This window comes from Typopeltis vanoorti, chromosome 22, assembly GCF_054136105.1.
Source record: "Typopeltis vanoorti isolate ZY-2024b chromosome 22, IOZ_Tvanoo_1.0, whole genome shotgun sequence".
Taxonomy (NCBI): Eukaryota; Metazoa; Arthropoda; class Arachnida; order Uropygi; family Thelyphonidae; genus Typopeltis; species Typopeltis vanoorti.
The window spans coordinates 47915231-48059409 of NC_143570.1; the positions used below are offsets into that span (position 1 = coordinate 47915231).

Below are 144179 nucleotides of genomic sequence, written 5' to 3' on the forward strand. Positions count from 1 at the left end.
TGACAGGCAGGGACAGCAATGTGTTAAAACAATTGGCACGCAAAAATCGGCTACTAGCGGTTTTTGTTGGTAACATCATGGTGAACGCTAATGCTATACGAAAAGAACTCCATTTACTGGGTTTCCACGGAAGAGCACAACAAAGGACAAGGCTGACCTGGTGCAAAGAGTGTGTGTGAACTGAACACTTGACCAGTAGAAAATGGTACTCTAGAGCAGTGAATGAAGGTTCCGGTTTCAGGGTGTGGAGGCAGCCTGGTGAACGCTTGTTTCAACGGTAAAGTTTGGTGTGGGAGCACTGGTCGTTGTCCGTGGTTCCATGAAGGCAGCTCAGTACTGGATAATCAATGCTGCCTACACTGTGGAGTATTTATGGAACGGACCAGTGTTATTATGGAGACAACGACACAAAGCTGTTATGGAATGGTATGAAGAGATGGGTGTTAAACGAATGCATTGAGTCTTGGCTTCAACCCTGTGGGACAAATTCGCACTTCGATCTGTCGCTGAATTCAACGCTGCTTTGAAGGAATGATGAAAAATTCCAGCTGATGGCAGCAACACATTGGTGGAAAGCCGCCCTCAAAGGGTGCAGGAGGTAAACATACCTGCTATTGGGATTAAGGCTGGTATCAATTGTAAATTGCTGAAGTGTCCAGACGATTATTGCCAGATAGTATATAGTCACTATTGTTTCACTGTTTTTCCCGAAAATTAGCATTAACCAATTAACCAATCAAACTGTTAAGTGTGATCTCATCCTTAAGATGAGTGCAGCACCTACCATAATATTATCTAGTTTAATGGATCATTCAGGAAGCAAAATAGATTGGTAAGTGTCAAATTCATATAAGGGCAGTATTAAATGAAGTAAAAATATTGCAAACCAAAATTACCTCTAGTTTCCTTTTGCCGCAGCAGAAGCTAATCATCCATCACATTTGTTCGATAAAACAGTACTAAGTTTGCAAAACAATGTTGAAAATTTATTTTTCACTTGGTTAGACTATAATAAATTTAGTTTAATCCTTTATCCAAGTGTGAGCAAACAAAGTTTGCGCCTGAAAGTATCTTCAGGACTGGGGTAAGGTAGTACAACACCGGGAAGCTCGTTGCAAAGTTGGAGCAAGCTAACATCACTCCTATCTCTATATCTCCCAAAATGCAAAACATCTCCTTGCGGATATGTATAACGTTATGCATTAAGGGGAGGGCCACTACCCAGACTAGCTTAAAGGTCGAAACTAGTCTGGGAATGGCCCTTCAAGCTAACATCACTCCTATCTCAGTATGAGATAGGAGTGATGTTAGCTTGCTCTACCTTTGCAACGAGTTGCCGGGTGTTGTACTACCTTACCCCAGTCCTGAAGATACTTTCCGGAGCAAACAAAGTTTGCTCAACTTGGATAAAGGATTAAACTAAATTTATTATATTTGCAAAACAATATTGAAGATATCCATATCATCAAGAGATGGAACCAGCCATTTATATATGTTATTCCAAATCAGGAAAGGTGATTAAACTATAGTGGATTAGTACTTTTTCTGTTTTCATTTATTTTGCAACGATAGGAAATACTACTCCAGAGAAAATTTGAATTCTTTTAAGCACCTTTTATTTATTTTTATCGTAAAAGTTAGATATTCAGCTATTAGAATAGTATATGATGAAGTTAGTTAATATATTAGTTCTATATTTATTAATACAACATTTTTTTAATGATACACCGGGATTAATAATTGAATACTTGGTGTATAGAGATGACGTCATATAACAGAGCGTTATCAGGTAGAAGTCATCTCAATAAGTGGGGCATTGTCGCAGACGATGAAATTTATATTTCACTTAAAGACAAACATTCGTACTCACTATGGAAGTTGGAACGATACATGTGTATATTAAAAGTTGATTTCTTTTAAACTTCCTATGCATTTTGCATAATTTGGCCAAAGTTACATAATTTTCTTAATAGAATAATTCATTTCTCTCCCCCCCCCCCCCAAAAAAAAAAGATAGCTCAATTATATACTGACCATCTGTATAGAATATTGAGTCAAATATCTGCATATTTACCAAAGGTCAGTTACTCCTAGGAAACATTACATTACGTTGGTGACTGAGTAGCCATGATTATATTATAAGCATTAAATAATCCTAGTTGGTTATTTGGTCTATAGATATTCAGTACAAGGACGGAAATCGTTTACCTAAATATTTTCAGAGTTGATGCCGCAGTGTTGGAAGAAACGTGAGGATTCTCCACTATGTCAAATAGGCTGCACAGAATCTGTGGAAGCTCTGAATCATACATCTAAACTACCATACTCACTATTGCTTATCCATAATCGCATTTATAATTTGACTAAACCTGGGGTTTAACCTCAGACTGATGAATAGAAATTATAATAACACAGAGGACAACTCAGGCCGAGTTTTAAAAATTCTCCACACTCACAATATTGAATGGGATAGAGGAAAACTTTAATGTTCGCAGCCTGAAAGAGTCTCCGAAAATTACCCACTTACAAGACACCAAGGAATAATTTCATGTGATATTTGGAAGTCAGATCTTTCCACACATCAGACTAACTTCTCTGCTAACTATCATCATGCATACCTACTGAACAATGATTGACCCATGAGCTTCCACGTGTGTCTGTAACTGCTCCTACAGGGTCGGTTTTATTTATATAATGGATCATATCCGCTTATTGCATTTTGCATTCTTCCTGAACCAGCAGAAGCAACTAGCATAGTCGGTTTAACGATCTATATTATCGCGAAGTATTAAACCCAGTTAATATTTGTCACAATTCGTATACCTCCAGACCATTGATTCTGAATTGATTTCAGCAGCCGAAATTGTAAACTACGTACTACTATTGATGTCTGTGGGGTGGGGGGAATAAAAAAAAGGCGGACGATTATAACAGAAGAAAAAGAAACTAAAATCTTCACAATTGCTCAAGGCAGAGCCGTACGGACTGTGCTTAGTAAAATGAATAAACTCGCACATATTTTGTGTGTGTGTATTAGTAATTAAGTACTGAGGCAGGAAGACGCTGTGGCAAATGTTTTGAGAGTGTTCACAGCTGATGATGTTGCGAAGCTTTTTCATGCGTTACCTTTAGCGTTGACCTACTCAAAACCCGTATCTGCCAATTTAGCAACTCACTGGGTATCGAATTTCGTTATCGATTCCTTATATTCGATACTGTGATTGCACAAGTTATTCGAAGCTCTTGGAAAAGATAGCTGTTCAGATTCTGAATGTCTTTGTCGACCCCAAGAGAATTAGAAATCCTTTCATTAAAATTTCCATTAACAGTTGATGGAATAAAACACGTGCATCTTCTCCCATTAACAGTTATTGAAAATTACAATGATGTAACTAGCAATATCTCAGTCTCTGTAGAAATGAGCCACGATGCAGTTATATGAAATGAATATCGCCGTACTTTGAAAAAAAGTATTTAATTTCAGACTTTGACTCTAAAAATATTTAAGTGAAGTGTTCGATTTTTGTGTAGGGAAGGTTTTTTTTAACTGTATATTACGCGTTAAATGTTTCGTAGAATATGTTAAGTTGCCTCTGTTGAACGATAATGTGAACGTTTTCACAATCCAGAAATCTTACTCTAGAGGCCAAACATTGAACTAATTTAAGGCAATTCTGATCTACAATAATGGTTGGGACGGTGGTGGTTTGACTGTGGGCGAGGAAATTCACAGGATTCGAAACCGTCCTCTTAGTTGGATGGTGGGTACGCTATTTTCTTGGCCAATAAACCTGTCAATGAAAAGACAAAACTACGTGTATCGTAGATGGTGAAATGTATAATATTGCCTACCTCGATGAGTCATAATGTAATATAATATTAATTTAATAACAGTTATTCATATAACTAAAATGTTAAATGTGTTTTTTGTGAAAATTTGATAAACAACATTGGAGTAAGGAATACTGTTTAATAGTTTTTACATGCTTTTGGTGCAGTTTTTGGGTTGCAACTCAAGCATGACAACAAAAGCAGGCAAAAACACAATAAAATGCATTCTTTTCAATGAGAAATTTGAAATTCTACTTACTAATTAAAATATCTTTTTTTTTTTTTTTTATTTATTTCAGAACTAACGAGACGCTTGCCTTGGAATATTACACACTGAGTCATAAATCGGCGATTCCAGTGAGTTATCGTAGTAATACTAGTCGGGAAGCCTGCTGTCCCCTACAAAATTTAATAATGTACGATTATCATTCATAAAAAAGGGTAAAAACAAAGATTATAATTAAGAATAACCCTACCAACACATTTCTTTGTTAAACATCCCATTACATTTGAGTGTTTTATTCTACAACTTGTAAAAGTATCCTCGCATCATATGTTGTTTATTCTTCACCACATTTAATCCTATTGTTAAACGCAGATTGAAATGGAACATAAGAATACTTATGTTCCATTTCAATCTGCGCCAACAAAAGTCGGACATATAGAACAGAAGAGGTCGCTATTGCGTTTATAACCTGTCATTTCTTCAACGATAAAAAAAAACGAAATTACGTAATGTTAAGTCTTTCTTTGTGGTTATCTTTTTGTTGCTCATGAGAAGGATGAATAAATAGCCTTTTACTTTTCATTGCCAGACTCTGTTGGTGTATTATTTACAGTGATGTTCCAGACAGACTTCAAAATAGGACCCGAGAGTAAAACAGGTTAAAAACTCCAGTGTAGGATTCTGTGCTTATCTAGTACAATTAGACCTTATCTGAAGAATGGGATCGAGTTAGTTTTACAACCACACACAGGTGCAACTGATAATTAAAGGTCGATTTTATATGATGTACTTTGCATAATGGATAATTTCCTATTAACGTGTGTATAAAATATATATAGAGAGAGATTTTTGATTTCATAATAACATTAAAGTGGTTTGTTATTTTTTTCATTCCGATTCAAAATATTATGCAGATTATATTCAAAAGAATCTTCAAAAGCAAACTATTCTTGCTGGTCTCATGCACCAAACCAAATTATGAAAACATATATGCTACAGTATGATAAACTAAGAATGATTGGGTACGACTTAATTATTGCACAAGGAATATAACTATGTTTGTTTTGTCCTCGAAACAAAATGGGATCATTTTTTATATATTTTGGTACGCTAAATTCAAATCTGATTTCATCCATTTTCGGAGGAAGTGAGATCAAACCCTTGCACGAATTAACGTCAATAACTAATTATTGTGCAATCAGAATGTTTAATGGCTTATGAGTTTCGTTGTAAGCACTTTGTTCAGTCTTCTTGACAACTCAAAAATATTCAAAAGACGGAATGAAAGTTTGAAATATTAGAACACAATCTTCCATACCACTATTATTCTATAGTCACCAAATGGAACCTTTCATCGAATAAATTACCATTTGAACAAACTAACTGTAATGTCGAAACGTTTACACGTTGATGTCATTCATTACAATTAACAAATTATAAATACGCTAATGCAAAACCTTATTTTAATGAGTATTGCGTTATTTCTATACTCGCTATAATTTTGTTATCTTGGACCACCCCACAGAATATATATTCAACTCAGTTTATCGATAATAATGTAAGGAGCTGTATAAAGTTGTCCTGATGAGAATAGTTGGATGCATTGAGATTCTCATTCAATTAAGAAATATTAGTTCTTACTCTATCTATTCGATTCTTATCGAAAGTAATTTAACTAACATTCTTAAAATCATCATATAAATTAGGAAAGGACTGACTAGTTAGTTGTTTAATATCACTTATTCCTAAAAATGCTACTTTCACCACTTTTCAAGTAGTTGTTGTGCCTTGTTTGCATCGTCTCACTGAAGTTTAGTATGTCATGAATCTTTATTTCATTAGGATTTTTAAGTCCTGTTTCATCTACATTTATTGATTTGTTCAAAGTATTCCTAACGAATTATAATTTGTGCTATGTTTAAGTTCATGCTTTGAATATTTCGTTTGCTTAACAGTACGTGCATTTATTGCAGTTCCATAATATTTGGTCAGTTTCATCCATTATTGAGAGCGGGCTAAAATATATATGTAGGTAGTACGAGCATCGTGCTTTAAGCAAGAGAGTTGCATGCGTGACTTCAATAACAGCACAAGTACGGGAAGCAAATTAAACCTGTGCTGAATTACAGTTTGTTAACAAACCTTCCGCTCTGATATTCGAATAAAGTTGAAGAGCTCCTAACAGAAGCCACCAGAGCTTTACTATGATTAACAGCAAATGCAAACTCATGAAATACATATTTTAATGCAACGTTATTCTAAGTGTCCTCAATCATACACAAATGAACTGAAAGGAAGGAGAGAATATTCGTTATCTATATTCACTGTCAGAACAAACAGTTACTAGTCGTGATACTGCAGTCACTCAGATATGACTACTATCATTAAACATAAATGGAAGTCTGACTAAAACGTCATATGTAAGCAACGAAATGAACTGCTCAGAAAAATTGCTACATACATCCGTTGTTTTTAAAATCAATGGTTGTATTGCATGAGTGTCGTGGGAAAATCGTACTAATTCTCTATAGTGATAATATTTTACCCATCCGCTTTTCATCCATAGAGAAAAAATGAAGAAAACATTCAGTTCGTTCAAGAATAGTTACCATTCGCACTTTCCGAATTCGTGAAGATCGGCATTCTTCATGACATACGTACATTGGTTTAGTAAATGCGAGAGTGATCAAAGCGAAAGCTTGTCTTTTGCCGAAGAAAATCACGTGATCATTTATTAAGAAAGATTTTAAATGCAATTTTCACTTATTGAATCATAAACTAAAGCGACTAATAGAATGCGTTAGCAAACTCAAGGAAAGTATTAGCGATTAAAAGGTAATAGTAGCCCTGATTGATTCCTGTCCCGTCATGAACGCAGAAGCTGTGACGAGCCGTCATATCCGGGTTAGGAGGCTAAACTGAAGAGGAAACACTTACTTTGAGTCGAGTACAACAAATCAATGCTATGACTGGTGGCTTTCTTCAGTTTATTCTTCTTTTTTCTCCTCCACAAAGATGACCAAGCGACCAGCACCACCAACTGAGTAAAGAGGAAGATGGAACAAGCCACTATTAGGCCTATCACGTTCACACAGCTCGATTGGTCCAATCCACTTTATTAAAAGAGGGGAGAAAGGAATATCTTAGATGTTAAATTATATATATATACTATTACTCTAAAAACTATCATTTTGAAACGAAGAACTTGTAAAAAACCTTCGGGATTTCTTTCCATATTCGGGTCGATGTCCGTACTCAATTTCCGTTTGTTTCTGTCGAAGCCGAATGGTTTGCATCACAATCACATCTTCCTCTTCTGTTTCTCTCCTTTTTTCTGAGATAACCTTTCATGGTTCTCTTTTTACGTCCCCCAGAGTTCATTTCACGATGAAGACCGTCACACGACCTCATGGTACATTTAGCTTGCGTCAAAGAAAAGAAAGTTAATTATGTTCACGAATTCGTAATGAATATTTTTACTGTAAATGGAAATGCAAAGAGTTTATTACGATAAGGAAACTTCGGATGAAACAAGTGATTTAACGTAAAATACTTTCTATTTTCTTAAGAAAATAAAACCACTAATTAAAGTGAAATTGCAAAGTCGCTTTGTATTTAAACTGCTTTGATTTTAATTCACTTATTTTTATGTATTGTTAGTATGAAGCTTGTTATTCGCGTAATGATTGTTTTAATAGAAATGGTTTATTCATGCTTCAACAGTATATTAAAACTGAGTTATGTTCTCTCTTCACTTAGTTATTAATTTCTTGAGCCATTTTCAATTAAAGGTGTTCAGTGATTATTCAAATACGCGGTCATCTTTGTTTGAAAAAAGCCCTATTTTTTTACCTTCTGTCGCCTTCTTGGCAGTCGAAAAACTTACTTTATTCTACAGTTATACCACTATTTAAAAATCTTTGTTTTTTAAATTTTTATCAGCAACTCCAGATCCTAAGAATTACATAAAGACCATTTTGAAATTATATTACTGAATGCAAATTATTTAATTAAAGAAGGGAAAAAATCAGAATTAAGCTCGCAATATGGCGATTCTCCGAATCCTAAAGCAAGAACAAAAGCTCCAAATATTTGGATATATAACACTTTTAAATATCTCACATCCCCTCCCCGCCCTAAAAAATGCTTTAAGTTGCTTTTTCTTTTTGCAGAGGGGCTTGATATGCATGTTTTGAAATTGAATAACATCTTATGAAAATAATAAAATGATTTCAATATATATGCGATTTTTTTTTTTTTTTTTTTTTTTTTTACAGCGAACTCGTTTAGTATGAACTTCTTTCTGTATGATGGCACGTATGACTCTACTCAAGTCGGTTAGGTTTGATTAAAGTTGTATTGATTTCCTAGAGCCGGTTAATAAAAAGCAAACAAATATACAAGTTGCTCGAAAAAACAAAAACAGCTTACGGGGGTTCACATTTAGTTTATGGACATTTGCCTAAAATTGATTTTTGCTATCCGCAGCTGAAATTTGGCATCTTTCCAGTCTAAATAGCAGTCATTCCTTCAGAAAAGTAAAAGGAAAGAGACTCGCATTTGGTCTTACTTCAGCAAGCTTCTTCTTAAATAATAAATAGTCTTCTTCAAAAAGAAAAATTTCCACTGCTTTTTAAACATACATACCACAGCTTTAAATTGATTTTTTTTTTGCTAGTCAACTCAAATTACTTCATGAGAATTTTGTTTAGTAAATTGAAAAAAATAGGTTTAACATACATGCATACAAAATATTAAAATAAAATCCTAATAATATGAAGACAGTCTTGAAGATATTGTTACTTATTTCTTTTAATTATGAATATCAGACCTGTAGTTCAAACATTTCGTTCATATAATTCTGATAAATAAATTACATCAAAAGAATATGGGCATGAGGTTTGTGATGTGGATAAGAAATCGGTTGATGGAAGTCTATCAGATAGTAGTTTTTACGGTGGACTGTCCTGTAGATAGCCTGTGACTTACGGCGTACGACATGGCTCTGTTCTTGGGCCACTACTATTTAATTTCTTTATTAATGATACAGGAAATGTTCTGAGGGTAAATATTCAGTTGTTTGCAGACAATGCAAAATTAGGTACAGCAATAGTCAATAAAGTTGTTGATATTTTACAGGATGATTGAAACAGACTGGAAGTAACGTCTATGAAGAATGGATGTCAATTCACTGTGACAAAGTGTTAGGTTATGCATTTTGGAGTGAAAACATTACTAGATTTATACCATATTGAAGGGACCTTGATGAAGCCAAGGAGTTGAAATTCAGAGCGCATATTACAAAAGTGGCTAAAACAGCTCACAGGATTGTCTAGTTCTGGTAGAATGGCCTCACCTAGATTATGTTTACAAACTATAAAAACATCATCTCCCTTCAAATTATTATTTTACCGTATAAATAATTTAATTGCTACAAAAATTTAACCATGAATTTCTTTCGAAATTCCATAAAAATTACTACAGAACACGTATATGGTACTTGACATTTAATTATTCAAATAAATCTAGTTTATTCATTTCTCCACTATAAATCACAATACAAACCAACGGGATTGGTATTCAAACGAACTGATTTATAATTCTAATTTCATAATTTTTATGGATAATAAAGACCAAACCGATTAACAAATATCATTGTGATAAATTGGTTATATTTTTGAATATAATATTATAAGCCCTTATCGGCTTATAAATAAACCATAAAATCCACGACATAACTTAATTTTTGCTATAAGTTCTTTAGTAATAATAAAATGCCGTTCACACTTCAGAAAAATGTAAAATACAGGTGCTCGGGATAATTAAATTATTCAGCCCAATCGACATTATTTTGTAAGGTGAAATAAATCATTCGATATTTACGTCTTTCAGTATACAAATTTTCAAGTAGTAACTAGCATCTGGTGCACAGCAAGCAATCAAGCATGAATATTAAAGTAAATACTCAACTATTTATTCATTTATTTATTTTTCCCAGGTTGAAATCAGCATTTATTAGCACGATACACTTCCGCCGTTTATCACAAAGGGTATATTTTCTAAAGGGGGGGGGGAGTCATTCTCAGTTCTTTCTCCCTCCGATTCAAAATTAATTTCAGAGTGATCCTATGTGTTTCCAAAATCGAAATTATATCTATCCTGTACTCCTTGCAACTCTACCCCACCGGCCACTACGGTTCTTTTATATATGTGAACCAGGCCACACAATGTTCGAAAGGACTGGCGAGCACTTTACCACTGCGCTAAAGCCAGCACACCGTTTTATACTCACACAAAACCCATTGTTTGGAAAACAGACACATAAAGTGACATCTTTCTTGTCAAACAAACACCTTTGCAAACTCATAGATGGTCTTCCGTATGAAAACCATACTGGAAATTTAATACGGTCGAGATCCACTGTGGCTGTGTGTTCAAATTTGTTTATAATAATATTTTCAGTAAAGGTTAGTATGCTGATAACCCGAATACAGCATACGACGTCAGTCTAGAGAAATTTAAAATTATTTAAAATTTAATATTAGTTAATAATTATAGAAAATATATGCTTATCAGATAAGCATATATTTTCTCTCCTGTCCTTTATGTTATAGGACAGGAGAGACGGTGGAGAATATCAGAATACCGCCGAATATTGTGCAGCATCCTTTCAGGAAAAACGTAAAATGCAATTCTGAGCAACAATTTATAGCAACTGCTCCTGTAGTAGTCACATGCAAAGTAAGAGTAAACAATGAGTTCACTATCAACTAACTGGGTCTGCCACAAAGAGAACAAAAAAAACAATACTCACCGGTTCGCACTTCGGTAGACATGGAGTCACGAGGGCTTTGAATAGTACAATTTCGGATGTTGAAAATTTAAAGGCGTCGAAAGGTGCTTGAAGCTCTTAGACATTGTTGTTACTTCTAACCAAAGGTCCCATAATAGCACCATCAGTAGGACATCTGAGGAACACATAACACTCAAAAATTTTAAAAAGAAAACTAAAAATAGTTTGTATAAAATAAATAAAAATCAATTTTATAATTAAAAAAAAATCTTCAGATCTGATTTTAAAAGACAAATTCTAGTCTTTTAATTCAAAGTTCGTGTTGTAACTACAACATGAACTTGTACGGTGTTATTTTCCTCAAAGGAAAAAAAAAACATTAAAGACTGAATTCAAGTTTGGAGATCAATCTTTTTAATAGCGTACTGAAAGGTACAGCAGAGGGCAATAAAATCTGTTGGAGACGGTCATTAAAAGCATTCTACAGAACTCTTAATGCACGCCGCCGCCTACATCGACAGCACACACCTCAAACAAATTGCTAACATGGTTGACCTACCTCGCGTGCAAGTAAAGGGCGTGATTACGATGGGAAAAGTGTCATCCGACTTCACAAGAGAAATCTTTATTTGGAAGAAGTTGATCTTGTTAGTGAACCAAAGTGCATTCGGGTTGCGGCTTATGTAAATCATCGAAGAATTGAGAAGAAAATAAAGAACACATGCGGACACTTCAAGATAATTTTAACTGATGACATTTAGTCTAGAATGTCGGGTTACCAAAGTCCCTCTACTTCCCTCCTATTTTATGCATCTTGTGAATTTTATTTGTCACTTTGAATGCAAATGAAGTTAACGAACCAAATGTTATTAAGGTCTCCACGTATTCCGAATTATCTCGATTATTCTAAACTTAGAATAGAAAAAAAAGTATCCATTCAATACCAAGATTTGGTACATTTAGCTACTGTTTACAAAAATGGCAACTGTAATATCTTTATTATCTCTCTAAAATCCCTTAATTTCGATGTTCGATTATGTTGGATTCCCAGCCACAATGGAATTAAGGGAAATAACAAATACGACTACCAGATCAGCTCATACTTTCTAGATATACTGTTTGACGGTCCTTTATACTGATTACACACAGGTTATAAAATCAAAATTAATTACTCAATGGCAATACTCTTGGCAGGAAGCACTGGCAAACAAACTTAATGAGATTAAGCCTGAAATCAAAAACTGGCAATTTAGTCAACGTAGGACCAGAAGACAGAAAAATTGTTCTTGGCGTGCGCTTCACAGGAGAGAGAAATGACATTTTTACTTATCTGACCGAGCCATATTACACTATATACAAACAAGAGTTATCCAACTCGGGGAGAATGAATGATGTGTTTAGATTTTTAAAAAATATTAGTTTATTCAAAGATATTTGATTATGGATTTGTTTATATATAGATATCGCACTATAAGTGTGTACATTAATTTATTCATTAATTTATCTCCTTGTAACTATTTATTTACTTATCAACACCCTGCAACCTATGTTTTGGCGCAGTATGTCCTTTGCTGTACTTGCGCCATAAAATCCCAAATCAATCAATTAGTCTTTCCCATATTATCATGCAGCATAATTTATGTTCATGTTTGTTATAAAGAGTGCTTTGATTCATTTTCTTTGACCTTAATCATATATTCATGACTATACGATTATATTCTTATAACGAAATCTGGTTCAGGAAACCTGGTTTCTTTTAATAAGTGAATATCTGACATTCGACAGTATGGAATATAGATGATGCCACTTAGATATGTATTTAGATGCATATTTTTACTTTTCCACATTTCATAATAAATCATATTTAGTGATGTGCTACATGAAATTAGACATTCCAGACTACGCTAAGCTCAGAAGAAAACCTTCCTATCTAATCAAGGAGAGTGATTTGTGAATAAGTAACATCAGTTGTCTGAAACTTCGAGCTGAACAGTAAGAGTGCTACCTACACGGATTTAGGATGCGCCTTGACAATTTTTCCCATTACATGAAGTTTAATAGCACCGGCATTTTTGCAGTTATTACATAATTTATGCAAAATAAATAATAAAAATATCTTACCCAAGAGTATCAGTTAGCATCATTTCTCCATTCATCGCAATCAGTTCTCGGACAAAAATGTCAAAAGGACCTGAAATTAATAACAATTTTTAGAAACGATTATACATGAAAATTAATTAATTATAATGTACGGGCATTTATTAGAGACAACAGATTCAGCATCTTTTGGATTTTAGAGTTCCCTGGAGTCATTATGCCATAATTGTGCGCATTCTCAGTCTGCTTTGTCTATTGAGAAGAGTAAAAAGTCAGGTTTTCTGGAGAAAATCTTCTTACTTGAGATCGGCTAACTCACCCACACCAGAATCTCGTTAAATCTCTGTTAGCATCGTCGATGCCCATTTGTTGGAAACATGTGTTCAAATTCTTTTTTGGGCGGTAAGAGTCTTTATCTTTTAAAATGAAGTCAAGTTAGCCTCTCCCATATGGATTGCATATCAGTTTTCTTCACACAAAAATCGGCCTAAATAACACCCGCAATTACACTGGCGTCAGTTGCTCTGGTCGTAAATCCAAAACAAACAGATCACCCTCATTTGAACAATCCTTATAATTCTCCTCATCCTAGACAGGATTAGAACACTTAGGTGTTTCTGTTCGATGGTTACTGGCATCGTTGCTTTTCGAATACGCTATAGAGCTGCACACGATGCGCGATTGGAAAGGACTAAATATGGAACAATTTAACAAAGTAAGTAGGCATCTTGATTTTTTAATTCTTCTAATTAAAAACAGTGTCTTAACATACTCGAAAAGAAAAATCCTATTTACAATAATTCCGGTCATAGCATATATTACATAGTGACATAAAAGAATGAATCTGAAACATTGGATGGTGGGGGGGGTGAAAACATTGGCATGGCTTTTATACTTCTGATCATCTTTTATTTAAATATGATGCTAAATACTTCAAGCTTAGAGTGACATTCATAAAATGTTTTCGTCAACGAAAAACGTTCATGACACCAACGCATCGTACAAGTTATCAGATGCAGGAAACATCAACTGTAATGAATATAAGTCAAAGCCATTGAAAACAACTCGGTCCAACCACACATTTAAATTATGCATAAAAATTTTATTCATATCGAAGATATTAAAATAAATATTCAGTCATTTAGATCCTTTCATGCTGCGAGCGCCCTCATTCGATCAACTACAAAAGTTCAATTTTATTACTAAGACATTTTATGACACTTGAACAAAAGATCCAACTCTGTTGACTTACTGTTAGCGTCCACTGTTTGAAACTTGAGCAACAAAGGATCTCCGACTTGTGCCGTAAACACATCAATGCCTAGACGGTCATTAATTTTTATTGACGTTTGGCGATGCTACAGTCGCAGACTTGGTACCTGCCATGTCGACTTCCCTGTTAAGAGAAAGATATTTGTTATGCAAAGAGTCAGTTATAATTCAACATTATAAATAATTAGAAATATTTGCGTGATACTGGGTGGCAACCCCTGCAGTTTGCATATTTAGCCCATGCGTTTTTTTTTTTTTTTCAAGCTGCCAAATTCAAATATTCCACTCTCATTGATATTAATGATAGTATTCTGCTACTAATAAGTAATATCAGATTTGTAGATGCATCTTATTTGAATAAAACCTAACAGAATGGTATACCCTTTATTTTTCTAATTATGATAAAGTGTAAAATGAAGGAATTCCCTGAAAATTCTAAAACCCGGATTAGAATTTTCAGGGGATTCCTTCATTTTTCTCTAGCAAATGAAAATCGATATAAACAATTCTGACAAAATGAAATTTATGGTTAATGCACTGCCTCAGCAGGACTGATCCACTAAAGTATTATGTACTAGTAGCGAGCAAATGGTGTGTACAAAATAAAGGATATAAGAATACTTAAGAGGTTTCGATTTTTCCCCTGCTTTTGTGATATCGATTAGGTTATTCTGTTGATTTCGATCAAGCCATTCAAAAGAAAGGAAAAAAAAAAAACTATTTTCTTCACTCAGTTCAAAAACGTAACCCACTGTAACTGATAAATGCGAGATTTTATTGATTTTCTATACATAGTTTTCTTTTTCTTTAGCATTCTCCTTCCGGATGAGAAAACACCTGCCAATACACTAAATAATTCTGGAAGCGAAGGTGGTTCGCTTATTTGATTTCAATTTAAATGCAGTAAACATCTGGAATTATGGAAGATAATCCGTAACTTGATGTTTAGTGCTATGAAACGTTTAATATTCCATAAATCTAATCGAATCTTTGCTTCGATGATATAGAGGGTATCATTCAACTTCTTATTGTATGTGGTCATGACCATGCTACTGAAATGCTCTACGTTCAATGGAAAAAACTTTATATGTATTACTATTCTAAAATTTACGCATTATATCAAGAATGCAAACACTTCTTAATAGAATGTGCAGTATCAACTACACATTCTACTAAGAAGGTATTTATCGGTGTTTCTGATATAAATGCAAACAATTCCGTGGCTATCTTTCCCCTTCCCCAATGTATTCTGCTCTAAGAGTAGAAATTAGCAAGTTAAAAATGCATTCTATGTAATGAGGGAAGTATTAACGGAAAGAATCATTGATTGATGGTCTGTCCACTGCAAATGCGGTTGCTACAAAATGACTGGCAATCATACTATTCAAGTCCGAGTGCGAAAGAAAATACTTCTACTTTGTCATTATCCAAGTCATTTTATGTATTCCTCGCAGTTTGGGATGATTTTCCGTGAAAAAATTCTTAAGTAAAAAGCTTACTTGGGAATAAATCAGAAGAAATTTTGGATGTCCAAGTTTTATTTGAAGCCTTTAAATAAAGTTATTGATCGGAACTCTGAAGTTTCTAACTAGGCTATTTTAAGCAACAAGGAACGAAATTTAAACAATTCATGAAAAATGACAGTACTGTATCCAAATTTTTATCCGTTTAAAGCACTTGTCACATTTCGCTAAGAAAATGCAATTTCCTTCTTCTTTAACCTTTGGATTTTTTTTTAAGCATGAGAACGACGTGTATTTCCAGAAAATAGTAAAACTTAAGAGTTCTTTTCCATCGTCTTATAATAACGTCAATCCAAAGGGTATTCACGTCCGGTACATTTTCCCACATAAATAAATAAAGCAGACGGGCTGACGTTGAAGAATAACACGTTTCTTGGCCAACCAACATTCGAGGCTTGTCTGCATTTCTACCTCAAGAAGCCCCATGCTTGTCACAAATAAGGAACTTTTATGTAGCCACCCTTTTACGTAGTTTCTCCGACTCTTCCAACTTTCTCAGCACTTTTCGGGTCTTCTTGAGTTGGAATGTGTGTTAATTTTTAAGTTCGATAAGTTCTTCCTCGTTAGTTTAGAGTATGGCATTATCATTACCATAGAGAAAATAGCCAACTTAGTGATATTTATGGCTTTTCTCATCTACTAGTAATGGATGGCGCTTCTTTCTTTTGTGATACTTGCTATTTAACATAAGAAGCTGGTAAGGCTGACTTGCGCGACAACTATTGTTCATACTGGGGATAAAGAACTGTCTTTTGCAAGGTCACTTATTTCATTAAAAACACACCTACTTCCCTCCCACTCTCCCTACGGACCTGACATTACGAGTTAAAAGGTGGAGCATAAGAGCACTTCGAGTTCCTTACGGGTTTGTCTCCGGAAAACCTAACGCTTCAGGAATTTTAAGGCTCTTTTTGACGTTTAACGTTTAGCGGGGAGATACTATTAAAAATTTTGCAAAAGTTTTGCTATTATTCTTGTGTGTGCGCGCGCGCAGGAGTCAGGAAATATCTTGGTTACATTTCATCGGCCAATTTTTTTTTTTTTTTTTTCAGAAGATGGATGCTTATAAATAATTAAAGTATATTTATGTATTATCTAAACGAAAAAGTATATTTGAAGATATTTACTTTTCTGGTTATGGGTTTTCTCTTCTGTAAACAGAATTTTTTTTTTTTTTTTTTAGTGGAACAATTCAATAGACAAAGCGCAACTATTTTAGAGTGAATCACTCTAAAACAGTTGCGCTTTGTCTATTGAATTGGCTTATACGATGTGAACTGTCGACTATGTTATCCTTTAGGGGTAAAAAAGGTTACCCTTATAAGTTGATCAGCCTTTTTCTTATGTTACAGGCTTTCCTCAATCAGTACTTATTTAAAATTATGTTTCAAGAACCTTATATCTAACTGACTTCTTTGACTTATTTCGGTTTAAAAAAAAAACTATTTCTTCCATAGTTTGAATTATTTTACATCCGTTAGATTCTGGAAACATACATACCCATTGACGTCGAGTTTCATTCCATCAGCAATATTTCTTGGTCAAATCATACTGGCAGTGTAGCGACATCCCTAGGTACTGATTAGTGACGATCATGTCATGGTGCTGTATGACTATATCATTAGAAAACTGACTGATCAAAAAAACAAAATTAACTAAAGTTATTTTCTTACCGTTTTTATAATTTTTTTTATTTAAACGACATGTTCAATAATCTACAACGTCTGATATAAATGGACATCCACAGGAATTTCCTTAACGACAAGGCGAACCGTAGTCTGCATCTACAAACTGCCCAGAATACTTATCAATGTCTTCAGTAGACGGTGTGATGGTCAAATCTCATTTCTGTTTGTTGTCCTCCTCAAGGGATAATGAAGTTTTCATGAACTTGCAGGATAGAATTCTCCTATCCTACTCTCGTCGTAGTTTGTTCATAAGTCAGACGATTTCAGTATTATACAATCATCAAAAAAGAGCTCTCTTAAACATGCTATCGTACAAAGGTGTTCACATGATTCAGAAACTTATGAAGCGTCTCGCAGTATTTGCCACTCTGATTCCTAGAGTACCAGGAAACTGCGCAAAACAGTACACCTGCAACAACCACCGTCGGTATACTCCCTAAAGTATAGGTGACGTTAACTGTTGCTATAGAAGAGGTAAAGGGAATGTATAAATTATTTATGCAGTTGCCTTTGAAACGCAATCTTTCAGGTAGTTCTTTTTTTTTTCACTTCCCGGCATGATTCGCGTGGGACTTCAATAGTTCGTGTTAGTATCTTTTACTCGTTTCTTGCATTTTTCCTACAACAAATCTTTCCAGTCATTTAGTGACAAACATAATTGACAAACCATCTAAAGTCTTGCTTACTATTAAATGACACGCTGTGCACCGATTTAGATTTTGCTATATTTCGTGTATGCAGTTAATAAAAGAACTTTCGCGACTTGTCGATATTAAACACGTAGAAGTGTTTAATATCGACTTCTGTGTAGCTGATCTTTGTGCAGATTCTTTCATAGCCAGATTGACGTAAGATATACAAATTTTCAAATAAAACACGCAAATTGGAATGCATACGAGATTGCAAGGTTTCTAACATTTCATCAAGGCATTCAATTTTGTAACTCAATGAACCCTTTGCCAATCGGAAGTAGGATTGGAAACGATGAATGTAAAAGAGACAGAGAGAGCAGCAACCAAAAACTATATTATTCGTTTACGGTACCGTATTTAGTGCTGCGGCTGAACTTTACTGGTGCATCACATAAACAACACACGTCACTCATCATTGGAAACTTGGCAATCTTACCCATTAAATGGTGGAATTGTTAGTTCTAAACGTCAGACCTTTTTTCTGCCAGCATTTAAAGTGACAAAAGTTAGTCGATGTGTTTCCTCTATTGCTCCAGTTTTTATATTCAGACTTATTATCTGCTATGCTATTACAATGCGCTCCACTAGCTTTAATGCGACAATTAAAACATGATATTTTAAGCCAGTCACCCAAACCCCTTCAACTCTATTCTGTTACTCCTGTATATCACGTTAAGTCTTTGGTTATATGAAATACTTGACTGCATTTCTTACTTTCGTGTGCTTTGTTAATTATGGGTCTTGTTTTTGCTGTAATTAAGTGAAGGAGATCGCTGTTCGACGTTGATTATTGAATTCTTTGTAAAGTACTACGACAATATGGTATTTGGCTTTAGTTTGTTCGGAAGGAAATGTCTAAGAAATTTAGCGGTTTCAAACTGCTTAAGAAATAAGCCATTAGTCTATGAAGACCCAATTTGCCTTTATTGTACCTTTTCTTATTAATCTTATATATTTTGTTAGCTTTTTTTTTTTCGTATTTAACGTCTGCGGGTCGAGTTGGAGTAACTGTATTAACATCCGACCTCTTGAAACTCTTTCCATACTCTCCAATCACTGGCGGTCTGAACCCAAATGCATTTTTCAGGAAAGAGAACGTTCAGATGTCCTTTTAAGAAATAATGTTGCTATTTTATCTTTAGACATTTCAAAACATGTTTAATCCGATCTCATAGTCTGAATCCCTAAGGATAATGCAGTTTATCTTCAAGGTGGTGTATGAAAACTTTTTTTATTTTATTTTGAAGTATCCAACACATCCCCAGTTTCCTGCTTGTATTGAAAATCATACGTATAAATTTGTTTTTAACTTTTCACAAATATTTTTATTTCTTTAACCTTTTCCTCATCCCTTTTTGGTTCGGTGTGCTAGTTTTGGCAAACGTTAATTCCATCATTCTCATATCTGACTAAGAGTGGAAATATATTATTTCTGTAGATATATATATAAGGAGCTAGATTGCGAGGAAAAAAATCCCGTCCCTTCCGTATGAGATTGATCAACTCATTTTTATTCGATAATTGACTTATAAGTTGTTTTTCGTAACCGACCGAAGGCTTTTTCTTACTCGCAGTATATATATATATATATATATATATATATATCGACTATAGTCGCTCAAATCGTTGCATGGGTACCGAGCTCTCATCGCATGCTCTCTCTCTCGAAAATGAAATGGACTTTGGCTGTTCAGTTGATTAATAAGGAATAATAAAATATATTTTATCGTTTAAGCCTATATTTTATTCATTGAGTTGGCTAAACACGTTCATTGCCTATCACGCGATATCCGAGTCTCACCTATTGGTCGATCACGCGTTATCGCGTGGACGTCGCTAACTAAATAAAAAAATTTGGCCACCACACGAAATTCCAATTTTCAGCTTGGCAATGAAAGTGTTAAACCAGGAAATCCTGATAACTGTGAAAGGTGTTTGTTCAGAACAATTTTGTAATTTGAAAGTAAATCAGCATGCATTGAGAAGAAAATGATTCGCTATCTGCTTTAAATTCGATATATTTAGTCTGCTTTTAAAGGTCTAATATGATACTTCCATTACAATACCCATTTACGGTGCTCAGTTATGGGAAAGCGGTGGAAATCGGCGTTTGAGAGATTTACGGGCAAACTTTAAAATGGCCAGAAAGTAGTGGAATGGCCCCCGATATTTGAAAATGTGGTTATGGTGCTATAAACTGTTCAATTGATTTTGTTACTGCACATTTTCTGCTTAAAATACTTGCGCTGAGTGTTTAAAAACATTGTTTTAAAAGTTATCTTTTCCGAAATGTTCCGTAATATATGAGGAAGTAAAACTTACATAAACAGTAACACAAACGGCTTGAGTTTTATCACAAGCTAATCTGTAGAATGAAGTAGCATTGTGAGAGTTCAGTTCTCGTGTCTGAGCTCTCACAATGACTGCATCTAAAAGAAAATTATCTAAAAGTTATCTTGGAAAATTATCTCGGAGTAAACTACAGGTTTCCAAACTTTATTTAACAGCTCCCTTTTTTGTAAAATGAGGAAAGGTCGACGTGCCCTCCAATCCACCTTCATAAAATGATCATCGTAAACATTTGTCGTAAGACGTATTTTATCATAGATGACAGCCCATTAGTAATATTTATAAACGAGAAACTTCAATAAATTTCTTGTATTGCACCGATAGTATTTTTCAAATTGTATTCATCTGACCACAGTTTTAAAGATTAAATTTTGCAAGATGTTTTAAAATTAATATTTCGTGTAATTTTCTAAATATTATATAATCTTGTGAATTATTATTGATCTGATATTGCTGCCCTGAGAAAATCTCGTTCCCCCAGAGGGCACGCCCCACATCTCAGAAACCGAAGTGTTAAACTCTTATTAGAATAGTACTTTGTGGAATAACGAAAAACAGTTTCATAACATGAAAATTGTACTGCTTTATTAAAAACCTAAACTGAGTTAAGAACTAGATAATGCTTCTTATGCACTCACATACACAAAAGTATAGAATTAGTATACATTTCTTCTGTCTTGTTTGAAGTAGTGACGTAACTCTCCAGTCGTTGCTCTCCCGACACACCATTAAACAAACAGTTCTGCCACTTTTTATAGCGGTAAAATTCTCTATAATGTCACTCTTCTCCCATGACTTGTCTTCTCAAAGTAGGTGAAGTTGGAAAAAACCGCCACAGCATAGTCACTAGTGAACTCCTTTCGATTTTGTTGAGCGTTTTTTTGACACTTAAAATACACCACTTTACACTAGCGTTCGACTTCGCTGACGGAGAAGATACGATAACAGCTGCTTGAAGTAATTCCTGGCAGCATGAAATTGACAGGTGTCAAGTACATGCGATAATTCTCGGCGTCACCTTTGCCGGCCAATTTATTCCAGGAAGCATCGCCTTCGACGACAGACTACGTGGGGTTAAAAGAAACGAAATGGAGAATGAAGTGAAACTATTGTGGACAGACTGTAAGAAGGATTTTATTTTACTTCATTATGTATTTTTGCGAAGAGCTCCGTGGTTTAAATAACCTACAATCTTTGTTTTTATTTATACCAGAGCGTAAATTAGTAGACAATAAATGTATGCTGTATCTATATGCGAAAAAAACGCTGGCTCAATAGCTTCTTTTATACGAACGTGTTAACGTAAAAAAATATCTTAAAAGTCAGTATCCAGACTTTATAAACGATGTATTTTCTACCATCCCTCATTTTAATAGAATATCAAGGAATGAAAAAAAAAAAAAAAAAAAGATTAGTTTAAGACGGTACAGTTAAGTTTATCTCTAATGGAACCGATTAGTTGGAAAGCCTTCACTAGAGTTCTATACGGGACAGACAACAAGTTCCTTTTAACCACAAAATCCTATTAAGAAAGGCTCACCTGTTGTTTCACATCGCAATGTAAATCGTGATAAGTCATTTTGATTTCAAATTCTAGGCTGTTAATTACATGTCACACAAGAATTAAGCTTAGATTTTACGTGGACTTTGCCGTTAAAAATGTTGCTTTTCTTCACTCGGGCGACCATCTCTCGGAATTGGCACTGAATCGTCACTGTAAGATAAGAAAGGCATAAAAATTAAATGTGGATTGACTATCAGACATATGAAACTTCTATGGAGTATGCGATTGAAATATTTGATATTCCAACTTAAAAATGATTCAACTCACCTTAGTAGCATGAGGCTATTTCATAGGTGGCAGGCACTAGGAATTTCAAAATAGGGTTCTTGGATGTGAGTCAGAGAAGCTGCAGCGTGATGACTAATGCGACATAAGCTAGTGGACGAATCAAATGAATGACATCGATGGTTCACACTAAGACAAGTTTTCCGACATTCTTCCAAGGAAGAAACGTCTTGGTATACAGCATCCACAGTCTTAAGGATTTTGCCATTTACTTTACGGAATTCATATAGTCCAACAGGTTCTGAAAAATTAAATTCAGAAATAGCTGAAATTTCTATTCTCTTTTTTTCCTTCTACTCTCTTTTTCACTATGAAATAGAAAGAAACAAAATATCTTTGTTCAGAATCGTAAACCTCGCCTACGACCAATCGAAGGCGGGGTTTACGATTCTGAACAAAGTGTGCCTAACGCCATATGATATTTTAAGAAAGAAATATATCTTAATACTGTTAAATGCCTTTCTTTTATTGAGTAATCTTTTGGATCTGTTTTGAAACATTCTTTACTCTTTGTTCTAAGCATGCTAAAGCATTTTACTGTACTTACAAATAATGCGATTTTATCAAACCTTCTTGTGTGTTTGGCTTTCCAACTTTCTCACGAATGGTGGCGTGAGCTCTTTATCCACTTGTAAACATTCATCTTAATTCGCCTTTCACCCCTATTACCCTCCCTTCGTTTCTTGACCTGTATTATTATAGCTGACGAAGCATAAAATGCGTAATCCGGGTGTTTATTCCTTAACTTAAATCATTCAGTTTAATCAGTTAATTTGGTTTGTTTTGTGCACAACAGTTTTTACGTTGAGATTATATATATATATATATTGTACATAATAAATAAACAAAATGGAAGAAAAATAACTAACGACTATTAATTCCCACTTAAACTTCGTCTACAATTTATTATTACATCTGGAACTTCCTTCCCAGCTTAGAAAAATAAAATGATTTGTCATAACCCAAACAATACTTTTTTTTTCACACCATGTGTGAAATAAATAAAAACATAGAACTTTGCACATTTTAAATGTGCTGAAATTGCATAGTTTCTACAATTGCATAATTGTAAAACATTTTTCAAACAAAGAGGGGGGAAAGTGTTTGTGGTGCATCAGCTGTGTTCTTAAGATGTATCAACACACATGCGCTTTGTGTGTAGCCTGTTGACATTAACGACTGATCATTCTTGAAATCAATACCAACAGGTTTTAAAGGAGAATTCGAAGGAGTACTTAACTGTCAGATAACTTCGGAGGAACTCGATAAATCAGCTCAAATATTAAACTAACTAATTACAGATAACATTTACTTCGACTTGAAAACACAAACCGAAACTGTCTACAGGGAGAAATATGTTTGTAGAACGAGAAAAAACTTGAACATTGTCTTTTAAGAAGGGTGGCTTATGGACACTACACGTGGTTGTTTAGCATGTGGGTGTCACGACAGTGGCAAGGAGAAGGGGAGAAAAGAAAATATCTTACACATGCGCGATATCTTTTCTGTACTCAACGCTCTTTCCGTTCGATAAACCATCTGAAAGTTCCGTCTGTGTGAGCTCGTTATATACCGATAAAGTGACCCTCGATGTACTTGAAGCAACTGCATCCCAACATCTTGATATGTCTCTCCAATTTGGTTGATAAATGCTCCCGTATTTGTTCTATTGAGTATTTTTTTCCTGCATAAGAAATTTGCAATGGATCAGGAGTATTGGAGAGAATGAATTGGCAAGTGGCCTCATCTGTTTATTATTACCGACACCTCCAGGGAGTGCAAAGACTCTTCGAGAGAGGGCACTTACTCTACAGATAACATCTACCGACCACTACTACTTGTATTTTTCACAGACAATCACAAAGTTTAAGAATCAATTGAGAATTGCAATATCAGTTAAGGCGAAATAAGGTTTATTTATTAAAAATAGATCGTTGGACTATTTTTAACCTTCTAATAAAGAAAGTAATTCATTTATAATAAAAGAAGTCGATTGTTCAGATTAACTCGTCACCATCTTTTTACTACCGAGAGATATGGGGATATTTTCTTTCGTTGGCAAATAAGGCCGTGCTTTTTATTATGTTGTCTGTGTAGTCTTTATTGAGGTGGCTATTTTGCGGATAGGAGATCACTCGATGTTTTAATAGGAAAAAACTACTACGTCCTTATGACACACTTACTCGCCATTAAGTTCCTTGAGTTCTGAACAGTTCGAACCCATGTGTTTTCAATCAAAGGGAATGTATCATTCTTCTAACTACAATATCCTCCTCACAGTGATTGAATATGACCATGCGCAAACTTAGCAGAAAGCTATTTGTTTCAAGGAGAGATTAAAGTTGTTGGAATGCAAATAATCTGTTTCATATTTGAGTTAAAAAAAAACTTTCGAAAACATACATGAAAGAATGTTCTTCCAGTGGACAGCGAGAGTGGAATCAGAAATACAGTAATCATTAAATGATTCTACCAGAGGTCTTCTGTATAAATTTCTCTTCGTACTGGCACTTCAAATGCCGCCTATGGTAGCATTCATTTGCACGATTATGGATAAAGCGAGCCTCCGTAGCTCAGTTAGTTTAGACGAGCTCTTTGGTTGGAAAGACCAGGTTTGGAATCTTGTAAATGACGTGAGGAACCTTCATGTTTTCAATCAAATAGTGAGTTAGCCAGTCTCATAAGAAGGAGGGGGAATTTTGCTTGTAAACGCTGGTTTTCCATCCTAAACTAGTGCAAACCGGCCAGAAGAATATAGGCAGTATCCAGACATGGGATACTACGGTAATCAAGATTAACCCCCGTAACGTCGGATATGGTTTCAAACCCTGCACGGTGAAGTGGATATATCCGTAGGCGTAAATCAAGTAGTGCTGGAGTAAGCGACAGTCAATGTTTCGTTAAATGATGCTGTTATTGACGAATCTGGATGTGTCGGAAATTTGCGTATTAACACATCTGCATAGGTGAAGGAGTGATATATTTGTTTATTGCGAAAAATATAACCTATTCAATAACATGAGACATCTGAGTTATCTTTCGGAGATCATGAAAATCGGTAGAACAGTCTTAAGAGTAAGTTGAAATTTGCACCTTAACTGAGAGTATACAACTATGCAACAGATGCGGTTGGGTGCGCTTGCGTATTACAGCTGAAAGACAACTGTTGTCCTTTGATAGAACAAATCCAGGTTCAAATTCCGTCTAGAATACAAGGAACAGAAATTTAAAAATCCCAGTAAATGATAAGATAACAGAATTTTCTCTTCAGAACACTCGGGTTATTTGTGTTCTAAGATAACAAATCTGTCATTTATCAGATGCCTATTATTTTATCTACACGTTATCTTATACAGTGACCAGCAGTTTATTCGATTTATGAACATGCAAGTAGTCAACAACAAATGCACTTCCGATATAGAAGGAAACAGTTCCCTGTCCTACTGTGCTTACTCTCTAAACTGACTAAATAATCGCTACAATGACATACATTTATTTCTTCCTTTCATAGTACTGAATTAATAAATTGTATACCTCATTCGTTATTATATCCGCATCATAGCAACAGCGTTGACGCTCTCGATTCATAACATTTTATCGCTAACAGTGGAGTCATTACTCGTCCTAAATCCACTACTGACTTCTTATTATTGGTTTCGGGACGAGATCCCTGCTCAAACTCTGGGCTACTTTTCTTAAGAAGCCGACCAATCCCATAGACTAATTTTATGAATTCTTATAGAGATTACAAATGGGTGCACTGCAGCACTCATGACGCTATTACTTATCTCAGCTGAGATCAACGAGGCTCTTATTCTAAGGATATGTTGAGTATCTGATTTTAATGCAAAACACTTATCTGGTAAATAAGTGTTTTGCATTCAATGTAAAATATACTCGAGTTCTGTAAATGATATCTTATGAATGCATGCAAAGATTTTTTTACAATAATACTTACGGTCAACGCAGTTATTTTCCAAATAATCCACGTCTTCGTTGGAGGGAGCAAAATATCTTCTTCCTGGGATGGAGTGTCTGTCAATGTCGCTAAGAAAACACTCCTTAGTGACATGGTGGAAATTAGCCGACCTGCACTCAGTCGTGCTGGGACACACACAGCACCATACACTCCTCGAGGGTCTTGGTGTTTTGTTTCATTCTAGCACGGTCCACTAATTCGTAACCTTTAACCCTCTCAAATTGCCAGTCTCGATCACAGACCTGTCCTCCTAAAAAAGGAAAGCTCCATGAATACACAGAAGCAACCTGAATTTTAAAATATTTAAGCCTAAACAAATTATTCCGCATTGTTAAATGCAAATTACACCTACAGCCTTTCTTTTATTGCCGGAATACCGCCAATGCAATACATTAAGATTTCTCTTCACATATTCTCAGGAACCCCGAAATAAATATTAGCATTTAAAACTACCGCTTCTTTTCACAATGACTTTTATGGAGCCGTGTTTGTACGATATCAGCATATTTATATGTAACGTGTGAGCCTACAATAATAACGTTAAATTGCATGAATTCTGTGTTATCCATTGTTCACTTCTTAGATTGTTTTATTCACGATCACGTAAATGTATTGCGAACACTTCAAAGTTCAACGAACCAGACAACGTATTCTCATAACATAACATTTGGTTTGTATTACTGTATGGATTACGAAATTTCGCAAACAAAACGAAACTTATTTGCAAACGAAATAGTTTACCATCACGACTAATAAGAAACATTTGGCATCCCTCCCCTAACTTTTTTAACTAGAAGTTCATTCTAGTCTTTCACTCGACTTGTAAACCATATTCACAGCTGAAAGCGAGAGCTGAATGATCGCAGCACTGATTATAATTTGAGTGCTGGACGAAAGTCCAAATTCAGTAAAAAAAAATACAGTTGAGTACAGCCAGCATAGTATATAAAAGATGCTAAAGCATGAAAGCAGCATTCGTGAGATCATTCATATTTCACAAGTGCAAGAATAAGTATGATGGGGAAAGTTTCCAATAATGACGTTAAATACCAAAATAAACAAGAATACGCTAGCTACTGAAGAAATTTTGAATTGGGGAATTTCCTCATTTGAAATTAGGAATTTCCACAGAGACTAACGTTGCAAAGAATATTATTATAGCAGTGGTCCAAACAAATATTTTTCCTTTCTTGCTAATTTCCTTTTTGCTATACTAATATTATCAGAAATAAGAAGGTTCACAAACCTGCATAAGAAATCTCTAATTCTGTAAAAATACTTTGAGTAGTTCCTCATCTACATTCTTCTCTGTTTTCTACCTCTCACCATCAAATCAGAACTTGCAATTGAGCAATGATAGAAGAATACCATAAGACTTTTCTAACATTTTTTTGTTGATTTATAGGCCAGGATGAAATCTGTACGAGAGACGCTTACAAATGAAAACGAAGAAGTGGTTGAATGATTTTTAGACCTTCGTCGAAATTGTTATTGATCTCTCGGTTTTAAAGTTACGGCAAATATAAGTTGTGTAGCCGAAAATGTTGGCATATGGTGTTTGTACTATAATAAGATAATCAACTGATAATTTCCGGATACTAAGTATTTTGTTTTAAAGAAATACCTTCAAGTAACATGGATTTTCTTGCTTCCCATAATTCTTTTCTGTGATTTATTCGGAAAAAGTTCAGTGAAAGCTTCTCCAAGAACAACAACAAAACATTTCTCATATAGACTCACAGTTCATGCTCAAAATTAAGGTTTGTAAAATTGGTTTTTATTGGTGAATTTATTCGTATGTAAATAAATAAAAATATGAAAAAAAATTAATAGCGTTACCTGCGTGACTGTTTATTTACGGAGATATTTTTCTCATACTGCTCACCTTTTAACATTTGTTAGTATGAGTTTTTTTTGAGTCTCTCTCTCTCCAGCGCCTAGATAATGCTAGCTTGAATTATGAGTTTATAATTATTACATTTAAAAATTATGCTTTTCTTGAGCGCTTCCATATGAATCGTATGCGAAAATGTTCCCCAATTACTTTGACTTTTCAAATAAAACTGAGTCAAGTGAATATTTCAAGGTTGCACAATAAACTAACATAATATTCTTTAACTTTTGAAAGGGTCACACAGAAAGAAGGGTGGGTAAAGGACGAAAAGGCATCCTTGGAAGTAGAGCTCGATTTTTTCTATCACAGCGGTGGTGACTGGAACAAATTGCCATTGGATAGGGTGAGTGTAGGCGGAGTGAATTGATTCAAGAACAGGTCTGACAGTACCATGTGACCTCCATCGACGTCTCCCTCACTCCCTGGAGATCCGTCTTAATAATAATCAAATTATTAGTAAATGAGAAAAAAAAATCAAAGTTATTTACAAAATTCATTAACTTCACACTTCAGTAATTCTTCAGCATCTTCATAATGAGAAATCGCAGTTATGAAGATTCTTTTGTATATTTAAAATATCAGATTCTAAAAAAAAAAAAATTCATCGTCTGCAGTTATGAGGAGGACTAACATCTGCGCGTTTTCTGTTATTCTGATTTCGTGTCTTTCTAAACTCAAGAAAAGATTTTATTTCCCCATTTTGTTTACGTGCCATCTAAGCCATAATTTTATACTACTAGTTTTCTGTTTATAAAACAGTTCTTTAAATTATACTTTACAGAAATTTTAATTTATCGGAATTATACTTTAGAGCAGTGGTTCTCAAACTTTTTTTTGTCTGGCGACACACTAAAATAAATTTCACGGCACCCCTAGTATTACAGAGAGTAAAGTGCCGATTAATTGATTCTGAAAGACTCGCATATATATAACCCACAAATAAATTGATATTACAGATACTAAAGATATGAAGGAAAGCGTGTTTAAAAGAAAACAGATTTTATTTAAACTAAATTGTTTTATTTTCAAACAACTCCCAAACATACAAAACAAAAGCAATTATAAAAAGGTACAGATAATAAAATATGAACTTAATGTGAAATATGTGCCTGGTGTTGTTTGCATATTTCTTTGATATTAGGCCTTGTTTTTGAGAGACATTCTCATCTCATTTTCAAGGGCCTTTAGTCTTTCTCTCTTCTTTGTTTTAATATTTAAGAGGGCAGAAACACACAGTTCACACAAATAAGATGTAGAAAATTGCAATAAGATGTTAAGTGCTTTGAATCCTATATTGGGGTACTCCTTCATTTTGTTATCCAAAATGAATTCAGACACATTTCTGAATGCTTCAACCTCAACGTACGATCGTTACTTATATCAGTTAATTTTTCGGCTTCTATAAGACTTAACTCACTCATTGCTGATGTTGACTCTACAAATGAGTTGACTCACTCTTCGAATCCAATCGTATAAATTGACTGAAATGTCTGGAAAATATGGTCAATTTTTTCTTCTATGTTAAATGACTGTAAATAAGTTTTTGCAGATCAGTGTTCTTATATTTTCTGGAGGCAACTTTAAGGAACATTTCTACATTGTTGGTGCTTAATTTTATCTTCCACATTTTTATTTTATCTTTAAAAACTTTAATTTTATCTGTAGATGTCAGAATATTCTCATTTCTTCCTTGCATGTTGGAGTTCAGCTTGTTCAGATGATCGAATATGTCTGTTAAATAGGCTAGTTTGGAACACCAAAAATTATCTTGTAATAATTTATAGAATTCTGGTTTGTTTTCATTTTGGAAAAACATTAATATTTCTTCTTTAAGTTAAAAAAAAACGATCCAATACGCGACCTTTTGAAAGCCATCTTACTTTGGTATGAAGAAGATTCTTATAATGAGATTGCATCTCTTCACATAGTCCTGCAAATATTCTAGATTTTAATGGTCTGGCCTTGATATAATTAACCATCTGAATGATTTCTTCTAATACACTTTTTAATTCCAAGCCTATTGTCTTTGCCACCAATGATTCACGATGAATAAAGCAATGAGTCGTTATAATGTTCTCATTTTCTTTTCTAGCAAAGGAAACAAACCCTTTTGTAATTCCAACCATAGAAGGTCACCATCTGTACATATACCCCACACAAGTTTTCCAAGATAGACCATTTGTATTAAAATATATGTTCATTATATCAAAAACATTTTTCCCGTCGTAGTTTTTTCGAATTCCTTGCAGCATAGAAATTCTTCGATAATTTTATCATCTTCAATGAATCGAGTAAAAACAAGTAAGTGTGATTTATCACCGATATCAGTTGACTCATCTAACTGCAAACTGAAAAATTTTGATTCGATTATTTTGGTTATAATTGACTTTCCAATATCGACTGACAGATCATTAATATGTCTACTCATAGTATCATTTGATAATGGAATCTTCTTTATTTCTTCTTCTGCCTCAGTACCAAAAATTGTTCTCACAATTGCTGAACAGGCCGGACGAATCAAGGTTTCGCCGATAGTATGAGGCTTCATTTCCTTCGCAATTATTTGAGCGACTAAATAACTCGCTTCTTGAACTCGGTCGGAAATTGTAAACTTTCTTACAAAACTTTTACTTTGTTTTTCTTGTAATCTTATTAACTCTTTGAAATATTCAGGGTTTTTATTCGACAAGTTGTCATGTTTTGTGGAGAAATGTCGCAATAATTTGCTAGGAACCATAGCCTCATTTGATAGAACCAAACCACACAAAATACACTTAGGTCTGGGAATTAATTTATCACCACCACGTAATTCCCATTTTTAGATAACTCTCTTGATATAAACGAGTTTTTACATTCTTTTTCATTGTTCCCTTTTTTACATAAACTTATTCTGTTTTTGTTGTTTCATTAGTGCTTTTTTGTTGTTGAACGTTAAAAATAGTCAAATCTTCATTAATGAAAGTATCAGTTTTTGATAATTTATTAGCGCGAATTGGTTCGTTAGCTTTGCTACAAGTAAACATTTCTTGATCGTCAGAATCTTCACTTCTTTTTTTAAGGAAAAAATTATTCATGATTTTGAAGGGCATATGTAACTTTAATATTTTATTTTAAAATTTATTTCAAGTAAATAATTTTTTTTTCCTGATGGAAAAAGGAAAAACATTTGTTTACGATGTCTCGTTATAGTTGGAATATATAACAATAAGAAAAACCTCTACTCACTGAATTTAACGACTTTAATATCGTACTTCATTTATTCTCACCGATGACAAAAGACTCATGATTTTTGTTTAGGGGAAATGATCATGTATAATACTTGTCACACTGAACAGAGAAATACTAAAAACAGACAGCAGGACAACTAACCATTCAGTAGTTCATTTTCTCAAGTATTTATGTGCCGTCACATATCTAGTTACTACGACACGCGGTGATCTAATGAAATCCCAAGATATAATATAAGAGTGATACAAAAAATGATAATTTTTATATACGCTTCATCCATTAAAATCAAAATATATAATTTTTTTGTTTTTGATTTAGTTATTTGTAGCAACTGAATATTTGCTTTTTTCAAATAAACGATTCAAAATTTGGCACCCAGTTTGAGAACCACTGCTTTAGAGGAATCTCTTTTTTTTTTTCTCTCTCTCTCTCTCCTTCTCTCGGATACTCGAGTTAATCTGTCATGCAGGCAAATCGGCCTCGAATTAAAACGTAATGACACGCACTTCCTGAACTTTTAGAAACTGCACAAATACGGACTTCGCGCGGTCATACGACAAATTAGCTCAAAGCAAGTTCACGACATTAGCATACGAAACCAACCGAGTGGATACCACGTACGTGATATTTTGCTCAAGTTCCTGAATTTATTTCATTTCCGTCAGCAACGCCAATAATATGTAAGGCTGCAAAAGAGACCGCTACAGTTGCAACATCATTATTTAACAGATCCATAGTCCAAGAGAGCAAGTTTCGATGCACGTACGCACGGAGAGCGAGAACGGCGACACACTAATTTACGCTTCTCGAGCAAGAGATGCATGGTAACATCCCTCTAGACACATTAATGATGCATCTCTGGTCAAGCAGGTGTAAACAAAGAATCCAACATTCATCAACTCATTAATTATAAGTACACACTCTAATCCCGTCCTATAGATTGCATAAAGTGACTTATCAGTAAAACAAAATCTATTTTCTAGCATGGATTTGCATTTAAAAATTATCCATCAGAAAAAGCGTACATTGGATTTTTCGGGATCCGTTGAAGTAACTGAAGTATTTCAAGTTGAATTAGTTCTGAACTAATCGGATTGGTTTCACTGAACCAGTCAAACAGTTCAGAAGACTTAATCGACTTGCATGATGAATTATTGGAGTTTTAATGAAGCTAAAAGTTCATTCAGTTCACTGACTCATTTGAATTAGAAAAAAAATCTTCGATACTTTCGCTTCTCGACGTTATATTTTCGTAAGGGAATTATTAAGTCAAGACAAGTTAGATATCAATGGTTTATGTTTCTTCTTATTATTATTATCCCCCCCCCATCTAGGTTGTCTGCAGATTACTAGCATTATTGCACGGTCGGTTTCTGAATGATTGATATTCACTCATTATCATCTACTATCTTCTCTATTATTAAACTTCCACCGATTCGCGAGGTGTACATGCTACTAATGGTACAGGCGGGCTATGTTAAGGTTAAGAGGCGTTACCAGCCCTTTCGCATGATCTTGTATCAGTGATATTAATCTCTCATAGCTGTGCGCGCGCTTACTTTTTTTCATCCTATGAAGAATTATTCTCTTTATTACACTCCAACAAAGTGCTTTGTGATAACAATAAGCAACAAATTGCAATACAGGGGAAAAAAGAAGCAAAAAAGCCTCTCTCTCTTTCCAAATTACGTGAGAAAGAAAGACAAAAGGTCATTCTTTCCAAGACAAGGTCTGAGACGATTAGCTTTTAGCAGTTCCCAATAGATTCCATTCTCTTTTAATTGATTATAAAGCCTTATGTACCCTTAAAACTAATTCTCCTTTTGTGTACATTCTATTTCATTGTAAAACAACAAAAATTGAGCTGTTACATAAAAAATGATAGAAATATTAGAGTAAGTAACGTCATTAGACCAAGTCAAACTTATTTAAACAATGACGTAGTTTTTGTAAGTTATTTAAATTAATATGTAATACCCGACTTCCTATTTTATCACACAAATGCAAGATCAAGTAAATAATCCTGTTTTGAGAAATATTAGATTTTATATTTCTCTGAATACAGAGAAAAGAAAATAGAGTTTATATCCTGGACTACTTCAAAGAATGATGAGCCTTTCATAAAGTTCTTGCTAGGATGTCGTAATACTTGTTCTTTGGTTGGGAAGACCTGATATAGATTCCTGTCTCCTATGAGATGGTTTCATACGGAAATGCATTTATTTTTTTTTGACAACTGAAGTTTTTATCCTCCAAATAGACGTATTTAACGGACGTAATATAATACACTGATCTCATAGCCCTAGTAGCCTTGATAATTCCAGAAAACTCAACTTCAAAGAACAGAAATCGAAATTTCTATTTATATTCTTAATAAGAAGAAATGCGCTAACGGAAATAGATACGTTTTGCCATTTTATTGATATGGTCAAATTGCACCCTTCTTGCCAAAAATGTAAATTTGTAATATTGATTCCATGATTTCTCTCTGAACTAAAAGTTCAGAGAGAAATCATGGAGAGATTCAACTTAGCAAAAAGGATAAGTTGAATTATAAAAGCTTAAATTACCTCTGCACTTTCTTAGAAAAATCGAAGATGACTGGCAGCTGCTTTGTCGTTATGATATTGGATTTGGTTCACTATTAAGTCCATCATCCCTTCAAGAAAAATAATGAATGGCGTTTTTCCAATGATTTAAATGTGAAGTTACGAACACAATATACATGGATGGAAAGGGAAGCGTTCAGCTTCTTGATATTGGTAATTTAAGATCGCTATTCACTAAACTATTGTAGGAGGAAGAAATATTAGAGGGGGGGTGTTCAACAATTGTAGATGGATGGATGGTGTTTTCTGTCACCGTAACGACAGAATGGCATACAGTTGCGCCTCTAACCAAACCAAAAACTTTAATCGATTAATTCCAGAAGCAAACTAGGATATCATCTATGTACCACAAAAACTATTGGTTGCTAGGAGCTAAAATAATTGTTACGTGTGCAAGACACCTTATCAATGTGCTGTTGTTTGAACACTATCATCAGTTGGCGCGGCCTATGTACAGCGAGCTCTGAACCGAAAACATTAAGGCATAGCTATAACGTCAGAGAAATGAATTCAGTTGCAAATACATTATTCTAATAGACTAACGAGAAGAGTAGAGAGCATGGAATGACAATTGTGGACCAAGTTTAGTATTTAGAGATAATACAAAATGTCTTCGTGTCGTATGTTAGTTACCATTGCGTTGTCTTTACTATCAATGGTTATTTTAATGCTGTATCTTTTCCTGCGTCTGTTCTGCCTCTTAATCTTGGTTACATTACTTCTGATCGAATGGAAGTGTGTACTGCTACACACAAGTAGCGAAGGTATTCCGAATATGAAATGATGCTTAGTTCAAATTGGTCTTGAAATAAAGTCCTTGTTAAATTTACCACTTCTTTTATGATGCAAAGCATCGGAACCACACCGAAAATATCCACGTGCGGTACATAATCATACTTATAGGTGAAAGTGTGTGTGTGTGTGTGGGGGGGGGAATGGGGGAACACAAGAAATAAACTAACTGCTCATGTTTGCAGTCAGGCCATTAGGAATGACAAATATACATTCTTACATCGAACTCAGTAGACATAATCGAGACAAATAGATAGCTAAGCTTCTAAAAGAAGGGATATAAAACTTGTTTAGGGCCTTTTCGTTAGAATTCCTGTTTCCGTGAGCGGGATATGATGTATTCCTGTTCTTATCTTGTGATACAGAATCGAAAATAAAATAGTGGAATCAAAAGACGTAACAAAAAATAAAGGAATGGACAGAATTCTAATTCATCCTTATAGTTTCTTTAGCGTATTATTTCTTGAAAATTAGTTACAGCAGTCTAGGAGGATAGAATTATAAACAACGTCATTGTGTATTTTTTTTCGTATTGTTCTGTAATTTTTTTATTCTTTTGTTTTCTAGTAATTCGATCGAAACTAAGAATTTAGGGCCAAATTCAGCGAGCTGAAAAACGAAGTTAGTCCACGTTAAATAAAATGAAACAAACTATACAGATAAAGTATTTGAAATCTATATGACTTGCAGAGCCTGAGTAGCTCAAGTAGTGTAGATGAGCTCTTTGGTTGAAAAGACCCGATTCTGGCTACGATGTGAGGAACTTTTATCACGTCTTTTCGGGGAGTAAAACTCCCCGAAACCGTTCTGAGAGACGAAAAACCCAGGTCTTTCGTCCCTCCGAAGAGTTAAAAATCGGCCTCGTGAACATGAAATTCTATTGACATGAAATAGTTACCACTAGAGGGATGTAACAGAGGAATGGAAAACTGTTTTAAATTGCCTAAATCCCCAGATCCGGATACTCAACCTGTCTCAGACAGATGAGAACGGATATGGTTTGCTTTTACGTTCAGTTTCTTCCATCATTTGTCTATTATCCTGTGGAAGTAAACAGCTCAGATAACGTAAACGCTACTTGGTTATTAAATACATCAATGAAAAGATTTCTTAGCAATCCACTTTCTCAAATAATGATGGGAAGTTTAATCGTGCACTGACATTTAAAAAAATTTCTAAATACCCTTAAGTTAGGAAAAATAAATGAGAGCCTCTACTTAATAAAGATTCTGTGAAGAAGCAATGTTTTAAAAAATTAACTTGTGAATGCACAAGTAAATTTTTTTTAAACATCTGCTTCTTTGTTCAGAGCAGATGGAAATGTTCTTTCGTCTACGGTTTTTTTTAGCACCATGATGCATATTCTTTTTTGTCTGCGTTTACTTTTCACTGCACCTGCTCTCAACATTGTTCATATGGTTTTCATCTGCGACATTTTTTTTCACAAATGCTCAGCAGACCGTGTGCTTAGTCGACATGTTTATCGCCTGTATTTCTATAACATCTAAAGTGTTTTTCATAGTCTTCTGAAAGAGGGAGCAGAATTTAAAGAAAGCTCGTTAGTAGTACTTTCTTTTTGCCTTGATTTTGTATTTTTTATTTTTAGTGCAGTATAGTATGTGTCCATCTTCCACCATAGTTCTCTCAGTTTTCGACCAAATGGAAAATCACTCACAATATACAACCGACATATATAACATAACATGCAGCAATAGCAGTGACCGAAGAGATAATTTTACAACTTTTTACATATGCATCTCAAAAACACCAGTACAAGTAACCCATTAGTTCCATTTCAGTTATCTCAAATGTATAATAAATTGAGAAATTCAGATATACTTCCTTGGATTCTTTCCACTTTTTAGCTCGTCAAGACCTTGTCGTTTGCATGCAAGTATGAGGAGTTCCTTTTTTGTTATCAATAGCCCAAAGAGAATTAGAGAAATAAAATGAAACGTCCTGTTGAAGGAATTCTCCTGCCTTACAGGGATTTTCTAATAAATTCCTCCCATTTTTTTCCTTCCTCAGACTTTTCTGTACTTAAAAGCCTACGAATTTCTGCTTATGGACTAAAGCAATGACCGACTGTTACCTACAGAAGCACGGAAGGGAGGGAATGGAGGGGCGGGAAAGCATCAGTAATACACCTGTGTAGGATCCCTTGAATGACTGGTTTTATAAATTGCCCTACGAAAGCTGTTACGGCCAATAAACAGCATATAGTTATGGAAACTGAGTCTTCTCGTGTCATTTTGGATTAATCTTTGTCGATAGAGGTCTCGTACTTAAGTATCAAAAGCCCCCCCCCCATTACTTCTTTTTGGGTATCATATAACAGTGAAAGTAACTCAGCCAGAAAAACAATAAATCCAAAAACAGTAAAGAAATCATAAGCTAGACGTTGACCGTCAATACAGTTGCTTTTAAGTCGACTCAATTTTTTTTTTCATTATTTACTGGCGTTGCTTGTGCTTCTTTAAATCCTATTTTTACAAAGCTCTGAGCATCTTTTAAATAAACAATACTCCTGAAAGTCCACCGCTTTTTTGCATGTCGTTACTTAGATATTCAAGAGCAGATAACTGGCGCCAGCAGAATTGATGGGAAAATATTGCGATGACTAAGTTCAAGACTAAAAAATATTTGGTGTGTCACTCGCCTCTAAGTTATATGCAAGTTTTAGAGAACAACCATTATTATCGAGGTAGTTATTAGTTTTGATTATCTAGTATTAAAAACTTTAATTAGTGAAAATGTATCATAATGGATTTTATTTATGGATTACCATTTATTATACCACTATAATAAATGGTAATCTAAGAATTTGGGAAAACTGTTTCTTACGTACAAGTACAATATGATGTAGTACAGTTAATGCACGCACAGTGTACAAAAGACTAATTTGATGGATAAATAAAATAATATTAATTATTTCAAAACAGATGTAACAATGTAAAAATAGATTCTGTTTACATGACAAAGTAGTGGGAGTATGTTTCGTAGTAAAAAACAATAAGCAAGTGCTATAAAAGGTGAGTAGTCAGAGATTACTTGAAAATTATTTGAAAAAGAGTCCCTATTAGTTACAAATGTTAGGCATTTTGAAGCATCAAAAATTAAGGGTTTAGTCTGTTATCGAATTCATTATTTACCCAATTTATTTTTTAAAATTGTTGTACTGATTTCTAAGTTTCTATGGAGTGGATCCAATCTTATGATCGGCGCTTTTAGTGAAATATACTGCTGATCACTAACGACTCAATATCTTCAGATATTAGGAATATAATAATAAATATAAATATTTAAATTTTCTTGCTGTCTATTTCGCTTTGACTTGTTGATTCTTAGAATTAGAGTTGAAAATTTCAGTCTAATTCTATGTTTAAAATTTTAAAGTCTAAAACCTTACACCAATGAAATAATTCCAGTCAATCACTTAGTATTTGTGAAGAGTGAATGAATGTCGATAGGTCCACTTATGTCTTCTCAAATATCTGATTGACCAGAACGGAAATTCCTTCGACGAAAAATGGAATTTCTTTAAAGAAGCGATCAGTGCATCGTCGGCAAGATGCAGTTGTTATAATACAAAATGTAACATAATTTACTAACAAAAATGTGCATTATAAAATCAGCTTGTGTGCAGAATAAAACATTTAAAGGTGGCTTAAATTACTTCCAACAAATGTCCTTTGAAAGCTTGTTTCTCCTCATTAAAAGTACTACTTTACAGGATTGACTTAATCAGATATAATATAATAGTTCTTGACATTTCCGTGCAGAGGATGTAATAAAATTATTTAAAAATCAAGTGCTTCCCAGGAAAGCCCTACTGATCTGCGCCAAAAAAAAAAAAAAAAAAAACTAACAATGGAATTGGCTTTAAAAAGTACTTAATAGTGATGACTAGAATCGAACCAGGAAATATTCCTTCTGAAGACCAATCACTATGAGGCTACACAGATACCACATGATCTCTATCAAAAAACAAGTCATATGTTAATGACACTGAAATATTATTCATCGAAAGAAAAATTAAAAGATGAAAACAGTACACGTATTGTATGAAAATTCTTCAAACTCATTAGTAGAAAAATCCTGAACAGATTATGCTGTAATTGTTTAAATCGTAACTCGCACCGTAATAAAATAAGTTTATTTCAATGGCTAATTAAATCTCTACAATCAATTAAGACACCGCACTTAACTACCATTAGATATTTACATACGGATACTTGCTTGTGCAAATATTGTACAGCGCGAGCAGTCCAGTGAAAGGTTGCAAACCACTTAATACGTTTCACACTCTAACTTGAACTTTTATTTGCTGATAGTTAGGGTTCAGTAATTGTAATGACGATGCTACCAGAAAAATTGAAATTTTCTCCCACTTCTACAGGTTAAGGAGATGCTGCGAGTTATTAAATCCTTCAAAATTACTTACTCCGGTGTAAATGGGGAGAGCTCAGTGCGCATCGCAGCGTCCTTAATGACAGGCGCCAGCAGTGATTCCTAGATGATCATTTAGCTTACCGAATAAGTGAGCTAAATCATCATTATCATTACTGCTAGGCAGGTGTTATTTAATTGACGAGTTTTTCTATAAAAGCTTTCCAGGGAATACAACGAAGTATGATAACTTTGTTTGGAAAAAGCTGACTGGATGAAGGAAGTAGGAGAAACTCGTCAGCAATTAACGTCTAATGAGTATGGCGGGTCCACTATTACTTGTACAGCATCGCACATCACTCTTAATATTCATTTCCAAGACTGAGAGATCATAAATTGTGGTAACAAATACTGCAATTTTTCTTTTTCTGTTTTTCTTTATTGTTACGGAGCTGTACTCGTTGCTTAGAAATAAGTTCATGTGTATATTGTTAACCATGTTCTGAATTCTTCATTGTTTAGAATAATGATGCAGATCATGTTCTTTGTATAAGTTGCAACATTCATAGTAACATTATGACAGCTTTGAATACTGCTTTTTATAATTAGTACGCTGTTTTTTTTGTCTCCCCCCCATTCTTTATTAGCCGGGATGGAATTTGCATTCAACAGAAAATATAAATGGTGCTCCGAAAAATTTTAAATTGTATCGATAAAAACGAAACGAAGTAATCGGTAATCCAAATGTCTGCACTGATTCCAATTCCAGCGACTCTCTCATATCTGGAGCAAAACGATTATCACATGGGAATTTGAAATCCTCTCTCTCTCTCTTAAAATCATAAATCTCGCTCCTTTGGAGAAAAAAAATCAACAGTGGGGAATTTCTCGCTGAGATGTTTATCTGGAGAATATGGAGTCAAATAGCATATTTGTCTAAGAAGTGCTGGAGAGGCAAAGGGATATGGAATTCACAGACCATCTTCCGTTTGGAGAAGTCACTTTCCATTTCTGAGGATAGGCTTTATGGCATCACGGAAAAATTTCACACCGAAATGTAATGTTGTTGACTGAATGCATATATATTCAAGATGGAACGCATTTGAGTCCCACAGAACTCATTGATGACGAGGAAGTGAAAATACAGTGGAATTGTCAAGATTGTGTGAGTGTGCGCGCGCGCGCTGAAGGATCTCTTGCTTCAACACGGAACTGTTTGGTGATGTAACTAGGCTCCTTCCGCATCAGACACAATCAGTAAAATCACTTAAGATGAACTCCAGTTTTTTTCGGCTCTTTAGATTTCATTGGCTTACTGTGCTCTTGGCCGTCTTCCCATTGCTGGTTTGTACGGCATGGAATTGTCGGAAATCTTTTCGACACACTACATAGAAAACATATATAAATCTCGTAAAGCAAACTTACACAATCTAATATAGTGAACCTTCAAAAAATGATCACCAATCCGATGTGAATTAAGTCGTCACCCTCCCCCTTCTCGAATATCAAGACGAAGTGCTTGAAAATTTTAAATTAGTTATTTCTTTGTTAAATCCACTACTTTTAACTTATCATATACTACATAGTTTAATCTACGTTTCAATATGAGGATGTAGCCTTCTGTATGTTGTGTAAGCAGCACGAATATCAGAATTGCCTTTCCAACATTTCTCTCTCTATATAAGCAAGTCAACTGTCATATTCGCATACATCATTTCCACAAGATCCTAATACCCTCCTTAAAGCTACAGAATGCTTTCTTCCCAATTCGGATTCACCTCTTGTTAAGGTTAGTTAAACTGTCATATATCCCCTAAAAGCATTTGATCTCCGTAGTATAAAGGCACTTCATCATTGCTAGTCGCATCTTGGCATTGCTTAGGATTAATTGGAAGTTTATATTAAGTATATTGACCTAGTCGAGCCATCTTTGTTTTATTTATCATAGCAAAAGCCATTAAACAGTTTTACATCCCTTCAGCCTAATAATAGGCTTGCTTTCGGTTAATTCCAATGCAAAGGAGTGGAGACTATGGGGAGGGCAACATTTTATACTTTGCTGACTTGATCCACGATATGAAATAGACAAAAAAAAATTGCTTCTTTCAAACAATAATTATAAGAGAACTTCAACGACGCTGCCGGTGGAATCGTAGCGATATGAATGTGCGAACTGGGCATACGAATAGGGTCCCGACCCATCGGAGAATTCTCTGTCAAGAATTCAAGAAAACAACGCCTAAAAGTGATACGTGATCTCTTACTCTCTCGCTGTGTAATAACTATCAAGTAAATGCACCTTCACTTTCCAGATGCAGCAGGCGTCAACACGTCAACCACGTAAGATCTATGCTCATGACATATTCCTCTTAGGACTTCTCTCCCCTATTTTTCACAAATCAAACTTCCTGCACATTCAAGGAATTTAAAAATATGACGTACTGAGAGCATTTCATTAATTCTTGACTTTATTCTTAAGAATAACCCCAAATTTCTAGACATTTAATAGAACCATGCGCGTTAGACATAGTATTTTTTTTTTACTTAACTTCTCACATGTAGTAGAAAACTAAATAGAATTTATTACTCAATATTTCGCTAAATATGTCATGAGCTTCTTACAGCGAGAAGGCAGTCCTCTTATTGTACAGCTGCGACCGATACACGTGATATTATTGATACTGATGCTAAATTGTAACAGTCGGTTAGCTTCGCATAAGAACCATTGAACATGGACTTTGTTTGATCGGCTAGTTTTCACTAAGAACAGAGCATCAGTGAGTAATATAAAAATGTATTGAATAATGAGAGATTTCCTGTATAGCTGAATGAAAATACTTCCTGTCCTTTGAAGTAGTCTTGTAAGTCGGGGCTCTTTGAAAGAACAAAATCTAAAGTTCCGAAGGCTGCCTGAATCTTTGCCAATTGAAGTTAAAATACATTTTCATGAGAATCGTTTGATAAGTATTAATTTACAATATCAACAAAGTTAAATGAACTTATTATGTTGGAGTTTGTATTATTCCATGAAAAGCGCTTTTTAATTAAAGTTGAGTTTACTTCTTCTTAGACGGGATTCAAATCCGTGCCTTTTCAACTAAAGGTCACCGTCAATATCAACTTACCTACGAAGACCCCTAAAATAAGGCCCTGAAACTTGACATTTTTGGCCACATCCCCCTCGTCATTTCGGGCATCTGTTTTCCTGTTTATCTCAAAGACAACAATGGACTATTGTTGGAATGATTTTTTTGTTGAGTGGATTGTTTAGACCTAATATTTGTTATGAACAGCATTATTATTGGCTATGTTACAATATTAAATATTTAGAGGTAAACCATAAGCTGGTAAGAGTATTTTACATAACAGAATTATCTTCTGAATGATACTATTTCTACAGGGGATATATTCTTTCGGTAGTAAAAATAAGATACTTTTTCGTGCGAACATATATAAGAAATTGATCTTCAGTCTTCTCTGCTATTCTCTTTCTAAATCAGTCGAGTGTGGATAAAATCAGTGTGGAAATATAACGGCTTTTCCACATCACTATTTCGCTTTTGTATTTCAAAAGTATTTCATATGAAAATTTTGCGTAATTTGTATCCTTAATTTGTAACATTAATCATTAGAGATGCTGCGAAGATAATAGGTCCTTTTGGGTATATTATGTTTTTTCCTCACACGCACAGCTTTTTATTCCCTGAAGGATATAAAGCTTCTCGGCTATAATGGTACCGCCTTTCACCCTGATAATATATATTTTTTTTTCATAAATGCGTCCAGGAATACGAGAATAAATTTTAGTAAATTCTCGTAAATTTGGCCTCATCCTAATTTTGTACATTAAGCAATCTATAATCTACATAGTGTTATAGCTTCGGCTGTGTATGGAGTTGGTCAAGTCGGGTGTAAATAAAATTATTGAAACAATAAACGTAACACAAAGACCTATCATACATATATATCATAATATGAAAAACTTCCTCGTTATTTCAAAACTACCAATTGAAATGCAATAAAAATATCTTCTTCGGTATTGGCAACCTTCTTTTTTTTAAGCATACATTTTTAAACATATTTTCATCACCGTCTCAATTGATGGTCTTGCATGTTTTCAGTGCGTGAAGGATTGTATGCAACTGGATAAAAATGTATCTTAACAGTCTCGTTTCTGCACTTGAATTCCGAACTTCGAGTTTTTTTTTTTTTTTTTTTTTGTGTCATCTACTGCAAATTGCTGCAGTTTGTAAATACTTAAAAAGCATTTTTCCTGTAAACATTACATCTTATTACACGAAACGCGCACTGTAAATTATAAGTAAACATTCTTGTTAACCATACAGGGAAGAAAATAAATAAAAATTAGATACATTCAAATCTTAAATAAGTATTAATATTCGACACGCACCTTGTTTTAAAAATCAACGGAGTTGGAAAATTATTTACTTCTGTAAACGTTCTCTAAGAGATAATGTAACAATAAAGAAATGCGTTTAATAATTTTACGAACAGAACTTAGTGCTGTTTAATTTTACTGGAAACGCTTCTTGGTAATTGCATGTTTTCTAATGGGTGATATTAGCATAAAACTAACACTAAGCTTTGCAAGACATACGCAAGAACTAACAAAGCCGTGAAAACAAATATCGCGCTTGAAGAGGCGATTTGAAGCAGCAGCATCGTCATTTAATTGTTAGGCGATCTTATGAGATAAAGCTCAAACAGACGAATTATCGACGTTTCAAAAATATTTCAATTGTTACCATTTTAATGGCTGTGTATTGTTTTAGCTCACTAACTACAAAATCAAATAAAATATTATTGTTAATACTCATTCTAGAGCAGGTTCTTTCGAAGTGTGTCTGTCATCCAACATACACTGATTATCAAAAATGAATTTTTATATGCTTACTAATTATTCGGAAGGTCCAATAAACCTACATTCGTAATTATAAATTAGTAATATTTTGATCAAATTAGGAACCTTTTTCGTTTGCTTAATTAAATGTCATTGCAATTATTTAGTAAAATTTTCCGAATCGATTTGCACATCCTGTCACAATGACTATCTATCCGACAGAACCTGCAAAAAACGTAACAGCAAAAAAAGAGAAGTTTTAATTATATTTGTTCGCATTCTTGTTCTTCTATATTTAAGTATTAAATTCATGCACACTATTAAATTTGTTATATTTTTAAATATGTGAAACAAAAATATTTGGGGGGGGGGTAGCACAAAATGTATTTCCTGAGGGTGGAACATAAACGGAAAACAATTTTCTAGATGTTTCTGCTAGATATTCAACAATTATTCCACATAATTTTCCTGAGATTCTCCGCAACATGTCGAGATTTATTGTAGTGAAATGTTCTACAACATCGAAACAATTATGATTGGAGCCTTATTCTAGAGCACTAGGTCATAACCTTTTTACTGATCGGCACCCCCTTGAAAAATGTGTTTCTATTTTTTTTTTTTTTTTTTTTTTTTTTTTAGGAAATTACATCTATTGCAAGATAATTTATTTATTGAAAAATAAGCACATACATTTACATATACATACAAAACAATATCTCAATTTTTAATGGCTATGTTGTTGTTTATTCATAATAATACTATTGAAGCGAGGCTCTTTTTTTTGAAAGAGCGACGTGTAAGTCATCACTTGCATTTAAGCGATTTCTGGCTATTGTTTTTATGTGCAAAAGTGATGAGAATCCCATTTCACACAGGAAGGTGATGGCAAATGGTAAAAATGTCTGCAATACTGCTTTTGCCAGCTGTGGATAAGGTTCTAACTGTGTACACCAGAATTGTTCTAAGTCCAGTTTTTCAAATTCAATTTGAATACGTGCATTGGCTCGTATTTCAATAAGATCGTCTTTTATTAAATAGCTGTCGTTCATCGAATCTGGGTCAAAATTTAATAACTTCTCTTGCACCCTTGAAAATGCTTTCTCACAACACCCCACGTTAAGAACCACTGTTCTAGAGGTACGTTAAATATGTAAACTATTATTATTCGGATATATGCTAGAGGAACTTGATGAACATACGCAATTATTTTTTTTGCGACTTATTTTAGAGAAGCTTTCTACTGGATATCAACCCTTAAATGTTGAGTTTTATTCTAGAAGAAGATTCGGAAACATAGTTATTACTGTTGAGAATTTAAAGATGACGTTTTTGAAACTGTTAGTTTTAAGCTTGCATTATTCTAGAGGAAGATTCTCAAATATTATATTCTAGAGAAATGACGAATATTTTAAAACAGGCAACTCATAGCTGAATTATTTGAAACAGATGCAGCTGTTATTGATTAGACTTATTATATAGAATAACGTACTGCATCTCTCAGTATTGAGATGTCTTTTTAGAAGGTGCAGAGCCATATGAACGATATTCATGAGATTTATTTTAGAGAAAGATAACGAAACACATGCAGCTGTCATTATTCGGACTTATTATAGAGCAGGGTTTCTCAAACTGTGTTCCGCGGAAGGTGAATAGGTGTTCCGCGAGAAGTTCTGAAATTTGTCATTTTAGTTTTCTAAGCATTTTTCATGAATAAATATTTTATAATAGAAATATTCTGGGGAGAATATTCGTGAATATGTCGAAAAGCTCAGACCCAGAACACCTAATAACATCTGTGTATCGTTAATTTTCACACATCGAAAGCCTTTCAACATTTGGGAGAGGGAATGCTGCTGTTTATGACGGGTCATAAAAATTGCCTGCAAGCCCATTACAACAATTGGTGTCATATGTTCTGTTCTCAAAACTGAACGAAATAACATCTGCGTTGCAAATATCAGTGACCAATCAGCAAATTTTTCCATTGAAATTGAAGATCAAGGTAGTCTGCATCCGGTTCTTAAATCTATTACTACTGAATAATTTCTTCGCAAGGTCGTATTGCAGTGTGTAAGTGCTTGTTCTGAAACCGGAGTGCCGTGATTTTTTTAAAAGTAATAGGAATACATAGTTAAAATCTGATATAAATAAGAGACAAGGCACTTTGTTTAATTTTGGTATTGAGAAATCTCTTATTGAAGGCGTTTGTGACGGAACAGATAATGAGTCATCCACCTGAAGCCTACAAAGATCTCCAGGATGTACAAAAGGAGGGGAAAACTACCACCACACAGGAGAAAAAGTCTGCATTCACTCGTAAGTACTTATAATAACATTATAAATATATTTCGTGATCAGAATGGGAAATGTAAATGAAAATCTGCACAAATTAATTTAACGATGTTTGCCTGAATAAACTACGACATGCTACAACATTTCATTAGACCAGTGATTGATAACTAATTTAAATGTAATTTATATTTGTCAACATGCCACACCGTATACATAAGTGTACTAATACTCTTTATGATTATGCCATAATTAATTATTAATACTTATGTTAATGTGTGAACTTTAAAAAAATTTGGATAGGTAAATTTGTTGGGAGCGGGCCCTCGGAAAAAAAATAATCAGCTAACGCCTTTTTATTCCCGTATATAGGGAGTAGGCGAGGGGACTTTTTTTAAAAAAAGAATTCTTATTCTTTTAACTAATTTTATAATTAATATCTGATTTATTTCGAACTGTTTAATTTTTGTTACTGAACATTTTATCAAATCATTCTTATTACAATTGCTTTTACATTATTTGATACGGTTTAGTACTTTTCTTGCAAGCATTGTTACAATTCATATTTACTTTTGTGTGTTGCAGTCTTTTTTTTTTTTACTATTTTGCATTATTCATTTACTTTTATATTATTCGACATTTCTTATTGTTTTTCATACTAAAGTTACCTTTACAACAAAATTCTATTTGTTTTTATTATAGCTCTGACAAATATTGGAATTTGAATATTATTGAAAAAATACCCATGGATTCTTGTTTAAAGACAGAAACTTTAACACAAGGAGGGGCAAGTACTTCTGCTGACACACCTATTCATATGATTGGAGAAGATATGGAATTGCAAACTGTGGTTTTTTCAAAAGCTAATATTAAAGAATAAGAGTCGTCTAAGAAGGGACCAAAACGGAAGTACCATGAAAGTTATTTAAATTATGGATTTACGTGTATTGGCAATACACATGCTCCTGATGTTTTGTGTAATAAAATACTAGTAAACAGTTCTTTGGCTCCAGCTAAATTTCGTAGGCACTTCGAAACGAAACACACTGATTACAAAGGAAAATATATACATTTTTTTTAAGAGACGACGTGACTCGCTAGAAAAATTCAAAATTCAAATGGCTACAATTGCTATAACTGAAAATGCAACAAGGGAGTCTTTTCGCGTGAGTTACCGCATTGCACTTCATGGTGAAGCTCATACAATTGGTGAGACGCTCATTAAGCCTTGTGTGAAAGACTGTATCATGCATGTTAAACGAGCAGGTCGCTAAAAAAAATAGATGCAGTACAATTATCAAATGATAGTGTTTCACGCCGCATCAAAGATCTTTCTGCTGACATAGAAAAAGAGCTAATTTATCGACTTAGACTGCAGTGAATATTCATTGCAAATGGGCGAATCTACACATGTCGCAGGACTCGCTGTATTACTAGTGTTTGTTCGTTATATATTTGATAAAATTATTGAAAAAAGATTTACTCATGTTCGAATATCATCAAGAAAAAACTACCTGAGAAGATATATTCAACTGTATTAATAATTATATTGCAAAACAGGAAATCGGTTGGGAGAAGTATTGATATTTGTACAGATGGTGCTCAAGCAATTGTAGGAAAGACGAAGGGAGTTGTAACACGTATCTTGCAAGTAGCTACAAGAGCCACCTAAAGGCATTGTGTTTTGCATAGACAAGCACTAGTAACAAAAATAATTCGTACATATTTAAAAACTATTTTGGATGAAGCCGAAAAAATGATCAACTATGTAAAATCTCGACCACTTCAATCCAGATTATTTAAAATTTTGTGCGATGAAATGGGTAGTGCACATAACGCACTTTTATTACATATCGAAGTGAGATGGCTATCTATATGAAAAGCATTATTGAGGCTTTTTGAACTTCGTGGTGCGTTAATGATCTTCTTGATGTCATAATATAGGACAAAATTTTATTGAATTATTAAGAAATTCTTCATGGTTGATGAGTATTGCGTATCTGGCAGATATTTTTACAAAGTGCAATGAAATTAACTTATCATTACAAGGAAAGAATATTACAATTTTTAATACAAGAGATAAAAAAATTGCATATTTTGATAGGAAAGTTGCAATTCTGGATTTCTACAGTTGAACAGAATAATTTTGATTGTTTTCCCACCTTGCATGAATTTTTGACTGAAATAAATTCTGAAGTAAATGAAGAAGTATCTAACGTAATTGTAGAACACTTGCATGACTTGCAATCAGAATGGGATATATCAATGAAAATCAGCACAAATTAATTTAATGTTGGTTTAACTGATGTTTATTAATTAATAATTAATAATCAATCATTAATAATTAATTATCTATCATTAAGACCTTTTTGCAATATTTTCCAAACTCCAGTGAGGGCAATTCCTGGGTTCTGAATTCATTTACAGTGACAGCTAAGCCAGCAGGCTTCAGCGCAAGTGACTATGAAAATCTAATTGATTTAATTAGTGACTCTGATTTAAAACAAAAATACAAGGAACTCCCAATAAATGATTTCTGGACAAGCTTGTCAAAACTAGCTATTTTTGTTTTACCACAACGAGATATTTATGCGAGGCAGAATTTTCATATTATGCTGCAACCAAATCAAAGTCCAGGAACAGATTCGACGCTACACCAAATATGAGCAACTTTCTAATATTGTGCCTGATATCAAAAGAATTTGTAATTCAAAGACCCAAAAACATCGGAGTCATTAAGAACTTAATTTGCAATATACTTTTATTTTTATGTGTTTTGTTTTTACTAATTAACATTTGACAATAAATGATTGTTTATTCTTAACGCTTAGAATTTATTCATTTATTTTATTTATATTTACTTAACCTACAAAACTAGCACACAGGAGAAAAAGTCTGCATTCACTAAATTTTTGGTGATCAGAATGGGATATATCAATGAAAATCAGCACAAATTAATTTAATGTAGGTTTAATTGATGTTTAATTAATTATTAATGATTTATAATTAATTACTTAATCATTGATTACTTATCAATCATTAATTAACAATAAAATAAGCTAAATTACCAATTAATTATTAATTAATACAATACAAACTAATCAAGGTGTTCCCTGAACATTTCAGGATTTGTGAAGTGTTCCGTCGTAGAAAAAGTTTCAGAAACCCTGTTATAGAGGATGCTTTTACTAAATAACGGATATAAAATATCTTCGGATTATTCTAAATGAAGGGTCTGTGACATTCAGCTATGTTGAAAGTTTATTTTTTACCAGTTTAGATTATAATAAATTTAGTTTAATCCTTTATCCCAGTGAGAGCAAACAAAGTTTGCGCCTGAAAATATCTTTAGGACTGAATATAGTGTTGTACTATCTTACCTGGGTAAGTAGTACAACACCAGACAACTCCTAACAAAGGTGGAGCAAGCTACCAACACTCCTATCCCAGTATGTCCCATAATGCAAAACACATCTCCTTGTGGATATGTATACTGTTATGCACTTGCTACTGCTTCTGCCTGGCATCTCCAACTCTGGGCCTGGCTCCCACTGAAGAGACCTCAATAAAGGTCGAAACTAGTCTGGGTAGTGGCCAATCCCTTAATAACAAAATCGGGTGCGGCTGTGTCGGAGCACGGTCGGAGGGGTTTTACGTGAAGACGTTACGCTATGTATTGGGAAGTGTAAATAAATGAAAACAAGTTTAATAATCGATTATAATTTTATTTATCATAGGTCTATGGTAAGAGAAGTAAGGTACAAATGGTAGATTCCAAGTTTCTGGCGAAAGTCAAATCAATGCAAGCGTTACCTAGCGTGGTCGTCGGGGTCTGAACGTAAGTGAGATTAAACTCGCGTTCCATAAAGTAATGGTGATGATTGGCGTATGCAGGTCTGGCTGGATACTGGGGATTATTTTCTTTATGCTTTTCGAGTGTTGCAGCAGGGATGCATATATACAGCATTCTATCGCTGACGATGAAGCGTTCGGATCAATGTACACAGCTCCGAGGACAAATTTAGGTAGACCGTTGATCGTTACGTCGTCTAGAGATATATCTCCCACTGATGGCTCTTCGACTCTAAGCTTACGACTGACATCAATGGTAACGATATGTTGACAATCGGTGAAGCTGTTGAGGTTCCTGTATATAGCGACTCCCCGGCGGTGCGTTTGGACGATGACGACGAAGTTGATGGTTGATTGCGTCGCCTTTCTATGGCTGTATTCTTACATGCTTTAAGTTCGAAACCGGATACATTCACTGGTTAGGCATCATCCATCCAGGTTTCACTGATGACCAAGTAGTCAGTTCTGTTCATAATGGACTCAGTTTCGATATCTTCGGCGTGCTCCACCAAACTCTGTGCGTTGATCGCCGAGACAAGTAAGACTCCCCGCCCTGAATTTTCGCCGTTGTCATGATCATCATCTACGTTTAATATCTGGACCTCCTCTGTGATCGCAGCAGTCGACGATCGTCGACCTCGGAAACTGTCAACTCGCTTAACCAACGTCGGCAAGTGGTGCTTCTTCATTCTCTCGGCGAAATTTTCGTAACCGTGATAAAATTTATAATCCTCTCTCTCGTTAGTCAAATACAGCCCGTCGATAGAAGTGACTCTGCTCAGTGCAGCGTACACCAGTTGATTTTGTTGAGACTTGTCGTACTGAAAGACGACTCGATCGAAAGTTCCTCCTTGCGATTTGTGAATCGTTATGGCACAAGCTGGCTTGCCGACCTCCAGTGCTCTTCCATTGTCACCAATCTTCCGAAATCCACATCCATTTCGTTCAATCTATCTTCCGCAGCGGTGGCGTAGTCGCTTACGTCATTTAGATCCATGGGTTCGGCATATTTCAGGCTGGTTTTCCGGCGAGTATAGGCGGATTTGTAAAATTTCTAAAACTTTTTCGACTTCGATCCACATTTTCTTCAACACTGTATTGAAATTTAAGAATTATGCATTAAATCGAAAGATCTAGACGAGAGCTGTTGATTGATTGATACTAAAACGAGCGTCGTACGACGACAAAGTGCGACGTTAAACTGAGTGGAAGTTTCCGAGGGCGGCGGATCGTACACAAAATGCCGGAGCCCCCACTGCCACCCGCGGCGCGCTATCTGAAGGTCACTGACGAATCTTTATTCCCTCAGCTATCGAATAATATAAGTTTGGTTTGGCTAGCTTTAATATTTTTGAAATTATTAAGCCAAAACTTGTTGAATGATTTCGTAACATTCATATTTTCGTCCTGTATCCCAGTAATGTAAAGACGTATTTCATGTCAAAATGTCCACAAAAGACTTCTTTATAGACGAAATTCAAATTCAGGTTTCTTTCTCTAACAACAGTCGCATAAGGAACTCATTCAGCAAGAAGTCACATTAATTATGTCATCATCATTACGAACTTACAAAGTGGAAAACAACCTGCTATGATCTCACAGCACGTATTCTACAGTTTTAACATTCGACTTCCATTAAATAAAATTTTAGTGATTTTTTGATATAATTAACTCTACAGTTTTGCCATTCGTATGTATGTTTTAATTCGTTACTGAAATTGAGTGAACACACATGCACAACTGACACAAATGATATCCAATTAACTTACTTCAAACGCTATTTAATGATATATACAGCAAGTAAAGATTCTTAAACGTAGCCTTTAAATGGGTAACCATTTAATGGTGGAAATATAAAACACATCGGTAAAAACAAGGTGTAATCATAAACTTGTAAATATTATTAAAATTTTTAAAATATTTTCGAAAAATTACATTAGAAATATTTTATTTGGTATTCTACGTAAAATACCTAATTTATAATGCCATTTAATTTTTTAGATTTTTTAAGTATTAATTAGAATGGCACCTTATTCTTGGTGAAGTGTTCTAATACAACTTTAACCATAAAAGAAAAATGGGCTTAAAAACAGGTAAGGGGTGAAAACACCTCATAGTATTATTAACATCAATAAACAATATTAACAATGAATGCCCAAAAGTATAAGATTTAAAATAAAATCAATGTCATTGAATGACGTTACCTGGTAAACAGAGCTTTTGGGCGTAGATGGTAAATACTGGAAACAGTTAGGGCTCCCGGTCGTTGGGTGGCGCTGGAAGTAAACCACACACAAAGTCCAGTCTCAAAATTAACAGACAGACAGGAATCATTGTTCCGGCAATATGCAAGGCAGTCCGTTAGATGTAGCGTACCAGGTAATAAATCAATTGTATCATCAGGCGCAGTACATACATATCCAGTGACTAGTTCAAAGGTCGCATACCCGCCGTGGCACGCTGAAAAATAAACAGTAAAATTCATTTACGAAACTTCTTTTTAAGTGATAAAATTATAATTTGAGAGATTTATACCTTGAAGTGTTCTTTACAAGAGATGACACTTTTATGTCATTAATTTAACATGAAACTACGTGTGAACTTGTAATTCTGTGGCAGGCATATAAACAATTGTTTTATGAGAAATAAAAACAATGTAACGAATGACGACAGAGTGCAGAGGATCGGTATGTATCAGTAGTGAAGTGAAGCGTGCATGACAGATGTTTATAAAAACAAACCACCGGGATTTGAGGTTGAAATGACACCAAAATTGACCATTATGTTCTGCTCTGAAAAAAAAGCAAACTTTAAAAGAACTGTTAGCCAGATTGGCCACAGAAAAGGAAGGAGTTTCGAACTGGTATTGGCTGTATGATTGATGGGATGGAATTTTTAAAATCGACTATAGGTCGCTGCATCCAGACGAAAAAAACAAAATTAAAATCACTAAAACGGAATTCACTATTCCGGGTAATTTAATCAGTCAGTAAAATTGCATTAAAAGGAAATAATATTAACTAAAACGTACTAAAGGAACTATATGACAAAAATAAAATAGAAGAGAAAACCAGAGTAACTGATTGCAAGAACGAATAAAACTTAAAAATGCATTGCCAAGCTTATAAGTGAATCTCGTATATAAAACGTAATCTTAATAAGAAAAAATTACAAAAAAATCTCAAAAACATATAGTTGTATGTAGCTGCTATTCCTGGTATATCATGGAATGCTGGATAAATTTCAATTCTACTGTCACTTAAAATCGACATTGCTTTGTATTGTGCAGTGGGCTAAGTTCAAATTAAATCCCGAGGATTCTGGTTTAAAGGGCATTAATTTATGTCATCTTCAATATTCCAACTATGTGCAACTAACAGTTGCAAAGGTTTTTTTTTTTTTTTTTTTTTTTTTTTTGTCAACATCGGATGGAGTGTCAACATCGAAGCATATCAGCTACTATTTGCAAATTCATATTCAGGCATGTTCAACCATGCAAATTACACACACATGAAAATGCCCAAATCTGATTTTATAAATGTATATTCCCAGTTATTTGATGTTTTTATATTTTATGTGCAAAATAATTAAATAGCAAAGCGCTTATTACTACTACTACATCGCTGATTGTAAACAGTGTCATTTCCTGATAATGGCAATCTAGTTTATACCCAAATCAGAAAAGTGTTTATGTAGCCACATAAAACCCGAACATAATAGTTATAATAGGCACTAGATAACATCCAAAAATGTGTAGTATATGCGCATGCGTGCTCACACACCCAGCATAAGAATGACCAGGCCTTCAAAACAGCTGAACGTTGCTCAAAAATAGAAGTATGATATATATTTCACCACCAAGTTCATAAATGTTTAAGATTAATAAATTATATCTGTAAATTACAGGTTCGTCTTATATGTTTAAAAATATTTTGGGATAAAATTCCATTTTTATCTCTTGTCTAAAATTTAGTATGTTTTTATGTTTCTCAAATGAAATTGATCTGTAGATTCTTTTCAGATGTCTCTCTCTCTTATGAGAGTAATTAGCGCTTAACATATAATAAATAATTCACGCATCGTCTTTGGCCCATCCGGGAAATTTATTTTGCTTATTTCTTTTCTGAAATGTTCACTTTAAGTTTGTCCCGAGTATAAAATTTGGGACGAACAAAAAAATTGTAGACGACTTTTTACTGTGAATAGTTCTTAAAAGCTTAAAACTTTGAATTACTTTTATTTCTTTAAGAGTGAGGATGACATTCTTACGGAATCAATGATTACACTTGTTCTCCTGTTTTTCTCCCCTGAGGAATCAATGGTAACTCCTTATGAGAAACAATTCATGTAAAAAAAAAATAATAATAATAAAGATTCCGAATTCCACCATCCGTACATGATAACTTGATATTAGTTTGTCTTTACATATTTTTATACATCTATTTCCACTGCTGAGGCATCAAACTGATAACAATAACAGTGATTTTGTAATAATTACAACAATGTGCTCACAGCTGAATCACAGCTCCTGAAACTGACAAGTTCTATTTCAGATGACTCTCTAAGAAAGTTTAGGAAATTTGGCACAAACAAATTTTTTTTTTTTATTAAAATCAATTACTTTTATAATTATACAACGATGGATATCTAATCAAGGATAAGCCATTCAAACAATTCTCTGTACGCATAACAAGCATCTAAGCCAGATAAATGGATCTGAGAATAGAAAACGACACTTCCTTTTATAGGGTTCCGGTAAGAAAGATTTTTCTTAGTGTTTTACGCTCAGAAAATCATTTGAGCTCAGTGGGAATCCCGACGTTTCTAACCGGCTCTTGTTTCCTTTAGACCACTCCAGCGATTCTCCCGATTGTTAAATTTAAAGATTGCTGCAAATAACTTTTTACTATAATCAGAATTATTCAAAACACTTTTCCTCCAACCTTCTGAAGTGCCATCTATTTCTACTGGATGGTTTTAATTAATGGTGTATGTTTATGTTGATAGATAAACCACATGATTGCCATTGACTCATTTTTAACTGTTAATTATATAGAGTTCAAAAAGAGGTATTATAGAATTATAGCCTTCTAACAACATAATACTCTTGCCAACTGTTATGTGAAATTTTCTGAATACGACAGTAATGCCATCTATCTATTAAGTTCCCAAACAACGCATCACTCGTAGGGCACATGGTATTTTGCTGTAAAATTATTATCATTCTTATCTTGTCAAATTAACATTGTGGAGTTGGAAGTTAGGTTTAATGGATTGTGTCCCGTTTTTATTTCTTTATTATTTTTTCGTTGTTTAACTTAATCCTAGAGGAAATACATTCCAGAAAAAAAATGTAATAGTAAATATAACTTGTCTTTTGACAAGTTATAGTTACTATTACATTTTTAGAAGAGGGAGACCTTTTTCCTCCAGTTCACGAAGGATCGTTATTGAGCAGATACTCTAAGTGAAATGGCCCTGAATGGCAAACTTCTACTAAGTGAATGGACGAATTGTAAAAGTGGCTGTAGAGGAAGAATGGCTGAACCATGATATCCTACGAGCTGTATTTTAACAGCTCTAGCTCAAAATCAGTCAATTACCTGTAAGAAGGAACTGCAGGTAATTTGATCATGGCACCCCAATTACGTCAAAGTTTATGATGTCAAGTGAAGAGTTTATGCTGCGGAAGCATAAAACCAAGCACACTAAATTTTCCCCACATGACAGCGTGTAAGGTGCAAGTAGCCATTACTGAGAGATCAAATGCAAGGGAAGTTTGTATTATTGTAAGGAAAATAATAATAAAAACATCCAAATAAATGCCACTTAACACGAAAGTTTTATTAATTAGCTTTTAAGATTATCTACATATAATTCGTGCAGGCCAGCAGAATTTTTCGTATTTAATGAAATTTTTATATTGGATTCAGAAGTCAGGAAAATACTTTGAGATACAGCTGATGAGCAAGAAAAGCAATCTGCTACTAGCAGATCTAATAGTGTAAATATTTATTCCTCTTGAGTGCAAATAAGTGAAGAAATTCTTCTTGCTAACGTTTATCATAGGAAGTTATGCGGAAGGGTGAAGATCGAATAGATGTACCAAGCAAGTCCCACTCACCCACTTTTACGATAAAAGATCGTCAATTCTAAAGACAAGCGGATATAAGATCGAGCATTTATACAGCTAGGAACAGTATATAATAACCACCAATGTTACAATATTTTAATTATTTTTACTATAAGGGAACTGTACTTGCAGTTTTTTAAACGAATCATAAAACATTTAAATTGCTGTTAAGGTTTGAATACTTTTGGGTCATAGTTCTTAATCTGAAATCAGACAATCCACGGACATTTACTTTTCGTTAATATCAAGCTCGATCGTATCCATTGTAAGAGAGATGTTTTCAAATGTACATGCGCAGTTAGATTAACAGCATGCTGATAATGAAATTATTTTAGTTTGATAACGGAGATGAGTTATTTAATGTGGAGTGATTTCTTTTGATTAATCCCAAAACTAATTGGTTGGTTCTTTATTAATAATGCAAGTATAAATAAGGGAGGGGAAAGTCTAGACTTGAGATCTGCTAATGCGGTTGTCCAGATAACGCTTGAAGTTGTGATACCACTAATGGTCAGTCTTCCCTAATTGAAATGAACTATCTTTCACAGTTGCCTAAAGACAACAATCTGAGCGATAGGTTGACAAGCAAATTGTAACATTAACAGAAAAAGTAACAGGCAAGCGTAATCTCTCGATAACAGTCGAGATCCGGTTATCTTCATCATGATGACATACTCTATTAATATCCATAATTCGAAATTTAATATTAGTCGCAAGCGCACCCCCCACCCCCACAAACACAGCATTCATAAACAAGGTTAACTTAAAAAAAAATAAACAAATGTTCTGATTACACTAACTGGCTGAGCCGAAGAAACTCACACAGGTCAATGAAGATCCTCTGCTCTCAGTCAGCCAGTATAATCATTTTGGGACCTTCTGTCCTCAAATAATAACCATATTTTTTTAAAGTTAATAAAAGAGCAAACTTTATGCCAACCGCATTTATAGACTTCAAAATTATTAGGCTAATTAAAAATTAGTAACTTTACATTCCAAATGTGTAGAGATTTCTGAATTAGCCAACAAATTGAGTACATCAATGTGGCGTTTGTCCTTGTAAGAAACTTATTTCGCACAGCAGGTTAACTTTTACATACGCCTTATATAGGAGTCAACCCAAATTACTGCCACTGGTAATGAGAAGGGAAAAAAGGACGTGGGCTTGTTAGACCAGTATATAAGGTTATGCTATTCAAATTGTAAAATTTGACTGATTTTGGTTTAGAGAGACGAACGAAAGATAGTCGATAGCCCTCTACAAAATAAATAAATAAATAAATAAATAAATAATACAATGCAATATTTATAGCTATCTAGCTTATTCCCCCCCCCCCAGAAACAATAATACCTACAAAATAGAATGCTTGGCAGTCACTATCATAATACTAGCGCTGAAAGTCCGCAAACACGATATCACTAAGATGGTCATGTCTAATATGTACGAAACTGTTACCTGTGTATCCAAGTAGTCGGGATATTCTTAATTCAAAAGGCAACTCCTTTGGGTTGCATTTATTAGAGGCACATTAATCGAATTAAAAAAAAATTGGCGAGGAACTGTACTTAGTCCCTTAATTTCGCTTCGTCATGAGTACCGAGAGAAAGAAAGGGTAAATATATATACATACGATCCTGAAAATTATGTTTGTACTGAAGGATAGAGATAGAGCATCGTTACTGTCATATCAAAAAAACAACTGGTATTATATTAAAGAGTTTACAAAAAGTTTTCTTCTAAAATAAATTGTTCCTCATAAGATAAAAGTTGTAGTTTTGCAGCAATATCCACACTTTTTTTTTCCTTTTGTGATAAATTACTTGGTTTTAAGTAGGTCTCAGAAAATTGAATACCTGAAATGCGAGCTACTAAAATTCATGGGCTTAGCCTGAGTGTTCATATTCCACAGATGAAATTCTCTCCTATGACAGAAGTGGCACTTATAGAAAAATACTTAATTGTTAAAAAGTATCTCTGAGTAATCTTTGTAGTTAGCGCAAAACATCAGCAGGTTCGTGTTACTTTTTTGTTCATGGCTTTGATTGCAGTGAGAAATTGCATATATTTTCTTGTTCACAAAGTATTCGTGTAATTTTATATATTGATATAAAAGCCTATTGTCACGCATTATACAAACAAATTTTATAACATTCCCGAGTGAACTGCGTTATATATACAGAGAATATATTGGAAAAGAGATGCTGTAGCATTCTTTAAACAGCTCTTTGCAATCAAATCCTCTCAGAGAGAGAGGATTTGATTCAGAATTCTCTTATGTTATTACAAATTCATCTGGCAAACAAAAGGTCTCATGGTGTTGTTTGCTGGACAGTACTTGGTTACATAAATATATATAACCTCTCGGAAAACCAGGCCAGCCTGGTTGGCAGAGTGGCTAGCGTATCCACTCTCCAGCCAAGATGCTACGGGTTCGAATCCCGAGTAGGCATGAATGTTTGCGATTGTCTTCCACCTTCATACATTCGTTCGCTCAAGTATAGATGCACTCTGCCAATGTGGATTGGGTCACCATGGGAGTAGTAGACCCAAAACCTCCGGCAAGGTGAGAGGCCTTCACCCTACAGTGGGTAGAAAAACAGGCTATTCATCGATCAGTCACAATTGGCTTTGATAGTTTTGGAAAACAGAAGAGATACAGATACCAACCTTCTCACTATCGCATTATACATTCATGATCTGTGGAAAGTCGGAGAAAATAAATCCGCTAAGTTCACTTCAATCCCCGAGATTACAATCCGAGTACTCTGTAGCATTGTGTACCGACTTTCCAATATCAAAGAATGAGCTGGTGCGTATTATAAATCTTGATCATTTGAGTGAAGCAATTTCAACTTGCTTTACAGCAAAAGTCGCATTCCCGACGCTTACTGCGGTGAATAACGGCCATTATAAATCAACTGCCATTAACAGAAGCAGTGGCACCTCCAAAAATACTCTTTAAAACTTTAACGTTTTACACATTTCTAGTGTCGCTCGTGATTGTTATGTTTTCACGAGAGACTGAAAGTTCCCAATACAATGGTGACGTTATTTGTCAAGAGAGAGCATTTGAAATTGTGGCTAGTGATTTGTGTATTGGATGGTCTACATGCTTCTTTTGAAGAAAGCATGGCGGAGATTTCCTGTTGACTAAGTACACTTTTAAAACAGGATGTTCTTCTAGGAAAGCCATGGCACTAATACCAGGATAAAGCAATATATTTCAGCTACGAGAAAGCCGTTAAAAGATTTCAGATTCTTAGAAGATTAAATGAAGCTTTTAGATGTCTAAAAGAGCAAAGATGCGAACTGGTAAGTGTGAAAAGGAGGCATATTTCAAATATGCCTACAATTATGAAAATAACAGAGAAAACTTGAGATTTCAGTTTGCTACCTATTCCAGTCCTTTTACTCTCCCCAGACCCAGCCGCGTTGAACTTCCTGAAAAGTTTCAAAAAAATATCAACAATGCATTTTGACTAATTTATTTTACATTCAAAATCAAGTTTTGGGAAAGATCCAATATACGGGATAAAGAAAGAATGACAGCAGGGATATAAGGGGTTTTCTTACTATTAATATTTTAAATTAATGTATGAAATAATGTGTATTTAATTCATTTAATTAAAAAATACTTCAAGAATTCGATTCTGATCACAAAATTTGGGCATTCTTCAGTAAGAAAAATATAGTAATAAATATTGCTACGAATTAAAACTTGGAATATAATTTCTGTATTTTTTTCTGGAGAAGAAAGATTATTATCTCTGCCTGTTCACAATAGGATATTTAAAGAATTACCACCTTCCAGAATTCCGCATGCATTGCGGATAATAAGAGAAAAGCTATAGTAATTAAAGAAATGTAGGGAACCAACTTTGTGTCCAGTTCTTCCGAGATGATATTTACTGAATTAAGATCCCACTTCTCAAAGCGAGTGATGCAAGGAAAGACAGATAGATTAACATCATAAGATTAATAATAACAGAAAGGAAAGATGGATAGATTAATATAGATAGTGAAAGTTAAATAGAAAGCTTAATGCATTCAAAGAATTAGGGAAGCCAATTCTTGTCGTCTCACAAACAAATATCGGCATTGAGTGCATACGCAATTGGAGAGCCGTAATCCAGCGTAAAATGAAGATAACTATGTCTTAAACGAGTGCAACTGTTTTTCACAGAATCTTAGATTTTCAGAGACTTCTCAAAACTCTACTGATGCTTTATTTCTCTTAGGCGAAAAGCGAATATTACTGAAATACTAAATAAAATATTCTCTATGTTGGAATGCTTCCATTAAATGTAGGTTTTTTTTTTTTTTTTTTTTTTTTTTTTTGAAGGTGTAAAATAGCGTGCACTGCTCATGTTAACTGCAACAGACATCTAATTTCGTTGGTTTCATCCTGTGCAAATCCTCTTTATACAAGCCCGGGAAACTTTGCAAGAAGGCTATCATGAAGTGTTATCTGAAAACCGAATGTCATTTCTAAGATTTAAAACAAATTGTGTTGCCAAGGGAGATGGGTTATGAAGGGGTTTCCGAACTATTATGTGATGGGTATCTGTAAAGGCTTATGGGCATTTATAAATGAAATGCTATGAAACTGGAAATATTAAAGCGCAGGCGTTGTATATCATATCATAGTAAAATAGTTTTTTATAATATAAAAAACCTAACCAAGCGGGGAACCTCCGATTCATTAGAAGAATGAAATTGACAGATTTGGTGAAGAGATTTTTTCATAAATAAGATGCACATTAAGAAAGTTCTATGGCTAACAAGGATTATCTGCATGCTAAGGAGTATACTAAGTAGTGATATATAATAGTTAATATAATTATAAATTTTCCAGATGTTCTACAAACCATTCAAATCATTAATATACTGGACGGTATTTGAAAATAAACTCCATTTTAATAAAATTAATTTTTTTTAATATCTCAATTACGTTTGCATTATTGTGGTTATGTAAGTCCCGAAAAGGTAAAGAGAACATCTGGAGAAAAAAAGTCCTCAATAATAATAATTCAGAAGAGTAAACTATCATAGACGCTTTGTGTAGAACTTGGTGAATTTGGTCAATGTTATGCGAGTATCTCCGACTACTTGTCCATTAATTAGGACGGAGTAAGCCGACAAAAGGACAATAGGGACACAAACGGAACATCCATAGAAATGTCAACTATACAAAAAGAATGTCTCAAAATGAGGATAACATGCACTGCGAAAATTATATTCAATTTAAATGATTATATTGCTAAAGTTTACTTTAATTTACTTATGCTACGCTTCACACACGAAGCTAAATGCAACTAATTTAATAGCTTACAGTGTTAAGCCATTCTGATTAATGACAATATATTAATGCATTAAATATCAAAATCTGTTACACCGAAATAAATACACTCCCTTCCCATCACAGAAACAAAATAGCTACACTCGTCGCTTACGAATTATTTCATTTAAGTGACCTCACCTCATCATTATTTCTGAAATTTAACTTCAGGGACTGTGTTTTCTTTTGAAATAATGAGAATGATGGGATTTTATTTCCTTTTCTCCATTTCTGAAATAATAATTCCAGGTTGAGGAGTTCGATGTTTAATCTGAATTTTCTCACCCCCCCCCACTTTGTATGCGTGTTCAGGAATTTGCTTGTCATTCGTAAGTATCGCACGAGTGAAAGGAGTATAATTTACGTTATCTATTCCGTTAAGAGATGGAGGAATTTAATTATTTTTTCTATTTTCTTTTAAATAAAAAATGCTATTTATATGCCTGCAAGTACAGATATCAGCTACAAGTCTGAACATCGAGTTTAAATAAATCATGGCGTGTTGACCTGTATTTGTTGTTATATAAGATCCAACATTTTTGTAGTAACATACACGTTTTATTTTACTTGTTTCCTGGGAAGTCAAATCATATTTAACTCAGATATTTACTTACTTAATATAAGAAAACAGAACTGCAGGAGAGACATACTTGATAAAAAAAAAAAAAAGGTACTCAAGAGCATATCATACATAACTCATCACTTGCGCCTTAATCCTCAGCTTTTTTCCCTCCATCCTGAACTTAAAATCAGCACGTAGTTAATTCATAAGCACCTTCACTCGAAATAAAAATCTTAAGGAGATAAACTTCTTAATTTCAGCAAGTAGTAAGGCGAACGACCAAGTTGAGTAGTAGCTAGCTACTTTCACACAAAGATCAATCCGATAACTTCCCTAATTGTGGAGAAATCAGTGTTCCTGAGGAAATGAATGAATGGCGTAACTTACTTATGCAACAGAACTTGACTATGCTAACAAATTTGGGGTACGAAAAATGTTCAGTCATATCAAATTATTCGCCTTTCATCATTTAATTTTTGATATCTTGAATTTTCTCATTTTTTTCTGATTTTTAAACATGAACACAATGTAATATTTGTCCTAATATTATTTTGGAGAAACAGACATATCAAATGCCAGATAGTATATTTTAGTAATATTCTTTCCCTTCAAATTTTTTTTCGCAATGTACGTCGGTGACTTTTTTTTTTAATTGCATATTGATTTTAAACTGTCACAATTTATGAATGAAAAGGTAGTACGAATCCTTCAGTTTATGGGATGACAAATTCAATGTATACATTCGTAATGAGATTATTTTGAAGGAAAGAATAACGATTTGAGACTATGTTGAAACTGCACTTTGATTTTCAGCCAGTCAGGTAACTGAAAAATACATTAGAAGAGAACACGTCAGAAGATGTGTTGTCATCTAATCTGTCAGTTAACCTCAGAATGCAATCTCAAAGGAGATGGCATTCTGAGTTTTTTTTTTTTTTTTTTATATTTGTAGCATAAACGCTGCATTCCATTTATGAATTCGCAGTGAGATTGATTTGAAGGAAGAACAAACGATCTGTGAATATGTTAAGGCTACACTTATTTTCAGCCAGAATGGGAACCCACGGGCAGAACTTCGCATGCCGTAGAAAAATTATGCATGATTGAGATGATCCAGAAGTATTTTGGATGTGCACATCTCAGGCTCACGTAGGTTCCTATGCCTTAACATCATTTTAGATTTGAGTATAGCGCACAGTGATGAATAATTCCATTAGTACTGTAGTGTTAAGGGTGCTATTATTAGTCTGTTTCAGACACCAACAATCTTTGGTACATTTCTGCCCACATTATGGCTATTATACAGTCGAACAGTACGTAAATACCCTCGAAATGAATTTTTTTTTTTTTTTTGGATACTCCAGTCATTACAGCTAGCACAAATCATTACATTAAAAAAATTTGGCAGTAAGAGATCTGCATAGTTCGGTCTTTCTTAGTATTACTTATTAGATTGCATGTGGGAATTTGTTCCGACAACAAAAGCATCATTTGACTTAAGTACAGCACATTAAAATGAATTTGTATCCATCAAATGAAGACATTGATTAAAATAATCAATCACAGTTCCTCAAAATTTCTTTTCTCGCTGGTATCCAATTATGTAATTCGAGTGGCAGTTTAGAAAAGCTTCATGAAAAAGGTCGTTCCATTAACGCTAACTTTTATTTCTGTCCAATAGAGTAGATTAATTCTTTATAATTTTCATATTCAATTGTTATCTACGTCTTCATTTAAAGACATAGCATTAAATGTAGCATTTAATGGTGCCGGTACTCTATATATTATACCAGACGTTAGAAAGAATGTTATATTCATCGGCAATTTATGCGCATGCGCACTATCTTCTCAATGGAATCGTTCCTTGTCTATACGACAACAATCAGTAGTGAAACCATGGCAGTCCTAACCGACGTTTTTTTTTTTTTTTTAAATTCTGTTGCAACTTTAAGATGTACACGTACCACAACGGTCTGAGGGGTTCACCCTCTAGTAGCCTGATTATACTTCTTATTACATAACCTACTTCGGCGCAGCTTAGAGATGGAAACTCTTCTGTCGACTTATAGCTCAGTCATTCCGATAACGAACCTGGTGCCACTATCCGCCGAAGTACCGACTGTCGAAAATGAAATCTATATTCATCCTAAGTAGAGCATTCTAGCTTTTGAATTAAATTAAACTCTTCAAAAATTTATTTTGATAAGTAATTTCTTATTTATTCTTTGCGTTTAAAATTTGGCATTTCGGTTGCTATTGCGACGAACCAACAAGACATGGATCTCCCTAGTGGAAACTTTTCAAGAGTTTTTTTCATTAATGGAAAACAAACCTTCAAAAAATTCAATTGGTTTTATCGTTAGAATTTGCAGGATGGGGGGGGGGGGAGTCAGAGAACTCGCTCTGAAAATTAAAAACATGTTAATTTTATTCTAAAAAATTCTCAGTTTTCTTGAATTTTTTTTTCTTAGATTTTAATATTTGGTAAATATATTATATTCCCATTTTAACTTTTTTTCTAAAAATTGTTTTTTTTTTTTTCACAAAAAAAATCCTGAAAGAAGTCAATTGACTAGCATATAAACCACATCTTAAAGTTTCTTAGTAACTACCAATGCTGAAATTATATGAATTTTGATCAGCAATCATAATCGCTTGCGTACAAAATAAAATTCGCATAATTAAAGTGTAGTGATAGTCCTAAATTGCTCTGTGAATATAACGTTTTAAGCAAATAAGGCTGAGTGTATTTGAATCGGACAATTTCCAATCACTTATCAATGCGGGTTCCACTGTAATAATACTCTCCAACTCAGTATCAGTCTTCTCGATTCTATTTAGACTAAAAATAATAATCTATCTTAAGAAAAGCAGTTTGATTCAAAATATTGCATTCTCTACAGCAGGGGATTTATTTTAGCTTAATATAAATAAAATTCAACACTAGTTAAGCTTTATCAAAATATTAAGAAATAATTACTATTAAGAATGAACGATTAATACAATTATTTAGTTTGTAGCATAATATAATTAGATAATTATAAAATAGAAAATAATCTTTCTATAGTACAGTATATGGCATCAGTCTCTAAATTAATTTTTCAAACAGCGCACTTAAGAAGAGATTATATTAATATTCCAGTGAATGTTTGGATTCAATGGAGGTGCTTGTATAATATTATGGACGAGAATGTGAAAATAAAAATATCTGGTGCACTACCTTATTTTTACCCCTCTTTAACAGATGCAGATATGGAAATACTCTTTAATATTGAGATCTTATATTACACATTTGTTTACGTTAAGGGATATCACATCCCATATTGTTTCTGTGATATCCCTTAACTTAAGTTATATGTCGCCGAATTGAAGCCTCTGGCTCTTCATATATTTAGTAATTATATTACACATTTTTTGGATCACTTCTTCAGTTCGTTTTCGTTGTGAAATGTCTGTGACAAAACAGTTTGAAAGCAAAAAACGATTTGATATAAGCATGCAATGTTTAACTTCTAGGATTTTATGCTGTTAGCAAGTGTACTGAGATCTAGTTCTAGAATTCTGAGCAGTTTCGTTCTGAGGAACAGTATTTCATATTACTATTCACAAGCAAGAAAAAACATACAGAAAGGAGCGAAAAATAAAGCACAACAGACGGATGGAAAAATTATCCCGAAAAAAGGAAAAAAAAGGTATCGATCTCAAACAGTCTGTAATTCCAATAAGAGGCCCAAGCTTCTTTCTTTTTACTCCATGCACGTTCTTATGCTAATTTTAAGCTCTCAATGCAGTGCACACTTCAAATTATGAAATTTTGCGGTTATTGCTCACTGACGTACTTCCTTGAATAAATTTCCTCCGTGTATATAATAGGCTTTTCCCGCGCATAGCATCACTTCATTTAACCAACTAGGAGGAATAACGAGATTTTCCTTAATTAATAACTCCTTTTTACGGAGCTTGTATTTCAGTTTTTCAATTCTATATAAAAAAAGACGCTGTGAAATCACAGGAGAATGGAAGCTATTTAATATCGCCTTGTAAATAAGTACATAAAGTAAAAACTTTGACGAGCACACCAGAGTATCCAAGAAGTGCTTTCAGCTAACCTCTTTCTGTTCATCAGATATAAAATCATGTGATTCTCTATCCGAAAACAGATTGATTTCTAACTTGCAACAAATAGACATTGTACTGCTCTTCTTTCACTAGAAAGTTTTTCATTACAGTTACCATTGGAGCTATTCAACTTCTGGCTTTATTCCAAACAATGGTAAGAGCATTATTCCCCCCCCCCCACCACCACCACGCAACACAATACAAAAATATATTCTTCTTCTTCTGCAGCTTTTCCCACTTAAGTAGGGTCGCTGTTTGTGGTGAATTTCCTCCACAACTTCATGTCTTGGGCTGCAGCCACATCCAAGTTCTTCGTCCTCAAGTCCTCCTCCATCTCTTCTTTGGCCGTCCACGCTTCCTCTTCCCCTGCACATCCATCTGCATAACTTTTATTCCCACATACTCTTCCTTCCTCCTCATCACATGACCAAACCATCTCAACTTTGCCTCCTGTATCTTTGCTCCCAAGTTCGTAACTTTCACCGTTCCCCTTATATAGTCATTTCTCAGATGATCCTTTCTGGTCACACCGCACATCCACCTAAGCATCCTCATCTCCGCTACCTCCATCCTGCTGATGTTATTTTTCCTCAGGGCCACAGTTTCCAAAGCATACGTCATAGCTGGTCTCACTACTGTCCTGTAGATTTTGCCTTTTAGTTTGATCGGCACCCTCTTATCACATAGCACTCCAGCCATCTCTCTCCAGTTCCTCTATCCTGCATCCCACTTCCTTCTCAGCCTCACCATCCTCTTTCATTGTAGAACCTTAGATCTAAAGTCACTGATCTTCCTGATGACAATTCCTTCCAGCTCCAGATCTGTCTCATGGTTGCATTCACTTTGCAACACATATACTCGGTCTTACTTCTGCTCAGTCTCATTCCTCTCTCTTCCAGTACTTTTCTCCAAATGTCCAGTTTGGCTGCCACTTCTCTTGATTCTGCACACAGTACGACGTCATCTGCATACAACATAGTCCAAGGCGCGTATTCTCTCACTTCCTCGGTCACTACCTCCATCACAATATTAAACAGGAACGGACTTAATGCTGACCCTTAATGCAAGCTAACTGTCACTGGAAAACCTTTGTCTCTCCCAGGCAGGTTTGAACTCTTGTCTTCACATTTCTGTATATCTCCTGCACCAACCCGATATATTTCACCGGTACCTTCTTCTCCCTCAGACACCTCCAGACTTCTTGCCTTGGCACTCTATCATACGCTTTCTCCAGATCAATAAATACCAGATGTAGCTTCCTTTGCTTCTCTTGAAACTTTTCCATAATCTGTCGTACCCCAAAGATAGCATCTGTCGTCGATCGACCAGGCTTGAAGCCATATTGCTCTTTTTGCAATCTCCACCTCCTTCCTCATTCTTCCATCAAGAACCCGCTCTAGGATTTTCATTTTGTGGGACATCAACTTTATTCCTCTGTAATTCTTACAGTCTTGTGCATCCCCTTTACTCTTGTAGATGAGGACAAGAGTACTTTCCCTCCATTCCTCGGGTATATTTTCTTGTTGACAAACTTTTATTAACAGGTCCCACAGCAGGTCAATTCCTTCTTCTCCCAGTGCCTTCCATGCCTCCACTGGGATCCTGTCAGGGCCCACTGCTTTTCCATTCTTCTTCCTCTTTATGGCTTCCTTCACTTCCACTCTACTAATGTTCTGCACCATCCCCTCACAAGGCTCCCCATACAAAGATATATTCCGGTCGTTAATTCCATATCTGAATCTCGAGTTAACAGTTATTGCCCGTGTATTTTTGGTTACCATTGTTTAAATTCGCATTCTTCTCTATTACAAATGAAAGCAAATGAGTTGTGACCAAACGTTAATAATCTTCTGAAAACTAAATTTGTAATTAACTAGTTCAAACTCGGAACAACTTTACATTTGTAGTAAACTTTGTTGAATTATTACGTGTGCGAATCGTTGTTACAGTATTCTCTCTTGCCAAATCGTTTACTTTCAATGAACTAGTTAAATCAATATTCGTTGCAGAATCTATTTTCTCAGAGCTCGTTAACAGTATATTGATCAGCACCAACAAACCATGAATTAGAGTGCATCTATTATAATTTAAGTTCATAGGCTAGCTGAATGCTGTGCAACAGCAGATGCGTCCAGTAATTGAATAGTCGAACTGGAATAAAGGAGCAGGATATGGCAATGAGAACATGGAAGGTTTATGATAATTGAATACAGTGTGCATACCGTAAAGGGTTGTGGCAGTTGGATGAAGCGATTTGATAATGACTTGTGTCAGAAGACGAATGCTAAGAAAATATCGTTATTTTCTAAACCATTTTCGTAGCAGAATGTTTCTTTCTTATGACTCGATGAGAACACAAGAATTGATAATTACTAACATCGAATTTTAATTTAGCTTTACCACAGAACATGAGAAGTTCGACGCTTTTTCAATTCCAGAGAAATAAGGATGATTAGCTAATCTTACCTTGGTTATATACCGTGCAATATCCGAGAAAAGTTTGCATTTTCGCTTAAATAAAAGCAATAAATGAAGATGTACAATATGGATTGACAATGATCATCAAAAGAATAATGCCATTTTTTTAAAATCTATCACACTATTTATTCCTTCACTTAAATACTAAGGCGTCTGATTTTTCTTATTTATGAAGACGACATATGAAAAATCTGATATATGAAGATGAGTTATTTGTCTACCCGTTATTTTGTAGCTTATTCAATATGACAGTTTGCACTTAAACCAATCAAGTTTAATAACTTTCCAGGGAATCGGTACAAGTGATGACCTTTTGTGTAATACCAAGATGTAGGAAGAATTCTCTCTATCTCCTTATTTCCTTTCAGTTTTTCAATCTTCCTACTCACTTGATAAATGATTCCTTTTAATGGTACGTAAATATCTTTCACGTTTTCCAGATTTTATTTAAAGGAAACCTACTTAACCCTCTAATGCATAAGGACCTCATATGAGGACACAAAAAAATGATGTCCTCATCTGAGGACATCATTTCATGGTAATACTGAAAGATTAAATGTCACTGTATCGTCATTATAATTTTTTTATAAATGAATATAAAAATCCATGCATGAGAGCGTTAATACTTTTTCCTCCGTATTATGTAAAATTTGGTAGGAAAATACATGCAATTAAGTATTCATTCATATAAACATCCCTAGTAAAGAAATATCTTATTGGGAATGAATATATTAAGAATAAGAGATTACGACGATAACAGAACCCTAATGAGTATAAAAATGTTAATAAAAAACATTCCGCCATTTACAGAATGAGTTGATTTTTCAAGACTACTGGCAATAATATACAAATAAAAGCCATCTCTTGGGTTGTGAATATCGATGTGATTAAACTAATTGAATTATGTACCTCGAAGATTATGTAATTTGATTGTAATTTTGCGTTTTGAATTCATATTCATTAATTGGTCGAAATTTATTTTTTCCCACTGGAACATTTACTATAAAACGTGTCGGGCTATCAGTTTTCTACTAACTTCTTCCTAATATCGGAAGGTAAAAGAAGGAATTGTGCCGATTCTTCTTTATTCATTTGGTGGAACTAAATAAAAGGTGTATGTTTTCATAATTATTTAGTGCTTCGTCTAGTAGTGGGAGTCAACGGGTTTGCATTTCCTAAGAGAACTTGCTCCATACGGAAAACTAATTCTAACATGTTTGTGAAGTGCCATTAAGAGACTGTTTCAATGACATTTTAATCATGAGGTGGGAACGCACTGAGATCTAAAACCCAACTTTAATATGTTAGTATACCACTGATTGACAATTACGCCTTTGCTGATAGTAGTTCCTAGTGGGTACATTGGCGAAGAATATCAAATAGAAACTATCCTATTAAAGAAAAAAAAACACTGCTTTTTATTACTATTGTCAGGCTAATTATTTCTAACGATTGTTGGAAAAGAATAGTGGTAATTACTTTTAAAAGTACTCATATGCTAAACAGGTAACAATTAAATCTTATTTAGAAATTAACAGATTTACATTTTCCAATGAATTTCGTGTTTGATTATTACTAAAACTCAAGGGAGCATGAATTTAAATTATTTAATTTTTACATTTTTTGTTATTTTATTATTTTTTTTAGAAAAATAATAAAATCACAAAAAAATGTAAATAAAATAATACTCCAACGTAAGGAGTATTATAAAAAATACTCCTTACGTTGACGGCTCAAGATATATATATTTCACTTTAAATCAAACTTCCGAAAACGAATGTTTTCAATAACAGCAATTGTTGCGTGTTAAGGAGTGTTAGCGTCAAATACCACCTGCGTTCCACACTATCGAAATAGGTTTTAAAAACAAATAAAAATAAATGTTCTTCACACACAGCTCGTGCACAATGATTCAGAGATCCGGTACGGAGTCCCTTTCGGCGGAAGAAATTGTGCCCTGTCGTAATGGGCGATCAACTGGACAGAAACCTGAACGCCACCTGCAGGTTAGTTCACACACCAATTATTTCCTCCAACAGCACCAAATAAGTAATTCTTTCATCTCCTCGGTAAACTCTCTCTACGCACCAAAAGAAACCGGGTAAGTTGTTTTATCGGTTCGTTATCCCAAGCCCACGTGTGGCTAACCGAACACATAATTAGTTGCGTTTCTGAAGCCTGTTGAATAGATTATGTTCAAGTGTCGTCTATTCGATGTGTGTCGGTATTTTTTCTTATATACGGTCTATTGGACACTAAAGGTTCTTATTAGTATAGGATGTTGTTCCTAATTCGAAATATTTATTTTTGTCGAAATAGCACAGTTACTTTTCTATGGTATAACACTTTCATTAAATTAAACATTTTTTAAAATTAATTTTGTCAATGTTAAAAGATACCAAGCTATTTTAAACCTGGTTTTACTCCATTTCCCAAGTAAGCAAACAGACAAACAAGTCAAGTTTGCGCCTGCAAGTCTAGCTGACCCTGCACGTAGTGCAAGACCAAGGCAGCTCATCGTAAAAGTAGATTAAGCTCTGATCACTAATCTTAATATTTACCCATAATGCAAAGCACATCTCCTGGAGGAGATATATGATGCTTTTTATTAAAGGCAAGGGGCCATTACTCAGACCGGTTTCGACCTTTATTGAGGTCTCATCAGTGGGAGCCAGGCTAGAAATACCAAGATTTTAGTAATACAGAGTTTTTAAGTATTTTACCAGAACAAGTTACCATAAGGTGTTTTAACCATATTAAATAAAAATCTCAGGAGGAGATATAAATGTAGAAAGTATTTTACCTTGGGTAAAATACTTTCTTTTTAATTTTGTCAAGTTGACCAAAGAATTGTTGCAATTCTTTGGTCAACTTGAATTGAAAAACTATGTGCTCTAAAATTAGAGCCCATAGTTTTGTAGACGGACCAATTGTTAAACAACCTACGAATCTTGCTCTAATACACTCAAGTTTTAGATGTCATGTCAGATCTCCAGCACACAAGCTGTGGTCTCATTTGAAATGAAAAACAACACTAAATGACTTAAACATCTAATTCAAAGTGGGAAGCTTTATTCTCTTGGTAGTAAAGTCTGGTTGATTAAACGGAGCCTAAGAAACAAATATCGTTCCGCATACAGTTCACTTTCAGAAAGTAAATGGATAGTAGTATTCGTTACCTATATTAATTACTACTCATATCTAGTTAAGGATAAAAAAAAGGATAATCACCAGACGGGATTATCCTTTTTTTTTTTTTTGATAGAAACAGCACAAATAATAGCTTTAGTACAAGTAAGAAGCAATATAAGAAATGGGATAATGTTTATGAAATTGTAAATAATAAAATACAATCATATATTTTCACGACTATTTCGTATTATTTATCCATCTAGCTGCGAAATTCAGGCCAGAAGGATTTCTCACAATAGAGAAAACAGAAATTCATTCTAGTAGACATCATTAGAGACCATTAACGTGCAGGCCGAGCATCCAGCTCCCACACACACAACCGCTAATACAGATCAAAGGATTAACAGTCAAGGATTCAGTCCATCCACCAAAGAAGGTAACATGTTTCGTGTTATATGCCATACTGTTGCGATAAAAGTTTTACTTTAGCAAAAGTAAAAATTTAGTAAAACTAACATTCTCTGTTTGTTTTTGTGCTTCGGTTGCTTATAATAATAAAAGCACAATTCGAACAGGCACTTAACTCTTCATACTGATAACCATTTCAAAGATTTTATTTTATTTTATTGTTATTTGTTTTTTACACTGGTTAGAATATCTTCAATATATATCTCTTGAGAAATGTTATACTAATTAAGACAAGTCTCTTGAACTAACAAATACCACATAAGAAACCTCTATCAAGCAGAAATTATCTGCGATATTTTGTAAAGAAATGCAAGCTTTTGCGTAGCAAAGGCTAGCTAATATGAAGGGAATGATGGCAAGTGACAGAATAAGAGTTCAGTATGAATAGAATTTTTTTATCTCTATTGTTTGCAATGTATTATCGTAGGCTTTTAATCAGTTAACACTTCCACATGCTCCATTATTCTTCAAGAATCTTCTGATGTTATAAATGAATAGAAAAAATGATTAATATTTGTGGAATTACATGAATAGCTGATTATATGTTTATAAGCTATAAAAATAACGATCCAAAATACAAGTATAGAAAAAAAATTAAGTGCTGCAATTTTCTGTTCCTCCTCTAAGATTACATTCTACTGATTGTAACCTGCAGGAATAGTATAAAATTCATTTCTTCTAAAACTTATTCTATTATTAAGAAAATAATGTTAACAATTTAATTTGTTTAATTTCAACATTTAGAAATTCTATATTGCATTATTCTTAATTTAATATGATTATCTAATGCAATATTTTCTAGCGAGTTGATCAATTATACTTCCTCTATCATCTTGTCAATAATAAGATTGAAATCGTGTCTAGGTTTCTATTCTACACGGATTGTTCAAAACGAGCAAAGTGATTTTAGTTCTTTGGGGAAACTTTTGAAGTAAAAAAAAAAGAGGAAATAAAGAAAGAAATTTGGGAAATTAGAATATTTTAAGTTTTCTTTATTTCTTATAACATATTTTCTTTTGTTTGTTCAGAATCATTGGATGATAGCGACACATGCCATCTTCTCCCGAGTCTTCCAGTATTACCCACACAAATACAAATAGATCCGTCCCTTTCACGAAACTGCAAGTAACATATTACTTCCATACCCACCCCAAGTAACATGACCTCCATTCAAACGTTTTTCCTCACAGATGACGGTAGTTCATGGTGTCTCGTATTAACTTCAGATCTTTTTAAAAGAACGTTCAAAAGATTGCAAAAAAGAAAAAAAATCTTTAATTACAGGTCTGTTTACCGGAAGTACTTCCACACAAGCCAAGAGTGAAACATTCACCTTTACAGAAAAACTTTCACCTTTAATTCAAGTAGACGGGTTTTTCATTGCATTTTTTCTCCTCCTCTGCTTCGTTCACTTTCTACAGCACCAAGCATATATAATTGTCGTAATATGAAGAAACTACTCGCATGTACATCGAAACGCCTAGACTGTATGTAAGCTTGTGAATCGACGGCCTTTACGGATGTGAATTACCTCAAACCGCTTGTCAACTGGAAGGAAGAAATGAAAGTGGATATTCTAGAAGAGGTGTACGATTTATTTTCATCGTTACAAGTTTCACGTAGAAGAGGTCGTTGTTTCACCCTTCTGTGTGTTGGAAAATTGGGTAGAGGAATGAAGGCAGGGATCGCTTGAATTTCACGAATTTTTATTATTTTTTTTTAATTTAGTGAAAGTACAAAATCTTTCAAAATGCTCAAGAGATGACTCCAGAAAATTGTTACGAAGCACATTGTTAACAATGTGGCCCAAATAGCTCAGACAAGTTTTCTTTGACCAAAGTACTGAATCTCCCAGTATCAATGAACACATAGGAAATAAATGACGACAAAAAGACAAATATTATAAAATTTATACCTCATATTTCTATTAGCAGATTTAACAGAGGAATACGTTTCGTAGATATTTTCCATTAATAGTAGCAAACGCTAATATCTAGTCAGAACCAACCAACCATATTTTTCCGAAGGCATAAGAAGTTGATCTGAACTTCTAAATACAAATATCCCAAAATGATTTATTCTTTATAATTTATTAACGTTGCTGTTCAGCTTTCCAAAATCTTGAAGTTGTCACTACAATGAGTAAGTTCTCCCTCGTTTACATGAATTATAATTATAGTAGTATACGATGGATAACAATTAAGATCAAAAGAAAGTTATGAAGCAAATTAAGGTTTCCACCTTACAAAAACAAACACATTCTTAACCACACTCGGTAACTCGCTTAAATCAATATACTGGAAGTCGGATTGAAAAACTTTCACACAAAATATTGTTCATTATCATCTCCGGTCACTGTACTACGAAATTTGAACCATACTGATAACTTGGACTCCAAGGAGTCCAAGACTCATCTGGAGGACACCTACTATACAACTGTCAACCACTACACCGAACCTCTACTACGAATCATCTCCATCAACCGCCCACCTCCACAACAACTGGTATTTTTTGTCTGTAAATTGCGTGTGTTCTGAATGGCCAATTTGTCTGTATGCGGGATGAAAAACCCGAGTTTCCGGGAGAAAAAAACCCTGCTACCTCCGTATGAGATCGGCTACCTCACCTTCGATTGAAATCGTAGATAATTCTAATCGAAGGGCGCAATGTATTTATGGTAATGTAGCAGCCATGCAAGGGGAGAGAGATCTAAAGAGTCTCAGTATTTATATCACAGTTCAATAAACAAAAACACACAAAGTAATGTGGAAAATTCCAGGCAATTTGAATAAAATCACCTTTGCACTCTATGAACAAGATGAAGGCAGAACTTCTATTGTTCAATAGAAACAACCGCGAATTGTAAACGAGCAGATTGAAAATCATGTTTGTTCTTAAAAAAAAAAAAAAAAAAAAAAAAAAAAAAAAAAAAAAAAAAAAAATAGGATCATGAAATCCTTAGGCTTTTGTTTAGAAGCGAACGAGAAATCTTCACATCCACTTCTTCATCCTCCTTTCCCACAAAATCAATCCATAGCATTTTCCGAAAGAGAAAAATCTTTGTACAGCAGAATTAAAATAGCCATTATGAACATTTGTTTTATAGGAGACAACAGATTCAGGTCTAATACCAGTGACACTAATGAAGATAGAACTAACGACTTCAGAGTCAGTAACATTTCGAATATTCTATAATTTTCAGAATGTCCATCCCAAATGTGATGATAGCAAATAATGTCTCCCAACAGTGCCTGAACTCCTAATCTAGGTGTCACGAAGGTATTTTAGTTGCCTTATAAAGTAAACAACCTGGAGCAGTTATATTAATGCGACAATTTCCATTTCATAATACGAAATGCGAGATGTTAATATTGTTTGAATTGTGACCATCGTCGAACCTAGGTTTCTATCTAACATGGGCTCTGAAATGAGTTGAAGCGCCTAATAATAGTGTTTTAAGGAAAAACTGCATAAGAGGTTACCCAGCTTTCAAACTTATATCATGATGTATCATGAAGATAGACTAATTTGACAGATTTTAAAAAAGTGTAGCTAGAATCTCACAGTTCTGGATTTAATGAGTAAATTAAAAATCATCATATTTCAGCGAGTATCCTTTAATTTTTTTATTCATTGTACATTCTTTCTACCGAAGGTATCATGGAAGCAGTTTCTTCAATTTTTTGTATTGGGTCATAATTTTTTTTTATATTCTTTCTGCGAGACTTCCTTGTACTAAACGCAAAGAACTGTGACTTGCCCTTAGGTAATAGATTATTCTTTATTTAAGATATATTTTATTATAATTTACATAAATGCTAAAGAAATTTCTTGAAAATATTAAGTGAATAAAAATGCAAAAAAGTCTTGAAAAAAAAAAGCATATAAAAATATTCTGAAAAAAAAAAAGGTTTTGGTCCAATTATTTGTAACGACATTACCAAAACATTTTTAAGTTATTTCATATGCATCATTATTTACATTACCTGCTTAATTCAAAGCAATAGTCGAATCACTGCAGAAATGTTTCAGTTTGGATGTACATGTTTACATCTGCTTTATACTGTTTCCCATTTTTAATTGGACATAAATGTTAACAGAGTGGTAATCTCGGTACAATGATTTCCGGAAGCATTTATAAACATTTCCATAAATGTTTCAAAGGATGGAGGAAACGCTGGCAGTGGTATTATACAAAGCGAAGGAGGCGATATGGCCGAATAACGCAAAAAGATTTATACTCAACCGCTTAATATCGGTCAAACAACGACCGGAACTAAGAGAATTGCTCAACGAGACTAGTATGTTGGTTCCAGAGTAGTGTTAAGGAACATTTACAACACTAACCTCGTTCCCAACTTCTTGACTTGCAAAGCTTTACTACCGAAAGAAATGCAAATATTGCTGCACTCCGAGAATTTCGTCGCTTGAACAAATATCGACGCGGTCCACTATTTCGGTGCTCTTTGCGATGAATGTTCAGTCGTTTTGAAGAAATGGAATCGTTAGCAATAATACCTGTCACAGGTGAATTAAGTCGCCACTGTGTGTTGTGGAGCAGGCCATGAATAAAAGCTTTGGTTTCTGCAGTGAACGTGCTGCATCAAGACACATGGATGTGACTTACAAAAAATGTCTGGAAAATTCTTCGGAAGATTCTGCATTTCTACTCATTCAAGATAACCGGGATAAAACAGAAGTTGCGCGCTCAGGATTTTAAAGTCGATCGACATTCGCTTTAACATTCCTTGCTCGAGTGCGTACCGTGGATGATTATGAGGGGAGATGACTTACTTTCAACTGAACCCATACCCATGGGTGAATATCCATAATTGCTAGGTATGGACTACGCAAAACCTGCATGCAGTCCAGCAAATTCCTTTTCATTCACCCAAATGTCCGATTGGGTTTACAGCTTCTTTTGTCATTGGACCAGTCTTCTTTGAGGACATTCGCCAATCGGGTTCTGTGACCTGCTCAGTTACTGCCTAGAGGTTTCACTATATAATAAACAATTTTGTTGTGTCACAGCTATATTAGCGCCTTTCATGGATTCAGCCATTTTCATGGAGGATGTTGCCCCTCCACACGTCGGTTGATCCGTACAGAAGGGTCTTTGAGAACATTTAACGATACGAGAACATTTAAGGAATGATAATTTGCTTGCGTATGGCGCACAACGTATTCCTGCAATTTTTTTGCAGCATTTGGATCACTGGGTGGCCCTTGACAAGGCATTAAGCAAGGATACTTTAATTCTGATCACTCTTTATATATGGACATAGTTGCTTTATTAAAAACATCAAATACTCCTAGTAACAAGAATCTGCATGTTTTTATAAAAATGTATTATTCATAAAACTAAATGGTGTGAAATTTTTGCTATTTGTCAATAAACATATAGGAAAACATTTATTTCTTCTTTTCGAATTGATGATTCTAGGTAAGTTCATGAAATGTTACATGAAAAATCCAACCAAAGAAGGTAAAAGGGAGATAGAATTCATTGCAATAAATAATTTCAGAACAATGAGGACCCTCCTAAACTTTTAGGCATTTCTGCCATACTATCAAACTGTGATACAATTTTATCAGTCAAGTAGATGATAAGCAGCTTTAAGGAATTCGAGATTTCTAAAGTAGGTTTCACTTACTTCAAGAGCCTTGAAACTGCCAACTTGTGAAAAAAAAATATTTTCGCTGCTTGAGAAAACAAAGTGCGAAAGTTATCGAATAGTTTTGAACAATAGAAAACAATTAAACTAAATCATTTGCCTGTATATCAGTCCGTTCAATCGAATGCCATGATCGAGGAGATCAGAACTATCCATACTGGGAACAATACCTAGAATGTTTCAGTGGACACAAAGGGTAGGGGGGGATACAATAGAAGAACAAGAGCATAGAAATGCGAGTAACAAAAGAATTGCCTGTAAACATGCATTGAGAAACTCCTAAAAAATTACCCTCAGATATGACTGATAGATAATAAAATAAAATACAAAAGTCGAGAAATAATCTTTAAACCAAAATAAGGGAAATTAGAGATAGAAAACTGAAATAACAGAATTAATTTAAAACTGAAAAAATAAAAATATTATATTATACTTAAGCCAAATTATATTTAGGTGCGTATCTGAAGTTTAAGCTTCATTATATAAACTTAAGTTAGAAAAATGAATTCCTTCCTTTTTTAAGTCATTGGAGGACATCCTCCTTTTTGGTAAAGACAACTCTTATATCTGCCGGAAATCTTTTTTAGATGTGGTTTATTCACTTCTATTTCCCAGGGTTGGTGGGAGGGGGGATCCAGCCCTTATTTGTTACTATGGATTCTACGCATTACACTTATAACTGCATAATACAACATCTGTATGATTTTTTTAAAACTCATACAGGTGTGTTCCCATTGTTTTGTTCCATCCATATATACTGTAGCTTTTAGCACATTTGCACGAACCGATTCATTGGTTGTGGTTGCTGTTATATACATAGTTTTTCTGCTGAGGCGGTAGCCCTGATATCACCTATTTCTTAACCACGACATAAAATCATATGATTGGTTTTTCAGTCATGCGTATTATGTCAGCAAGTCGGCTAGAAATAAATCTAGAAATGAAATTCTTTCAAGTTTCAGATGCTCTTCAAGCTCACACCGTGTTACAGTTGTCAGATTTAAGGGAAACCATGAAAGAGTTACGCTGGTTGAAGAAAATAAAAAAAAATGGGATTTTTTCCCCTTAGTTCCAAACTTACGACTGGTATTTAAGAAAATAAGAACCTGAAATTTTTGTTGCTTCTACATTGGTTCCAAAAACTGAAAAGTATTCCTTGATAGAAATTTCAAATTTGATACTTGTTGAAGTTCTAAATTTAGAACTTTAGCACCGAATACAACTTATTAATTTCATTCGATTTTCAAGATAGAAAATCAGTATATCTGTAATTTTATATATTTTCCCCTTCCCTCAAACACTGAGTAATAACTGCGTAGGCCTTATTTCTTTCTTTTAACGTGAAAATAGCATTCTACGGCAATATACCGTATTTGATCTAAAGGATGAATACCAGCCGAAATCCTAACACTTCTAGGCCCATTCCTTGCCCTTAATATTCATAGAAAGACTGAATTGTGTAAGATAAGGATAACAGAAAAGATAATACAACACAACAATAGATCTGAGTATTAATAGGTTGCAGTTAAATTTATTAGAAAGACGAAAATGGAGCTGAGAAGAATATTGTGATATTTTTGCTTCCATAACTCATTTCACGCAAGTGAAAAAAACCTAATAAAAATACTGCGCGTTTCTACTTTTAACTATGTGCATTGTATACTCTAATTACTGTTCACAGGCAATAAACGTTGAAGAGCTGAGAGATGCACAACTCGAGGAATAGTACGTGAACGCAAATGTCTAACTCTTGCAGGCTGTGTGAAGCATAGGCTTCTCTTGCATAAGATCTACAGATCTCATCTTTTTACTATTTGCATTCAACTGTTCAGTTCATCACCATAGTTATGTGCAACAATAGATTCAGCGGATTCTTTCACCATTTATTACAGCGTTCAACAAACCTTGTCGACAATACCGGTTCATAAAATATTTTAAGATAAAAATGGCAAATTCTTAAAAAAATAAATAAATAAAAATTTTAGGAAACTTTTATATTTTTTAATAAGTTAATTTCTACACCTCTTATGATTAGTTATGAACTATTGAAATTCATCTTTAACCATTAATAATCTAATTTAATAAGATATGCATAATACATTTCGATTAAGTTCGAAATTCGGATGATTATTAAAACATAAAATCTGCAAGAGGACGCAATGAAGCTACATATACCGATAAGGGTATTAGATTTACCCCGTAGCTTTAGGGTATGGAACTAGTATAGCCTTCGTAGCAATACCTCCCCCTCTTAATTAGTTTCATTATTAAATTATTCATTCGACCAGTGAAATTAATGAATTAGTTAATGCTTTCTTTTATTCTGCTCCTTAATAAAGATTCAGAGTAAGAAAGAAAAAAAAAAGTAAAGCACAGATGGTGTCTTTTGTGCGCAGGGAATAAACGAGTAAAACACACACCAATGAAAACAATGAGCACGAAGACTATCGCAGAGAATCATTTTAAAAAAAACGGGCATTTCTTAATCTCATTTTTATAATAACGGAAAATTCCAGCAATTGGAACCTGGGGACTTTTTTTTTTTTTTTAAATCACAAATGCCACTAAAATAAGTGGCATTTGTGACATGAATTTCTTATTCCCCTCCAAATTTTATCACAAATTTTCTACTGAAAACTAGGTTGTTATATGCATAACAACTTCGTTCATTTATTTTCACCCACAAAAGATTATAAATCTATAGTATATTAGCACCGTGAATTTTGGATTCATGGCGAAAGCAATTTAGGCTACGAGATCAAGTATACCATGCCTATTTCTTGTGTTGATGCCTTTCTGCCGGTTTTGAGGATTAAAGAAGAATTACGAGCATAAAATGCAGCTTCTGTCCTATTAGACTTATTTGATTATTGTGAAGATAAGTGCTTATAAGATGATATGAGCGAAGTCCAATTTTCCGTGTGGGTTTAAGTTAGTTTGTTTTGTCAAGGAAAACTGGATTTCCTTGAGGGAAGCCGCTTAATTAAATCTATGAAGAACAAACTCACCCTAATTAAATATAGGCATCGAAAAGTCTTTCATTCCTAGATATGAATCTTAATGTTGCCGAGCAAGATGTCCAATTTGTTCTGTAAAACAGTTTTTCAGAACGTGTTTTATTTACCGGTTCTCCATTTATTTAATAAAAATTATCATACACTCAAGAGAAAGGGTAACATACATGAAAGGTGATATAAAATAATATATTTAAATATTAAGTGAGCAAACCTTTCATGACAAGGGCAACTCGTAGTAAAAGTTTGAGTAGGCCCTGATCACTATCCTTAGTATTTCCGATAATGTAAAGCACATCTCCTAGCGGAGATGTATGATGTTATACATTATGGGGGGGGGGTCACTATCCCAGACCGGTTTCGATATATAATGTATAACATCATACATGTCCTCTAGAAGATGTGTTTTACATTACAGGAAAAGCTAAGGATAGTGATAAGAGCTAACTCCATCTTTACTACGAGTTGCTCCTGTCATGCAAGGTTTGCTTACTCTTGGATCCACCGAAACTCTTGTAGTTTCTCTATTCGGCGTTGATATAATGTTGGATTCAATATCTACTTAATTTGAATAATTTTGCATCGCCGAAGTGAGGCCCTTGGCTCTTTATTTCATTAAGTGAGCTCTTTTTATATCTAAACTTCATTGTTTTTATCAGGTTCATCTGAAAATTCAAACAGCAAAGTTTATCAAAATTTTCGGATTGTTTTTTTTATAAGATAAAACTACATTACAAAGAAATGAGTCGTTGTCTGGGGACGAGAAATATCGAACTGCAAAGGAAAGCAAAAGATAGTTCCAGTGGACACCTGTTAAGGGACCTAGGTATTCCAACAAAAAAACAATTCATCTTTTGTTTCGTAGACATGAGAAGCCTTGAAACAAGTTAGACGATAAGCCTTGGAAATATGATTCCTTTCCAGGAAAGAGAAAGTGCGTATTAGTGATTCATTAGGAAATTTATTTTCCCATGGGAATGTGAGTCATAAAATGGCTACCCTCTCGTGTTTTTACAGCCGTTCAATAAGACACAGTGGCATTGAAGTAAAAACTAGAGCAAAGAAAATTTCATCGGAATCCTCTCGATTTTTACCTATCATAAATGTTTCTAATTCAGTGGCCAGTGTGTGTAGATATTCAAAGCATAGAATCCGAAAAAAAATAAAGAAACTTGGAAATCAGCGAAATACTCGAGGTAAACAATCGTTACTCCAGATTACGACAATGGAACTCAATCACATCCAAATGGAGCCACCTTCCAATTTTCCGTCCTGGAGAGATTCTTCAGGAGTGATGAGTTTAATAACGATCCTTTAGGGTCACTCAGTGTGATTTATAGTAATCTTGTAGATCACTCAGAATTTTTGGAGATATTCCCGCACGTTAACATACCTCCGATCTACTCGGTGGCCCTTCCCATAATGTTTTGCATTTACACACTCGAAAGGATTTGTGCTTTGCATTATGGAATTTAATGTGAAATCATTAGCTTCTTTCTCACACACACTCACACAATTGACTTAGTCGTGAAGATACTTCACGCACAAACTTTGTTTTCTTAGATTTGATAAGGTATTGAAATTAATATTAAAACTGAACATTATTAAACTTGGGCACTTATTTGGTAAAAAATATAAATGAAGTTACCAATTTGGGCCAATCCTGAAAATATGAAAATAATCCACATATCACTACCTGCACTTTAACGGACTTGATCGAAGACATTACATAAATTCGTTATCTGTGCATTTTTATTTTTTATTAAGAAATAAGGTTTTTTTTTTTTTTTTTTTTTTTTTTTTTGCTATCATATAGGCAATATTATCCTCATGATTTATTATTTCCCAGTTTCGGAAAGTCTGATTAGAAATGTTTTTATCCCTACCTCAAGAGAACATATTTAAAAATCTTAGCTCGGGCCCGTTTTAGTCATTTAAAGGGGCTATTTCTTCGTCTCCCTTCGGTATTTATCATTACCTTTTCTTGCAAATATTTGTTTTCTAGAGGAAAGGTCAAGGAACCGTTAGTGGGATTTATGTTATTGAACACCAAAATTTTGCGCTTTGTAAGACAGAATTTTCACATTTTTTTTCAAAAAAAAATGTCGCCAAAAATCATCTAATTCTATACTTTTCATCAAATGGTTTGCGTGATTAAGAAAAATCATAAAATATAGGAAAGGTAAATACTTCAGATTCAAACATAGCCGCTTTCTCCTCCTCATCCTCGCAGTCAACTGGAGACTGCAGGTTTCTGTATTAAACTTCCTTTAGTTGTTCATTCTGTGTTACTTTCATTATTCTGAGTGGAACTCCAATGAATAGTTTTAACCAAGTTACCCAACTGTCTTATTGAGCTGAGAATTTAAAAAACATTTCGGAAATTTGTCAAATAGCGCCATTGTAGTATTAGACAAGAGGTAATACTTACCATAAATTTTGTGCTAACGTGATATATTTTAATTAGATCCTATATCCTTTTTTAGACATTGAAAAATTCATTTGAGTATTAAATAATCAGTATTATCTTAAAAAGGATCCACATCCAACGCAGACACTGTTAATGCTGTAAGTTGCCATGAGTGGGTCGATATTAAAAAAAAAAAAAAAAAAAAAAATGCAAACTAATTATTTTGTACTAATAACAGAGTAATGAGGTTCAAGTAATTTTGTTGCTATAATTTTATATTAAAAAATCCCTTTCCTGATATTAACATCGTATGTTCTAATCGAAATTGGGATTTTTAATAGAAAATCACCTGAATTTTTAATTAAGACTCTTATTTACTGCTAATCCTGATTTTACTTTTATCGATTTTATAATTCACACAGGCAATGTCGAACGATATACGTGATGAACAAATTAAGTGAAAACTCCTGCATTTCAAATAAGACCAACAAAACGGAGGCAAATATATAAACAGATGTCCACTTAAAACAAAACTCCTGCAGGACAGGTAATCCTAATATTTCAGAAGTTTCGCTAACATAAACCGCGCTCGACCAACTATTCTCGGCATCTTCTAAATGACGTGTCGTGCTCATATCACTGACTTGAAAAGTAAATCCGATTGCTGAAAGCGTCGAAAGTTTGAAATACGCGTCTTTCACCACAGGAAGTGGATACTAGCTACAAGTATGTCCGTCCCTTTCACTCAGATCCGGTTTCCTTGGCGACTGTACGTAATCCAACTTTATGATTTATAGAGTAGAAGAACTCGTGCTGCGGAGGTGAAAACGACAAATGATATGTGACACGCTTTCCTTTCATTATCCGTCGAGAAATCTGCCACGGAAAGCTTCCATTTCGGTTTGCAATTTACGGACTTTCGAGTATTGCAAATCTCTTTTTTGCGTCCTTCTTTATTTCCGGAAGACGAACTCCTCATTAGCTAGAATAACATCTCAACTCTCATTCCTTCATCCTTTTGTGACGGTCGATATGGAAACATCTTGTTGAATTTAGGTAACAGCATTAGTCACAGGACAGATAATCCTGAGAACACATTAAGAAAAGGTTTTAATTTGTAACCTTCTAGTGAGATGTCTAATTACAGTTGAGGAAGTTGTAAAACTTATATGGGAATTTGGTTAAAAAATTAAAACTGTACTATACTCGTATATTGCGATATTAAGGATTACTTGATCATGAGTCATCCGCTGTGGTATCATATGGCTTTGAAAACAGAGCATAGGCAACCATCATGTTGTTATATCAGCGATATTAATTTACAACTCAGTGGGAGCAGGTATGGTTGATTATTTGTGTTTCAGGATGCTTTTATAGCATGAGATATAGCACCGGGATTCTTATATTTTACCAGCCAGTGAAATTAAATGAATTTATCGAGGAGTAACAGGTTTGCACAGTGGCTTCGTGTCAGTTCTACAGCTAGGAAATAACACCCTTCGGATTATACAGAACACCTAACTGAACATTAGTATTTTCATGAATAAAGAATATTCCATCCCCCAACTGCCTATACATCAAAGTGGTAGTGATGGCAGGACGATTTCTTTGTCTCTCGTAAGAAACTATTTGATTTTCAAATCCGTAAATCTATAGGTGCAGGATGTACACATTTTAATATTTCAATTTCGTTGTTGGTTGCTAAGAAAGATAATGGTTTATAATTACTAAACTAACTGTAAGAGGAACCTCAGACAAATTTCCGGATATTTTTAAATATCAAATTCTACGGAAACATATGAACTACTACGTGATTCGGTAACTTAATACAACACAATAATAATATAAATTTTAAGAGTCGGTATTCTTAGGCCTGATGTTTGAGATAAAGTACGTACTCTTTTGATATTTTGTTACTTGAGATATACACCATACTACATTTCCAACATGGTCTTTTCATTTTTTTTTTGTAGCGAAAAAAAAAAAAAAAAAAAAAAAAAGGATTGATGTATTAGGGAAGTATAGAAAAATTCAATAGTGGTGAGTGTGCGTGTACTTCACAGAACATCAATATTAATAGCTGTTCCGTTAAGAGATGAAAGAAACCTTTTAATCAGTATTCAAAGCATAGCCTCTGGTGACACATAAGATACATACTAAATAATTCACCCACTGTGGTGTTAGAAAGATAATAAGATAGGGCTCATGCGCAGAAACAAGTAACATCTACACTATGCGTCAATATTATTGTGCTTTTATAAAAGCTATAAAAGCACAATTCCTTCATTTACTACGTTTCTCCGATATATGTGTAGTATACAAAAATGGATAGATGGGAAGACGAATTCACTATTGGAGTTTTCTATCTTCTTAGAACAGCTGTCAGTACTAATCACACAGCAATCCCTTTGGTGCAGTTAAAAAAAAAAATGAACAGTAGACGATCGATAGAATGGCGAAATGTTATTCCTTACAAATTTCCAGATACAGTTGCCTACATATGACAAAAACAGTTTTCAATCTAAACTTAAATACATGAATAAAAGCAGATGGAAAACATTCAGTAATGAGTTGCACTCAGTGGCGACGATGCTGAAGATAGAACAGTGTAGAGACTGTTCGTAGTCATATATACACGCATTTTATACATTTCTCTAAAAATCAACCTCGATAATGAAGTCTACACGTGCTGTGACCAGAAGAGGTCAAGAAATGACTAATTATTGCCACGAGGGAAATGAACCTATAGACTGACTTATATGAGTTCAGAGTTGCAAATTATGAAGAATGTAAGGCGAATTTGAAGTTATGTTCAGTATACTGTATTCTTCGATAGCCATTTAAATGTTTTGCGTACGGATTTATATGCCATCGATATAAAAATGGATTATGTACAGTAACTAATAAAAAAAGGCCAATATAAATTAGTGCGAAAACATATATTCGACAGTTAGTTTTCATGACCTTAATTGTGAAACATGGGTTCGTTGGAATAATGGCTGAGAATGAAGTGAAATAAAAATATCTCGTCTCATTTTAAAAAAATCGGCCCTTTTGGCCGATTTTTTTTAAAAACACTTTACTTTCTAGGATGGGAGAGTTCTTGAAAATACTTTATGACACCGGCTAACTCACTGATTTGTAATACACGAAAAATTAACTACTAATATAAATTAATAAGAAACGCATTTGGCCGACTAGTAAATAATTAAAAATCACTAATATTTAGAATAGAATATTTGTATAACATTTATATACTAACATAAGTGAATTACGACTATATTAACTTGTTGATGATTTTTATTAATTTTTGTAATATCATGATACCAATATATCAAGCTGATGTTATAAATTTGTGTTTGGAACTTATGATTGAGAGGAGTAATATTTCCTGGATATCTTTGAAGAAAATGTATTGTGCCCGCAGTTTTCGGGTTAAAAATCAGGTTAGATACAGCATAATACAATTTATGGGGTGGGGCAGAAGTCTTCATAAATAGTGTGCTGACCAGAATAAGATGGTATTTAGCTAATAGTCATCTTTCTGGTTTTGGGGTTTGGTAAGTCTCCGAATTTTGATACATGCCACAACGACCTCTTTAGCGTGTATCAAAATTTAACATATTAACTACTTATGAAACAAAGTTTAACATATGAATACATGATACATAGATGTCGCATGAGGATGCTTTAGCACTGTTTCTACAGAAATTCGATCAACTTGTATTCATATAAAAGAAAATTGATTTCTAGTTTGCGTGCATATTACTGAAAACTCTTGAAACCGAACAGAGAGCTGTAAAAATTCTCGCATCCTTAACTGGATTAAAATCAACATGGCAGCCGTCATTATCCAGCTGCACCAAGAAATAATGACGGTTGCCATGTGGAGTTTAATCCACTTAAGGATGCGAGAAATTTTACAGCTCTCTGTTCGGTTTCAAGAGTTTTCAGTAATATGCACGCAAACTAGAAATCGATTCTCTTTTATATGAATACAAGTTGATCGAATTTCTTTAGAAACAATGCTAAAGCATCCTCATGCAAAATCTATGTATCATGGGTCAAAATGAAGGTGCACGTGCCATAAGAAATTCAATGTACGAAATTTATTATGAACTATAAATACGTTTTTCCTCAATGATATATAGACAAATCGGCCTTCAGAACACACGCAATTTACAGACAAAGATATACTACTGTTGGTGATCATGGGCCATATATGGCGTTGATGGAAGTAGTGTCGTAGTTGGAGAGTATGGGGTATTTAGCGAAGTAGAGTAGTGTGCGCTCCTACGACGAGTTCCTGGACTCTCTGGAAGTGTCCCGTAAAAAAATAAATAAAAAATAAGCTAACGCCTTTTTATTCCCGTATAAGGAGTAGGCGAGGCCGTTTAGCCCTATCATACTTTTGGAGACAGAGTGGGCAGTTCAATCTCCACTGGCAGCCAAATCAGAGATAGCTGGCCCAAGGCTATCCAAATTAAGTGGCATGCAGTGAAGAGAGCCGACTCAACAAGTGCCGCTATCTCGTGATCCCTAACACAAAATATTTAATGACTGAAATAATGTGGATTCTATGGTCGATTTTTTTTAGTTTTCCGGGAGGAACAACCCGCTTGTCCGTACCAGAGATCGACTAACTCAGGAACCGGTCGAAAAATGGCTTAGAAAAATTTCCTCTAGTCGACGACTAGATTCGAAACAAAGTCTTCCTTCATGCGGTCAAGCGCCGTGGTGTGCAAAAGGCTGCCATCTGATCATCCTTTTATCTTCTTTTACCTTGCAGTGTCGAGGGTTTATTAATCATCGGATCTCAAACCGTTCACAGGATAAAGTTGTCAGCCCTGCGCCCTGGTGTATCCTATGTCTGTAGTGTTCAGTTCTCATGGCCGGTTTTGCTGCTTTGCGGGATGAAAAACCCCAGGATAAACTGGGGAAAAAACCCTACTGTCCACGCCCAAGACCGGCTAACTTGGTTATGACTGAGGAAGATCCTTCAGCTCCTCACGTCTCCGACGAGAATCGAACCTAGGACACTCCTTCCCCAGACATATGGTTGCAAAGCGCACGCACAGCCACTAGGCTAACCGCGCGGACAGAAGGCTGCCATTCTCAACTAAAGTCAAAAACGAAATGCACAAAAATTCTATCCTTCCTTGCATAAAATTATTTTTCTGTTTGTATGGACATCCATAAAATTCCAGTGACTTGATAAGTTTCTGTAAGAAAATTAACCAACTAAACCGTGCAATGGATACGTTTCACTGCAGTTCCTAGTGCTGTACTATTTGATAATCTCTGAGGAAAAAATTGTGCAGTGTTCCCATGGAAGTGATGAAATAAAAACAAGATAGAGCTAGTTCTACAAATATGTTATCAAAGTACCAGTACATGCATTATGTGGGAGGGCTGCACCATCGTTTTTCGTAACGGGAATTATAATATCAACTATCAAGAAATGTCTTCAGCAAGTTCGCTACATGTTGCTTTTCAGCAAGTTACCGCGATATACGAGATGAGGATATAATACACGAAACTTTAAACGCTAAAAACAATACATCTAAGTAGATCATGGTAGTCAACGTCAGAGAAGACCACGTCTGTATTTACTAAAGAATTCCAAAATGTAACAGGAATTCTAACAAATATTGAGCGAGTTTAGAAAATAAGCTCCGAATGCTTTTTTGTTTTGAACTAGAATAGAGAAAGAGATCTTTGTCATGAAGGTCATAAAAATTTAATTGAAATTAAAAATAACATTAATTAAAATACTGACAAACTAAAAAATATGAAACATGTACTATCAGTTTCACCTATAACTGACATATACTAGCCTAAAGTTGTCAAAGATGCATACTACACTGTTCATTTATTACTTGTAATAGCCACTAGCCTAATAGTTGTATCAAGAGATTTTTAGGGAGGATAGGTTTTTCTTTTTTAGCTTTTCTTAAAAAAAAATATTAAAAATGTCTCCTACTTTTTATTAATCAAGGTAGATTCAAATTTTTACAAATCCATATAAAATAGAAAACTAACTATAGTAGCAGCACTAAATTGTGAACAATATTACCGAATATTGTATTTAAAATTATCATAGTATTACTGGATGTCGCGAACTATATATTCTCGGGTGCTAAATCTCCGCTAGCAGAAAAACAAACTCCTTTGATCATCTAAATTGATCATCTAACGATCTTATCACACTAGATTCCTTCGCGTGGGGGACCTAGCAAGGAAAGTGTTTACATTCCAAGAAATTTTAATTAACTGAACGAACAATATTTGCAAATCCATCTGATCGATGAATACCTCAAGTTGGACATGGAAAGCGCTTGAATATTTACGATTAATGGAGTAGTACATATGAAATTGTAGTAACTTGCAATGTTTGAAGTATTTAGTCCTTGCCAAAAAGCACTTGTATGCTGACTACGCATGATTAAGTGGTGCATCAAAAGCAAACTATACTAATATTTAAATTATGTAACTTCATAGCATTCCGACACATTCAGCCATATGGCAGTTAACATTTGGCGGTGGGGAGGAGGGGAAGCGACTCCATTTGTCGTATAGTTCGCCCACCGATCAGAGATCCCTCGACACTTCTGCGCATGTCAGAAAAAGGAGAATCCATTCCGATAATAGGGTAATCAGTCCGTATTGTGGGATGAGTTGTTTATTATTATAGGTCGGAAAATTAACTTCTCTTTCGATATAGTTTTCTATTACTCTTGATATAGTGGGCGAACTATATCAAGAGTAATAGAAAACACCCTACACTCATGGGATACAGCAGACTAACACTCCACAGCTAGCTTGTGGAGTGGTGTGGTAGGAAGGAAGAAATTCAATATCCAAGGGCCTGATACTAGCTTGACATTTTAAATTCCATTCCCGAGTGTCGACTGTGTTTATATTTACATTTGATATATATTCTGTAATACTTGTATATTAAAGATCTTTCATACTTCTGTTGTTAGGGTGGGGGCCTTTCGCTACATTGTAAAATACTTTTGAGCAAATTCCTTAAAGCGAACTGGAATGTCAGAATTGTCATCATATTTGTGTATAAGGAAATTTTTTGTTCATTTTGACGAACTGCATTCAAGTTGGATTCGTTGCTATGCAACCTTCGAAATGTTACTATGCGAGTTTTGTTGCAAATTTTCATATTTGAAACGCTTCAGGTCCGCTTTTTTATTTTACTTTATTAGTTATAGCTGGTCTACTACAAAGGTTTGGTACATATTCATGGAAACATCTTATTGCTTACGAAGTTCGCATCACATTATTCGACTGCGTGTTATTGAAGTTTTGAAAATTTAATAATACTCATACAATAAGGTAAACTCAGACTTCTGATTAAGATAAAATTGTGTGCAGATTTCAGATTTGCATACAGATTACAATATAAAATAAAAGCAGAAGTGTTTTAAATTAAAACAATGTAAGAAATCCAAGTTAGCTAGAATTCAATCAGTGATGTACGTACGTTTAGGTTTCATGGATCGATTGCTTTGGCTAGTTGTTCCGACAAAAAAAAAAACAATTCACTGAGATTTTGTAGTGCAAGTCTATAGAAGAGTGGTCTTGTTGAATCAATATTAAAGTTACTAACTTTTCGTAGAACAAAGTTAAATACTTTCTTTTCATTAAAGTATTTAACCACCCCACACACACACAACTACAAGCAGTCGCTCAATCAGTAGAAAGAGAAATGCCTTCGCCTCTCTAATAATCTATTTTCCCCTCCTCTCAATTCTCAACTTTCTACAAACTGGTTATTGTTCAAGATTAAGACGTGGCAGGTTAAAATGGCCAAGCTAGTATATATGGTAATGTTCATTGTGTATACCAGCTGATCTGCTTGACTAAGAGGAAACATTTTCCTATCTATCGGATAACTTACATAATTTAAAAAGCCATTATAAAATATTTATTGCATTCCGACTAACTACGAACTTAAATATTTCCATTCATATCTACTATAAAAATGGGATTAATTTTTTTTAAATACTTTTGGTTTTAGTAGTTGCTCTACTATTAAAAGTATGTTAGATGACCATCACTACATGCAAAATTCTTCATTCTGACTTCAATTATGAAAATTTCGATTTGCATCGATACACCAGTTTCACCTCCTTCCATCCAGAATCTCTCTCTCTTTTGTATTTCACTTGTTGTAGAGAGAGAGAGAGAGAGAGAGAGATTTATCAAATTTCTGACATTTACCCTCAAGGAGTGTACAGGATAATTTTGCATGTAGTGATAGTACTACATGAAAAATTTACATCATTACTAAGTTTCTATTTACAATTTTCCTCCAAATCAATCTGTTACCTGTCAACGCTCCAATATTGTCAAATCCTATACAGTATTTCTATCTTCTAAGGCACTTTTTACCGTATCAATCTGCTTATATCTTCCTGTTGGTCTTTTTCTTGCCAACCCGGCAGAGAACACTCGTTTTGCTAATCTTTCCGCTTCCATTTTGTTTAAGTGACCATACCACCTGAGATTAGCTCTGCTAACACATCCTGGATGCTAATAATGTTAAGTTCTTTCCTAATATCCTCTTTTTAATATGATATTGCCATTGATGCCATCTGTTCACGCCTCTAATCTTTCTCACGACTCTCATATCTGCTGTCTAGTCTTTGGTCAAGTGTTTTACTTCTAACCCAGCTTTCAGATCCATAAGTTAAAATTGGTTTGAACACTGTCTTGTATACAGCTAAATTAGTGTTTTGAATAAATTCCCTCTTATTCCATATAAATTTATTCAGTTGACTTCTTACCATACCAGCTTTGTTGATTCTGTTGTCCATTTCCATATTTAATTTACCATCTTCACAAAAATCATACCTAAGTGGATGAAATGTTTTACTTGTTCTCCAATCACAATGCAGTTGATATTTTTCAATGCTTCTGCCTATTTTCATTGTCTTTTTACTGCTGACCTTAATACTATATCTATTACAACAGTTATTCAATTTAGTCAGGAAATCTTGCAGACTTGTAGCGGATTATTTAGAAGTATAGCATCATCTGCATCATTGCTTGATATAATGCCCGACTGACACCATACAACTGTAGCGTTTTGAATAGCTTTTCTCTTGGCACCTTGTCATGTTTTTCCCAGATCTACAAAAGTTAAATACAGATCTTTGTTATATTCCCATGCTTTCTCAACTATTTGTCGTAAAGTGAACATCTGATCTTGGCAGCCTCTAGTTGGCCTGAATCCAGCTTGATCTTCACCAAGCTTCTCCATCACAATCCTTCTCAACCGTTTCTCAAGTATACAGGCATAAATCTTACCGGGAATACTCAGTAGAGAAATACCCCTGTAATTCTCTACTGAGTTTTATTCATTCAGTTTTATTTCCCTTTTTATATATGGGTACTATGAGAGCTCTACTCCTATCGTCTGGAATTCGTCGCTCTGAACTATGCAGTACAGCCACTGCAAGACTTTTATACCACCATAATTCAGCATTTCTGATTGAATATCATCTACCCCAGCTGCCTTTCCACATTTCAGACTTTCGATGGATTTTTCTACTTTAAGTATGGATATGAATTCCTGACTGCATGCCTGGTCAGTTATTTTTTTTTTTGATCACTATGCTGTCATCACTGCTCGTTTCATTTAGCACATTTTCGAAGTAATTACTCCATACTTCAAGAATATCTTTTTCTCCGGTTTTCATATCATCTCAAATTCCTTTTGTAGCACTCTTTCCTTCATTTCTGAGCTTCAACAATCTCCAGAATATATTGATATTCTTCTCATCAAGAAGAATATCTTTCTTGATATTTATTTGCTATCTTCTTATTACCAAAGTCTTCCCACGACTTTTGTTTAGCTAGTTTTACACAGTCTTTAGCTTTCTTACATTTGTCTCTGTATTCTTTAAGGGCACAAGCAGATTTATTTGGTAGGAACTTTTGATATGCTTTCTTCTTTTCTTTCACTGCCTCTTTAACTTCCTGTGTCCACCATTGAGTTTTGATTTTTCTATTCTTGAAGATAACCTCACCACATGCCTCTCTAGCTGAATCAATCAATATTTTCTTCAGAACTTGCCACTGAATCCCCAAGGTTTGATTCCTGTAATGTTTGTATATTTATTCTACAATTCACATCTGAGAGCTGCTCAACTTTTATTCGCTTTAAAAACTTTCTTACATGTTCTTCTTTTCAATATGAAATTCAATTTTACCTTGCTCAAGACTAAATGGTGATGACTTCCAATTTCAAATCCTCTGTACTCTCCGGTGTCATGTACCAGGGAGAAAACATCACTATCAACAATAACATAGTCAATGAGACTTTTCTTATTCCTTGCCTCTTCTCTCCATGTGAATTTGTGCACATTTTTATGTTGGAACATGGTGTTAGTAATAACCAATCCATCGTTGTAGATTTTCTTGAGCAGAAATGGTATTTGCCATTATTATTATTAGCTTTGCTCTTTTCTCCAAAATTTTCCCAATATTTTTGCATGTCCTACATGATTTCCAACTCTGCTATTTAGATCTTTCACAAGGACCAACTTTTTATTTTTCGTTGTGTCAGTTGCTTTCTCTAAAGCTTCCAACCATTCCTCCCACTTCTACCTTAGCAGAACCTCTGTGGGACCATAGGCACAAAAAGCGTCACTGTCGAGTTCCCCATTCTGATATTTATCCACATCACTCTACTTGAAACTGCCTGCCAATCAAGAAGATTAGCCTCGTATTTAGTGTTGAATACTAATGGCCAGGGCCGCCGAGAGGGGGTGACATTTGAGACTTTTGTCACGGGCCCGGCGTCGAAAAGGGCTCGACCGTCGGGCTCCGACGTGTCACATAACTATGTTTATAATGCATGGTTTTAATACTAGTAATAATACAACAATGATAAAGGATAATGACATATCGAGAATGATACTGTGTTTTGTTTTAGACAGACGCTATGCTCTTTAGCTCGCTGTGAGTGTCCGGAAGACACCGATTCTCTCGGTGCGGATCGCTGTAGTTATAGCGGGTGATGACGTTTATAGGTGTTCGTGCAAAGTTGTTGCAGTCGGCTGCGCTAACGCGTAATTGCATTCACGGTAATGTTCCCTTCCAGAACGCTTTGTTCTTGTTAGTATTTTGATAGACGAAGGTTTTGTGATTGTAAAGTGTGCAACTGCATAATGTAGGCCGTGCGCTAGAAAATAAAAGCAAATGTTCTTATTTGCTTTTTTTAATTATTAAAATTATATTTTTAATAATAAAAATTTGACCAACAGAAATATATCATCATGAATCTGAAAATCAAAAACGAAAGGAGAAAAAAATGGATCGTGAGAACGTAAAAAGAACATTTAAAAAACATGCATTTACTACTGAAATATTTGAAGATGGAAGAACATCAAGATATTGAAATTTCAAGTAAACAATGTGCGAATAGTTTAACTGCTGACAAAAGTAATAAAGAATCTCCTTCAGCTGGACTTGCAGCAGATAACTCTGATGTGAACACTGAAATAGACGCCAGGGACAATAAAAACCTTGAAGATAAAGAAAAAAAATTAGCTTGGACCTGGAATTGAAGCAACAATCAGCACTACAACCGATGCAGTTGGTAACAACGATTTAATATATGAAGAATTTATTTCAACTGCAGGTGAAGCTGAAGCGACTACCAACTTAGAAGCTACCGAAGTTATAAATTACTTAGATCCAGGTACTTGGCTAGATATCTTTAGTGATGTAAGTTGGCAATTAATAGTTATTAAACGACTAAAATCCGAATCTGAGTTAAATGATATGGTCAAGTTAATGCCAAAAGATTGAAAAGGTAGAAAATTGTCTTCATATTTACTTTATTGTAAGTTATCAACTGGCCGTGATCAGTTAGTTCGAGACTGGTTACGCTGGAGTTCAAGCAAACAAGCCTTATATTGTGTTACTTGCCTATTATTTAGCAATTAATTATTTAGCATACATTAAATCACTGAAAAGTAAACTTGTCAGCGATTTAAGTAAATCAGAAGGGTTTTGTTCTCTAAAACAAAAGTGGCAAATGTTATATACACGTTTGCCTGATCATGAAAAATCGCGATCACATAAAGAGTGCTACTTATCCTGGAGGCAATTAGAACGATCTCTAACTGGTAACGGAGTAAACAACAAAATGGAAAATTTAGTCAATAATGAAACAAAAAAATTTTACGAATTGCTTAAACGATTGCTTCACGTAATTTTATTTTTAGCATCTAGAAATTTATCATTTCATGGTGCTAATCAAAAAATTGGTAATCCAAATAATGGGAACTTTCCGGGGATAATCAGAATTAGTTGCGCATTATGATCCCGTACTAACAGAAGATGCCCATTTATTATTCAATAAATTGTGACTCAACTCCAGATGCATATCGAACAAAATGTTTTAATACTACGATATGTTTCAGAGATTCTTTAACTCAAAATTGGATAATTCTTGAAAGGTTTATAGAATTTCTTGATTTTTATCATAAAACTGGAGAACAAATAGCAAAAAAATTATTAGAAATTGACATACAAGACTGCACAGGTCAGGGATATGACAATGCTGCAAATATGAGTGGAAAAATAAAGAGGTGTTCAGTCTTTTATTGAAAAAGAAAATGAAACTTCTCTTTATTCTCCATGCGCAGCACATTCACTGAATGTAGTGGGCGTAAATGAAGCTAAATGTCGTTCGGAAAGTAAAATATATTATGGAAACTTGGAGCGTTTATTTGCATTTTGTAGCTCAAGCCCAATGAGATGGAAAATTTTATTAGAAAAAACTGGCTGTTCTCTTCATGGTCTATCTCAAACTCGCTGAAGTTGTAGAATCGATGCGGTTAGACCGATTGCTCAGAAGCTTCCAAGTATTTTAAAAGCTTCAGAGGATGTAATTTTGACTGGGAAATTATCAAATGAAGGTTATTCTGAAGATGTTGCTCTAAAACGATATTTTTCAAGTTTCAAAGCAATATTTTTTGCAACAATTTGTTTTAAATGTTAGCTTCCATTGACGAACGAAATAAAATATTGCAATCTAGTACCATATCGATTGATATTGCAACAGAAATTGAGTCTCTTCTGAAAGAACTTTAACATTTTAGAAATAAGTGGCAAGATGTTCTCTCTGAAGCTACACTTGTTGCAATCGAATTGGATATAATCCCAAATATCGAAAAACGAGGAGAATAAAGCTAGCAGATGAAGAAAGTGCAGATGGGAAATGATACACAAGGACATTTTAAAAGAACTGTATATTTTGTTATACTGGATACAATTATTTACCAACTTCACATCTTTAAAAAACATTCAGAATTTATTTTCACCAATGTTAAATTTTCAAACAATGAATCGTCAAGAAATTTTGATTCGTGCAATAATTTAATAAATAAATATTCGAAAGACATCGTCTCTGAAAGACGAAATCTATCACATAAAAAAAAAACATTTATAATGCCACGTTTAAAGATGTTATACCAGAACTAGATTTATTAAATACCATTTATAAATTTCGACTTCACGGTGTTTTTCCCGAAATATGTACTTCAATCAGAATTTTTTGCACAATACCAGTAACCGAAGGTGAAAGAGCGTTTAGTAAACTTTCAGCAATAAAGAGCTTCAGTAGATATCATCAATGCTCCAGGAAAGATTAAACGGCTTAGCTTTGCTATCAATAGATCATGACTTGGCAATGAAAATTGATTATGACGAGGTGATTAAAGATTTCGCTAATCATAAAGTGAGGAAGTGAATGAGGCAATAAAAATTTTAAAATTCTCTTTTTATTTAATGTTTGTATCGTATGTAATGTATCGAATTTTGAATTTATTGTACACTTTTTTTAAATAAATGTTTAATATGACTTTTTTTATTAAACAAAAGTGATGCACTTTTTTAAGCGGCGCCCGGACCACAGATTTGTCACGGGGCCCGAAATTTCTCTCGGTGGCCCTGCTAATGGCTACTCCTTTTCCTTGCCTGAATATAACATTTTGTATTTTTTGCTCAGGAAGATCTCACCAGTTTGTCTTTTTTGTTTCAATCACTCCTATTATGTCGATCTGCTACTTATCCAATTCGTCAGCTAGCTCCATTCCTTTGCCATTCAGGATTCTTATGTTGATAGTACCGATCTTCAACTATGGTGATATTAAGTTGGGGTGTACTTGGGGATTTGTTCCACTAGCTGACTTTTCACTGTTTGCCCTGGTTCCCTGGCGAAACAACGGGGCTCGTTTAACCGGACGACGTCCCAGCCGGCATGAAATTCTGGAATGTTGTACTATTATTTAATATTGTGGTTTAAGCCAATAAGAATACAATTTGTTCGGCTAAATCCCAAATTCCCAGCCCATCCTCGTTCGTTCAGTATCCAGATAGATACTTAACAGGGTGCACCACGATTGGACATTAGGTCAGACGCCCTAGTCGGTTCTCCGCATTCCTTTAAAGGCTATTTGGAGGTCTCCTCACAATTATACAGCTTTGACCCTTAAGCGCCCCAGAGAGATTTATATACTACATAAAAGGGTAAAAGAAACTGAACAACGTTGATCAATTGAAAGGATGCGAATTATTTCTAATACTAAAATATGAACTTACATTGTGTTAACAGATAAGATTTAATGTTTTTTTTCTCCTAGGACCGACCCATCCGTCTTCCTCGGTCTGCATAAAAACGTATTGGTAAAGAATTGGTTACAAATTTATGTGTTCGAATCTATGGATCAATGTAAAAAAAAAAACTCAATTAGGCTCGACAAGAATAAGTACAGCAATACTTTGCTGTTCCTGACGCAGCAGAAGTCCTAACCGTGACCAAACTCCCTAATCCAGCTGACGAGCGCTATCTTTACTGAAAATGCCAACTCATAAAGAGAGAAATCTGAACTTCACTGCTGTCCATTCCGTTAAAGTTCGTGTGGTGAAGTGTATGTTATGTCTTGTAAACAGCACACACCTTGGACTTCAGACATGGCGTCCCAAAACATTGACCTTGAACTTTCCATTCAACGTACTTCCGGCGTGTGACTGATTCAACTTCTGAACATGAGTTTCTGCGACATTAATTACGTTTAGGAAGCGAAGAATTTGAGAAGCTTTCGTAAGTGGCGAAGAGAAGAGTGACGCATAGATTGTCCTTCGAAGGGGAAAAGAGCAATTATGAGCAAAAATAAAAGGATTTTGCATGCCGTTGAGCTCTAAAAATATATATTTATTTTTAAAAAATGCACTATCTTTAAAATGCTCAACTATTTGCAGACCGATGTGCAGCCACCTATATTGCGTCAGCCTCTCTGGACATTAATCACGTGGCGAGTTTATGGCTATCAAAATTTATCGTCGGAATCTAAAAACGCATCAATACATCTAGATTCATCACTCGTAAAACCTGCACTTCAGAACAGACTGCCTTGCCCTGTCTCGAGGCCGTCTCTTATCAAACTTGTTCAAGTCGGCGTATTAGAAGTTTTCTGTTTACAGCATTTGTTCGAAATACCTCATTCAAGTACGAAACATTGTACACATTGATAAAATTGGAAATATCTCTTTGTGACATACTTCGTAAGACACAGATGAACGATACTTAACTGTCATATTTAAACTTAAGCGTCGTGCACAAAAGGTCAGTTTCGTCACCTTACGAGAAAACTCAATAACTGCAAATCGGTTTCCTGTCATATTTCATAATTCATGGGATACATTCACTTTGGGTGTGTTCTGTTTAAGGCACGACACATGCGTATTAACAAGTTAATACATAATTCTGGATAAATTTCTCTTAAATGCTCGCGTAAATCATAAGATTTGGAAGTGCATTTTGACATGTTAATACATTAAGTAATATTTTACATATTGGAATCGAGATGACTTTTCCCTTCAGGGCATATTTTAATTTGTTCCCATATAATTAACGCAACACCCACAAAATCTTAATAATTAGATATTTTCTTGCTTGAATATTGATATCAATTAGTATCGAAGATGTCCTTTATTTGGAAAGGCCTGGGTTTGAATCAGTCTAGGAGGTGATGAACTTTATAAAGGTTTTCAGCGGTGTTTAGTTAGTCGGTATCATACGAATCGAGCAATAGTTTACCTTCGAAAAATCGGCTTTTTCTTCCCTAAATCAGGTGCACTGGCCAGGTACATCAAATAAACAGGACATAATACAGTCTCTTCTCCAATCTGCCTATCATTCGGAAACTATGCACAATTAAGCTGCAACCAGCAACCTTCAACTGTATATTACGAAATCGACAAGCACCACTCAGCATATTAAATCTATTATTTTTTTTTTTAACTAAATGAAGCGAACCACTGCGGTTTTATCTGATAACTCAAGCATTATTTCAAGATATAACTTCGTGATAACCGATGAAGTTTCCACTAGCCTGAAATCCCATGTATCTTAATGGGCTGGAATAATAATCAACAATGCCGAAGCCGATGACACCCAAGAAGAGTTATTTATATCGAGTGAGCATGTTCATTGAACGATTCATCTATTCTCTAACAGGAAAAGCTCGAGTTTTATGGAGAAAAAAGTGTATACCTCTTCCACATTCGTTCTTTGTAAGAGCTTTGCAACTAACAGTAAAGTTAGTCAGACTCATACGGTGGTTCTGATGTTTTTCTAAAACCAGATTTTTCACCCCCAAACAAAACCACCCAAAAAACCATAACGGGCTGAACAGGCACATGCACGATATCCTTCGTTGTTTCGTCCTTCATTCCAAACAGCAACCACACTCGTCTCAGATACATAAAGAAATTTCTTTAAGCTTCACTTTGCTGTCCAACAAAGTTCTGTCAGGAGGAGATTGTATTTTTCCTTAAATTGTCATGTATGTTTGTGATATATAAAAAAAATATAAGCTCTCGTTAAGAAAGAAAATTAATGCAATGATTATGGAGTTAAATATCACACATAAATTTTAAAAAAAATAAAATAAATAAAAAAAAAGGTATTTTAATTAGGAAAAGATTTTTGGAAAATTTTCTGGTGTTTTTCTTTTTTCTTTGGGAGAAGGGCCCACTCCCCTCTGGTTGCGCCAGAGGGGGGGGGGGATAGGGATATCAGTAATATCAAACTTAAACATTTTTATTTGATTTTACTTCTTTCTTAATTTTTAATAAATTTTGAAGTGTTCTTTTCATATTTTAATGACAACTACTGTTTTGAATATAAAATTGGACTAGGCTTCTTTAATATTCACTAGTATTTAAATTTAGCAATTTTATGTGTGGGAAGTTTTTTTCATTCCCAAGCTCAATTTATAATTATCATGTTGACATATTTAAAATATTTTAGTTCAGAATTTGATTATAAGAGCATAGGATTAGAAGAATGTAGTGAGAGATAAAACAAGTATTGAAAAAATAGCGAGATATATAATGAACATTTATTTTTATCGTTATTATTATAATACTATTTATAATAGAGTAATTTTATTAACCATTTTCTAATTACTTTTATTATATTCCACTTAAATTCAACTTCATATTATGCTAATGCATCCAGCATTTCCCGTTATTTAGTTACTAGAAATAAGTTGCGATTAAATGGTCGTTGATATAACAATATGCCAGGTGAAATAGTTATACGATTACATTAAATTTACTTTTTTTAATTCACTGAAATATAGTTAATAATTTAAAACTGTAGTTTTACTTGTGGCCGACTGGCTGGTCATCAGCTAGCTGCGTGATATTTTTGCAGCCAATGGTTGACAAGGCAAAATATATATAAAAAAAAAAAATCCTGGGAAGAATAATGCGATTCATATCAATTCGCTTATTAGCCAAAGTGGAGTAAAATCCTGTAAGAGAAACTGCTGCTGATAAATTCAAGAGCAACATAAAGTACGTTAGCAAACACCAGAGGTTACACGCTGCTCATTAAGCTATCAGGGTTCGATAATCAACTGATGCAACATCATCTTTGTTATTCAGAGATTAGAAGAAATGGTTATTCACCTGGCTTAAAATAGGGCAGCTGAGGCGGTATATATAGTATTATATCAATTATATTCCAATAGCAAACCATTTTATATTTTCTTTTATATATTATACATTAAAAATTAATTTTAATTATAAATACTGATAAGATATCATTTTACCAGTATTATATACATCTTAAATATTTTTAGTTTCGTTTGGTAAAGGATCTAATATCATATCATGTATTTCATAAAACCTGCGTACTCAGTGAATTTTTTCGGGGGGGGGTGAAGATGTTTAATGAATATATTAATTTGCGTGTGTTCCATTGAAAATAAATTAAATACTTTTAAACAGTCGAGACTTAAGATTCAGGTTGTCAGCTAACAATGTTATTAATTGAAATTCATTCTCAAAAACAAACTGACATTTCAATAGTGTTCTCTGCATGTTAAAAAAAAAAAAATAGAATAATCAGTCAATAGAAGAATAAAACAAGTGAAATAATTGTAGTTTAACGGTGGCTAAACAATGCTTAGCCACCGTTAACATAGCAAAAAAGAATATTTAAATTGCCATAGAAAAGATATTCCATTCAGTTCTGATTTAAGATTAGGAAAGTGTTTACATTACTCCTTTAAGTCAGGGGAAAAAAAAAATCTTGACTTGGACAGAGATCATTTTAAAAGATTGTTGAAAAATGAAAGTTAACTGGAAACAACAACCTGAATATAATTATGTCATGGAATAGGAAGAGATCGTAATGGTGTGCGAAAATGTCTCTGATTATTGTAGTAATGTCGGAAACATATTTTTCTCCTCTATTACTCCTCCCCCCCCCCCATTTAAACTCCGTTTATCAACATAAGGAAATAGTCTCCTGCACGCTGCAACGACAGAAACTTATGAAGACACAAAAGAATTAGACGTGTTCAAATGCTGCCTAATATTTTTCTGATATTTCTCATACATTTCATCTCTCAAAAAAATACGTCGAACGAAATAATTTTGTACGATTACTAGCTTTTAAGGATATTTAGATTTTTTGTTGCTTTATTAAAGTACCGATCGATTAAGGAACGTGCAGTAAGTTTATGAATTTCATATCTACATTTTCGATGCGCGCTCGCATGAGTTTTTTTTTTTTTTTTTTTGCGGAATCATTTTAATGCCACTTCAGGCGTTTAATACTGTGTGTGTGTGTTGGTAAGGAAAGGTGTACGTCGTGGTTGATTTTTTTTTTTTTTTTTTTTTTTTTTTTTTTTTTTTTTTTTGCCGTTCTGATAATTTAGTACCGAAACCTTTGCCTCTCTATTTTACATTAGGTATAATATGGAATATGCATTTTGAAGATACTATTTAATTCATACGCTGTTTGATGGTTTTGAAACGTTAACATATCTTGCGTAATTATATGATGCAAATATATATACCAACATATATATACTTATATGATGTAAATATATTCTACCTAGAAAATTTTGCATTCAGTACTTAATACAACATCATAGTAAAATTATGATGTTGTACTCTAAACTACATCAAGTTGATTTAAATTACATCAAGTAAAATTAAAGGAATTTAACATAAGTAGGTCAAGTAACAAATAATTGTAACAGTAAATTTAGAAATTATTTAATCTCAAGTTAGAAGAATTCGATTTAAAACTAATAATGATAGCAAAAATAACAAAAAAATAAAACACTTGAGTCTGAAGGTATGATAATAATCAGGCTACTGGAACAAAAATATAAATATCGCGTTCCATCAAGAACATAACCTGAAGCAAAACAAAACTTACTTTGGGATTGAGTTACGAAATCAGAAATCCAAACATCCACACAAAGTTCCAGTAACGTAATTTGCACGATTTAATTCCCATTTTTTTTTTTTTTGATCATTTGTTGACAACAAAGTCCGAACACAGCATATGAAGAGGAGTTTGAGGGGAAAATAATCCCTTATATCACCTGCCACACATACAAACTAGCGTTAATTTCTCATGAAGAAAGCAGTCGAGAACAAGGCAGCTCAAATTTCTCACTCAAACACACATCTTACCAATGACCGATTTCCACCGCGTGCTATTAGCGGGAACTATTTACTAGACACACTAACGCGGGTAACCCTGAACTTGGAGTGGTAAAGTCGATCACGTGATGCAGTCTCGGGGTATAGTGCTGCGTTTCCTTGCCTACCGGTGAGAGGAGTTTCAATTGCCAAGGGTCAACAGCCGAGCGAAAGTCACATCTCGTGCCCTATGGGTGCAGCTAAGCTTAGTTGGCAGACAGGATCTGATAAACATCATTTTCGGATTCGAACGATTCAGTCACACCCGAGATGCTGACCCCCACTTGACGTTCCACTCTGTAAAAATGGATTACGTTTGATTTACGCCAAGGTGAGGGATGCTAGAGGGACTGAAGTTATGTGCTAAGTTCAAAACAACCAGTACCCTATGGAATTGCTTTCCGGTAAAAACAGAAAAATAAAAATAAACAGAGTTATGGGATTCATGTAGAGGGGAGGAGATAAGTCGTAAAGCACACTTTCTGTTAAATGGTTACACTGAGCAGCTGCAAAACAAAACAAAAAAAAAAAAAAACTACCGTGACAGTAGTTGAATGAAGTGAATACATTAGTTCAGTGTTTCTCAACCTTTCTAAGCCCAAGGGCCAGTAAAATGCCTAAAACAATTCTACGGACCACTAAGTTACAGAGGCGTAGCTGGGGGGGAGGGGGGAATCCTCCCCGGGCGGCGCGTTTCTGGCGTTTAAGAAATCTTGCCAGACTGTCTATAGAACAGCAACTCAGTGATGAAATAGACTTCGACAATGTCATCATCGACGATTTTGCGAACAGAAAAGCAAGTAAAATAATATTTTAGAATATTGGAATTAAAGTTTTACTTCAAAAATAAACATAGGGTTTTTAATTTATTTCCCTATACATCGTTTTGACTTTTTGTAATTTTTTTAAAAACCTATGTAGGAATTACCAACACTATGGAAAAACTGTGCCATTTATAACATAATAAATCTAAAAGTATGTTTTGAATAGATATGGCAATATAATTAATTAAATTGGAAGTAAAAAATTAAAAGTGTATCATCATTGAACAAAGTTTTAGTTTTTAGCAAACAAATTAATAATATGATCTAATTATGTTAATACTTATTTTTAATGAGATGGCTGAGCTTCTCGACCCTTGCAGAGTTGCTGGATATCTTGCTCAATATTGGTCAACTTCAGTCGAAAATCGGCACGCACAATAAGAGATGTCTGTATTTTGTTTTTATTTGAAGGAGCGATGAAAATCCTTTCTCACAAAGATAGATTGTAGAAAACCCCACGATTTTCAATGCATCTTCAGATAATTCGAAATTTACTTCACACTGAAGGCGAGATCCAAACTCGAGCCAAACCAAGATCATGGAATTGCATTTTAAGTCCACTGTCACATGAAAGCTCAATTAACTGTTCTTTTTTCGATAACGAAAGGTAGTTCTGGTGACTGCAAGCTCGAAATAGATCGCGAACCCACAGAAATTTCTCATAAACGTTATTCGGAAAATATATTTCAGAGTTTCGAGGTGGTGACAAACCCTTTCCAGAAACTCAGAATTAACAAAAATATAATTTTTCACTAAAAAGGATTCCAATGTTGCAAATTGTCTTTCTTTTACATAACTAATCCATAACACCAGTTTTTTTTTCCCCCTCAAATGTCTTTATTTTATCGTAGGCATCAAAAACAGTTAAAGAATTTCCCTGAAGGGAGAGATTTAGTTCATTTAATTTCGAAAAACTGTCTGAGAGATAGCATAGTGTTGATAACCGTGCTTCGTCGACAAGAGAAGTGATGCAAAATCAGAATTATGTTTATTTACAAACAATAAAACCTTGTGCCTTAATTGAAATAACCTTAGTACTTTGCCCATGGAAAGCCAGCGAATATCAGAATGAAGAAAAAGTTGTATATATTCACTGTCCATTTCATCGTAGAGTACTGAGAATAACCTGTTATTTAACGGTCGAACTTTAATAAAATTAACTAGCTTTACAGCTTTGTATAACACAGTTTTAAATTCTCGTGCCATTCCTTTGGAGGATAAAGCTAACTTATGTACCCAATTCATATCCGGAGCTACTTCTTTGACCATAGAAACAATCCCACTATGCCTGCCTGTAAGGGCGCGAGCTCCATCCGAACAGAATCCTATACAATTTTCCCACTGGATCCCTTTGTGTGTTATGTAATTATTGAGAGTGTGAAATATTTCTTCTCCAGTTGTTCGGGATGGCAAAGTTCTACAAAACAGAATGCCATCATGAATGTTGGTTATCATGCGCATATCTTTCGTAGCATATTAACTGCGCATCATCTGTAACATCAGTAGTCTCGTCTATTTGTAATGCATAATAAGGGCTCTTCTTAACTCTTTCGCTTAACTGCGATTCTACGTCACCTGCCATATCATTAATTATGCGATCGACGGTGAAATTTGAAAGAGGAATCAAATCAACATCTCTTAGTAACTTGTTTGCCAAAAAATCGTTTTTATCACGTCTTTTATAGCTGCGGTAGCAAAATTTCCCTGTTTTCGCTATGCGCAAACTTAAGAGCTTCCAGTGCCTTGCTATTAATGGAACCCATGGGCAAAACTATATCTTTCCCATGATTTAATGTCCCTAAGCGTCGCTGAAAAAATTCAATTGGTTTATTTTTAACATCACAATGTTTAGTTTCTAAATGTCGTCGGAGTTTCGCAGGTTTCATGCACTCGTTCGACAACACTTCATAACACAAAACACATTGAAGTTTCTGCTCACTTTCATCTCCACACCAAGTAAACCCGAATTCCAAATAAGAACTGTTCTATTTCCCACTGTATTTTTTCTTTGAACTGCTTGTTTCTTCTAGTTTAATAGTATCAGATTTACCGTCACAACACGTATTGCAATTAGGGTGAGCATCACCTGTTTCATTTGCTTTTCTTTTCAAAGTCTTAGTTCTTAGCCACTTTTCCATTATTAAAAAAATTCCGAAAAATATGTAAATACTTGGGTTAATTCACGACACACTTTGTCCAAGTATCACTTAGCACTTCTGAAGATGTACGGAGCCTTGGTTGAAGGAGGGAAACCTTCAATAATAAAAATCAATAAACAACGAGCAATTGGTTGAAATGTGGATAACGCATGTTCACTTCAAATCTGTCAAACAGCAAGGGAGGGTGAACTGAACAACAATATCGTTTTATTGCTTCCACCTTTGAACATTCTAACGCTATTTATTGATTTTTTAAGTCTCCATTTGATTTTTTTTATTTACTTATTCAATTTTAATTTGTTTTGTTTAGATAATTAAAAATTATTTATTTAATTAATTTACGTCTGCCTGCGGACCACCTGTCCCATCTTCGCGGACCACAGGTTGAGAAACATTGTCTTATAGAAATGCTAGGAGAAAATTTAAAATATGAAGATATAATAATAATATTTAGATTGCTATAATGAAATTCTTAAAATGTTAGATAAAATTGGTCGTATGAGTCAAGCTATTCACGAGACAACTAAATTCGGCGTTAAATTCTTGTAATTTAACAATTTAAGACTGCATCAGTATATTTTTTGAGTGGTTAATGTACAGCAACGATTTTGGCATACGGGGAAATGACTAACACATGTTCAATATATTTAAGCCTACAGGGAAGAATATTTGTATTCAAAAGTTAAATATTGGAACTGTTTTATTCGATGTTATCTGTTTTTATGATTCTAATGGAAATAGTTGTAGTTTTTTGGTTTTGTTTTTCTTTCACGAATTGCATGAAAAATGTTTCGGCGGAGACCGCGATATCCAATCAAAATAATCGTACCAAGATGCTTTATCTTTAATTAAAACGTTTAGAGAAGTAATTGAAAATTAAACAATCAAGAAAATTTTAAATGGAATTTCTTGAACAGTTCTTCATGTTCAAATTTCCGAACTACATTTCATTTTAAGGGAGTCTCCCGATTGCTGTTCCGTTCTTGTTTGGTCAGTATTAACAACTTTAATACTTCCCCCCCCCCCACTTACACACATATTCACAGAAAAGTGTCTAACTGCAGTTTATTTGCTATCTTTGACATGTATTTTATTTTTTCTCGTAAAAAAAAACCTGTTTAGTAAATACATCCTCTCCATAAATTTCATACTATTTTTAAATTCATTTCGAACCTCGCATATCATTTTAGATTGCTAAATATCTTCAGAAAGTCGTCATTTCTGTGTCTGCAAGGATGAAAATTAGTTTTCTTTCATATTTATTGTAAATTGATGCAAATTATAAAATTACATAAATTTGACGATTTTATTTCAAATGGCAGCTTACAGTATTATTTTTTCTTTTAGCTTTTATGGTTTATCTGAAACGAATTGAACTCTAAAATAGTTTTTTTGTTATTTTTTGTTTCAGGATATAAAGCTCATCGGGTCTGAGATTAATAATGAAGTTCTCTCTGGTTACATCACATTCTTCAAACTTCTTGGAGAAGCTGGTTTGATGCACGCATGACTGAATTTCAGTGATGCCGATTCTAGGTCTCCGCTATGAAAGAGAGAAGATTTCTATGCCTTTCTCTGATCAACATTGACAACTACTCGATAGGAATTTGCACGGTTTTTTTCTCCTTCCGGAAAATTTGGTTTTTGATCCGCAAAACAGGTACAAGCTCTGACAACACACGAAGTAAATAAACAGAAAAACTTCATACATGAAGCGCTTGCGTTGGAACTCCTTATCAACAAATCTCTGCTATCGCTAATCCTGTTGACTCCCATCAAGAAAATGTATAAAATAAGCAACGGACATAATTCAAACTGACAAAACTTCAGAACCCTGATCTGCTTATTACTTATTTCTGATTAAATTTGGCTCTATAATTCTAAATTCTACAGTTTATTGTAGAATGCTTATCTGTAAGACGCAAATAAAGGATAGAATAAAATATCGTTGCCTACAAGTTGGGTAAAATCATTGACCCTCAACTCATTAACGGTAACCGTCACAAAATAATAAATAGTTAATTTTTTCCATTCTCTCAACTGAAGGTTTCCTTAGTATGTCTTTAAGTGCCATAAAGATTCATTTATTTAAAACGAGCTCAGAGTGCCTTTTAAATGAATGCAAACATATTGTACTAACTAAATGCGCGAGGTACAAGAGGAAAGGGATAAAAGTAATTTTTAATAAATTAAAATACAATAGATCGCACAGTGTTAAAGAAAGAAATTAAGAATTTTAAAACTAACAATAATAGCATTGATTATTAAGAAAAATAATGAGATTGATTAATAAAAGAAATAATAAAAAGTTAAATAAATTATCGTTATATTTGTTAATCAGTTGGTTAAATTTTCATTTCACGGATATTCTGTATGTGTGCGCGCGAGACCCACTAGTCAAATATCCACCGTAGTTATGTGACCTTTGAATTCTCCGATTTTATTCTGAAAAAAACTCCCGATGTCATTGTTCATGTGCCTGTCTAATACTGGCGAGTAAATATCAAATATGATGCCGAGAATGCAAAAGGATTCTCACATAAGGCATCTTTCTGCAAATCCATTTAGTAAATCATGTTAAGTGGATCACATCACTGACCTCAGTGGTATGAGCAGGAAGTTCCCTTATCCATAGCTCTTTTTAAATTCTCTCATATCAGATAATATGTAATCGTATCAAGTTTCTTAACACGTTTCTTTCTTAGTCCAACTGTTCTAATATCTTATGTACTGTATACATATCATAGCATGATTAAAGATAGGTTAAGTTGCAGGACTTAAGTGTTCTCGGTAGCTGAGAAGAAACAGAAAATAGCTGGACTCATCTTTTCTTTTCAGATGTCATTGCCTCCAAAATTATTTTCTGAATACGAATACCATATATGTCCTCAATTTTTTTTTTTAATTATGAAGAAAGCACAAATGAAGCGTGAAGCGTGAATATTCGTCTTTTTGATCATTTTAAATTTGTAAATTCATGACTGTAATGCATTTTTTTTTCTTTTCTCACTATTATTCTACCACCGTCTTCATGTTTTGAATACATAGTCGTCTGTTTTCTGAGAATAAAAACGCAGATATCCGAGTTCATTATAAATATTTCCACTTTCTTCCCAACTTTCAATTCATATCGGTATACAACACGTTAGTCTAATAATCTTTCATCTTTTAGGATTACCATCAAAGTAGATCATGTATCAGTAATTATACTAATTATGCTGTACCAAATACGTTGGAGCGTTACGATGACACTAGCAACGCCAATCTATGAAATACGAAAACAATCGGGAGTTGCACTTCGAACGTCTACGTGTGATCTAATTCCCTCCCCACAGTGGCTTTGACCTCTGAAAATAAAATGAATTTTCAAGGATTAAAGGTTACTGATTACCTTGGCAAGATTGCGAGTCATAGAGATTAGTATATGGAGGGATAAAATAACGAATCTCTGTTCAAAATAATTATAGCATAAAAAAGGGAAAAAAAAGTCAAACAAACCTTGATGGAATTTTGAGTTTTATGGGATGTGGGGAAAGGACATCTTTAGACATTGAGCATGAATGGCGCTAAGAAGTGGCAAGAGCTAGATTTCTCTCTCAGAGCTATGTGTGAGGGGAATGGATTGTTACTGGATGTTGTGTGGGCAACTATGAGTCCCTGACCCCCCTGGAGGTTTCTCTTAATAATAATAAAAATGCTAGACGTTGACGGAAGCATTTTAAGTGAATAATGATGGAACTAGTTTGGTTGATGTTTGGTTTTTGTTCGACAAATAGCATTTTCTTAACCGGGTTTAGTTTATTTATACTTCTACGGTCAACTTGAAACTGGGAATCCTTTAAAGAGAATAATAACGACGTTGCTATCATGTGTTTATTGTGAAATGTGCTTGTCATTGCGTTCAAAGATCTGAAACAAGTCAAGAGTTACTTGCATTTCCCACGTTGAATTTTTGACGAACAGTTGGTGAAATATTACTAACTAATATGTAAAGGTTAAAAAAAAAGTCAGAAAACAATTAGGAGACGCAATTCTAAGTTAAATTCTAATCATTTTCAAATTATAAATCAGATTATAAATGCTCATTTATAAATAGACAACTGATTATAAATGTTTTGATATCAAGAGAGATAAACAATATCGGCTGTTTTGCTTCTTCAAAATCTAATAATGAAATCTCATCCACTATTTTGCAATCCAACATCTAATGTTTTAATAAAAATATTGATTCTTTTTATAATATCCAACAAATAAATATTTTAATAAATATTTATTTATTAAAATAAATAAATTTAATATATAAATTTAATCTTTATATAATAATGAATAATATATTATATTGTAAAACTTTTCATAAAAATAAAAACATTATAATAATAAATAATATTTTGATAAAAATAATGTGATATAGTTCAAACAATTCAAGAGATACTCGTTATTTGCGGGGTTGTGTTCCGGGACAGCCTTTTCGTTAGGAATTATATTTAACTTCCAGATTTGTAAATATTCTCATTTTCATGTCAACATCTCAAAAGCAATAGTATTCAACAGCAGGTTGAGTTGGTGGAAGTTGACGCAGAAAATGAGAATGGATTGCTGAATTTTACCATAAAAGCTGAGCAATGGAGCTAGACGATATATATTTGACGGAAAGAAATATTTACCGACTAGCTCCACTTTTTCTGATTCGCAAATTGATGCAATGTGTCGACTCATGCAGAATATTCCAAGGATATACAAACACGTAGAAAAAGCACATTAAGAAGTAATCTGTTCTTAATAACTATTAATACCACTCCGCAATAAAGTGGTGGTGCTATTTCTTTATTAATACACAAACATGTTTCAATGTGGCTAAAAAGTCAATGAATTCGACAGAACGTTTCGTTATTAAAATTGTCCTAGATTTACTTTTGTGCGAAAGCACTTACATGGTAAAGTCGGTATTGACATATCCCACTGGATGAAAAGCCTTGGGTTAGAACCCCATTTAGGACGCGAAGAACCTTTATAGTGGTTTTTCGGCAGAAAGTGAGTTAGCTGGTTTCATACGAGGTTAGCATTGTTTTTCCCTACTCAGCAATTGGCTAGAAATACACATGCAGTTATCAGACAAATACATCGACCTCATATCCGCAGTTTCTTCAACGGTGGTTCAGAACAGCAGCAAACCACCATTTTTATAATAAAATCCATTTGTGAAATCCTACTGGCCCAAACATATTAACACTAGATCGGGATAAAAGTGAATGCGATTTGTAAATTCCACTGGAATGTATTTACCATGGGACCGCTGGAATATAATGCTGCACAAAATTCTTTAGTACATCATCTAATCAGAAGTAGTGGTATGTCTGTATATTTTATTATATTTCATTAAATATTTGTTACATTTACCGAAGATAGTCTAGTTCTGTTTTATGGTGCGACTTGAAGCACCATAACACTTGAAGCAAGTGCAGTATGAAAACGTACTTTTATCTGAAATAACATATTTTTATTCCAGAGTATTTTAATGGTATCATTATGCACCTTTTTCGTGTTTTAATGTAAAAACACGAGTTCCGTGTCAGTAAAATTTTCTTAAGGGTAAAGTTAGAATACATAAAACGTTGGAGATATAAAATTTAAAAAGAAATCTTATCTCGGTGTTGTTAAGAGGAAGTCACCTTGATCTAATCAGATACTTGCTGTAATGAAAGATGTTTCTTAGGGATTCGATGCTGAAGGTTTTTTTTTTTTTTTTATAGAAAAACAGAGTTCTGGAGAAAAGGAAAGTTTAAGGGAGAAAAGAAATTGTTGTAACGATTGAATCTGTCGTTATGACGACCGGACTTTAAATTTTACAATAGTATCATTGATGAAGGTTAAAAGCAACAAATGACCCAACAGTAATCCCATTAGAAATTCGCTTGTTGCAGCACCTGAAATTAAAAGTTTGGTTTTTAATTCAGGGAGGATTGTGAAGAATATTTTGGTTGAGGGGGAAGAAAAGAATTCTTCACGTAAGGAAGGGAACGTCTGCTGCAACCTAACACTTTTAAATGTAAAATATGCTTAATCTCTTTGGCTAAAAACCAGAGTGGCTACTAATCGCGAGAGCATAAACCCAGAGCACTTCAGCAAGATGTGAACCTAAAAATATTAGTTCAGCTCAGGATTATTCTTCCACAGGGAATATTGATTTATGGAAACATTTTTACTAGAACACACACAAATATAATTCTTTCTCTTTAAAGGCTATTGAGATTTTTGGTGTTATTGTATTCAAGTGTCATATTCCGATGTCAGTAATGATATTAGTTTTGCAACAGCGAAGTGAAATTCTCGCAATATTTGTATTAAAGTGCAACAGAATTAAAAACAATGTGAAAAATGTACAGTTGAGAAGGAATATACCACGAAGGTTAACACCCGCAAATGAAAGACGATTATGAGTGATAATTAAAGAACTCAAAAATAATAAAAGATATATATGTTATTATTTTAATTGAAAACATCTCGCTGCTTTAAACCATTCCAATTTGGTTTTATTACGTCATGAATAAAAAAAACAAGTTGTTTTAAACCAAAACGTCCCGCAACAATATCATTAAGAATGATATTGTTGCTGGAAACATCACTACCAATGATGTGATACTCATTGGGAATTGTTATACACCAACGAACAATAACAAACAGAATAAATGCCATTTGCAAAGTGTTTGTTTATGTGTACAGTTAACCATGATGAGCAAATTCGTTTATATTAGCAAAATAGAAATTGTCTGATTTTGTGAATGTTTCATAATTCTTCATCGGTTAAGATTCCGGCTACAAAAGGATAACGCGGTGAGTAAATACGAACATAATTTATAACTTTAAAATGCTGAAAATGTATAACGAGTAAAAAGACTTTAATCTTTCACCAACGGAGACGCTATTATTATTATTATTAAACCTGATGTTGCTTGAATAGATAGTTTATTTATACTATAAATGAAAATTGCATATATGAGTGTAAAGCACTATTTGGTATTATAAATATTTTGTCTTGGAAGTTCGGCACACACCTCATTAACCGAGTTTAATTTTTAATTATTTTTCTTACAGAATAAATGGAACTACATAAAAATAACAAGATACGCTTGAATGTTTTTAAAAACGTATATATGAAATAATTTTTGTATGGTCAAAAAATAATTTCGCTCTTAACTGATTACAACCTAAGTTATTTAAAATACGCTGATCTAAAAAAGTAACTGAAACAATCGGCTACGATGGGACAGAGACACACAGAGAAATATGGTTGTAATGGCAGCTTAATGAAAACTATAATAAAACATATTAATTTCAACATGTGTTTATTTTCTTACACCCTAAGCATAAGACTGCTTAAATCAGCCTCGTTTGAATAGGATTCGTTTCTCGATAAAACTGAAAGTGAGGAGAAGGTCCAAAAGTATAACAGGGCACGATAGGATCACTGAGAATGATAAATCCCAAAATTATTTTAACATTCAGATTGATTTGATATTAATCTAATACTATTCTTGTTCATTCCAATAATTCCGAAGAAATTAAAACTAATAACGAATGTAATACAAAATTTCTTAGGTCTCGCTGAAAGAATAGGAAACAAAAGTGACAACGGGAAAAATATCCTTCTTTTTACCAATGAAAGAAAGAAGAAAAAAGCACGATCAGCTGTGAGAACACTAAGGTAGATCTTACAAAATATTGCCTAAGCTATTTGAACTTTTATTTTTCTTTAGTTATAAATGAAATATTAATGCAATTTTTGGGTGTGTATTGAATGCAGTTCAGGCACAATTAATCGTGGTATTTATGCTGGTCAGAGGTGTAATACTTTGCTTTGAAACAACTAAATATTTCCATTTCCATATCGTGTTTCGTTTAAAAAAAAATTAAAGAAAATCACGCAAAATTTAGGTTTAATCTGCTCTAATAGTAATAGCTTCTACAAAATTTATAAATTACAAATTCGTTGTGAAGACTCTCTGAACTGCATTCGAAATGCATTCATTTTTCAGGGTGTTGATAGACGTAAACTTCAACGTAGGTTAAGGATTTAAAAAGTTTATATTCATTTTGAATGATAAACGTTCAATACAGAACATCGAAATTTATCAAGTTAATAACGATTACACACACACACACACACACACACACACACACACACACACACACACACACACACACACACACACACACACACACACACACACAAAATAAATTTTCAGCGTTTAAAGGAAAATGTCGAAATTACTACATACATGTACATTATGTAAGGAAAAAGACCAATTCAACAAGGGAAACAACTCAAAGAAAAATGGACTGATAAAGCCAATCAGTGGGAAAATATGTTAACCCAAGCCTATAATAAGTACAGGCCGAAGGCTAACTGAAGAATAGATGTAGAAATCTGAGAGAAAAGATGTAGACTATTATTCATCCAAAAGCCGTGGACACAACACTAACAAACATCAGGAAACAGAAAAGGTCAAATCAAGCACTAGAAATTTGGCATCGGTTCAGAAACAAAAAAGGCTTAGCAGAAAGCAATTCATGCCAACGCACATTAAAACAGACACTTCCATTAAATACAATAGAGTGACAATGTTCAGTGAACGGGAAAAACATCAAATAGAAATTTACAGTATGTGAAAATCAGTTCTCGTCAAAAGGAAAAATACACGCAAAATTTCAAAGAAACAGAAAACTTTAAACACAAATATATTGGATAAAATATTGACATAACAGAGAGAAAAAACATTGAATGAAATCTAAGATAAACAGGTAAAAAAAAGAAAATTATATGAGCACAAATAAATGTTATAATAATATGAATTGACTAGACAAATAAACTTAAGGAAAACAACGCGAACATAATAAGAAATTTAAGATAAATTTTATATTTCAAAAAATTTAAAAAAATAAAATAACATGTGAAAATATGTACGAATAAATCACATCTCCGCATAAAAATATTTCAACATACTTTATTAATTAATAACCATACTCACTTAAATAGTATAAGGTGTCTTGTAAACGTTTCTTGGCATCGTAGCATGGTAAATGTAAGACATATAACGTCTCAAAGGTAAAGATATTTCGATATTCTTATCTAAAGTGTGTATATACGTACAGAGATGGTAGCACGACTACACTCACTTAAATAGTATAAGGTGTCTTGCAAACGTTTCTTGGCATCGTAGCATGGTATATGTAAGACTTATAACGTCTCAAAGGTAAAGATATTTCGATATTCTTATCTAAAGTGTGTATATACATACAGAGATGGTAGCATGATTAAACTCACTTAAATAGTATAAGGTGTCTTGGAAACGTTTCTTGGCATCGTAGCATGGTATATGTAAGACTTATAACGTCTCAAAGGTAAAGATATTTCGATATTCTTATCTAAAGTGTGTATATACATACAGAGATGGTAGCACGACTACACTCACTTAAATAGTATAAGGTGTCTTGCAAACGTTTCTTGGCATCGTAGCATGGTATATGTAAGACTTATAACGTCTCAAAGGTAAAGATATTTCGATATTCTTATCTAAAGTGTGTATATACATACAGAGATGGTAGCACGACTACACTCACTTAAATAGTATAAGGTGTCTTGTAAACGTTTCTTGGCATCGTAGCATGGTATATGTAAGACTTATAACGTCTCAAAGGTAAATATATTTCGATATTCTTATCTAAAGTGTGTATATACATACAGAGATGGTAGCACGACTACACTCACTTAAATAGTATAAGGTGTCTTGCAAACGTTTCTTGGCATCGTAGCATGGTATATGTAAGACTTATAACGTCTCAAAGGTAAAGATATTTCGATATTCTTATCTAAAGTGTGTATATACATACAGAGATGGTAGCACGACTACACTCACTTAAATAGTATATAAGGTGTCTTGTAAACGTTTCTTGGCATCGTTACATAGTATATGTAAGAATCATAACGTCTCGAAGGTAAAGGTATTTCGATATTTATATACAGAGATGGTGGCATGAATATATATATAGCGCTTAATTAGTATAAGGTGTTTGTAAACGTTTCTTGACATATTAGCATTGCATATTTATGGATTATAAAATCTTAGAATAAAAATATATATTATTCCAATGTGAACTGTATATATACATAGTGAGATGTTATCATAAATTCACTCATTTAAATCGTATAATGTGTAAATGCCAACTTTGCATTATGTTGTAGGAGTTAATGCTTCTCTAAGGCAGGCCTTAGAGTAGGCCGCATGCGGCCTAAACAGGCATTTTTGGAGACCCACCAAAGGTTGTCAATACTTACATGGCATGTATCCCGTATGTTGAATTACAGTATTTAAATAATACATTTTATAATATGAATAATGAATTAAAAATAATTCTATACGTATACTTTGTGATATCGCCGTGGAACTTGGTGCAAGTCAACTGTATGAGTCATCATCAGTGGGGATAACAAAGACAACTTCATCCGACTACAACCCTGATTTTGGCGCACGTTTTCAGTGCACTCCCTGGTCAGTCTTCTAATATAATTCAATAATATATCAACTATTATTTTCAGAGGATATATATTTGCTAAAAAAATTCAAGAATGGGTTCAAGGAAACGTAAAATTGTAGATGATGGAAGACGGTTTAATGATGAATGGAACAGCAAGCACATTTTTATTGAAAATCGGGGTATGTCCCTTTGTCTTATTTGTCATAAAAGTGTTGCTGTTATTATGAAAGAATATAATACCAGACGTCATTACGAGAATTAACATGAAAGCCAATACCTGGATTTGAACTGTGAACTTCGAAAAAATCACATGAATAAATTACAAGCTTCTTTGTGACTGCTCAGCAAAACATATCTAAGAAGAAAAGGATTCATAATGAATCGGTTGTTCGTGCTAGTTATGTCATAGCGGAACTGGTTGCGAAAGAAGGAAATCCTTATTCAGATTCAGAGTTTATTAAACTATGTTTAATAGATGTCATTGAACAAATAACCGCAGAAAAGAAGACGTTATTTCAAGATGTTAGTTTATCTGTCAGCACTTGTACAAGGCGATTAGAAGAAATTCTTAGCAGAACTGTTTTCTGACAAACGCTTTAAAAGGCAAACCATGTATGATTTCCATGTATGAAGAAACATACGATGGAAGAAAATCTACATCATCATATATGTTGTAAGTCTGCATCTACAGTTGAATGGCCAACACAAAAGAAATTTGTTTGGTATTATTGAAGACGTACAAACGGAATTTTCAACACGGTTTGTGGATTTTCAGAAAAATCGCATCAAAATGCGATTATCTTTGTGATTTGCGATTATATTAATTAGTTTCGCAAAGAAGATGATAGTCGCATTGGGAAGCACATACAATTGCGAACAACATTTTCTGCCATGAGCGTTAGAAAAAATTTTTTCTTCTCGACTGACTGATGGATATTTCATGCTTCGATTCGAATTTACACCTCAGGTTATAAAGTGGATCTAGATAATTTGGCTAAGGGAAAACAATCAGAAAAGTCACATTAAGCAGGGAGATACACATATTGTGATGCAAAAACTATGTTACTTTGTTTTTTTACGTGATCATAATTTTTCAATGAGTTTCATTTTCATGCTTGTTTCATATCTCTTAATTTAAATATTGCTGTGGGTTTTAAGACTGATATAATAAAAACGGATAACATGAGTATTTTTCACTCACTATTTTCTGTTAATTACACGCTTGCGGCCAGATTATTAAAAATAAAAGTTGAATGTGGCCCGCGAGTCTGCCTGAATGCCTTAATTTAACAAATATTAGGTATTATGCAACATTTCTTGGTATGGTAGTAGAATGCATGTAATGTGTCAAGATGAACGCGTTTTTTATATATGTGTGTGTGTGTATACATATTGTAACTGTTTTCTGTGTTTTTTATTTGTATTTTTAAAGTTATATTTTTACTTGAGGTTTATTCATATGATGCGTAATTTCTTTTTCTTCATGATTATGAAATTTTAACATGTATGGTAATTTTTGCTTCCATTAAATTTTGTTAAATGTAAGAAGTATTTCGTGATTAACTTATCGTATCGTGTCATTTTTGAACAATATTAATTCCATTCATTATCGATGTTTCTTTATTCTTTCAATTATCTTCATCAGACTCCTCTAGATGTGATACATTTGCTACTCCGACGCAACTTTGAAGTTTTCTTTCAGTGGTTTTGATTTAAGCATTCTGTATGGGAAGTTTAGATGCATTGTCGTCTAATGTTTCCACCTTTCTTGATTTGCAATTATGTACTCTACTTAATAAATTTGGGAATGTTAAATTTTTTTATGATTCGAGGGTATTTTTTTTCTTTTATCTTTCTTCTGCTCTTAAATTTTCCACGAGGATGCATGATATTCCATTTTAAGTTATAAAAATATTCATTTCGGTTCCAACGTTTGTCGATCATATCTGTTTTTTTTTTCTTGTATAATGTTCTTTTAGTGGCCTATCTATTGTTTCAAAACATCCTGATATTTTCATTTCGTTTCTCTCTTTGCATACTTTCATTCATATTCCTTCCAAAACCTGCTTTGAGCAGAGAACGATTCAGATTTACGATCTGATATGATAGTCATTGCGTCCAATTTCAGTAACTGTGGGTTAAGGTCCTAGTTAAAATGAATCAAATTTTAATTCTAGGTTAGTTATGTGTTTTATTTTGCCATTAACAGCAGAAACCTGTCAATAAGAAGAAAAGAGTTTAGAATTTCTCTGATATTGTTCTCTCCTCCCTAGCCATCTCCTGATGAGGCACCAAAAAGTGCCGAAACATGTTTCTTGAATGGGGTACTCAGGATTCAATAAGATTTAAAATTTTGTAAGATTGAAGTGTAGTCTGACACAAGAGGACTACCAGTAAGCAATGTTGGTATCTACGGATGTTTGAACAGGGAAAAATACAATCAAAATTTAGGGAAAATTAGTTTTCTTGTGTCCCTTTGATGGACTTCGCGATCTGTCAAGAAACATGTCGGGATGGTGGGCATCATGAAGAACTGATGTCGCTATCACTATTAAAAACCGGTTGATAACGTAACCAGCATCTCTGTATTTTCGAGTTTGCCAGAACTTGAAGGCTTAGCACCCTTCCAGAATAATGTAGCAAATTAAACTAATGATTTTAATTTATGCCGGGAACTTTCTTCAATTCAATTTTTCTTTTCTTCTGTTAACTGCAATATCCTCTCCCTGGTTATAGTCTTAAATAGCGTTTTCGTTTCTAGCTGGACCAACCTTTTTTCTTGAATCGAATCGTTCCAATAAAAGTGAAAGGATTAAGCTGATATAGTATTTAATATTTTGTTATTGCTAACTCTATTACGATCTCATTTAATACTATACTGACTTTGTTTTCTCCCGCAAACCTAAAACGAGCCACGAAGTCACCTAAGTTTGAAGACGGACAAGATGGACTACTTCAGAAGAAGCTCTGTTCAATTATTTCTCGTCTAAAAGAAGTTCATCCTCAAATAATTGACAAACAAATGGCAGGTAATTATATGTACTAAATATCTTTTTATTAACTTTGAATAACATTTAAAATATATTTTTTGCATGTCATATGTAACAAGATGCATTCTTTCCTCAATCTACAGGTGATTATTCCCGTATTTTATTATCTTCGATTTATTAACCTTTCGGCGATTTTTTTCAAAGCTTCAGTAAAACATCCAAACTATTGGTTGCTTTTTATTATGAAGTACTCTAATCATTGTGACATTTATTTTATAGTACTGTTGAGATTTATCCACAAATCAAACAGATACTCAAATATGTATATTCGGAAATGTCAAATTCTTAAAATTTCAAACATCCTTCTTATAAATGATGATTTCGAATACGGGCTTCTTTATATGATGTATCTTTTTATTTTTTATTTTTAAAGCAATGATTTGTTTTGAGCTATCTACTGTTTTTAAACGTTTATTTCCCTTTCTATTTTCGTTTTCATATTTATTTCCTCATTGAATTTTATAATTTAACATTTGTTTAGTTATCGTTCGTTTAAATATTTTAGAGCATTTCATTTAGCTGATTTTACTTTTTTTATTTTATTTTAAATCTTTTATGGTTAACTACTGCACATTTTGCAGGGCTGTTAACTTTTATATCACTATTGTTTTTATTTTTTTTTACTTTTATGATAACTTCGTTATGGGAATGATTTATATAATATTCTCTAAATTGCCTTTAATTCATATTTGATTTCCTTTTTTCATAAATAGAATAATTTATTCTTATTACGACTCTTTATCACCCACTAGAAATAAAATTTTAGACACCCTGAAATAAGAAGATTTATTCTACTTTTAATAATCTTCATGCTTTCAAAGTGGACCGAAGTTTTCCTGTAACCATTAAATCATTTATAAATATGAATATAAATTAGTATACTGAATTACATAGTAGGTCAAACATATGCCTTCTAAGAAATATTGAGCAAACGATGAATATCACACAATTTTTTGTTCGATATTAAGCTGAAATGCATTTCTAATTATTTCTATTTTTAATGTATGATGTTATTAATTATTTACATTCATTGTTTATTATTAAATATTATTATTATTAAAATTATTAATAAATATTAATTATTTATAATATTAATGTACAAATGTATGACGTACAGCATAATCTGTATTCCGTAATTCCATATCACTATTTCTATGATCACTTATAAGGACTGGCTTGAAGGGGCGAAGCAAGAATGCTTTTCATCTCCCCGTTATCTGTAGAGGACAGTGTAAGAATAAGTTATTGTTGAGCAATTAAAGCTCTGATCATGGCAGGAGGGCAACAGCAATAGCCGAGCCTCTGTTAGCACTTCATTGGCTACAGCTGATTAATACAAAATTGCCATCCATTACCCTCCAAGGGTATTCGATTGAATGAATCAATCACCGCATTTTACGGTCGATTGATTCTCCTAGCCACTAATTTTCTCATGTTTTATGAATGTAAACTTTTATAATAATAAAAAGGTGTTCTAATGTTTGTTTAGAATAAATTGGGAAATGTTTCGAAAATTGGCATAATAATAACATTTTAATTTAATAATTAAACTTATAATCATCTTTTTAAAAATGTAAGAAATTCTTTCCGGTAAATTATGGTGTTCTTGTTAGAAATAATTTCAGTATTACATTCTATCCTAATGAAACCGTTAAAGTAAGATTGCGCCGATTTAAGTTGCTCATATTTTTTATGTATTTAATACAGCAATGATCTCGGTGTATTAAATACATAAATGGAAACAGATGCAGTTTGTTTTTCACTTTCACCAATTACATGAGAAATATTTCTTCACAGAATGCGATATCCAATTGAAGCAATTGTAGCCAAGATCCTATCTCTTCAGCGAAAACCTCTAGAGAAGTAATTCAAAATAAAACAATTGGAAAATGTGAAATGGAATTTCTTGAACCGTTCTTCATATCCAAATTTCAGAACTTGACTTTATTTTAAGGGAGTTTTCCGATTGCTCTTTTACTTTTGTCAGTATTAAAATCTGTAAGCCGATTTTCCTCACTTTCTTGTGAAAGTATTATTGACTACAGATTGTGTGCTCTTTTTGACATGCATTGCGTTTTTCTTTCTTCTCTTAAAATCCAGTTTTGGTCAATGAGTACTCCTCATAATCTGTTAATGTTCTAAGATTCATTTCGAACCTCGTAAAACATTCTCTAACGTAAGAAGTGGTCATTTCAATATTTCACTATTTTCTACCTGATGGCAAAGACGAAAATTAGTTTTGTTTCATTTTTTATCATAAACCAATACAAATAATTAAATTAGATAAATTGTGAGATACTAGTTTTATTAGTAAAAACAAAATTTCGTAATAAAACTAAAAATATAGAAGTTCTAGAAAAAAATAAAGATGTTCTATATTATTATTTCTTTCAGGACATAATTCTCATCGGTTCTGAGATAGATAATTGAGCTGTATCTTATTACATCACGTTTGAAACCCCAACTTCGTGGAGTAACGGGTTTGCCGCACTCATAAGTGGATTTCAGTGATACCGATTCAAGGTATCCGCTATGAAAGAGAGAAGATATCAATGGCTTTCTCGGATCAATATTGTGACACCAATCTTAAATGGATTTTTGCACGGTTTTCCCTCCTGGAAACTGGGGGGTTTGTTCTTATCTGACAACACAGTTGAAAAAAATGAGAGAAAAATTCCATACCCGAAGTGCTTGCGTTGGAACTCTTCATCCCCAAATGTACGCTATCGCGAATCCTGTTAACATCCTTAAGAAAAGAGGACGGAAAAACTTCAAGCTGAAAATACAAGTTAATTGCAGCAAGATATGACTGATTTATTACTTTTTTTGATGACTTGTGGCATGTATAATTCTCATTTGTAGCATGATATCTTTAATTTTGCAAATCGAGCAGAGAATAAAATCATTCTGTATGGATTTCCACGTTTGTTTACTAAGTAAGCCCAGAAGGTGACAGTTCACTGTCTACAGGTTGCGTGAAATCATTGTTTCAGTTCATTGACTGTAACCAGTAGCCATTACAAAATAGCATATTCAATTTTCTTACATATCTATTCTTCCTTCTATCGTCCACTAAAATGGGCATCATTATTTTCTATGTTTCATTTGGTATGGAAAACTTAGTACATTTATTTAACAACGAGCTCGCAGTTCCTTTTAGATCAGGGGTCTTCAACCTTTCAGACAGTGCGGCCGCATTAAAAATTTCAATGAAGCCCGCGGACCACTAAGCTATACTGCGGTATTTAAAATTGTAAGATACTTTCCAGATTCACAAGGAACACTGTGCATTTGATACTTTACATAAAATCCTATAAAAATAAACAAACTCAGAGCGTGGGTAGGAGTCGGGTTCATGATAAGTAAATACAATGAATACTTGAAAAAAGATAATTTAATGATGAAAACATTCACTTTTTACAATATCAATGGGCAACTTGGCAATGTTTTTCCTTGACCAGCTTGTCGATGTTGGCATCGATGTTGGAAGTCGCTATGCGCAAAGTATTCTCGAGATGTTGGTCCGTAATCTGAGTTCTTGTCTTGGACTTCACATGCTTCATTCTGGAGAAGAACTGCTCACATAAGCATGTGCTTCCGTGCTTCCTAACAAAGCACACATCTTCAAAGCATTCCGGCGAAGATTAGGGAATGCGTCCTCAGAAATGTAGTCTTTGTAAAATGTAAGCAAGGGTACATTGAATAATTTTCTCTCAAAGAAGAGGTTTTGGAGATCAAGCAGCTCCATTTGTACTGAGCCTGGCATTTCAGCAGCATTGACACTGAATGGCATTGAAAATAAATCTAAAGAAGAAGACTGTTGGTTACAAAAATCACCAAATCTCTCTTTGAACTCACTTCGCAACATGACTAGTTTTGTAACGTATTCATCAAGAGACGAACAGTTGGACTCAGCGAGAAGCTGAAAATGAATTAAATCTTTTTTTGCTAGTTGTGCCTCCCAAAGTTTGAGCTTGGCCACAAAAGCTTTGATGTGATTAAACAGAGTGTGTACCAGTTGATCTTTGGATTGTAGCCGTGTATTTATATATGCAACGAGATGTGGTCACAAAGGAAAAGTCTGTCATCTATTTTGGATCGTTAAATTCCGCAATCGGATTCACCTTGATTTGCACTGCTGTATTTCGCTCCTTAAGTCAAAGACTCTTTTAAGAACTTTCCCACTGCTCAACCAACGCACATCACTATAATAAATCACATCGCCGTGATCCGCTTCGCACTCTTGGATCAAAAACTCTTGGAATTGACGATTCATTCAATCCTATTGTCCGAATAATGTTGACGGCAGTCACAATAACTTTCACATTCTAAAATCCAATAGTTTTCGCTCAGAAATTCTCCTAGCGGATTAAACAGTGGTAATGGACGAAATCTTTTCCTTCTAGTTCCGGTTCTTTCCGTAGCAGCGCACCAAACTCTTCGTTCTTTCCCACTATAGCAGGAGCACCATCAGTTAAAACACCCTCGACGTTGGTAAAGCGGAGGTCGAAAGGCTGGAGGTTCTTGGCGGTTTCAAGAATATCAGTATTTTTCGTCATTCCCTTCATAGGTACGAGCGCTAGCAGTTCTTCTGTCACATTGAATTGTTGATCGCCACAGAAAAAGATAGTCAGTTGTGCTGTATCCTTCACATCTGTGCTCTCATTTAAAGTAAGTGAATATGAAGTAAATTCGGACGACCGTTTTACTCTGCAGGCATTTTAAATAAATTTGGAGACGGTTCACTTTGTCCACACGAAGTCGCCCTTGAAGGTGATCGAAATTGGATGCATGCTTTGTCTCATAGTGTCGTTTTATATTGCATTCTTTTAATACTGACACTGACTCACGACAAAATAAACACACTGGCTTATCGTCGATCGGCACAAAAAAAAGTACAGATTGGTCCACTTTTCATTAAAAACCTGACAAAAATCACTTGATTTACGCTTTTTACTCGTAGACGCCATAGTGATAGAAGGTGAACCCAAAAAATGATCCAAAATGGCGGTGTAACGGTCTCACACTAATGAAAAAAGTCTGGCAATATAAAACCGCAATACGCTATGGTTGATATGACGAATCTGCGTATGTTTATACACGAATATCACACTGTTCACACTGACTGAGTGATTGTGGATGAGATCCTCTTGTATTTAAAAATAACGAAATATCGAGAACCTTCGAGATATATCTGGAAGGCACTAGACAGCGCACTCAAACGAACTACTGCTTTAGCCATCTACCTGCGACATTAGTACTAGTACTTAAGTACCGCTTGGCGCAGGTAGATGGCTAAACAATCATGCCTATTTAATATTTATTTTTATAGAATTTAATGTAAAGTATCAAATGCACAGCGTTCCTTGTGAATCTAGAAAGCATCTTACAATTCTAAATACCGCAATATTGCTTTGTGGCCCGCGGGCTTCATTGAAATTATTTTTATTTAATCGCGTTTTAATGTTAAGTAGTTATTTTTTCAAAATGGCCGACGGGCCACGGCAAATACAGAGTAAAGTATTTAATCAGTATTACTTTACTCAGTAATACTGAGTAAAGTAATACTCATTTCATACCATGGAAAAACAATATATCGCTTTTCTATATGATTTACACGTATGTTTTAAAAATAACACACAGGAAGCTTCAACAATATTTAATAAAAAATAGCCGGACATGTATTTATTTGATATGTTTAAATATACAGTATGCTGCCTATTTATTAACCAAGAACATGCGTATTTTCAGATATAATGAAAAGTGTGTCACTGGTAGATAGGGAAAGTGAGTGGCAAAATAAATAGGTTTAAATGACAGTGGACCAGTGCAAGTGCAGAATTACTGACAATTATGATACAACAGTAATATAATCACTGTTCTAAGTTCTAAGCAAATCGATTGGCAAAACACGGTGGGATAGGTGAACAGTTCCAGCCAAGTGGCTCTATCGTGTTCGAAATGCCCACTGTAAATATTCATACCAACGATGGTGCGAATGTGTTTCGGTTGTAAATCATCTAGATCAGCGCTTCCCAAACTGTGGGCCGCGGCCCCCTTGGGGGCCGTAGGTTTTGTTGAGGGGGGCCGTGAAATAATGAAAACAAATTTAAAATGTTTTAAGACTAAGTATATTTTTTTTTTATTTTAAAAGAAACGTATTTAACTTTTATTATTTCTTTTTTGTTATTTTTTATATTTTAATGGAAAAATTCACACATTGGTGTTGGTTCACAAACTTTGCTTCCTGCGTATTTCGGCGCTTAACGAATATTAGTAAATATTGCTTATTCATATGTTTCATTTCAAAGCAGTGGTTAATTGTATTTACTTCGAATGTTCTCCAGGGAAGTTCCAAATCTTTCTGTCCCTTTCATAACGCGTTCGTAATCAGGGACTGTTGATATTAAACTTTATATACATATCAAAACTCGTTTTATATTATCACTGTCATCCGAGCTAGTTTTCTGTTACCAACAAAAGTTTCGCATATACTTCACACATGAAAAAAAGCTTAAACAAGTTCATGTGGGGATATAGTAACTGGCTTGCAGTGGTAAACAACACCCCCTTCCTAAGAGCCACTATACTGCAGAGGCAATAAAAATAAGTACTTTTATTATGCCAATGAATAAGGTATGAGGAGTCTGTGTAATATATTTCTCAACAAATAGTGCAATTAGAGACAACTGGGATAAAAACACACTAATTAATGAATCACATGTCCCCTTATATAGAAACTATGCTGTATAGACTGAAACAAAACCATATGTTGCATGGGCAAACACAGTATCTAACTAAAAACTATTGTTATTAATTAGATGTGTGTGAGTTCGATTTCCCAAGGCAGCAATAAAATTCAACCGAACGTGTTAAAATTCGTAAAAGTGTTAAAACTAAGTAATATATATATATAATGAATGTTATGGCAGTTTCACATATGGAATTCGGTTGAAGAGAGTTACATTTCAACTTAATTGTCAGCTATGCTTTTATCTTTCGGTTGCGCGATCTTTTGTTAATACCGCACCAATCATATGCTCGTTTTAATAAACAGACTGCCTTTGCTGTCTGTTTCCGTTAGGCTTAATTACCGTAAAAGGAGGAAAGTCACAAAAGTGAAAAATGTTCCTGGTCCGGGGGATTCCCTTATTCAGGTAATATTCACTAATTTCATGTTATCAGTCTGTGGTGTGCCAGTATTAGTAAGTGGTGATATTATTTGATCTATTCTACGTTAAAAAATTTAACCCTGAGATGGATAAGTGGTTGATAAAAAATAAAAAAAAAATCCCGCGAACAATCAGAAGAAGCAGAAACAGACTAAAAAAAACGGACAGTTTCATATTTTACCAGAACAGCCCGCAACGTCTTCAGAACCAAACGGTAAGAGGCAAAAAATGTAATATATGCATTTGATTTTTGCAATATTCGCTGTGTATGTTTTGTATTGAATATAAATACAATAAATATTATAATAATATATCTCTATTACGATTTTTGTTTGAGGAGGGCCGTGAAATATTTTAATTTTTGCAAAGGGGGCCCTGACATCCAGAAGTTTGGGAAGCACTGATCTAGATCGGTGAGTGCAGATCACTTTGTATTCCCGAAGTACATGGTTTTCTGATATATTCTGGGGAGGACGAATATGCACATTTTTATGTAAAGCATTAAAAAATAAGCAATTTGTTTCCTCTTTTTAAGTGTAATAAAATTAATACTGGCCATTAAACCAGGTTCAGATTTTTCTTAGGATTCATGGAGTGTAACCTCATATGCTTACCTAAGCAAAGTCCCTTCTTTATTAAATGAGATTCCCAAAATCTACCTTTATTCAATCCTTCTACTTAATTATTAATGTAGAGCAAGTTTCCTTGACATAAGAAAATATGACACAGCTCACAACATTATCTGCTGTACTTCACGAGGAATAGGATGTACTAATAGAAGACAACATCGCTTTATAATTTTAGTGGCGTCTGAATCGGTCCATCTATTTTCATCGCAGTTGTGGTGATACTGAAGAGAGAGGCCATCACAGCTCTGTCGATATTAAGCAGAGATTACATGCTTATTTCTGGAAAAGCAGTCACTTTTCCAAGAGCAAGTTTGAACTGGGATTTACAGGAAGTACTGGGTTAAATAGCAAATAGTTTGTTATAACCGGAGCAGCCGTAGATGTTTCTCCATTTCTCAATCTGTTTATTTCAAGCTACATGCTCAAAGGAAGTCAAAAATAAGTGCGCTAAGTTTGACCAAATATAATGTAGACAGTTGAGAGAAAGCAGGTTGCGTTTACTGTGCAAGTTATGTCATAATGTCAGCTGCTGCCAGGACAGATAACGTTTTCTGAAATCTTTAGAGCACGTATCCCAAGAACTCAGGTAGAGTAGGCAGTTCTCATTAGAAATAGACAAAGCCACGCATGGACTCCAACAGAACCCAGGGGAAACAACAGGCATGTGGAAGGATAGCTGAAGCGAAAATTCTTGCAACAGACAAATTCAGCGATCCGTGAGCTAAATGAATATCAAGGGCTTGTCTGGGTAACGTCAAGACATCCATAAACATACGTTTGCTCGTTACAATTAAGTCTGATACAACGGGTTGATTCAATATTATTCATGTACAGTCAAAATGTAAATTCATTGTATTCCAGTTTGCGGGATTACAATTCTTTCCCCTTTTCAACGTTCTTCCTCAAGTGTTATCACGATTATGATACAATAACGATACATTGCGTCATGTATACAATATTGCACGATTAAATTATAAACGTTATACCTGTTAACATTAGTCAGGGCGAGCGGTTGCACTTGCTTTTCATAACCAGTGCTGGGGGGGGATCGGATTTGCAACACTCACCACTTTCGCTTTTCGTCAAGAGTGATGTAGAAATAAAATTTAGACACTTCTTTTTACGTAAAAATTATCTTCGCAAGAGTATCGTTAATCAAAGCGATTTATCTGTATAAAATCTTAAAATGACCTAAAATGCACCGAATATACGTATACCACAACTAGCTAACATCAAGATTATACCGAATCAGCTGCAACAAAATCATCAATGCATCGAACAACTGATTTCCAAAGAGTATTTAAATTGCATCGCGCTTTTTTTGGTCTCTTACCGAAGCAAGTTTACCGTAACTTTTTCCCATCAAACAGTGAATTACTCACTGTTATTATATTAATGAATATTAATATAATAAAATATTATATTAACGTTATGCACTCTGCCAATATATATAATTAATACTGCATTTAACAGCAATGAATTAACACGCTATCTATAATTAATGATTAAAGTCGCTAATTGCATAAAGATCTTCAGGATTATTGCCCCACTGGAAAGTGCTGCATGTTTCTAAGAGAGGCACTAAATTTATCCTGTTGAATACAGCATTAACAGTTCTGCCTACCATCAGGAAAATTGGAAATTGGATATTGTGTGTGTGTGGGGGTGGGTGGGTGGGTGGATGGGCGGTAGGTGTTTTTAGGGTGGATGACATTGTCCATTGCATCGTTGTGGAATGGACCATGACATTTTTTTTCGCAATATAATGCGCAATCCTTCAGATCTAATATGAATTAGGTTTCTCTTGTCTCAAATCTCTTTCCAAAGGCATTGAAGTAGCATAGTAGGCCAGTGGAATGGTGCAGAATAGTAGCAATAAGTATCAATAAGCAAGAGGGAAATTGGATACTGTGTGTGTGTGTGTGTGTGTGTGTGTGTGTGTGTGTGTGTGTGTGTGTGTGTGTGTGTGTGTGTGTGTGTGGGTGGGTGGGTGGGTGGGTGGATGGGCGGTAGGTGTTTTTAGGGTGGATGACATTGTCCATTGCATCGTTGTGGAATGGACCATGACATTTTTTTTCGCAATATAATGCGCAATCCTTCAGATCTAATATGAATTAGGTTTCTCTTGTCTCAAATCTCTTTCCAAGGGCACTGAAGTAGCACAGTAGGCCAGTGGAATGGTGCAAAATAGTAGCAATAAGTATTAATAAGTATCGTTAGCAATAAAATTAGAATGAGGAAAAACATTTCGACTAAAACATGAGTATTGCGCATTTTAAATTAAAATTAAACATTCTAAGTACAATTTGGATTAATTTAGACTATCTTTTGGCTCAAACAGTCTTGGCGAAAAGCCTCACCGATCAGATGTATGTCGAACATTATTGAATTCCTTCAATCATGCATTTGAACAGAATGTAATCTGTTTGACATCCCAGAAGGTGTTTTATCACAATTATCATTGTTAAGTATATCGCTAATCTTAAAAAAACCAGCAAACACAATCCAACCTTGTCTTACTTATCGTACCAAAGTTCTCTGCATCACTGCAACGAACAACTGTAACTTTACGCCGTGGTGGCAAATGCATTCTTTCCTTCTGTCATATGGAAAGCTTTCTTCTTGAGAATATTGCAGATAAATGGGGTAACGACATCGACTTTACTAATCTCGTTTCTGAGATATTAAAGTTCGGTAAAGGTAAAATAATTGCTGACGATAATGATTTGCTAGGATTCTCTTGTAATCTTAATGTTTATTTTGTTGGCTTTAAAACCTCTAAAGAATTACCACTTGTTCGCACTGAAGAAAACCTGATTTTCATCTTTGGCCACAAATTGATAAAGCTTTGAGGTTTCGGGGACAGAAAAATCGACGCCATGTAACTAACTCACTCCAACTCGATGCACAAAAAGCTGATAAAATTAATGAAAACAAATCAGACAGAAAAAAAAAAGTAAAAGAATTAGGCTAACGAAATAGGTTTTCCGTCAGTTAAAGAACCGCAAGACAGCTTCCGTAGCTCAGTCGTATAGACGAAGCCCTTTGGTCGAAAAGACCTGGATTCGATTCCTATCCATGACATAAGGCACCTTTATCCGGTCTCATTCGACTACAGGTGAGTTAGCTGGTCTCATACGGAGGTAAAGGGTTTTTCGTCACTCAGAACAGGCAAACCGTCCCTGTGAACACTCGTAATTTACAGACAATAATACTTGTAGGCATTGGATAACCGCCTTATCCTCGTATTACGGTAAAGAAATCCAAGGGTACTTGGATGGCTATGGGTGCTTAAGTGCCTGTTAAAGCCACTGATGGATGGATGGAAACAACCGCAAGAAGAAAGAGCACAGCAAAGCCTTTAACGTATTCTGGCCTATACGACCAGAGAAGTCCATTCATCACGTTATTGAGTAGTCACAGAAATAATCTGCATTCGGCCACATTCATAGCTGTCTAGTTTAAAACAAATCAAACAAAATCTTGATGGACCACAAAGTTTTTTATTATTTAGTTATTTAGTTTTCCTCGTGATTTGCTACATCACCTGAACGATCCGTAGTCATTTGTCTCTAATTAAGGGATCTTAACGCAAGTCTAAAAGTTATCAGAGTTTTCATTTAATTATAATTCCCGGTGTCATTATTTGACCATCCCCAGAGAAATGTAAAAATTACTAGTAACTAATACACAAATTCCTCATCGTAATTAATATTGTGGTCTTATTTTTATTCTATATGCTAGGTAAGTTGTGTGTTTACATCGCCATCTAATTCTCAAAATGATAACATTTGAAGCACGAAAGGAACAAAAAAAAGCATAGAAAATGTAAGCATGAATAAAGATGCACATTAGACGACTTGATATTCGTGCTCGAGTATGACCTCATTATCGCAGTGAATTATCCTAAACATCTTACAACTGACAGAAGGCGGTGCCGCATACATCATCCGATATGCACAAATATAAACAGAGCATATCTTTATTAACATAAATTAAGAAAGTCTTGTTGTGTCTGTGGCAGCTCCATGTATAAAGAGGAATGTTTTGATTTACTCTTGTGCAGTTCATTCATTCGAAATGCTGACTATGCGCTGCAAGTTGTAAGGGCCAATTGTGGTTCTCCCTCATCCAACAAAGCAACAACATTTTTAATTTAGCTCTTTGCTTTGTAACAAGCAATATTATAGTGCTAGGTAGTGGATGGCTAGTATATACAATTGCCACGATGTGACCAAATACTTGTCCAAATAAAGACAGTATTTTACGATGGTATAGTCGAGTCTTAGGGTCAAGAATCTGTAGTGCATTGCTAACTCCATCTAGAAGTTCGAAATAATTTCCAACAAGAGCCGCTGAGATACTTCATTACGTCACAAAACTATGCACATGGTGGATGTCATTTAGAAGTCCTACTGCACAGCTACATATTATTAAAAGCTGTTGAATCAGAGCAAAACATGTTAAACTGAACACCTTTCACTTTATACGTTTCATAAATATTCCGAATACAAAAGAACACGTAGTGCCATGGATTGGGTCCTTTCCCCCCTACTGGCGCTTAAGAAAAAGTGATAATTTATTTCCCTCCTGTTAGGAAAAAAATTACGGATGCCATTGCTGCTCCAGAATAAAAGGCGAACCCGGAAAACTTTGTTGTTAAGAGTATTTTAAAGCAGTATCGTCATGGTTACCAACACAAAATTTGGAGGATGAAAAAAAAAAACGATTGTACTGAATTCTCTGAACAAAAACATTCGATTACAGACGATTCTGATGATTGAGGCTTTTACTCCTTCATTTCATTGTTTCCTTGCATTTGAAAATCGATTGAAAGCGTCTATTCCTGAAGATTTCAAAGAATGATTTTGCGAAATGGGGTCCCCCTACCCCAGTCAATGAATCCCGACAATTTTTCTATCATTATCTCTCTTTGTGGACGATGAAGACTTTATAGTTTTTGCCTCTTCACTCTCCCCGATCGTTGGTAATCTTCATCATTCTTGTAATGTTTCTTTGGAAATCAGAAATTTGACAACCCTATCTCGGGGTGAGTGTGAAGTAATTCTGGTATGACCACAACATAAATGTTCATTATCTGTCACGGTGCAAATTCTTGGGTCCCAAACATATGACACAATGTAACATTAATTATCATTGAATTAGCTATAAAATAAAACTTGTAGAAGTAACGATTGCTGAATACACATTACGAATAGCACGTACGTGTAATCATTTCTTATGCAACATATGCAGTGAGGAATGATGAATGTTCTATAAATCAGTATTACTAAAAGCATTCAACTCGCTATTACACATTCATTCTTTATTTAGCCAATTTTATGATATAAATAAAATGGTATATTAAGATCAAAATTTTAAATTGTTTTAAACCTATAGTTTTCTTTTGAAAAAGATTATAATATTACTTTAAATTACTTTGACTAAATTTTGTTTTCTTTAATAATACCTAAAGAATATTATTAAAAATTCTACTTGCAATAATTTCATCAAAGCTAGAATTAATAAAGATTACTATCGTATTTACTAATACAACAACAAGAGTATAAAAGAGGCGAATATTTGTCAGTTTACTTGTAATCCTTGGAATCTGTATTTAAAAAATAATAATAATGAAATTTTTATTATTATTATTATTTCTTTCCATTTTAATCAAACATTTGTTAAAAGGCCATTTATTACAAAAAAATAAGGAAACGTCCACATTCTACAGGCAATGAGAGCAAACAATAAGAAATAACGAATTAATTATTTGTCTTCGGTATGGCATAATGTCACTATTACTCTGTAATATAACACGGTTAAGAGAGGCTCGCCATCATTTCGTCAATGGCAAAATTAACAATTAAAACTCTTACTGTAATTAAGTACGACGCATGACCTTCTCAACCGATAAGAAGAGTACCTAATCGTGTTAATTGGAAGGCACCATCATACGAATTATGCTAATAACTCTGGTATCACTTCTTAATTGTGATTCATCCAATTTAGGATTTGTCTATCGTAATCCTGATAAAAGGAACGTTCACAATAACACTTAAGTAAACAAATGAATTCTTTCGCGAAGTGTTTATTTATAAACATATATTAATATTTTTGAAATTTTCCCAAGGAATCTCATGATATCACGCGAGATCCGTAATTACAGAATTCTTTCTATAAATTCAAATCACAGCCCCAAATAATCCAAACTGAGTTACTTAAGTATACGTAACGAAATATTTATCAGGCTAAGAATGCGTTGTAATGCTGGCTTTGTGTGGCAGTATTACTAATTTTAATTTTCATAGAAACACCTATGCTAACAAATGCTGCTTTTAATTTTGTCAACAAATTCCAAACCCTATTAATGAATGTTTTTCTATTCGAACGACCAAGGAATTATAAAAATCAGAAATTTTAAAAGACTGAGAATGTTTTACAAATATTTATTCAACGTGCATACGGCTGATGAAAAGGAGAGTAAATCATGGCAGTAATTTGTCTAGAATTTAAGAAGCCAATGGAAAAATAATGATTGCTAGATATTCAAATTTTGGTTAGTTTCATTTATGTAACATAATATATTCACGGAACTCGGAAAAGCACGTACTTATTTCTTTGCATTCCAATTTGCGAGATGGATTCGTTTTCGAAATCGTTGGTCACTTAAGGATAGATGATTTTACTAGACATGTGGAAAATGCTAGTGGAAAGAGCTTTAAGAATCAATTAGTGATGATATCTCTGTTGTGTAGTTGGAATTATGGAAGGGGTAACTGACCAGATGACGCTAATATGTAGATTGCTATTCACATTCGACGTTACTGGACGCTGTATGATCACTCCTGTACGCCATTGGACTTCGGGAGTTAAGTCTCTGCTGGAAAAATAAGAGGTACATTCTTAGATGCTTTCTTAATGACACAATCACTCATCCATGCCTATTGTGAGATTACAGCCTACAGCTTATTATATCAATGGCAGGTACATAAGCACTCGGCCAACTGAGCCGTAGGCCATGTGGATGTTCGTCTAATCGGTTTGCCTGTTTTGCGGTGGAGGAAAAAAAAGTGACGTTTCTGCACTATTATTAGATTAGATGGTTGCTTTCATGGGACCGCCTTTGCCCCATCCCATGAAAGCAACGATGTAATCTAATACTTAAGACTGGTTCTCCTGTAAAGATAACCTTTCATCGTGGCACTTGTGATGAGCGGAGACTTACCAGGGGAACAAACGGAACTCAAGGACCCATAATTCCGTCATGATTATAAGAGGTTTGACAGATTCCAATTTCAAATTCCATGCTGAGAATCAATTCGAATTTATTGGTTTGTCGAATCTGAGAACACTGGATTGATTTTTTTTCGCACTAAGATATTCTTCCTTTGAATGTGATTTTGCTATATCAGGACCTAAATTGAAATGTTTCGAAGTAATTTAAGTAGGCCAATGCAACTTTAAGCAGCCTTACGTAAGTTGGGCTGCTTAAAGTTGCAGCCCAACTTACGTATAGGCCGCCTCGTCCTACAAATTATAAAATTCTTTCAAAAGTGTAATATAATTTTATTATTATTTTTTAGTTAAAAGAATCGCATGTCCAACCAAGTGGGTTCAACTTTGACTAAGCTTGCACTAAGCGATTACGTCATATAACTTTATGCCTTGCAGTGCTGATTAGAATATTGCTTGGGACATGTGTTTAGTAAGGTGGATGTTCTGCTTTACAAGACTTTCCAACTTGAATTCGTGTCGCCGATCGTAATCAATCTCTGATTTTTTTTCTTTAAAAAAATCGAACGTAAAACGTTAAAAATTAAAATGTTAGTGATGAAATACGAACTTTTTTTTGCAGTCTGTGAGGGTATAATTTATAAATTATTCTCCGATGAGAGTTATTATAAATACATTCGTTAACATAGCACACCTGATCTCGTTTGAACCGTCAAATTACTTTCTTTGTTTAATTTCAATATGAAAATAAATGTTATATGCAGGTTGCAAACCTATACCAAAATAACTTAAAAGGAATGACGGTATTTCGTTCTATCCGCTCTCCAACCAACATGCTATGGGCTCGAATTTCCCTGAGGAAATGTGATGTCAGTTTAGGTGGAAGATGGTTTTAAACCTATGAGACCACCACGCGCCTGCTTCATGAAGCTCTTCAGGCCTCCAATAAGTTCTGTTTTGTAGTTAGAAGAACTATTTTCCTAATATTTATACCTTCGCTCTCCCACGCTATTAATACTAGCACGTTAGTGTTCGTATTTCAACCCAACTGAGCCTTTCTCAAGAATGAGTTAGAATGTCATCCACCACAGTTCATAATAGTAGCAGCTGTAAGGACACGATCGATATATAGTCTTATGGACCGCCATCATAGTGATTAAACAACTTGTTTCAACAGCTGAAGTGAAGTAATTTCTAGTTTATTCAATAAACTGGATCCTCAGTACGTATTACAAGCTTGTTTCGATATAACTCTCCATTGATTCCGTAGCTCAATAAGTTTCAACGATCCCCTTTCGGTGAAAACGTCCAGATTCGAATTCTGTCTAGGACTCGAATAACTTTTCAACTGAAGTTACACTTTCTAAGAAGAAACTAAAGATGAAAATACGGCCACCAGAACTAAAGAAATACACAAACATTGCAGACTTGGGGAATAAGGCCTAATCCCTAACCCGCTGGATTAGGTTTCGTCGGTATGAATGGTACGATGTGCATCAAAGCATAATCATAAAACAGAAGAATTCTGCATTAGCATGAAGACTAAAACATTCACGAAACTTGAAAATTCGCATAAAATTAGCTCCTGAGTGTAAGATAAAATACAGTCCGATTCACCTTTGATCAACTTCTGTTAGTGTCGATGATTCAATTAAAACCAGGGAAATATATATTTTTTATTCATGTGGGGTTTCTCCCGTTCCTCAGAACTGGTTGAGCCCTCCTAATGAGGGACTGAGTATGTATTTTATGACTGTGGATCTGTGTGTTCACGGATCGGCCGGTTGCCGGCCAACCCAAAAACTCCAGCTCTCAAGCAACCGGCCAATTCCAGCCTAAAGGCTGCCGTGGGCATGGATATTTGTGATTGTCAGTAAAAATACTAGTGGTGGTGGTGGGCAGTAGATGGCGATGGTGTAGTTGCGGTTCATTATAGTTGGTGAATTGAGTGGTGGAGACAGAGTTATAGAGTAGGTGCCCTCCCTCGATGAGTCTTTGGACTCCCTGGAGGTGTTATGTAATAATAATAATAATAATAAAGTGTCATCTTGTAACATCTCGGTGATATAATTACAAAAATTGCACGCATCTCTCGGACACTCTGATGGCTTTCCACCTTTAGAGTGTACTAAATTTCAGGAAGTTTCCAGTGGCTGCTGAAAGAAAGCCATAAAAATAATGTTCATTAAGACCTTGGCGTACCAAAGTGCTGTGAACTGCAATGGAACTGATCGTTCCAACTCAAATTTTATTGCTTTTTTTCTGTTGTTTTGTTCAATTCCATGGACACGCTACAATATCTATTCCCATCCTTCAGTGCATGCCCTCTTTAGTGCTTCCAAATTGAGCTTTTATAAAAGAAATTTAATACTGTTCCATTTTTCATGTTTTACACTTAAGTATAATTAGATTTTTCTTATCAGTGATTCATAATTGATAATGAACTTTGCCAAGTAGTGAACTACATAAGGCACGGGCAGAGAGGGGAGATTAAATGGAATATCCCATTTGGTTATATCAATCAAGAAAAGTGGTAATGAATGGGCTCGTTTTAATAACGAAGACTTGAGTTCCGTTGAATGCAGAAGGGCGAGCGTTATTTCGATCCATAAAAGAGGATCAAAAAGTAAAATAAAGATCTGTAAGATTAACATTCCTAGCCGTATTTTTGTAACATCGTATTCAGTGAAATTATTGCAATATTGCTATTAAAAATAAATGAAATTAGAATCACAATGGACGAAATATACGCTTGAGAATGAAGTTAACACGGAGGTTAAAAACAGGATCTAAAAGATGATAATGGGGTGATCATGATAATTAATGACGCACAAAAATAATAAACGTTATTAATTGATAACATGTTGCTGATTTAAAAAATTCCGTTCTAATTTGTTTTTTTTACACCATAAATAATTAAAAATAGAGATATGACGTTGTAACCAGCAAAAATACACCATTAACAATGCTGGAGCATAAGTGATCCTTACTCATTGGTAATTGTTACATATTAAAACAATACCAAACAATACCAGGCCTTTTTCACACAGTGTTTGTTTCGCACGTCTGTAGTGAGTAATTTGATTTATATAAGAAGAACAGAAAATGTCTGTGCGTGAGTTGTTTGATAATTATTCGGCGTTTAGAGCTTTCCAGTGACAAAAGGCAGCGGTGAGTATATATACAGTTTTAAGTATAATTTATTACTTTAAAATTCTGAAAAGTATAACAAGTACGAAGAATGTCAACTTTTTCTAACGGAGTTACCTGATAATATACATTACTGAATAATGTTCGCGCTAATAATTGAATTTTCTTATATATATAATCTGATCTATAAAACATATATATATATATATATATATATATATTTTATAGATCAGATTATAGAAATATTATCATACACTAATCTAGTTCATTGCAATTATTTCGAAGACATTAAAAATTAATAACAATTGCAATACAAAATTTCTTAGGACTCGCTAAAGCAAAATAGAAATAAAGTAACAACTGAATCACAATCTTCATTTTTACTGTGAAAGAAAGAAATCAGCAGGATCGGCCGTAAGTACATTAAAATAGATCTTCCAAAATATTTGAAATGCCATTGAAACGTTGATTTTTCTTTAGAAATAAATGAAATATTATCTCCCATTTTATTTTGTGTATGTAGAATGCAGTTCAAGCACAATTGATCATATGGTAATTATGTTGGTCCCAGGTAGAGTGTAGGGCTCTGACACGGCTAAACCGAAAAAACCGAATTATGCTTAATCTGCTCTACTAGTAGTAATAGCCTCACGGGAAAATCACTAATATAAACTCACTGCACAGATTATCCGAAGTGCATTCTACATGCATACGTTTTTCAAGTGTTAGAAAGATATCAAAGTCAATAGAGGATCGGGTTTATAAAGATTCAGAACGATAATATAAATGGTGTATTAGCTTATTATCATATTGTAAAATGCAAAACAGATATAAACAATATTCCTGCCATACACGGAAGGTATAAAATAATTATATGTGTGCATATGATAGGAAATGAGAAAAACTACTTAACAAACAAGATGCAATCTTCAGTTTGCTCTCACCATGAAATGAGGAATGACAAAGCCAACAAAATAGAAAATAAGCCAAGATATAAGTATATGTAAGGCAAGAATAAAATTAACAGTTGCTTAGAAAAAGTGAGAAAAACGAAAACGTTAACAGCACACAAGAGGTTCAGTTCATTAATCCGAAGGTTAAGGAAGTAGGCAGAACATAATAAAAAGGGGCAAACATAAAACCTTTGGCATAAAAAACTGTCACATGCAACACACTTAACAACAATTACTCCAGTAAATACAAAATAAAGGTGAGGATACAAGCGAAACGCCATACAGTTCATAAAAAAAACAACGAATTACTTAAAAATATGAATACCTAAAATTTGTAAAAAATAAATTTCAAACACCGATCCAAATATACTTCACAACTTTAGGCATATGATCAAAAAGAGAAAGATAATAAGAAAGTCAACAAAATGTTTGCATCTTAAAAAATTAAGAGGAAAAAAATGATAATATAGGGTAACACAGCACCGGATAAGTAAGACGCAAAATCTGTCTAGAGAAAATGTATTTTGGATATCGTAATGTACAGTGCGTATATATATATATACACACAAATATGAATGATAACAACTAACCGCAATGAATTTGATTTGCATACTAAAATTTGTAAAGGTTATTTTGCACAGTAAAAGATTGTACGTAGGAATTATAACGCCTGTAACATAAGGATATTTCAATACTATTAACGAAAATTTGTATATACATACCGAGAGAGTAACATGAATAAATTCACTTAATTATTTTAAGGTGTCTTGCAAACCTTTGTGAATATCGCAGCATAGTACTTGTAAGATTTATAACCTCTCATTAGTTAAGATATTCTTAACGAAAGTGTGTGTATACAAATACCGAGAGGGTAGCATGAATACACTCACTTAATTATTATAAGGTGTCTTGCAAACGTTTGTGGATATCGTAGCATAGTACTTGTAAGATTTATAACCTCTCGTTAGTTAAGATATTCTTAACGAAAGTGTGTGTATACACATACCGAGAGGGTAGCATGAATACACTCACTTAATTATTATAAGGTGTCTTGCAAACGTTTGTGGATATCGTAGCATAGTACTTGTAAGATTTATAACCTCTCATTAGTTAAGATATTCTTAACGAAAGTGTGTGTATATACATACCGAGAGGGTAGCATGAATACACTCACTTAATTATTATAGGGTGTCTTGCAAATGTTTGTGGATATTGTAGCATAGTACTTGTAAGATTTATAACCTCTCATTAGTTAAGATGTTAGGATATTCTTAACGAAAGTGTGTGTATACACATACCGAGAGGGTAGCATGAATACACTCACTTAATTATTATAAGGTGTCTTGCAAACGTTTGTGGATATCGTAGCATAGTACTTGTAAGATTTATAACCTCTCGGTAGTTAAGATGTTAGGGTATTCTTAACGAAAGTGTGTGTATACACATACCGAGAGGGTAGCATGAATACACTCACTTAATTATTATAAGGTGTCTTGCAAATGTTTGTGGATATCGTAGCATAGTACTTGTAAGATTTATAACCTCTCGTTAGTTAAGATGTTAGGATATTCTTAACGAAATTGTGTGTATACACATACCGAGAGGGTAGCATGAATACACTCACTTAATTATTATAAGGTGTCTTGCAAATGTTTGTGGATATCGTAGCATAGTACTTGTAAGATTTATAACCTCTCGTTAGTTAAGATGTTAGGATATTCTTAACGAAAGTGTGTGTATACACATACCGAGAGGGTAGCATGAATACACTCACTTAATTATTATAAGGTGTCTTGCAAACGTTTGTGGATATCGTAGCATAGTACTTGTAAGATTTATAACCTCTCGTTAGTTAAGATGTTAGTATATTCTTAACGAAAGTGTGTGTATACACATACCGAGAGGGTAGCATGAATACACTCACTTAATTATTATAAGGTGTCTTGCAAATGTTTGTGGATATCGTAGCATAGTACTTGTAAGATTTATAACCTCTCAAAAGTTGAGATGTTAGGATATTCTTAACGAAAGTGTGTGTATACACATACCGAGAGGGTAGCATGAATACACTCACTTAATTATTATAAGGTGTCTTGCAAATGTTTGTGGATATCGTAGCATAGTACTTGTAAGATTTATAACCTCTCGTTAGTTAAGATGTTAGGATATTCTTAACGAAAGTGTGTGTATACACATACCGAGAGGGTAGCATGAATACACTCACTTAATTATTATAAGGTGTCTTGCAAATGTTTGTGGATATCGTAGCATAGTACTTGTAAGATTTATAACCTCTCATTAGTTAAGATGTTAGGATATTCTTAACGAAAGTGTGTATACACATACCGAGAGGGTAGCATGAATACACTCACTTAATTATTATAAGGTGTCTTGCAAATGTTTGTGGATATCGTAGCATAGTACTTGTAAGATTTATAACCTCTCGTTAGTTAAGATGTTAGGATATTCTTAACGAAAGTGTGTGTATACACATACCGAGAGGGTAGCATGAATACACTCACTTAATTATTATAAGTTGTCTTGCAAACGTTTGTGGATATCGTAGCATAGTACTTGTAAGATTTATAACCTCTCATTAGTTAAGATGTTAGGATATTCTTAACGAAAGTGTGTGTATACACATACCGAGAGGGTAGCATGAATACACTCACTTAATTATTATAAGGTGTCTTGCAAATGTTTGTGGATATCGTAGCATAGTACTTGTAAGATTTATAACCTCTCAAAAGTTGAGATGTTAGGATATTCTTAACGAAAGTGTGTGTATACACATACCGAGAGGGTAGCATGAATACACTCACTTAATTATTATAAGGTGTCTTGCAAATGTTTGTGGATATCGTAGCATAGTACTTGTAAGATTTATAACCTCTCGTTAGTTAAGATGTTAGGATATTCTTAACGAAAGTGTGTGTATACACATACCGAGAGGGTAGCATGAATACACTCACTTAATTATTATAAGGTGTCTTGCAAATGTTTGTGGATATCGTAGCATAGTACTTGTAAGATTTATAACCTCTCATTAGTTAAGATGTTAGGATATTCTTAACGAAAGTGTGTGTATACACATACCGAGAGGGTAGCATGAATACACTCACTTAATTATTATAAGGTGTCTTGCAAACGTTTGTGGATATCGTAGCATAGTACTTGTAAGATTTATAACCTCTCAATTGTTAAGATGTTAGGATATTCTTAACGAAAGTGTGTGTATACACATACCGAGAGGGTAGCATGAATACACTCACTTAATTATTATAAGGTGTCTTGCAAACGTTTGTGGATATCGTAGCATAGTACTTGTAAGATTTATAACCTCTCATTAGTTAAGATGTTAGGATATTCTTAACGAAAGTGTGTGTATACACATACCGAGAGGGTAGCATGAATACACTCACTTAATTATTATAAGGTGTCTTGCAAATGTTTGTGGATATCGTAGCATAGTACTTGTAAGATTTATAACCTCTCGTTAGTTAAGATGTTAGGATATTCTTAACGAAAGTGTGTGTATACACATACCGAGAGGGTAGCATGAATACACTCACTTAATTATTATAAGGTGTCTTGCAAATGTTTGTGGATATCGTAGCATAGTACTTGTAAGATTTATAACCTCTCATTAGTTAAGATGTTAGGATATTCTTAACGAAAGTGTGTGTATACACATACCGAGAGGGTAGCATGAATACACTCACTTAATTATTATAAGGTGTCTTGCAAATGTTTGTGGATATCGTAGCATAGTACTTGTAAGATTTATAACCTCTCGTTAGTTAAGATGTTAGGATATTCTTAACGAAAGTGTGTGTATACACATACCGAGAGGGTAGCATGAATACACTCACTTAATTATTATAAGGTGTCTTCCAAACGTTTGTGGATATCGTAGCATAGTACTTGTAAGATTTATAACCTCTCAAAAATTGAGATGTTAGGATATTCTTAACCGAAGTGTGTTTATACCTACAGAGATATTAACGTGACTACACTCACGTAAATAGTATAAGGTGTCTAGTAAACGTTTCTTGGTATCTTAGCATTATATATTTAAGGATTATAAAATCTTAGAATAAAGATGGGTAGATATTCCTATGTGAAATGTATGTATACATATTGAGATGTTATCATACATTCACTCATTTAAATCGTATAGTGTGTCAATTCCAACTTTGTATCACGTTGTAGCAATTAATGCTTCTCGGGTTCGGGGTCGATAACTTGCGCCACGCTGGACGCATGCGGCCTAAACGTGCATATTTGGCGACCCATAGAAGGTTGTCCACACTTACATGGATGGAACCCGTATGTTGAAATACAGTATTTAAATAATACATTTTATAATATGAATAATGAATTAAAAATAATTCTATACGTATACTTCGTGATATCGCTGTGCAACTTGGCGCAAGTCAACTGTTTGAGTCATCATCAGTGGGGACAACAAAGACAACTTTATCCGACTAGAACGGAGATTTTGGCGCACTTTTGCAGTTCGTTTCCTGGTCCGTCTTTTAATATAATTCAATAGTTAAATAATATATGAACTATTATTTTTAGGGGATATATATTCTTTTAAAAAAATTCAAAAATGGTTTCAAGAAAACGTAAAATTGCTGATGAAGGAAGAAGGTTTAATGATGAATGGAACAGCAAGCACTTCTTTATCGAAAAAGGGGGTAAGCCTCTTTGTCTTATTTGTGGTAAACGTGTTGCTGTTATTATGAAAGAATATAATACCAGACGTCATTACGAGAATGAACATGAAAGCCAATAAAATGATTTGAACTGTGAACCTCGAAAAAATCATATGACTAAATTACAAGCATCTTTGTGACTGCTAAGCAAAACATATTTAAG

At 34.1% G+C, this 144179-nt stretch overlaps 1 pseudogene; it reads right to left on the bottom strand.

Moving 5' to 3' along the window:
* Positions 1-7044: 7044 nt before the first annotated feature.
* Positions 7045-77260, bottom strand: LOC150094403 (uncharacterized; annotated as a pseudogene).
* Positions 77261-144179: the final 66919 nt, after the last annotated feature.